This window comes from Scleropages formosus, chromosome 12 (assembly GCF_900964775.1).
Source record: "Scleropages formosus chromosome 12, fSclFor1.1, whole genome shotgun sequence".
Classification (NCBI taxonomy): domain Eukaryota; kingdom Metazoa; phylum Chordata; class Actinopteri; order Osteoglossiformes; family Osteoglossidae; genus Scleropages; species Scleropages formosus.
In genome coordinates, this window is record NC_041817.1 from 5,659,685 (window position 1) to 5,803,863 (window position 144,179).

The following is a 144,179-nucleotide window of genomic DNA, read 5'->3' on the forward strand; positions in this document are numbered from 1 at the left end:
ATGTGTTGGGCCGAGGGGTGATCCTTCCGCAGGTGGGGAAGGTGGAAGCCATAATGTCAGCACAGAGGCCATCCACCAAAAAGCAGCTTTGTTCCTTTCTGGGACTTGTGAGGTGATACAGGCGCTCTATTCCAAACTTCTCAGAGAAAGAACATTGACAGAACTGACATGGAAGTGCTGTCCTAATAAAGTTAAATGGACGCCTGACTGTGAAGCTGTTTTTAAGGAGTTAAAGGACTCACTGTGCCAAGAGCTTGTGCGGATTAGTCCAGACTTTGATCAGCCCTTTACAGTGCAGACAGATGCATCTGAGAGGGGCTTGGGAGCAGTCTTGTTGCAAGGGGAACCTGGAAATTTGGAACCTGTGGCCTACATAAGCCGTAAACTCTTGCCAAGAGAGTGTAAGTATTCTACTGTTGAAAAAGAATGTTTGGTCATAAAGTGGGCATTGGACTCTTTTAAATATTATTTGTTGGGATGTAGGTTTGTGTTAGAGACTGATCACAGAGCATTTTCCTGGTTGGGGTGCATGAAGGACTCAAATGCTAGGATCACAAGGTAGTTCTTAGCCATACAGCCATTTGACTTTGAAGTGCTGTATAGGGCTGGGAAACAGAATTGTACAGCGGACTTCCTGTCACGGATGCCACAGGAGGCTTCTGCAGAAGGGGAGGGAAATGTCACAAACTGAGCTGTGACGGCAAGTTGGTAGCAAGGAATCAGTAAGATGCCGGCAAAATACCATCAATGAAGTGTTGAACCTTGTTGCTGTTGTTGCCTATCACATGCATTTCACTTTGTACTGCTACATTGCTTGTTTTGGTCCAGTATTCCATTTAACACTTTCTGTTTGAACTACATTGGCTGCCGGGAAAGGCCTACCGGTATCTGTCTGTTTGTCATTAACTAATAACATTTCGTTTATCAAAGTATGACAAGTACATGTAATTGGTTGTGAAAAGTAAATGCATTAATTGTTTTTAAAAATCATTTCTGTAAACTTTTTGTCAGCTGTCTGACATTCTGTGGTGTTTGGTACCTTGTGTTGTAAACGAGATGGAGTGGACCATTTGGGGTATTTCTAGGTGAGAGTCCTTGGGCACAACCAACTAGACAGGGGTGTTTTATTGTGTAATGTGATAAATGTTTGTATAAGTTGTAACGTAGGGATATTTATAGTAGAAAATGTTTTGTACCCCTCCGTGAACCGCCACCTTACCGTGGTGGAGGGGTTTGAGTGCCTGAATGAGTCCAGGAGCTGTGTTGCCTGGGGCTATATGCCCTTGGTAGGGTCTCCCATGGCAAACAGGTCCTGGGTGACAGATGAGACAAAGCGCGGTTCAAAATCCCCTTATGAAGAAAAAATCAAGGCTTTTGTTCACCCCGTCCGGTATGGGGTCACCGGGGACGCACCCTGGAGCCAAGCCTTGGGGGGGGGGCTCACATGCGAGCGCCTGGTGGCCAGGTCTATGCCCACGGAGCCTGGCCGGGCCTCAGCCCGAAGCCATGACGTGGAGTCGCTCTTCAGTGGGCTCACCACCTGCCGGAGAGGACGTAAGGGGCCGGTGCGTTGTGATTTGGGTGGTGGTCGGGGTCGAGTGCCCGGCCGACCCAAACCTCGGGCGCCAACTCTGGTTTTTGGGACTTGGAATGTCACCTCACTGGCGGTGAAGGAGCCTGAGCTGGTGCGGCAAGTTGAGAGATACCGTCTAGATATAGTCGGGCTCACTTCCACTCACAGCTTGGGTTCTGGAACCTCTCTTCTCGACCAAGGGTGGACTCTCCACTATTCTGGCGTTGCCCAGGGTGAGAGGCGGCGGGCGGGTGTGGGCTTATTAATAGCCCCCCAGTTCAGCCGCCATGTGTTGGAGTCTACCCCGGTGAATGAGAGGGTCATCTCCCTGCGCCTTCGGGTCAGGGAACGGTCTCTCACTGTCGTTTGTGCTTATGTGCCTAGTGGCAGTGTAGAGTACCCGGCCTTCCTGGAGTCTCTGGAGGGTGTGCTGGAAAGCGCTCCCACTGGGGACTCTGTCATTCTACTGGGGGACTTGAACGCCCACGTGGGCAGTGACAGTGACACCTGGAGGGGCGTGATTGGGAGGAACGTCCTCCCTGATCTGAACCCAAGCGGTGAGTTGTTATTGGATTTCTGTGCTAGTCACAGTTTATCCATAACGAACACCATGTTCATGCATAAGGGTGTCCATCAGTGCACTTGGCACCAGGACACCCTAGGTCGGAGGTCGATGATCGACTTTGTAGTTGTTTCTTCTGATCTTCGGCCATATGTCTTGGACACTCGGGTGAAGAGAGGGGCTGAGCTGTCAACTGATCACCACCTGGTGGTGAGTTGGATTCGATGGCAGGGGAAAAAGCTGGACAGACCTGGCAGGCACAAACGCATAGTGAGGGTCTGTTGGGAACGTTTGACGGAGGCCCCTGTCAGAGGTCTTCAACTCCCACCTCCGAGAGAGCTTCAACCAGGTCCCGAGGGAGGTGGGGGACATTGAGTCCGAATGGACTATGTTCCACACCTCCATTGTCGGGGCGGCGATTCGGAGCTGCGGCCATAAGGTCTCCGGCGCCTGTCGCGGCGGCAATCCCCGAACACGGTGGTGGACACCGGAGGTAAGGGATGCCGTCAAGCTGAAGAAGGAGTTCTATCGGGCCTGGCTGGCTCATGGGACTCCTGAAGCAGCTGACGGGTACCGGCGGGCCAGACGGAGCGCGGCTCTGGCAGTCGCCGGGGCAAAAACTCGGGCTTGGGAGGAGTTCGGTGAGGCCATGGAGGAAGACTTTCGGTCGGCCTCAAAGAGATTCTGGCAAACCGTTCGGCGACTCAGAGGTGGGAAGCGGTGTTCCACAAACACTGTTTACAGTGGAAGTAGTGCGCTGCTGACCTCAGCTGAGGATGTCCTCGGGCGGTGGAAGAAGTACTTTGAGGATCTCCTCAATCCTTCTGACACACCTTCCGTAGAGGAAGCTGAGGCTGGGGACTTTGAGGGGGACTCGTCCATTACCCTGGCTGAAGTTGCTGAGGTAGTCAAAAAACTCCTCGGCGGCAAGGCTCCGGGGGTGGATGAGATCCGCCCTGAGTTTCTCAAGTCTCTGGATGTTGTGGAGCTGTCTTGGCTGACACGCCTCTGCAGCATCGCGTGGAGTTCGGGGACGGTGCCTCTGGACTGGCAGACCGGGGTGGTGGTCCCTCTTTTTAAGAAGGGGGACCGGAGATTGTGTTCCAACTATAGGGGGATCACACTCCTTAGTCTCCCTGGGAAAGTCTATGCCAGGGTACTGGAGAGGAGAATCCGACCGATAGTCGAACCTCGGATCCAGGAGGAGCAATGCGGTTTTCGCCCTGGCCGTGGAACACTGGACCAGCTCTGTACCCTCACTAGGGTGTTGGAGGGTTCGTGGGAGTTTGCCCAACCAGTCCATATGTGTTTTGTGGACCTGGAGAAGGCATTCAACCGTGTCCCTCATGGCATCCTGTGGGAGGTACTTCGGGATTATGGGGTTCGGGGCTCGTTGCTACGGGCTGTTCGTTCCCTGTATGACCGGAGCAGGAGCTTGGTTCACATTGCTGGCAGTAAGTCAGACCTGTTCCCAGTGCATGTTGGACTCCGCCAGGGCTGCCCTTTGTCACCGATTCTGTTCATTATCTTCATGGACAGAATTTCTAGGCACAGCCAGGGAATGGAGGGTGTCTGTTTTGGTGGGCGCAGGATCTCGTCTTTGCTTTTTGCGGACGATGTGGTCCTGTTGGCTTCATCAAGTCAAGACTTGCAGCGTGCACTGGGGAGGTTTGCAGCTGAGTGCAAAGCGGCGGGGATGAGTATCAGCACCTCCAAATCGGAGACCATGGTCCTCAGTCGGAAAAAGGTGGATTGCCCCCTCCGGGTTAGGGGGGAGCTCCTCCCTCAAGTGGAGGAGTTTAAGTATCTCGGGGTCTTGTTCACGAGTGAGGGAAAAATGGAGCGGCAGGTTGTCAGATGGATCGGTGCGGCGTCCGCAGTAATATGGTCATTGTAACGTCTGTTGTGGTGAAGAGGGAACCGAGTCGTAAGGCGAAGCTCTCAATTTCCCGGTCGATCTACGTTCCTACCCTCACCTATGGTCATGAACTCTGGATCATGACCGAAAGAATGAGATCGTGGATACAAGCGGCAGAAATGAGTTTCCTCCGCAGAGTGGCTGGGCGCACCCTTAGGGATAGGGTGAGGAGCTCAGTCACCCGGGAGGAGCTCGGAGTAGAGCCGCTGCTCCTCCGCATCGAGAGGAGCCAGTTGAGGTGGCTCGGGCATCTGTTCCGGATGCCTCCTGGACGCCTCCCTGGGGAGGTGTTCCGGGCTTGTCCCACTGGGAGGAGGCCTCGGGGCAGACCCAGGACACGTTGGAGAGACTTTGTCTCCCGGCTGTCCTGGGAACGCCTTGGGTTTCCCCAGAGGAACTGGAGGAGGTGTGCGGAGAGAGGGAAGTCTGGAGCACTCTGCTCGGACTGCTGCCCCCACGACCCGGCCCCGGATAGCGGAGGAAGATGGATGGAAAATGTTTTGTATTGTTTGTATGCTTTAGTATTTATGTTGGATGTAATTTTTGGGGAAATTTACTTTGGAATAGTTGAGGCTTTTATGGTGTAACCAGAAGGGTGGAGTTACTGCTATATAAGTTTGTATTAGGGCACTAGGGGAGGTTGCCAACTGATGCAAACTTATGCAGACAGACTCTCATGCAGTAAATAGGAGAGCTATGCATTGCTGTCGATGCAAGTGGTTAAGCCCATGGCTCATAGGCCTCACGTTCTTTGAAACTTAATGTTTGTTTTGTATTTGGCTGGGGTTAATGTGTTTTGAAGAACAGCTTTTAGTAAAGAAAAATAAACCTTTGTTGGTCCAAGTACTTCAATTCTCCACTGCTGCCTCCATTCGTCATCCATACCCCCACAAGCAGGACATTCCATATGTAATAAATACAAAAATACTCAAGACCAACCTTTTGACTTAAAGGTTATTTCCAACAGTAATCCTTCGTTGTTATGTGAGAACCTATCCCCAAGATTTCCGTATAAATTCTTTTTTTATTTTTCCTTCTGTCTTTTAGGTGTCGGTGCCGGTTAAACTGGTGATTCACAGCTCCTGAGCTGCTTGGTGGGTCTGGGGTTCAAGTACAACTCAGGATGTGTGTAGTTTGCAAGTTTCTCCATGTGTTTGCATCCCCAGACATGCACAGAAGAATGTGCTGGCAAACCACTTTGTTTGTCCCTTGCCGCGGAAACCACGTGAGTAGATGCTATGAGTTGGCCTTGACTTGGTAACACTTTGATCATCCATCTTTCAGGCAGTGCCGTGTTGAAAAAAAATTATTAGGTTAAAGTGCTTCATAGATAAAGTGTTGCTTACCGGAGCATGGCCACACCTACATTTAGGTTTATTAGGACCACCTGAGAGTTAAATAGACCATCACAGAATGGGAGTCTATTGCACATTGGAACTGTGCCTGGAAGACAATGGATGTTGTTACTGATGAATGCTCCTCTTTCTGTATTTTATTATTATTATTGCACTGTTTTTTTATTACAAGATATGTCTGCCACAAGCTGCTTCATGCTTAGTCAATACCTGAACCCAGCATACCCAGCATGCTGAGTTTTAACATATAGGCATGCTGCAAAATATAAACAAAGCGAATCTTCAAACATAGCAAAAAAATCTAAATACCACAGGCTGAGTCGGGATGGTAAATAAAAGTATTCTTAGTTCTGCATGCTATGAACTTTTGGCTTCACAACAAAATGATCAAGCTGAAAACCCTTCAGTTTTTTCCAAAGACCATTGTCCTGTGAGTGAATTTTAACGATTAGAAGGTTTAAAGTCTGTCAGTCGATCAATTGTGTTTCTTTGGTGCCTTTTACAATCAAGACTTTTGCTTCAGTGACTACATTTTCCATAGGGAATTGGATGAAACTTGAACTCCCAAAGAACTGTAAAGTGTTGTGTGATGTGTACCAGAAAAGCTAGTAGTAACACTTGAAAAACTGTACACCATTATGAACCTGAGCATTAGGTAGCTGTACTTGTCTGCCAAAGAAACAATAAATGCACAAGTATTATGTTGTACTAACTATGCAATATAATGTTTCATGATATTTCATAGTATGATAAGAAGAGGAATATGAATGTGATCTCTTTTGGATGCTGAAATGTTGCAGAATGATTCTTTAAGTGTCAATGGATAATTAAGATTGCATATGCTCACAGAACTTAAAGAATTTACTGTTCATTTTCAGAGTAGATTTATAAATGGCCACACACACACACACACACACACAGACAGGGTTATGTATGTAATGCAGAGGCAGTGGGTGAGCAATGAATCTTTGTAGCAGGGAATGAACAGTGAATTTTTTACTTTAAGGCTTTGAAGGGATTGAAACAATTAATAAAAAAGAAACCTCTGACACAAAGATAAAACGATGCCACTTTCTGCTACGCTGTTTATTATCCATCTTTTCTCTGTGGCTCAATTGCTTTGCTTCTGAAAAAAGTTCTTTCCTACTTTAGTCCTACTCTTATGAATGCATAAAGAATTTATTACAAAGCCTGTCATGTCATCTTTCATAAACTAAGCAAGAAAAGTAATGTTCCATATTATCTGTGGTAAAAAGCCAAATAAAAATTGTGAAAAATGTAAATGTATTTGAAGTGAATGTGTTTCAGTTCTGATGGAAAACATTGATAGCAGTTTGCTTCCTAGTTGAACAGATTTGTTATTGATTTCTCTGTTACACCTCTGCATCAATTTGATCAGTTTCATATGTGCTTGGACTGTTTCTTTCACCAGCTGAACCACTTAGTTATGTAACCAGTTAACCAGTTAGTTATGTATATAAAATCATGGCTGTGCACATCTTGTTTAGAGCCTGCATTATGGCAATTGTTTCTGTCTCTTTGGTGCTCTTGTATCAGCCAGAACAGATTAACACTTGGCTCTTGTTAAAGCACAATTAAGACCGAGGTGCGCAGTTTATTTTCTGTACAGAAATTTTCAATTGTTGTAAGTGCATGTGTGACTGAATAACTGTGCATGATTGCCCCTGTGAATGAATCCCATAGTATCTCCTGTTTCATACCTTATGCTTCCCAGACTCCAGAGCAGCGCAACCTTGCATTGGGCAAGCAGTTGTCAATAATGAAGAAATTAATACATTTACTACAAAAGATACCGTATGCTACTACCAAATATTATCTGTGTTTCAAGCTGTGATGGATAATTTAACTGGAATTGTCACAAAAATATTTTATTATGATTTTTTTATCTGATGACTTTTTGAGGGGGGTGCAGTGGCGCAGTGGGTTGGACTGCAGTCCTGCTCTCCGGTGGGTCTGGGGTTCAAGTCCCGCATGGGGTTCCTTGTGACGGACTGGCGTCCTGTCCTGGGTGTGTCCCCTCCCCCTCCGGCCTTACGCCCTGTGTTGCCGGGTAGGCTCCGGTTCCCCGTGACCCTGTATGGGACAAGCGGTTCTGAAAGTGTGTGTGTGTGTGTGTGTGTGTGTGTGTGTGTGTGTGTGTGTGTGTGTGTGTGTGTGTGTGTGATGACTTTTTGTTAATTAATTCTTATAATATAGTATGTCATGGCTACACATATGTTTATATTTTAATGTATTCCATTTTCCCACTTAAAAGTATTTTTACATGCTTGTGGAGATTAACATTCGCAGGTCAGGCAAAGCATACAGTAATAATGAACAAAGGCACATTGTGGAATCCTAAGCTGTGCATCAGTTATTCAGCTGAAAAAAAACACAAGAATAAAACCTTGCCTTTGTCTTAAATAAATGGTCCAGTTGGCATAAAGTTAATGTCAGAAGTCTCTTTGTAAAAGTACAGTCTGTATTTATAAATTTCCACTGCCTAATACTTTTTTCTTCTTTTTGCAGATCTATTGAATCATACAGTTGCACCACAGCTTTCAGAAGATGTTTCACATAAGACTTGTGAGGAATATTCCAGTTATTGTGGTTTTACTTAGAAATGCACAAGAAATTCAAATAATATAGCATGTTTATTCTGAACACTGAGCCCATGGGAGGTGTATTTATTAATTTGTCTCATGTTATGATTCAGTAGTTCCAAATCTTTTGCCTCTAGGGACAGAAAACACAGTAAATATTGTCTTTATATGGTCCTTTTTTTGTTTGTTTGTTTTCTGGCTTCTTTCCTCTTTAAAAGCCATTTCATGTGTTTCATGAGGGAAAAACTCCCTCCACCTGTCCTAATGTCTCGGGTGTTTAATCCAGTTCCGTATCATCCACTTCTGCCCAGAGCACCGCTGCACCACCAGCCGAAGGCCAAAATTGGCATCTTTTGACATTTCCACTTCTAGGCACCGCCCAGTGTCTCTGCTGATAATTGGCCCATTCTATTCAGACAGAAAAAAAATTCTGTTGAAAATTCAGAAGAGCTGTGATATAATAACTGTTATTTTAACGATGTCCTTTGGTTTTAAAGATGACAGATAAAAATAGGTACAAGCTTTTAAGATATATTAAGTAACACAGGAGACTTCACATATAGAAGAATTTACTGTATATTATATTGATGCATGCAATTTATTGCACTAAAGACCATAAAGTTACTTTATTATTTTTTCCCTTTTAGCTGTTTAGAGATAATGATGTTATTAACTGAAAGAGCCTACGTTTTGACTGATATGTTTTATATATAGTATATATAATATTCACCTGTGTGAAATCCCAGAGCCTTTGAGATATTCGAGAAACAGCATCACACTTCTTCAAGCTTGGAGTACGTCCTCTGCCATCATCTATGAGACATTTTGTGTCAGGCAGAAATGAAGTTGAACCTAGTGGTCCTAATTGCAGGAGACCTTCTGTTGAGTAACGGGCAAGCTGAAACACAACATAAAGATTATCCACCTACAAACAATACCTGCCACAGAAATAAATAAATATATATATATATATATATATACATTTTATAAATTTTTTAACAGTGAACCATAAAATCCTACAATCCAATTGTATTAATAGAAAACCCTAATTCAAAGGGAGGAGGTGATTAAAAAAACTTTGCTTCAGTTTTTCATAAGAAGATGGTGCCCATTGCCAATAGGGGAAATAAAATATAGCCAGCAATGACACACAACAGGCAGCATTGCTGTGTTTTACCAGCCTCTTGCAGTCCTGTTTAAGGGCATCATCAGACATGCTCAGTATGTGAATGCATCTCAGACAAAGGCAGGGGTCATGCTGAAGAGGTTAAACAATGCGATGAATGGCTCATGAGCCAGTGTTGAGCGATTGATGACAGTTCTAGATAGCCTGTCGTGAATCACTAGCGAGTGAAACAAATCCAGTGACTGATCATCCGATAGCAGACTGGGGTGTGGAGGCGGCCTCATATTTCCCAGCAGTGTGGCCAGAATGAATGCCCGGGATGTGACCTCTGCGGTGCTTTTGAAGGCCAAAGAAAATCTGATGATCTAACTGTCATTTAAATTTGGTTTAACATGATTCTTGCATTAATACTGATTTTACTGATACTATTCTTGTTATCATTGCTTTTACCCATGCACAAAATTCCCCTGGAATTTCTCTCTGTCAGATCCTGTAAATCCTTACATGATTTATGAGTGGTGTAAAAACCAAACCACAGAAAAAGAAAGCACTGTGATCCCATTTTAAAAATACAAAAAGCTATATCTTATTTTAATGCTAGTATAGTTTAAACCACCCCTCCGTGAACCGCCACCTTAACGTGGTGGAGGGGTTTGAGTGCCTGAATGACCTCAGGAGCTATGTTGCCTGGGGCTATATGCTCCTGGTAGGGTCTCCAAAAGCAAACAGGTCCTGGGTGACAGATGAGACAAAGCACCGTTCAAAAACCCCTTATGATGATCATTAAATAAAGGTTCTCGTTTACCTCGCCCGGTATGGGGTCACCGAGGCCCCACCCTGGAGCCAAGCCTTGGGGGGGGGCTCACATGCGAGTGCTTGGTGGCCAGGTCTATGCCCACGGGGCCTGGCCGGGCTCAGCCCGAAGCCAAGACGTAGAGCCGCTCTTCGGTGGGCTCACCACCTGCCGGAGAGGACGTAAGGGGCCGGTGCGTTGTGATTTGGGTGGTGGTCGGGGTCGAGTGCCCGGCCGACCCAAACCTCGGGCGCCAACTCTGGTTTTTGGGACTTGGAATGTCACCTCACTGGCGGTGAAGGAGCCTGAGCTGGTGCGGCAAGTTGAGAGATACCGTCTAGATATAGTCGGGCTCACTTCCACTCACAGCTTGGGTTCTGGAACCTCTCTTCTCGACCAAGGGTGGACTCTCCACTATTCTGGCGTTGCCCAGGGTGAGAGGCGGTGGGCGGGTGTGGGCTTATTAATAGCCCCCCAGTTCAGCCGCCATGTGTTGGAGTCTACCCCAGTGACGAGAGGGTCGTCTCCCTGCGCCTTCGGGTCAGGGAACGGTCTCTCACTGTCGTTTGTGCTTATGCGCCTAGTGGCAGTGCAGAGTACCCAGCCTTTTTAGAGTCCCTGGGGGGCGTGCTGGAAAGCGCTCCCACTGGGGACTCTGTCGTTCTACTGGGGGACTTGAACGCCCACGTGGGCAGCGACAGTGACACCTGGAGGGGTGTGACTGGGAGGAACGTCCTCCCTGATCTGAACCCGAGTGGTGAGTTGTTATTGGATTTCTGTGCTAGTCACGGTTTGTCCATAACAAACACCATGTTCATGCATAAGGGTGTCCATCAGTGCACTTGGCACCAGGACACCCTAGGTCGGAGATCGATGATTGACTTTGTAGTCATTTCTTCTGATCTTCGGCCATATGTCTTGGACACTCGGGTGAAGAGAGGGGCTGAGCTGTCAACTGATCACCACCTGGTGGTGAGTTGGATTCGATGGCGGGGGAAAAAGCTGGACAGACCTGGCAGGCACAAACGCATAGTGAGGGTCTGTTAGGAATGTTTGGCGGAGGCCCCTGTCAGAGGTCTTCAACTCCCACCTCCGACAGAGCTTCAACCAGGTCCCAAGGGATACTGAGGACATTGAGTCCGAATGGACTATGTTCCACACCTCCATTGTCGGGGCGGCGGTTCGGAGCTGTGGCCACAAAGTCTCCGGTGCCTGTCGCGGCGGCAATCCCCGAACATGGTGGTGGACACCGGAGGTAAGGGATGCCGTCAAGCTGAAGAAGGAGTTCTATCGGGCCTGGCTGGCTCATGGGACTCCTGAAGCAGCTGACGGGTACCGGCGGGCCAGACGGAGCGCGGCTCTGGCAGTCGCCGGGGCAAAAACTCGGGCTTGGGAGGAGTTCGGTGAGGCCATGGAGGAAGACTTTCGATCGGCCTCAAAGAGATTCTGGCAAACCGTCCGGCGACTCAGGAGGGAGAAGCAGTGTTCCGCCAACACTGTTTACAGTGGAAGTAGTGCGCTGCTGACCTCAGCTGAGGATGTCCTCGGGCGGTGGAAGGAGTACTTTGAGGATCTCCTCAATCCCTCCGACACACCTTCCGTAGAGGAAGCTGAGGCTGGGGACTTTGAGGGGGACTCGTCCATTACCCTGGCTGAAGTTGCTGAGGTTGTCAAAAAACTCCTCGGTGGCAAGGCTCTGGGGGTGGATGAGATCCGCCCTGAGTTTCTCAAGTCTCTGGATGTTGTGGGGCTGTCTTGGCTGACACGCCTCTGCAGCATCGCGTGGAGTTCGGGGACGGTGCCTCTGGACTGGCAGACCGGGGTGGTGGTCCCTCTTTTTAAGAAGGGGGACCGGAGATTGTGTTCCAACTATAGGGGGATCACACTCCTTAGTCTCCCTGGGAAAGTCTATGCCAGGGTACTGGAGAGGAGAATCCGACCGATAGTCGAACCTCGGATCCAGGAGGAGCAATGCGGTTTTCGCCCTGGCCGTGGAACACTGGACCAGCTCTATACCCTCACTAGGGTGTTGGAGGGTTCATGGGAGTTTGCCCAACCAGTCCATATGTGTTTTGTGGACCTGGAGAAGGCATTCGGCTGTGTCCCTCGTGGCATCCTGTCGGGGGGTACTTCGGGATTATGGGGTTCAGGGCTCGTTGCTACGGGCTGTTCGTTCCCTGTATGACCGGAGCAGGAACTTGGTTCGCATTGCTGGCAGTAAGTCAGACCTGTTCCCGGTGCATGTTGGACTCCGCCAGGGCTGCCCTTTGTCACCAATTCTGTTCATTATCTTTATGGACAGAATTTCTAGGCGCAGCCTATAGGGAATGGAGGGTGTCTGTTTTGGTGGGCGCAGGATCTCGTCTTTGCTTTTTGCGGACGATGTGGTCCTGTTGGCTTCATCAAGTCAAGACCTGCAGCGTGCACTGGGGAGGTTTGCAGCTGAGTGCAAAGCGGCGGGGATGAGTATCAGCACCTCCAAATCGGAGACCATGGTCCTCAGTCGGAAAAAGGTGGATTGCCCCCTCCGGGTTAGGGGGGAGTTGCTCCCTCAAGTGGAGAAGTTGAAGTATCTCGGGGTCTTGTTCACGAGTGAGGGAAAAATGGAGCGGCAGGTTGTCAGACGGATCGGTGCGGCGTCCGCAGTAATGCGGTCATTGTACCGGTCTGTTGTGGTGAAGAAGGAACCGAGTCGTAAGGCGAAGCTCTCAATTTACCGGTCGATCTACATTCCTACCCTCACCTATGGTCATGAACTCTGGATCATGACCGAAAGAATGAGATCGCGGATACAAGCGGCAGAAATGAGTTTCCTCCGCAGAGTGGCTGGGCGCACCCTTAGGGATAGGGTGAGGAGCTCAGTCACCTGGGAGGAGCTCGGAGTAGAGCCGCTGCTCCTCCGCATCGAGAGGAGCCAGTTGAGGTGGCTCGGGCATCTGTTCCGGATGCCTCCTGGACGCCTGCCTGGGGAGGTGTTCCGGGCATCTCCCACTGGGAGGAGGCCTCGGGGCAGACCCAGGACACATTGGATAGACTACGTCTCCCAGCTGGCCTGGGAACGCCTTGGGGTTCCCCCAGAGGAGCTGAAGGAGGTTTGCGGGGAGAGGGAAGTCTGGGGTGCTCTGCTTAGACTACTGTCCTCGCGACCCGGTCCCGGATAAGCGGAGGAAGATGGATGGATGGATGGATGGATGGATGGATGGATGGATAGTTTAAACCAAACTTAATAACCAATAAAGATGTCAAAAAAATACTTGTTTGCATAGATGAAGAGGAACACTTCACTGTTCATAGTACTTTAAGTTTCAGGTTGTTTTAAATACACTGGCTGGTCTAACTAATATATATTTTATGAAAATAGGAATTGAAAATGGGAAGCCTACAGTATGACCTTAGAAATGAACATGAATACGAACATGAATGTGTTGTGGCCATAGGTGACACGGACATGATGCAGATTACTATAACCTTTGTACACTGATGTAAGGGGTGGTGATCTCAAATGCAGAGTGATATAACAGTGCAAAGTACGATTTAGGAAATGTCCAGGTGTGATAAGATTAACATGGTGTGACCAGGACAGGGCTGAAACATGGGACATTATTGGTATGGGAACTTGGAAAACAAGTGAGTGAATGAAATAAGCTATTTTAGCACGGGTAAAGCAGTATCAAGTTGATCATGGATCTGCAACTGTGCAAACCTTTTATAATTTATCTTGTGATTAGGAACAGGTATGCTGAATTCTGCCAGGTAGCTCAGAGCAGGACCTCTGATTTTTACTGAAACTGGTGCTCATGACCATATGAACACGAGTTACAGTCGTAAACAGTTCTATTGTTTTTATAAAGTATATGCTTGTGGAAAAGTTCATTGGAAGTCACTTTGGAGAAAAGTGTCTGCTAAATAAATAAATTTAATATACCTATTAAAATGTATTACCCTTTTTTCTCTTGTATTATTTTGTTTATTAAAATTGTGATTACTTTAATGGCTAGAGTCTGGATCTGTTTTTTTCTGCCTCCCTATGGCTCCACCACATCCCCCTAGCCTTGCTGCTCACCAGGCAGGCTGCTTTGCCACTGAGTGACAGTGCAGCAGTGTACAGGTTTCAGATTCTGAGCCTCAGAAGGGGCCAGCATACTGCAGGGACCATCGATTCTATGAGAAATACACAATCTGCCTTCACAGGACGAAGGAGGTTTGCTGTGCAAAGACATGCATTCCTATTCTTTCAACAGGTCTGTCTCAACACAAGCAGCACGCACAGATGGAGGGATAAATTCCTACAGTTCCTGTTTACTCCAAGCATTCCCATAATATCTCACGGGACAAGTTCCTTGTCCCTGGGATTTCTGCTCCACTGAAAATGGTATTTGTGTGAGCACCAAAGGGCTGTCATTGTGGGGTTACATGCATTCTTTATGAGTGGAGGAGAAAACTGATCTACAGTTTGAAACACACACACACACATTTTCAGAACCGCTTGTCCCGTACGGGGTCACGGGGAACCGGAGCCTACCCGGCAACACAGGGCGTAAGGCCGGAGGGGGAGGGGACACACCCAGGACGGGACGCCAGTCCGTCGCAAGGCACCCCAAGCGGGACTCGAACCCCAGACCCACCGGACAGCAGGACCGTGGTCCAACCCACTGCACCACCGCACCCCGCAGTTTGAAACACTACACTAACAATTCTCATGGAAAAAATGGAAAAACATTGCATTCCTGCATCCACACTCTCAGATGAAATAATTTAACTTCTTCTGTAGTGACACCTCTGATTTATTAATCAAAATTATACAAATTCAATTAATTTCCATTTACTTATTTCCCTGAGGAGAATGTGGAAAAGCTCAGTATGACTTCATGACGCAACTTTTTCACAGAATTCTCTGAGCTGTTTGGTTTAGTCTTGTCTATTGATTACTTCATGGACAGTATGCAAAGGACACTGGAATGTTACACTATAATTCAAAAAATAAAACAAAAAAAAGCAATGAATAACTTATTGGTGATGCTGATGATGATTGCAGCCTCAATATTTTAAGTTGCTATATACACCAGGGAACATATGAGTAGCCAGATCATGAAGATAGAGCACTGAGACGGAGGTTCCCACCTGAGAAGACATGCCATGGCAAGGGTACAGGATGGCTTTGTCATCATCTTCTGATCCTTGGTCCAAACAATAGCCACTAGCCTTGCTGTTCCGCACCTAGTGTCAATGTCACACACGCACCCACAGAAAAACAAAGGGCTATGTATAATAAAAGAATAATGGAATCTACACATAAATTACACATCAGCTGAAAAAGAAAGGAAAAAAAAAACTTCTGCTCATAAAAACACACATAAACAGCACATAAAGAATTCTAATGAAATAAAAATACTTAAATTGAGTTTGGTTTTTGTAATTACATATAATTTTATAAATTACAGAACATCTTTTTTTATTAATCAATGATTTGTCTCTAAATGTTGAAAAATTATTTGAATTATATCAAAGTGCTAAATTAGTTTGCATATAACTATATTATACAAGGGGGGCACGGTGGTGCAGTGGGTTGGACCGGGTCCTGCTCTCCAGTGGGTCTGGGGTTTGAGTCCCGCTTGGGGTGCCTTGCAACAGACTGGCGTCCTGTCCTGGGTGTGTCCCCTCCCCCTCTGGCCTTACGCCCTGTGTTGCCAGGTAGGCTCCGGTTCCCCGCGACCCCATATGGGGACAAGCGGTTCAGAAAATGTGTGTGTGTGTGTGTGTGTGTGTATATATTATACAAGCTTTTCTAACTCACGAACATTTCTGTTCAGCACCTTTGACGTAGCAACATAATAGCACTCCCTGTTCTGTGGTATTCCTGCAGTAAAAACAGCTATATATCTAGACTTAAACTGCCCTGAGAGATCCCTACACAGCAGGTCCTTGAAAGAAAAACAACTGTATAGTGCAATCTTAATTAAAAACATTTAGAGTTTTTCAGATGACACATTTTTTATTGACAGGACAATAATAAAACATATTTTATTGTTATTTAAAATGCTGGTTCCAGACAAGCATCAAGGGAAAAAAATTAAAGAAACGTCATATGTTAATAAGTGTCTAATTAAAACTCATCATGGTGAAGTTGGTTCTTTAATTGGCTCAACTATGTTGTTATGGAAACAAGTTACCTTTCTTTGCAAAGGAGAGCGGCTCCTTTATTCATTTAGTTTTTTTGAAAACGTAACCTTTCAAGGAATGAGGTTATTGGAGGTGCCACATTTTGTCTAAAATGTGTACAACCCAAATCTTTGATCCTAGTAAAGCATGGGTATGATTTTTTGCTGTATTTGTAGTATAAGTTGTTCTCAACTTACCACATGGGTGACTCATGATGACCCGTACTTTCAGCCACCCTCCCATCAACCTTATATTATTTGCTTTGCAATGAATGGTCATAACGTGTAACGTTACCACTTCATCTGTTGTACAGTAACATCTGATGGTCGCACTGATAATCATTATTCTTGTATAAAATATTAAAATAAACTTATAAAATCTAAATATTAAACATAAAATGAATAAATGATTATAATTTACACATGATTCTACCTACCTACTTGGTTTAACCACTTTGTGTTCACTACACTGGTTCCATTTTTCTACAAGTGTGAATTCTTCTAAACCAAAATATGGAATTATACACCTATTACACACTTACAGTTACACACCTATAATGTCAGATGAGAGACTTCTAATTAAAGAACACTTTTGTGGCAAAACTGAGCAACACAAGGGGTTCACATACTTTTATGCAAAATTTTATTTCTTATTGACCTAATCACTGTGTTTATAAACTAAATTATATAAAAACTAAATTATATTTGTAAAAAAAATTTTTATTTACAGAACATTTTGTCTGTGATTCCATTCAAGTTATTTTTTAAAATGGCTAGCAAGGAAAAATAGAGTATTCTGGTAGTGCAAAAAAGAAAAAGTAGAAGAAAAATTTAACATGAAAGTGAAAATATTGAAGAATGAAAATATAATTATAATATTACACTGTTATTATTGTACATTAACACCATTTTAACATGGATAATGTGTGAAAAAACATGAAAAGATGTATTATACAACATAGCATTCATTGTGGCATATAATTATACCATAAAATTAGGTTTCTTATTTATGGCAAAGTCGATTTATGACAAGGTCATTGGAACAGAACCCCATTGTAAGTCAATGACTACTTGTATTAGTCATGAAATAAATATACATACTTGTGTTGTGGATATTTCTTTAAATAATACTGCAGAAAATTGTCTATAAATTGTGTTTGTCTATAATGTAATTTACATTGACCAACGTGGCATATTCTCAGCTAACACAAAAGATCTGACAATTCAGCTGGTAATTTCAAATCACATTATCACAGAATTTTCTGATTTCTCAAAAAAGGAGCCACAAAGCAGCTTTTGCAGATAACACGACTGCTGTCCGTACCTCACCATAGGTGATAGTATTGTTGTAAACTCTCATTTCAGGGTACACATGCTCCAGGTACCACTGGAAACTGTGGCAGTTCAGTTTCTTTCTGAGGGCAATCCTTTCGGAAACATCTCCGAAGTCCACTCCTGGATTCTGTTGAGGTGCAAGCTTATTTGTAGGGAGCATTTTGACAATAAAGCAAAAGCTGCAGATAAGCATTGGTGACAAAGACAATGCTGAAGGGAGAAGTGTTGCTGAAGGAGAAAAAATGAAATAGGCAAGGAATCAACCTGAAAACCATCACTGTTTCAGTAACTTCACTTCCATTACTATTCAGTTGCTATTAAGTGGAAGAACTAATCAGTTGCACGTGTCTAGAGTTTATTGTAGGTTCCATTATGTGGAAAGCTTAGAAGATTTAATTGGCCAGTGAACTTGAAACCATAAAAGACCAACTCAGTTTTTTTTTTTCTTGAATTCTTCACTAAAATTTTGTCCTATGTTGTTGAAAAGGAAATTGACAGCTAAAATCCTAGTCAGATGTTACAGCCCAGATAAGCATGCCTATATTATTGTTGTGAAAACAACAATTTACTCTTTGAAAACCATTTATAAGGCATAAATGGAACACATTAATAATTCGCACCACATTTTACCATAACACGCACATTTTTGGTCTTTCTCATGATTACAAAAGAAAACTGGAATACTCTGAGCTGTGCCTAATCTCTGACAGATAGTTATAAAGGTCATGTAATTATAAATATTCCATCAACTATTAGGGTTATTATTCTGTAATACAACAAACATTTAATTGTCCTCTTACTGATTCACTCTGGGTGTTATTAGAGAGATCTAAAAGATAAAGCACTAACCAAAATAGAAAAAGCATTCAGTTTCAGCCAGTCTTCTTAATATTTACTATTATTCACGTTCAAAAGCTATAAAACCTAGGCCACACCCCCAGCTACCGATCGGAAGTCCACATCTGGGCATAGAGCTATTTTGTCATGTAACACCAAACTGAAGAGTGCATAAGAAGCACTCAGAGATGGGTCAAAAGGAGCAAAGAGTGAGAATATAACAGAAAAATATTTGCATTATGCAATGAAGATTGTGATCTAGTGCTGTTTTCATTATTTCCTCATATGAACTGGCTTTTCTGTTCCATAAAAATACACCGTTTATCTTTCTGATAAGATTTAAATGTTAAATTATTGGTAGTTTTGTACCAAAGTTAAAAATAAAAATTCTCAGTCCATCCATCAGTATGTTATAACTGGTCAGTCCCTCTACCACATACACCTCAAACTAGTTTTCAGTACTTACCCTCTACCCCATCCAAACTGGTAATTTGTCAGTGGTAGGGCAGTTTTAAAGATATTTCTTTAGGTGCTTGCTTGGAAATATGCACAATCACTGTTTATTATTTTTCAGACAGCTGTGGTCCACATCAAAGCAATTATACTTAGTTTAAATGTATCTTTGATAGATAGGAAAATCCCATTACTTTTGGGAAACCACATTAAATGAGCACTTACATTAAAATGCTGAGTAAGCGCTGTGTGCTGTCGATCTGAGGGCTACCACAAGTTGTGAATCTGGCTGGGAACTGGCAATAATCAAGTCAACTCACACTCATTGGGATGTTCCACGCCATGTAGACATGAGATTTGTACTCATCCATCCAGACCTCAGCTGCACGCAGGGCATTGCGTTTGGCGTAGTAATCAATGTCGTTGTTGTAGGGCTTCTTGGTGCGCTCAATGTGGGCCACCCGAGCACAAGGCAGCACCTCCATGCTCCCACCACATTGCCATACCTAAAGGAGGAAACCCACACATTGACCCCTCTATGAGCGACAGCAAGCTATTGCTGAGTTTCCAATACATAGTTTTCACACTTTTTTTCAAAGAAGGAGGTGTAAATTAAATTCTAAGTTTCAGAGGAGCATTATCGAGCTAGATGGTATGTTGCTCATTATTGTCTGTGGTCAGAACTACATGATCTTAATTTGCAGGTGGCCCCCAAGTGCATTGTGGGAAGTTATCTATTATACCTCTGTTGTGAACTGTGTTACTAATATTGGCTTCAGATAAGAGTACGGCAGTGAGAAAGTGTATATGTAGAAAAGTGTAAGTAATGAAAAAAATACCTTTAAATTTTTCCTCCCTAAGCATATTTTAGCATGCAGCGTTCTAGGTTCAGATGGGGCCAGGAAGGACACATGGACACCGTTCATTATGAACATTGATTGGAACACCAGTGCACAGTGAGAAGTGTTGGTGCACACCAATGGAAATGACACTCTCAGTCCAAGGACCCCTTTTTCCTCAAGGACCTGCACCTCAAGACAAGCTTTCCCACCCTGTTTGAACCTTCTCACACTGCCCATAAGACCTTATAATCCCTGTCAGCCCCCACAGCGGTTGAACAACTATTTACATCTTTCCCACAATTCACATTAATCCCATTTACAATGAACATCTCTCATTTGAATGTGACGCTCTTCAGTAAAGTGAGTCGTCACAATGTCTTTGTCCTGCATCTTATTAATATAATTATTCACAGCTTATAAATAGTATTTAAAAAAATCCTAGCATATTTCATGCAGTTAATTTTTCTAGTTGATTCTATGACCTCTTCATTTGATGAATCCTGTACCTTATACTATAAGATTGTTGGACAATATTTGTGAAATATGTTACATTTCAAAGTTTAACTTGCAATCCTGATGATGCATCTGAAATTAGCTCCCTTGAAAAGAAACACTGAGCAGAATGTTATTAACACTGAGGATCAAATATTTCACAATACACTTCTGAAAGTCAGAAATAATTGCACTTCAATTTTCAACATGATTTTTTCGGTGATAGATGACATCTTTAGCTCTGCACTTCATTTGAAAATACTGTTAAACATGGTATGACTGCGCTAAAATCTGTAACACAGTACATCTCTTTTTAAACTGTTTTACCAACATTTACTGGGTCATAAAACTATAACATGCACTTTTAGCAGCCTCCCAAGACAAATCGTGAAGATAAATTAGGCTACAAGAGAGTGGCATTTATTCATTTAGCTGACATTTCTTCCCAATGCAACTTGCAATTATTTTCTCATTTATAAAGATGGGTAATTTTACTGGAGCAATTTTTATTTAGAGTAAGTATGTTGCTCAAGGGTACTACAGCTGGAGGTGGGAATGGAACTGGGGGATTTTGGGTCCAAAAGGAACAGCCCTAACCACTACACTACCAGTCACACCATGTTTAATAGACGTATTTTATAGATTGCCGTATCCGCATTATTCCAGTTTGAAACCACATAGTTCTTCCGTACTCGTGATTTTCTCGACATTTAGCAAATCCCCATCTATTTCTTCCAAGACAGTTGCTTTTTAGGTATACTCACTGTATTTACCAAAAAAGATTACCCTTTTTGGAAAATAATGTTCATGGAAAATTTTTGCAGGGGATCGTTCACTTTTTGTTCATCAGTGGTCAAACTGAGGGGAGCGCAGTGCCGCAGCAGGCTTGGCCTCTGCCTGCTCTCTGGTGGATATGGAGTTCAACTCCCCCTTGGTGTGCCTTTCATCGGACTGTGGACTCGTCTTGGGTGTGTTCCCTCCAGCTCTGTGCTCTGTGTTGCTGAGTTAGGCTCTGGCTAGTCGTGACCCCACCTGGGGATAAGTGGTTTTTGTGTGTGTGGTCAAACTGACAGTCAAAGCACAAAAAAACCACAGCAATTTTCTCATGTTGACAGTAGTTTCTTATTACCTGAAGAAACATACAATAATACACAGGGAAAGATGTTCAACCCCTCGTGCCAAAATCAAGGGGGGCTGGACACAAACCAGCCATGCCACAATATTCCATCCCTCCCAAAACCCCACCAAACAATTCCCTTCACAAGAAAAATCAGCCCACATCATGGGCAAACACCATCCTCCTTGCCGGGAGCCACCACGTGCACTTCGTTGGGGTTGTCAAGTGGGCACCTTCCTTTGTTGATGTTTCATTGAATTGAGCCCACGACACCTCCAGAAGGCTCAACGGCGAGATCTGGCATCCCAGACCCACCCCCCTCCATGCCCACAGTTTCATCCCAGCAACTCCACCCCACTAAAAAAAACGCACCCCAACCATACGCCAACCACCAACAACCAACCAACACACCACATCAGCATATGGACAAACCATTGATGTTCACATAGGCGAGTACTCCCCACTCAAGTGTGCTTCCCCCAAACACCCTGATGCCTTCTCATCCACAACCACTGACTGGATCTTTCTGCTACCTCTGACAAGCTTTTAATCGCAGCTCTTAACGACTGACCCCTAAAAACAAACTCCAACAGTAGCGACGTGGTTGATTTTGCAACAAACCCTCTAGTACCGATCTCCACCGGTCTAATAACGCACTGCCAGCCTCGCTCCCTCACCTCACCAGCCAACTCAGTGTACTTCAATTTCTTCCTCTCAAAGGCATCTTCCAATGAGTCTTCGAAGGGTATCGTTAATTCAATGAAGTACACTATCCGTGCACCCTCGGAGTACAGCACAATATCGGGTCTCAACGCTGTGATCGCAATGCACTGTGGCATCTGCAGCTGTTTTCCCACGTCCGCTACCAACTTCCAGTCACGCACCTCCCCCCATTTAAAACTCGTACCACCACGACCACGCGCGTGACTTGCAACACTCTCCCCCTCCTGCACAAAAGAAATTAGCTTATTTCTTCCACACCACGGGAGTGAATTAACTTCAACCCGCTTGTTCTCCAACAAGCATGCCAAGGAATCTTAACACTTATGCCTCCAAGTATAATCTTCGGCTGAGATAAACTAACCTTACATGCAGATAAAATGTGCCTCAAAGAGGCTATACCACCGCACAAGCTGCAAGTCGGCTCTGTACCTACCCAGCGATTAAGATTCTGTGGAGTATTAGGGAGAACATCGTAGGTGGCTCCAATGAGAAACTTAATACGACAGGCATCCATCGCCCACAGATCACGCCAGCTGATCTTCCGTTTCTCCACATGCTCCCAAGCCAAACATCGCCCTTGCACACCATGTGACGTCTCAGTTACCCGCCTTGTCTCCTCTTCCTGTTCGTGGATAAAACCAATCACCATCTTTCTCCTCTCCGGCAACTTATCTTTACTCCACAACTTTATTCGATCGCCGGCACCGAGCCCCGCCCTACTTACCTGCACCTGACCGACCACATCTCTGTGCTCAAGCGCTATCTGCGCTTGCGCAACAGCTTCCCGTGGATCCCACTTACGTCCTTTTTTTAAACTTACAGGAACCGATCTCACCACTGGGTCTCTTGAGCTTGACAGTGTTAATTACAAACCAACCTTGGCACACTTGAATTCTTCCACAAGGCTAGTCAGTGGTAATTCCAAGACCCCCTTTCCATACAAAGCCACACTACTCAAACAATGAGGAACCCCCAACCATCTCCTAATAGCTTTGCTCATAACCCTATCCAGTCTTTCAACCTCTGACATAGAGACCTCGTATATAGTTAGCGGCCATCTAATACGAGGCAATAAACCAAACTGAAGGCACCAAACCTTCAGCTTCCCTGGCAAAAAAGATTTATCAATCCTATTAATTGCCTGTACTACATTCTCCCTTAATCTTTTGACCTGTTCCCTGTCGCTAAATGAAGAATCATACCACCGACCCAAGCTCTTAATTGGCCTTTCAGCCACTGACGGAATCTTTTCCCCATCAATCTGGAAATTCTCCCGTGATAACTTTCCTTTAACTACCGACGAACTCCTACATTTACTAGGTTTAATTTTCAATCCGGCCAGCTTTAGATTTCCATTCAACTTCGTTAATAAGCGACGAGTACATGGGACAGTAGTAGTAAGCAGAGTCATATCATCCATATACGCTCTGATTGGTGGAAGGTGAGAACCATCCTTCAGCCTCATACACCAAACCACCCATCTCGACGCCCTTATTAACACCTCCATAGCCATGGTAAAAGCCAGAGGCGAGATTGTGCATCCGGCCATTATACCAATCCCCAGCCGCTGCCAAGATGTGGTGTATTGCTTGGTACAAAAATAAAACTGAATGTCTTCAAAATACACCTTAACCAGTCTCATAATACACTCTGGGACTTTAAAAAAATCAAATGCCCTCCACAACAAAACATGCGGCACTGAACCAAAGGCATTTGCCAAGTCCAAAAAAATCACATAGAGGTCTCTACCTTCCATTTTGGCCTCCTTCATCTGATGCCAAATCATACTACAATGCTCCAAAAAGCCTGAAAAATCCGCAATTCCTGCCTTCTGCACAGAGGTGTCAGTTAAATTGTTGACCAACAAATATGGAGACAACCTCTGCGCCACAACACTAAAAAATATTTTCCCTTCAACGTTAAGAAGGCATATTGGCCTGAATTGCCCTATATCTACCGCATCTTTCTCTTTGGGTATAAACACTCCTCCTGCTCGCAGCCATTCCTTTGGAATGATACCTTTTTTCCATACGACCACCATCTGCTTCCACAAAAACTTTAAGACGTCTGGGGCACCTTTATACACCCGGTAAGGAACCCCATTGGGTCCTGGAGCAGATGCTGCCCTTGCACGCCGTACCACCTCTTGTACTTCTTTCAACCTTGAAGGACACACGTCCATTTGCGCCACAATCTCCCCTAATGGAGGAATATCTGCAGGTACTTCAAAAACCCTCTCACTTTCACCATCGGTGTGCATTTCCTGCAGATAGCTCTCCAACTCCCTCCTTTGAACATCTAAACAACCAGACTTCTCTTGCTCAAGCAAGGACTTCACAAATTTAAATGGGTCCTTAAAAAATACCACCCTAGCCTGCTCCTTCTTCTTTCTCCTCAATCTAAGTTTTTCCGCTCTCCTCAACACTACCAATCTACATTTCAATTCTTCCTGCAAGATATTAATACCACTTCTACCTTCCTCATCTGCTCGTTTCCAAAGCTTTTTTAGGTGTCTTCTTTCCTGAATCAACCTCTCAATTTCCATCTGCCTTCTTGACTTTAACCTGCTCTGCTCACCCTTACGCTTCTTCTCAAACACCCCAAATTTATTCTCCCCATAATCATATATAATCTCACCCAATTGGTTTATCTTAGACTCAGCCGTACCCTTCAAACCATTTAAAATCCCTCTCAAGTCATCGTTAACAGAGGTCCACTCCTTACAGTCAGTGGCGCCTGGCCATCTCACCTTAAGTTTTTGTTCCCTACACCTTTCCTTCCCTGCCCATCTTGGTATCATCTGCCCTGCATCCTCCCCATGATCGATGCTGCCTTGTGCATCCATGTTTGGTCTTGTCTCCTCTAAGACAGAGGTATTGATGTCCTGTGGTCTTTGGTGTACAACCTGCCCCTGGACTTCACCCGACTTATTTAAACCGCTCCGTAGGTCATAGCGATCAATGCGGGGCCCCTGCCCTCGTCCCCCCAAACACCTCTTCCTGCCTTGATGAATTCTTAGGCCTCTTACTGAAGTCACCTTCCTCCAACCACAAATGCACACCTGCAGCGCCGATCCACCCCTGCTTGGCGTGGTTGTGTTCGTGCTTTCCCCCTACTCATAGTCAAGTTCACGCCATAGTCAAGAACCGTTATATCCACCAATGAGTCATCTTTCACCCCTGCTCTTGCTGACTCTTGGGGTATTGATAACATTTGTGTGTCTATAGCTTGAACAGGGTGCACCTCCCGCTACACAAGAGCATACGATGCTGCTGACACAGGTTGCCAGCCCATGTCAGCCCCTAGTGGGGTCTATTCCCTCCTGCCAGCAGTCTCTCCTTTCCGTCACACGGTCTTTTCCGTGCCGCCAGCTGCCCTGTTCGCAGCAGTCACTAGTCACCTAGAACCAACATACAATAATACACAGGGAAAGATGTTCACATGTTATCAAATTGACAGTCAAAGCACAAAAAAAACCACAGCAATTTTCTCATGTTGACAGTAGTTTCTTATTACCTGAAGAAAAAAAATATATATGTATATGTACCTTAAAGGTGTTTGAATATTGTAAATTTAACCAATAAATACATAAATAAACAAATAAATAAATACAAATTTTGCCTGTCCTCTTTTCCTTAGTATGTTGCTGACAAGTTTTTTTTTTTTAGGTAATTTCTGCATTATTTATCGCCTTGAAAAGAGTTTGTAATTGTGACTTCAAGTCAGCTGAAATGTTTTATTATCAGTAATTATTCAGCAGTGTTTGGCCTTTAGGCAAATGTAATTTTCTGTAAGCATTTCCAGAGTGATAATGTGTTGCCTAACAGAAAGTACATTTCTGTGGACGACTCTTAGTTCAGAAAATCAGTCCTTAAATGGCAACATCAAAGTGTCAGGCCCCGGGAACAAGCAGAGCTTGCAGCTAATTGATGACAACCTGGATAAAAGGATAAACTCCATTTTCTCGTGGAGTAAGGGGGAGCTAGTAGCCTGGGGACCACAGTGTGCTACCAAGTATCTCGCCTTGCCCTACCGAGCCACTTCTGTTGAGAGCCCGGACACGCCCAAACCATTTGTCGTTCTCAAAGAGTATCAAGACCTGGCTGATGTATTCTGTAAGAGTAAGGTGACCGTTCTGCTGCTGCATAGGCCTTGGGATTGCACCATTGACTTACTACCAGGCACATCTCCACCAAGAGGTTGAATATATCCCTTGTCCCTACCCGAGCAGCAAGCACTCCAAGCTATATCAAGGAGACCTTAGTTTCTGGGTTCATTTGGCCGTCCACCTCTCCTGCGTCTGTCAGTTTCTTTTTCATGGCGAAGGAGGATGGAGGCTTACGTCCATGTATTGATTATCGGGGTCTCAATGCGGGGTGTGGTGGTGCAGTGGGTTGGATCGGGTCCTGCTCTCCCGTGGGACCAGGGTTCGAGTCCTTCTTGGGGTGCCCTGCAGCGGACTGGTGTCCTGTCCTGGGTGTGTCCCCTCCCTCTCCAGCTTTTCGCCTTGTGTTGCCGGGTTAGGCTCCGGCTCCCTGTGACCCCATATGGGACAAGCAGTTCAGACAATGTGTGTGTGTGGGTCTCAATGTGGTTACGGTGAAATATCCTCACTCATTACTGCATCATTGGAGCAGGTCCATGAAGCCAGAGTATTTACCAAACTTGACCTGCACAGTGCCTATAATGTTATCTGTATCAGGGAGGGTGATGAATGGAAGACTGCATTCAGCACCTCACTCAGCCATTTTGAGTACCTCTTTGTGCCTTTCGGCCTAGCAAACGCCCCCTTTGTGTTTCAGGCCTATGTGAATCATGCATTGGGAGACCTAATGAACCAGGGGGTACTTGCATATCGCAATGACACACTGATATATTCTTGCATGATGCAACAACATGTCCATCTGGTCAGACAGGTCTTGACCCGACTGCTAGAGAACCAATTATATGTAAAGGGGGAGAAGTGTTTGTTCCATCAAAAGCAAGTCACTTTCCTTGGCTTCATACTGAGTGCGGACGAGATGGCAATGGACCCCAAGAAGGTGCAGGCAGTCCTCGACTGGCCTCAACCGACCTCTATTAAGTCATTGCAACGCTTCCTGGGGTTCGCCAATTTCTACCACTGATTCATTAGAGGATTCAGCTCAGTGGCCGCCCCACTCACAGCCCTCTTATGGGGTGAAAAGAAAAGGCTGGAGCTGTTCTATCCCAGAGGCAGGGCAATCCTGCAAAGCTTCACCCCTGTGCTTACTTCTCAAAGAAGCTGACCCCTGCGGAACAGGACTACTATATCAGTAACTGGGAGCTCTTGGCCGTTAAACTAGCTTTGGAGGAATGGCATCACTGGCATGAAGGGGTGGCACACCCATTCCTCGTATTAACCAATCATAGGAACCTCGAGTATTTGTAGAAAGCGCTGCGCCTGAATCCCCATCAGGCGCACTGGGCCTTGTTTTTTACCCCGTTCCGGTTCACGGTGACCTATCGGCAGGGCTTGAAAAACAGTAAAGTCGACGCCTTGTCAAGGATGCACAACAGAGCCTGCCCCGATGTTGCCGGAACAGTGGGTGTTGGCTCCGGTTCAATAGCATCTCCACCAGGAGCTCCAGGCAGCCTGCAAGGAAGATCCCAGACCACCCAATCAACCGGAGGGTAAGGAATATGTCCCTGTTAAGCTCTGACCTTTCCTGTTGCAATGGGCGCACGACTCCCCAGCTTCAGGACATCCAGGCAACCGACGGACCCTGTCCCTCCTCCAAGGCCGCTACTGGTGGCCATCCATGAAGGAGGATGTTCAAGAGTACATCGAAGCCTGTGAGACGTGTGCCCAAGCCAGGACCCCGAATCAGAAGCCTGCCAGTTTGTTGGAGTCTCTACCTATCCCAGCTCGGCCCTGGTCGCACGTCTTCATTGATTTCCTTGTTGATTTGCCCTCGTCGCAAGGTAACACCGTCATACTCACCGTCCTCGACTGTTTTTCAAAGGCCTGTCGCCTAATACCCTTGCCACAACTACCATCAGCATTAGAAACTGCAGAGGCCTTGTTCCAACATTTGTTTCGTCTGTATGGCCTTCCAGAGGACATTGCCTCCGATCGCGGCCCCCCAGTTCACCTCGCAACTCTGGAAGGCCTTCTGGCAGAAACTGGGGGTGGCGGTAAGCCTCACTTCAGGGTATCATCCCCAGGCGAACAGACAGGTCGAGAGGCTACTTCAAGACCTAGGACGGTACCTCAGGTCATATTGCAGCTGACAGCAGCACCAGTGGGCCCGGTATCTGCCCTGGGCAGAATATGCACATAACTCCCTGCCACACTCCTCTACCACACTCACCCCTTTTCAGTGTGCCCTAGGGTACCAGCCTCCCCTATTCCCCTGGTGTCCAGAGTGTACCGACTTTCCGGCGGTCGACGAATGGTACCGAAACAGTGAGGAAACCTGGAAGATGGTCACAGCCCAGCAACGCAGCAGCACATGCCAGAATAAACACCAGACTGATCGTCACCAACGTCCGGTCTCCTTTTGTCCCGGCCAGTGGGTCTGGCTTTCCACCCGGAACCTGAAAGTACGTCTTCCATCCCGTAAGCTCAGTCCCTACTTCATAGGCCCTTATCAAATTGTCTGCCAAATCAATTCAGTCACTTACCATTTATGTCTACCCCAGTCCCTCTGGGTCCATCCATCATTTCATGTCTCCCTGCTCAAACCATACAAAGTTTCACACCTTCAGGCCCCGAGGACTTCGAAACCACCTCCGCCACTGCAGGTGGAAGGGTCCTCAGCCTACCGAGCCAAGGAGCTCCTCGACTCCTGATGGTGTTGTGGCCACCTACAGTATCTGGTGGATTGGGAGGGGTATGGCCGGGAAGAACACAGTTGGGTGCCAGCGAAGGATATCTTAGATCCCGACCTGATTGCCTCTTTTCACAGAGACCACCCAGACCTCCCAGCGCCTTAGCCTTGGGGGTGCCCATCTCATCCTCGGTGGGTGGCGGGAGCCGCCTGTTGGGGGGTACTGTCACGCCCCCGGGAATGAGCAAAGCGATGACACCTGCAGCCAATTAAGAAGATCTGGGATAAAAGGAGTCCCATGCCCACACGTCAACGCGGATTCTTGCAATCGCCTGGTGCCCTTGCAGTCTCAGCATCTTTGCCCTTTGTGCCTTGCCTGTTCTTGACTCTTGCTTGTTCTTTATGACTAACGACTTGGATTACCCGTATTGTGACGTTCATGCCCAGAAGACCTTCGCCTGTTCCTGACCTTGATCTCGTCTTGTCCCTTGGACCTGGTTGTTTGAATAAAACTCACCTGCCCTTGGGTCCTCTACTTACCTGTCTCCAGTGCCAGTGCCTGACAAAAACAGCATCACTGGAAAAATCTAGAAATCTTCACATCTTTGTTGTGTAATTTTTAAAGAACAAATTTCATTAGCTGCTCATCAAGAAGTCCAAATAATTTTATTAAAGATTATGGCTAGGCCCTATAAGGTAAGGTCACTGACATTTCAATACCTGTTTCTGAAATGTCAGAAAAAGGTTTTTATTTTTTTAGGGCATGGTATTCAAAAATCTAAAGTCAGTAGATACAAATGAGCAATTTTGAATGATTCTAGGTCATCTACTTTAACACTGAAAAAACATGGTTCTTAGTGACTATACAAAAAAATCTACATAGTTTTCATACATATGAGTAAGAAAACAATTTGTGGAACTTTAAGATCAGGTAGTGGTGGTCTTCACAATCTTCTTGTGAAAACAGCACATCAAAATAAATAAAATCACGTCTCTGCTTGAAAAAACTATAGCTAAATTAACAGCAGTGTGCCACTTGTATGCTGAACTGGTGGCTGTCAGGATTTTTTGCTAACAGTAGGTTGAAATTTAGAAATGAAAAAAACCAAGATTAAAAAACAGTTCAAGATGTTGGTAAGAGACTAGGTGACTATACACTATTTGTTTTATGTTCACCATAAAGACAGATAATTATACATTTGCAAATAAATCCAGCACCTTCTGTTCAGAAAATTTAATTTGAAAACAGTGTTGATGAAAAATTAGAATTTAAACTCAGCATCAGCACTTGAATCTCCCCTGTGGGACATTATATTTCTTTGAAACCTCAGAACCTCCTATCTTAATGTCTCTCTCACACACTCACACACTCACACACTCACACCATCTGAAACCGCTTGTCTCATACGGGGTTGAGGGGAGCCGGAGCCTAACCCGGCAACACAGGGCGTAGGGCTGGAGGGGGAGGGGACACACCCAGGACGGGATGCCAGTCCGTCGCAAGGCACCCCAAGTGGAACTCGAACCCCTGATCCACCGGACAACAGGACCCGGTCCAACCCACTGCACCACCGTGTCCCCTCATCTTAATGTATGAAGGATTAATTTAGAATCAAACTCATTATCATTTTTTTGAATTCCATTTCCACACTTAAAAACATGCAACACATGAAATCAGTATGGCATATAAATTCAAATATGGCTGGAAGCTATTTACTCTATTTTGCAATTCATTGCAAATAGCTGTGCCTTCCCCTAAATGCAAATGATCAAGTCCTACTTGTACTGACAACAAAAGAAAAATCCGAGTGCCAGAAAAAAGATATCTGAACATCTTTCAGATATCTGTTTTTGGGCACTCAAATTAGATTTTTGTTGTTGTTGTTGTTTATTTTTATCCCAGTAACCCATGTAAAACTGCAATATCCCATCATGCATGAAGATTTTGCCTCTGTATGTCAGGTTGAGTATAATAAAAATAGATAGCTCTGAATGGGTAGTGAGGTACCCCACAATGGCTCAAAATTCAGTACTAAACTTATGCAGGATTATTTTTCTTTCTTTGCACAACTTCTTTATCTAGGTTTTCATTTCCTCAATGTGTCACAGCAATCAACTATCAGATTATCTGTACATAATGTTGCCACGCCCACACCTTCGAGCCAACATGGAACACCTGGGACGCAGCGCAGACTGGGGCATAAAAGGCTGCTGATGCGGAACCTTGTTCAGCCTTCTTGTTTGCAACCTCCTAGCTAATTCCTGTTCCCTAACGCCTTTCCCGAACCCATCCCTTGTTCCCACGATCCAGTGCCTCTTTATGATCATCGACCTCTTGCCTGTATACCGACGTCGCCTTTTGGATTCTCCCTGTAAACAACGTTCGCACCTCGAAGATCAATCGCCTGTTCCTTGACCTCCTCTCTTGGATTTCCCCGATTACACCACGTATACCGCTCTGCACTTGGGTTTGCCGCTTCCTTCCAGAACCAGTCATGACAGAAAGTTCCGCCACGTATACGGACCCAGCGGAGCTGAACCGTCTACTGGCAGAGTTGGACTCTCGCGAAGCACGCATGGAAGGTATAGAACAGATGCTCTACAACCTCATCACTTCCTACAACGAAGTGGTAAGCGCGCTGAACACGTCGTGGGCGCTCGCGCCGCCCATCGCAAAACGCGCAGCCGGTCCTGCAGCGCCTGACTCGCCGAACACAACACCGCCTCTACCACACATTTTCTACTTGTCTCCCCTGACCCACTTTGATGTGACCCCGATGCAATGTGCAGGTTTCTTGTTTCAATGTGAACTCGTTTTCACCAGTATGCTCCCTGTTTATAGCACCGAACAGAGCCGGATCACCTTCATACTCTCCCTGCTCACAGGCAGAGCGCTTGATTGGGGGACAGCAGTCTGGACAAATGACTCACCCAGCGCATATGCTCAGTTCAAGAGCCGTTTCCTCGCCGTTTTCGGACTGGTTCACCCAGAAGAACACCTGAGTGAAAAACTTATGGATTTACAACAAGGTAACCGACCCGTGGCAGATTATGCAATAGAATTCCGTACCCTCGCGGAGCGCAGCGGTTGGGGAAAGAAAGCTTTGTTGGCTGGTTTTCGCCGTGGTCTAAACCCGCACATCCGCAAAGAAATGGCGTTCCGGGGAGAAAGATGGACCCTAGATCGGTTCATAGAAACCGCTGTTGCCTTAGATCACCAGATAAGAACCCAGGAACCAGTCTGAAAACCTACCCCAGAAAGATACTGTCCCGCTCAGGAGAAAGCAGAGCCAATACGGTTGGGGCTTGGGCACCTGTCCTCCGCAGAACATCAGCAAAGACTACAAAAGCACCTGTGTTTCTACTGCGGTGACCCCGGTCACTTCCGTCTCCAGTGTCCTGTCCGCCCTGAGGCCAAGGTGAGTGGCACTCTTTGTTATAACTGCCTCGCTGTACCCGTTATGTTGTCATGGGGCTCAGGACAGGTAAAGACTCAAGCCATGGTAGATTCGGGAGCAGCAGGGTGCTTCATGGACGTTGGTTTTGCTCTGACTCATAGTATCCCATTCAAACCCATTGAGAGGTGTCTCAAAGTGAAAGCTCTGGATGGCCAGCCCCTAGGAAGAGGTTTTGTGGACCACCATACGGCACCTGTAACTGTGAGTGTGGGGGTATGTCACCAAGAAATGTTGCGTTTTTATTTGATTACTTCTCTGGAGTTTCCCCTGATTCTAGGGTTCCCTTGGCTCTCCCACCATGACTCTGTTTTTCAGTGGAGTACTGGGGAATTGGTGGCTTGGGGACCCCAATGTGAGGGGACATGCTTAAAGCTACCCTGCCGAGCTACATCCATAGAAGGCTCAGAATCTGCCCCACAGGTGCCAGTTCCTCCCGAGTATCAGGATCTGGCTGAGGTTTTCAGCAAAAGACAAGCATCCGAGCTACCACCGCATCGCCTGTGGGACTGTGCAATTGACCTCCTGCTAGGTACCACGCCTCCACATAGTTGCATTTATCCCTTGTCCAGACCCGAGCAATTAGCCTTACAGAAATATATCACCGAAGCCTTAGAAACAGGAATCATACGGCCATCCACATCCCCTGCGTCTGCCGGGTTTTTTTTTTATCGAAAAGAAAGATGGGGGGGCTACGCCCGTGTATTGACTATCTGGGGTTGAATAGCATTAGCGTGAAATACCCACATCCCCTGCCTTTGATCACGGCCACCCTTGAGAACATCCAGCAGGCGCAGTGGTTCACGAAGCTAGACCTGAGAAGTGCATAAAATCTAGTCCGTATCCAGGAGGGTGACGAATGGAAAACTGCCTTCAGTACCACCCTGGGTCATTACGAATACCTGGTTATGCCTTTTGGTCTTGCGAACGCACCCAGCGTCTTCCAGGCATTTGTGAATCACGTGCTCAGGGACATGATCAACAATGCCGTCCTGGTATACCTTGACGATATCCTGATCTATTCTGATACGATGGCCAGGCATGTACTGACTGTCAGACAGGTGCTCCAGAGACTGTTGCAGAACAGATTATATGTGAAGTTGGACAAGTGTGAATTCCACAGGCAGCAAGTCTCCCTCCTTCTTAGGGTTCATACTCACCCGAGACGGCATTGCTATGGATCCCGGAAAGGTCCAGACCATCCAGCAATGGCCTCGCCCGACCACCACTAAGGCTCTCCAGCGGTTTTTGGGGTTCTCCAATTTTTACTGCCAGTTCATCAGGAACTTCAGCACGATCGTCGCCCACTGACAGTACTTACAGCAAGTAAAACCCCTTGTTTCCCATGGAACCAAGAAGCCCAACGAGCCTTTGAGACCCTCAAACACAAGTTTTCTACAGCCCCCATCCTGCATCAACCGGACCCGGAGTTGCCATTCATGGTTGAGGTGGATGCCTCAGAGTCAGGGGTATGCGCTGTTCTTTCACAGAGGCAAGGTAAGCCCGTGAAGTTGTATCCTTGTGCCTTTTTTTCCAGGAAACTGTCTGATGCTGAACAAAACTACGGCATAGGGAATAGAGAACTGCTAGGAATCAAGTTAGCCCTAGAAGAGTGGCGACATTAGCTGGACGGGGCACAACACCCTTTTTTGGTGCTTACAGATCATAAGAATTTACAATATCTGCAGACAGCATGGTGCCTCAACACACGTCAGGCCAGGTGGGTGCTGTTCTTTTCTCGACTCAACTTTACTGTCACTTACCGACCAGGTCCTAAAAACATCAAAGCGGACACCCTTTCCCGGCTTCATGATGAAACACAGGAGGTTCCAAAACCAGACTACCTCCTGCTAAGATCCTGCTTTGTGGCACCAGTTCAGTGGGACTTCACCCAGGACCTCGCCCAAGCACAACAAGCGGACCCCGAACCACCAGGTAAACCTTCCGGCAAACAATACGTTCCCCCAGGTCTGAGAACCACACTCCTACAATGGGCCCATGACCATCCAGCTGCGGGACACCCGGGGTTTGGGAAGACCCAGACAAGAATACAGCAGCTCTACTGTTGGCCGTCCCTCCGGGAGGACGTACAGGACTACATCTGGGCGTGTCCAGTCTGTGCTCAGCCCAAGGCTTCAAATCAGAGTCCGGCAGGGCTCCTGGAACCTCTGCCAGTACCCAGTCGTCCCTGGATGCACATAGCTTTAGATTTCTTGGTGGACCTCCCTCCGTCCAACAGTAAGACCACTATATTAACTGTAATCAATCGGTTTTCCAAAGGCTGTCGCTTGATTCCTCTGCCCAAGCTCCCCTCCGCCTTGGAGACTGCAGAGCTGCTGTTTCATCATGTATTTCAGCTCTATGGTATACCCGAAGACATAGTGTCAGACCAGGGTCCTCAGTTCACATTGCGTGTCTGGAGGGCTTTTTGGAAAAAACTCAGGGTCACGGTGAGTATGACATCGGGATACCACCCTCAAGCCAATGGGCAGGTAGAACGGCTACAGCAAGATATCGGTCTGTACCTCAGAAGCTACTGTCTTGAACACCCAAATCACTGGGTTTGATATCTTCCGTGGGCAGAATATGCCCACAATACGCTGACCCATACCTCTACAGGTGTCTCCCCATTCCAGTGCATCTTAGGGCACCAGCCGCCACTGTTCCCATGGCAACCGGGATTCAGCGATGTGCCTGCTGTGGGCTCCTGGTACCGGACCAGGCTCCGAGTGTGCCACACCCACACCTCCGAGCCGACACGGAACACCTGGGATGCAGCGCAGACTGGGGCATAAAAGGCTGCGTCAGACCAGTAGCTGATGCAGAACCTTGTTCAGCCTTCTTGTTTGCGACCTCCTAGCTAATTCCTGCTCCCTAACGCCTTTCCTGATCCCGTCCCTTGTTCCCACGATCCAGTGCCTCTTTATGATCATCGACCTCTTGCCTGTGTACCGACCTTGCCTTTTGGATTCTCCCTGTAACGACGTTCGCACCTCAAAGACCATTCGCCTGTTCCTCGACCTCCTCTCTTGGATTTCCCCAACTACACCACGTATACCGCTCTGCACTTGGGTTCGCCGCTTCCTTCAAAACCAGTCATGACAAATGTATTACAGTCATGGTTCGATCTAGACTGAAATATGTACAAATGTCATTTCAAATTGAGAAGAAATTACATGACGTCTTTAAAAGTTTGATCTATGGTCATGGTGGTAATGACCACTCGCACCATATTTATGGTAAAGTAGGATACAGAGGTACTTTACAATTGCCTGCTACTGCTCGTGTTTTAGGATTATGAACAGGGGGAGAACATCCAAATTACATACACCCTGAGCTGGATTGAAAGCTATAACCTTAAATACAGCTCAGTCACTGTTAGAGTTCAGGATTATTTGCTGTTCCACCATCTATCTCTGCTTGATGTTTTATCACTGGAAGGTTTAAGGCTCCTCCAATCTGTTCGCTGCAGTATGGTCCCTTCAGTCATTTTCAGCACTTTATCAATTACATTAAAAGTATTACTTTACAATATTAAGTTACACTGATTTACCCATTTACACCATTGGGAAATTTCTTTATTGTATCAGTTCAATAGAAGTACTTTGCTTAAAGGCAATATAGCTGAAGGTGGGATTTACTCCTGGGCATTTTAGTCCAAAGGCAGGACAAGGTGCCACTTCTGATAAACCCGCTTGTTTTTTTCCAAAAGGCACTATCCTGTATGATATTTGCAGTTTGCACTCTCTTGGCCCCTCAAAATACAGTGCCAGTCAAAAGTTTGAGCACACCTGAGCAACTTGGACAATACCTATATGGATGAAACTGAATGGAAAAATAAAGGCAACGCGGCCTCAAATTGTCCTACATCTTTGGAAACTGCTGCAGAAGACCTGAGAAGACACAACGACTCATCACCTGACCAAACATATTTACCACATGCCTCATAAAAGGTAAAGACATCTAATAGTTGCAGTTAAGTGCCTTTCCATAAAATTATTGATACTGTCTCTGAAGAGGTATTTAGTTTTTGATTTAATAACCGTAATTTACCACATTTGCAGTGCATTTCACAGAAACATCAGGTCTTATATCTAAGGCTATTGTGCTCTATATATTTGTATAGTTTCCTAAAGTCTTGTACTGTAATACAACACTTGTATGATAATTTTCCAGTAACCAATGCAATATTTCCAAATGAAACAATGTAATTACTGTAATTTTTCTGTATTTGTTATAAAATTTTAACTTATGCTTTTGTCCAAGGTGACATAATTTTAGGCCTGCATAAGAACAAGTTTGCAAAAATGTATTTATGTGAACTGCTGCCCAGAGTGTTTTTATGTTAATAATGCATATGCTGCCCAGTCGCCATCCTCTTGTCCCAGATGTCATTGTAAATAATTTGGTATAAAATGTCGTCTATTAGGGGGTGCGGTGGTGCAGTGGGTTGGACCACAGTCCTGCTCTCCGGTGGGTCTGGGGTTCGAGTCCCGCTTGGGGTGCCTTGTGGCGGACTGGCGTCCTGTCCTGGGTGTGTCCCCTCCCCCTCTGGCCTTACGCCCTGTGTTGCCGGGTTGGCTCCGGTTCCCCGTGACCCCGTATGGGACAAGCGGTTCTAAAAATGTGTGTGTGTGTGTGTGTGTTGGCAAAAAATAAATACTTTATGTGACTGACCTAAAATGCTTACATGTGAAAATTTTTAATAATGACATACATGATTCCAAACTTGCTGTCTGAACCTTTACTTGGGTTACAAGGTTCAGACAGGATTCAAACTAAAAAGATTACCCCAACTATAGCAGACAATTAGTAATAAATCAGCTCAGCAATCATTCAATCCCAGTAGAACTGCCACTACCTAACATGTATTTATTAATTTAGCACATGTTTTTCTCCAAAGCAGCTTCCAATGAACTCTATGCAGTGTTATCAGCCTACACACCTTATTCACCAAGGGGACTTACTCTGCAAGGTACACTACTTACACTGAGTAACTCATTCATACATTGGTGGAACACACTCTCTCTGTCACTCACACACTATGGATGAACCTGAACAACATGTGTTTGGACTGTGGGAAGAAACCAGAGCACCCGGTCGAAACCCATGCACACACAGGGAGAACATGGAAACTCCACAGAGACTGAGGGGGGATGAAACCCACATCCTCTCGCACCACACAGGTACTGTGAGACAGCAGTGCTACTCACTGTGCCACCCTGTTGTGCCACCCAGCTGCCAACAGGAAGCTATCAGCTGCTGCATTATAAACTCATGTATGTCAGTTTCTAAGACTCACTGACCCAAGTGCTGCCATTTCTACCTTTTGATTTTGAGAATCAGAAGTTTAATAGCTGAGAAAGGGGGTGTGGTGGTGCAGTGGGTTGGACCACAGTCCTCCTCTTCGGTGGGTCTGGGGTTCGAGTCCCACTGGGGGTGCCTTGCGATAGACTGGCGTCCTGTCCTGGGTGTGTCCCCTCCCCCTCTGGCCTTACGCCCTGTGTTACCAGGTAGGCTCCGCGACCCCGTATGGGACAAGCGGTTCTGAAAGTGTGTGTGTGTGTGGGGTCCACAACTATGAGGACGAAAAGATGAGTAAAAAGAATATCATTAAATCTGGGCATTTGTCAAAACTTTCATTCTTACAGCATAGAGGTAGTATTTCATTCTTGCAAAGTTCAAACTTGTAAACAATTTAAGTTGCTTAGAAACACCTACATTCTTATTCATACAATGTACATTAGATAGTCAAAACCATATCTTTTCACAACGTCCTCAGTAGTTTTCATCTTCTAACGTCACCTTCCTGAGATACAGCAGCTTTAACCATGGTCTGAACTTAATGCAATCTTTAATCCTTACTGCCCTGCATCACAATGAAGGTGATCACCTTTCATAGTGAATTTGCTTTCCTAATGGTTTCCATGTCCTTGTAGAATGGTCATCCTTATCTTATCCAATGGATTCATCACAGAATGGCTCCTTGTCATTATTTTATTAACAACAATTTGTGATTGCTGGAGCATACTCAAATAAACCTTAATTACATTTTGTATCTCTGTAAGCCAAAAAAGATGCACACATTGATGGCAGAGCAGAGCTCTCAGGCCGAGCTTAATTAATTTTAGCACTCAGCATAATGGTTTCTGGAAACTAAGAAGTTGAGAAAGGCATTATGGGCCCAAAGGGATGTACAATTACTTTCTAAATAGCTGTTCAAATTTAAAGATGCCTAAAACAAACCGGACAAGGAGTTTACATTGACAAGGCACAAACTGATGATATTGAGCGACATACATCCCCCCAGGTTTGAAAATGCCACCAGAAGCCACAGAATATCTGATGTGCCTCAAAATTTTATCTTTAATTTATTCAGAGTTTTGGTAACATTGGAACAGGCAGCAGGGACTTTTAAACTGAAGGTCCATGTCTCATTTTGGTCCCTTCTGCAGTAATTGTGGCATTGACCTTGACATGCCCTAGAACTGTACTTTTTATTTGCCATAAAAGTTTTGGCTGAGCAGTGAAATAGTAATTACTTACAATTAATTATGCAGAATAAATGTAGTTTAATGACAAACATGGGACTATTAAATCTGAATATAATGATCATCACACCTACATATTTTTAAGCTGCAAGACTTACACCTGGAAATGAATTTGCAACACAGTTTATGTAACATAAACCCACATTTCTCCTGGCTGTTTGCAGTTTGTAGACATCTCATGTTTGTTATTCAAGGGTGATGGCTACAAACCCCTGTACATTTTTTCAGGCATACCCTGTCCACCCACCTCGGAGCCATTAGAGGTGAAAAATAAAGTGGTGAGCTATGTAGTCCGTAACTCTGAGTCCATTAAACAAAGAAATTGATTCAGCCATTCTAAATAATTCACATGTTCCCAAGGATAAATGCTTTATCAATATCAAATTGTTTTCCTTATTGTAACACTTACACTGGATCCACTGATGTAAAGAAAATCAGTTCAAGTGATTTTCAAGTGATGCCTCTAGGTGTAATTGCTTAAAAAACTAAACATATACAATGTATGTAAGATATTTTCTCAGTTGAAACAACCCATAAGCCAAATTTGTCACAATTAGGTAGATTGGGAACTTTCTGCATTTCCAGACCCAGAACACTGAAACCTAAACACAGCACTACGTAGCTGAACTCATGAAAGCAGTCATGTAAGAAACTGCTGGTCTCTCTCGTTCCCTTGCTTCTCACTCTTTCTCATTCACTCACAAGGAAGGTACACCCTGGACATGATGCCAGTCTATTGCAGGGTGGGCATGCAATGGTTTTGAATGAAATCAACTTATACTGACACATGCATTAAACATGCCAAAGCCAATTTAACTGTGCAGTAAGAACCCAAAAGATTATGTCCCATGCTTAACTTGTAACTCCAGAGAAACCCATCCAGTGTGTTTACTGGTTAGTTTTGTCAGAAATAATGGTAAATTACTTCAAATAACTGTATGTTGAGAATTAAAAAAGAAATCTTCTATTTAAATATAAAACCTTTTGCAAGGCTGAAACCTTCTGCCAAGCTGTAAACACTGCAATCTCTCTTTATTCAGGAAGGGTTCAATGGAGGTTAATAGACCCTCATCCCACAATCATTCCTCCAGTTGATGTCTTTGAAATTTTAATTAGGGCAATGATCCCAAAACTGTTAAGCCTTTCAACATTGGCTTTAAAAAAGTCCACCTGTGAACCTGGTAGTTGAAGAAAGCCTTCACTGGCCTACACCATGATTACACAGTATATGTCAAATACCATTAAATGAAATATGATTAAAAATAGGTACATAAAAAGTAATGGGCTGACGGAGAGAACATTCTGGGATGGATGCCATTCAGCTTTCACTGAAAGAAGAAATAAAAGAAGATAATCCACACTTCACTTTATAAGAGCTTGCTGCAGAAACCATCTTCTGCAAAAATCTTAGAAAAATTATTACAGGAAGTATGATCATGTTTAGACTAAGGTAAAACTGCATGATATATCTATATATATTATATATATACATTTATAAATGAGTGGGGTGCGGTGGCGCAGGGGGTTGGCCCGGGTTGGACCGGGTCCTGCTCTCCAGTGGGTCTGGGGTTTGAGTCCCGCTTGGGGTGCCTTGCGACGGACTGGCGTCCCGTCCTGGGTGTGTCCCCTCCCCCTCCGGCCTTACGCCCTGTGTTGCCGGGTAGGCTCCGGTTCCCCGCAACCGTGTATGGGACAAGTGGTTCCGAAAGTGTGTGTGTGTATATTTATAAATGATTAGATCTTTCCTAATGTTTTCCTCTGTGTATAGTTTTGGTTCTGAGCAGTTATATTTAGTCTTATATTTTAGAAAAAACTGCAAAAAAAGTCAGTTTTAGCATATTTATTGCACACTGAATTTTGTAAAAATATTTTTTTATATATGTATATTGCACAAACTCATTCCTTCATTTGAAAACTACTGAAATATAATTTTCCTGAAAATAGGAACTACTAGGATTAAAAGAATTAATATATTCTTAACCTGTCTTAGATGAGCTGTAAATTTTGTCACATTGCCACGCCCACGCCGCCGAGCCAACGTGGAACACTTGGGGCATGCCGCAGACTGATGCATAAAAGGCAGCGTCAGACCAGGAGCTGACGCGAAACCTTGTTCAGCCTTGTAACTTGCGACCTCCTTACCGATACTCTACTCCTCCCAGATCCCTGAGTCCTTTCCCTGTCCCATAACCCTAGTCCTTAGTCCTTTTACCTCCTTATGATCATCGACCTCTTGCTTGTGTACTGACCTTGCCTTTTGGATTGTCCCTGTAATGACATTCGTGCCTCGAAGACCTCTTGCCTGTCCTGTGACAAAGTCTCTTGGATTTCCCTGAATAAAGCATGAATTCCACTCCGCACTTGGGTCCACCACTTCCTTCGGAACCATCCATGGCATGCATAGCAGCTACAGCCAAGACACTAATTTTTTAGAAGATTTTTTAAAAGAATTTCAGTCTTTTGAGTGGAGTAAACATTTTATGAGCCATTAAGGGTTTTCCAGCTGTCTACACGACACACTTCTGACTTGGCAGATTTAAACATCCTTCTGCTGACTCTCTGGGGTGTCTTAAGCTTAACCCTTAGGCTGTAAATATTAAACTTCATGAACTTTTCTGAATATACAGCTTCCTTAAATCATGTCTTGTGAGATTTTTTTAAAATGGGTATTCTAAAATTTTTATTATTTTAACTCAGCAATTACAACCTTTTTTGCTGATAAAAACTCATGTAATAGCATTTCAGAATAATACGTCTCTTTTTAATCCTGTCATCTCTTTAGTAACCCTTCAAACTGTTCAGCTAACCAGACCTAACAGGTTCTAAATACAGAATTATGTGATTTTGCTGTGTCATTATAGAGAGACTAATAATTTAGAGACTACTATTTAGTTTATTCTTTGCTTGTTGAGGTTGTTTATTGAAAAGTGAGGACTGCACACATTTTTTATTTCACTATACTACAGAGCCCAACTCAGGGCTGTGTTATATAACTGTACCTGCACTCCACATTTTTATCCTTGCTCACATAACAGTCTCTGCACATATGAAATATTTTAACAGCCTATCACAGGTGTTATATGTGTTATACTAAACTCTCGGTGGCTACGTTTCACATTCAGGAGTTATGAAGGCAAAAAAGTAGTTCATAGCCAGGCTAAAATAGTATTGTTCCTGGAAATATATTTTTAAAAGTCTTTGTTTTTCCTTAAAATACTTACCCTCATTCCAAGTTCAATGTTTTCCCCTCCATAGACCTCCATGCCAGGATCCAGAAGTCCAATCTCTCCAAAGTATTCTCTGTCCACCACGAAGGAACAGCCAATCATTGCTGGTGTTCTAGATTTTAAAAAAAAAAAAAAAAAAAAAAAAGAAAAAGAAAATTTTGATTAAATTATTAATTAAAAGGGGGTGCAGTGGCACAGTGGGTTGGACCACAGTCCTGCTCTCCGGTGGGTCTGGGGTTCAAGTCCCGCTTGGGGTGCCTTGCGATGGACTGGCGTCCCGTCCTGGGTGTGTCCCCTCCCCCTCCGGCCTTACGCCCTGTGTTACCGGGTTGGCTCCGGTTCCCCGCGACCCCGTATGGGACAAGCGGTTCTGAAGAAAAGATATTAATTAAAAGTAATCAGCAATATTAGTATGTGCTTAGGTTTGACTCAGTGGTCACCCATTCATGGTTGTGACCAATACAGGAGAACTAGAATGTGAATATGTCATGTTGCACAAGGAATTGGTCATCTATTTGACCTTGTGTTATTTCATAACAACAGAATGGATTTCATATAATGAATAAACACTTTAAATAGCAATTACTGCTGAATATTTATATACGATAAATTAGTATACCGTATGTAAACTATGGGTTCAGTAAGGGAAAGCTGGTAGTGTAGTGGTTAGCGCTGTTGCCTTTGAACCCAAAATGCACAGGTTTGCTCTCCACTTCTGGCTGTAGTACCCATAAGCAAGGTACTTACCCTAAAATTGCTCCAGTAACATCAACCAGGTGTATAAACGGGTAAATAATTGTAGGTACACTGACATTGTAAGTTGCTTTGGAGAAAAGTGTCTGCTAAAATAATAAATGTTAGAAGTTTGCCAAAATTTCTGTCAGACAGATCTCCCTGTATAACAAAACCAGTTACATAAATAAGATTATTATCCAATTGTTCAAAAATAATCAAGTCTGTTATTAGTGAAGATTGTAGCTCTGAACGAAGCATACATGCTGAACACTGGGTAATGAGCAACTCAACCCTTTCATTTGCAAAGGGTAGTTATAACTGTTTTTGCATGGATCATATTAAAAAAAATCTGGAGTATGCTTTTCACAGTGATCAAAATTTCAGCAATACATTCAGTATCAGAAAGAAAATAAAACTGCTTAAAAATTGATTAAACAATGTTTTATTGTCACAGCCGTAATTTTACTTTGGCAAGAAATCTGGTGACTTGCTATAACTGTAGCTGAAAAATGGTGAAAGAAGGTTTAGAACATCAGAACAACAAAACCTCTGACCATGCTTAAATAATCCTGTTACACAAAATTATATGAACCATAGCTCTGAAAATTAAGAATTCTCTTCATCTGCAGTAATAAGAATCAGTTCAGGAACAACTCAGCAGTGCAGGAATGCTGAGTTCAGGAATACCAGTACCCTGGCAGTTCAGGAAGAGCATTATTCTAATCTATATGCTGACTATATATTGTGCCAGCATCCTGCTCTGATTACCCTTTAACTCACTCAGTGAGAACAGGTCAAATCAATAATAATGCTGCCCCAGAACAGGTCCAAGTATAATACTTTATCACATTAAATTTTTTCACTAGGACACCACAGGACTCTGCCACATTCGATAAATTTGCTAATTTGTCAGATTTCTTACACCTCTTGTTTCTTAAAATGGAACCACTTTTTGCCTCAGTCAACAGCTACAAGCTACAGCAGAAGAATAGCTTTCAAACGTCTCTCATGAGATATGTAGCTACTTTACAATTGAAGATACTCACTTAAATTAATTATTCATTCTCCATGCTCCCCATATTCCCCAGATCTCACTGGTGTTCAAACCTGGATAATAACTTCTGTGGGAAAAATAAAACTCCTTTCATCAAACTTTCCACTCTTCAGAAATCAAAGCAACAGGGAAGGCTATTTTCATCAAATTTACTTCTGTAGTGTATCTTATTGTATTGTATTGTATTCTTATTAATTTTAATATCTGTTCAATTATACCAATGAGGATTAGTTATTGTACATTCACCATGGATCAAGACTAAAGAAAAAGACTGCAGAGCAGTGAGTAGATGTAAATGTAAGACCCAGCAGAATCATGACACCACAACCATTGTTGATTTGATACAACCCAGGCATTATTGTTGCTAATAAATTTGTGAATTAAATCTGGAAAGTTAAAAGTCATAGCCCACTTTGGAGATCCTTTTGAAATAGCTACAGAGCACTTTCCAAACTGTTCTATAAGGATTCCATTCCATATATTTAAATCGTTTCTTTTCTATCTTTGTTCAGCTGGTTCACACACACACACACACACACACTTTCTGAACCGCTTGTCCCATACGGGGTCGCGGGGAACCGGAGCCTACCCGGCAACACAGGGCGTAAGGCTGGAGGGAGAGGGGACACACCCAGGATGAGACGCCAGTCTGTCGCAAGGCACCCCAAGCGGGACTCGAACCCCAGACCCAATGGAGAGCAGGACCCGGTCCAATCCACTGCGCCACCGCACCCCCCCTTGGTTCACATAATTATATCTAAAATATCTGTCTCTTCAGAAACCACCAACTATTGCTCCTTTGATAGAATAACCTTGGAAGTCAACAGCTGTTATTAAGATCTAGTCTCCCCTGAACAGATATGAGAGCTAATGGGCTTCAGGTTTACCTTTTCACATTATTTTTAATTTTAATTTTCAGCTCTCCAGAACTCTGTTTCGCTGGTCTTGTTGTCTTCATTTATTTTACGGCTCACAGAGTTTGCTTCACAAAAAGGAGACTTTTGTGAGCCACGGAAATATTTTGATAGTGTTTCCAGTATTTATTAGATGGCAGTATGCAAGCCCTTTCACCATAAAATTCATAAAAAATATTTTGGACTAAAAATGTTGAAACAACATCAAAGCATTCTGATTAATGGAGTCTTATTTTTTATGTCTAAATGAAACTCCAAGTGTTTCTCCTATCTTATACAAAAGCAAAGGAAAAAATAAAATATCCTTTTATTTAACTGTGAAAGTAAAAGTAATCTGTCATAGATACAATGGCTTTCATGACATACAATTTCAAGATGGAGAGAGCTATATTCTATCATAAAGATAAAGGAGAAGACTTTGATATAATCTGGAACCAATTCACTTCATATCGCAACCAGAGAAAAATTAATGACTCCTAACTTTTTAAAACTGTCTACTTCCATTTTACCAGGGCATCTTTCTATGAACAGCAGTGTTTTTATCACAGTTGTTTGGCTGTTATTGTGTAATTCTTCAAATTGGAAGTAGTTTTTATGCTGAAAGGCAGATATAACCTGCCACAAGATCATCATTCACTTCTTAAAAGTTGATAAACAGGTTAATATGTTTTTACAGATTTGAGCTTTCAGCTGCCCCCATGATTATTATGCATGAACCTACTTCATGAATTCCTGAAACCACAGAATAGTTACAACAATATTCTCACCTACTACATGTCAGAAAAAGACTGATTCAGCTTACTGTTGATCTTAAAGTCGCGTTGACACTATTTTCATACATTTTGAATATCTGAGTCTCTTATCCTGTAGCTTTAGGCAACAGAAAAATGATCCAATTAGCTTTATCTTGAGACCATGAAAAAAACCACAATGCGGCATTTTCTGTGATTTCAACTCATTGTAATACTCAGAGAAACAGTACAGTTGGTGAATTGGAACACATAATAGCAGATAAAACAATATTTTATATAAATACTATTAATATTTCTGATACAAAAATAAAGTATTGGGTTAAAATTTTGTGCCTTCTCTAAAGGTCCCAAATGATCTAGAGAACTATCACAGCTGGTTATATCTACTATAGAATGATATTTGCCACTATGTGTATGACAAATTAACTGCAGACAGCATGAAAAGGTGGTTTGTGTCACACAATTGACCATTATCACCCACTGATAGTGAGCAGACATTAGAGTGCACTGACTGCCTTAGACACCTCTCTTCCCTCTGTTCTATTCTCCTCCAGTTTGACCTCCAAGTGACTGCTGTGCAACGCTGTTCTGCACTCAAGATGAGCACCTGTGCAAGGTGAGTCAGTTAAGACCATTTCTGGATATGCTTAACTCACCTTTCTAATAATAAATAGATTGAATTTGTGGATAGATTTAAAATAAACCATCCATATTCCTAAATAGACTGTTCAGTTATGAATAGACACTAAAGAGATATAATCTTGAAGTCTGACCTTGCTAATAGAAAGACATAAAACAATCAGTCATGCAGTGCATGATCAAACCATCCAAGCAGTTTTTAATTATGCCTTTGTGTTTATTGGTTCGTTATGAATGACTGATATAACTCATCAAAGCTTTTTTATAAAAACAGATCATTTAAAATTTTCTGTTGAAGCAAGGTTCAAAGTCAATTTCTAATAGTTAAGACAACAGAATCAGTTATTCCAACCCAACTGTTCAAATATAACTGGGTCTTATACAACAAAAAATCAGTACAGTACAACTGGATTTCTGCCACAGTCATATTGTTTCCGCAATCTGTATTCTATTCTGTACAGAGGTAAACTGTCCAATGCTTTTGGGAAATTTCAAACCGAAAACTGAAAAAGTTTTGTATGACTATTTTTGGTTAAATCGAATGTACACTAATAATCTCTACATTACCTGGAAAACAACGATTAGTGTGCAAGTAGGGTTTGTTAATTAGTGGTTCGACTGCTCTCCTTTAATATAGGCAGTGGATAGAGACAGACATTCCTTCAAGAAATTATTTACATGGTCAAACATACTCTCTAATAAACTACTTCATACATCCTCTCCATCACATTGACAATCTCATCCATTCACAATCAATCAATCACAAATCACAACCATTCATTTAAAGTAAATAAATATTACAAGTAAAACGATATATTCAGTACTATTATTAAATGCATTTGGTCAACACTTTTCACCAAAACACCTTATAAACTTCAGTTACTTACAATTATTTACCCATTTATACAGAATTGTAGTTTTTATTAGAGCAATTCAGGGTAATAAACTTGCACAAGAGTATTACAGTGGAAGTTGGATTCATACAAAGGCCCTTTGAGTGCAAGCCAACAGCTCTAACCCTGCCTCTATCTACAAACCATTAATAAATTTAGAAATGAACCATAAACACATAACTGTGAACTCAGTTGTTTAAATCATATAAACACCTTTAATCACATGAAAAACCCTACACTACCATAAATAAAGATAATCTAACAGCAAATATTCATTGTCATAGTGTTATATGGTCTATATGCTTTGCATGTGAAATGCTGATAGTAATCTTGTGAACTTTATTTGTTTTTAACAGGAGAGCCCATGAGCCACATTATACAAATGTTTCCATAAAGGTTGTACCTTGCTTCTGAGATAGGCTTGCAATCAAAATGATCCTGCATTAGGACAAGCAGTTGTCTGTAGTCAGTGAATAAATTAAAATATAGCATTGAAAAGAAGGCTAAAAAAACCATGATTATGAAAAAAACCATGATTATCTTGACGTTTTCATTGCTGTTGATAACAAAAGATTTAATTCTGTAGTTTTTGTGGTTTGTAAGTATTTTAGGATTATTTAAAATTTTCTCCATTGGAACTAAATTCATGGCTTAGCCAGCCATAGTATATAATGGCTCAGTGTCTAGAGGTATTTAGAGTTCTTTACAATAACTAGATGGAAAAAGTACAAGGATCGTACTCTGCTTCTCTTTTGTGGTGCACCGTTATTTATTAATAGGTATGGATCAAAAGACAAAAAAACTCAGCTTTTAGGACATGGGAATGATTGGTTTTTATATCCTTTTCTCTTCTGAAACTAACCAGACCTGCTCCTATCGATAAATTCAAGTCTATCCAGTTTTCTCATAATTGCTCTGGTGGGGGTTACAGTAGTAGCATGTACAGTACTAGAACTGCCTTTCCTCAACAACCATCTCCAGCTCCTTCTGAGGTACCCTCAGGTGTTCCCAGGCAAGCTGAGAGATATCTTCTCTCCAACATGCCCTGGTCCTCCATTGCAGTGGAACATGTCTGGCATAACTAAAGCAACAGTGAATCACTTAATTTTTCTCAGTCACTACTCAAAGCTCATGAACACAGGTGAGAATGGGGACACAGACTGAGTGGAAAACTGAGTGCTTTAGCCAGCACTCAGCTCCACAGTGCCGGCAAAACTGCTGATGCATCACCAATTAGCATTTCAATACCAAATTCCCCTTTTCCATCACTTATGAAGAAGACCCTGAGATACTTGAATTCCTCCACTATGGACAGTTGTCCCCCCTCACACTAAGAGAGCAACTCACTCTTTTCTAAGAGTGGGAGTGTTCCCATCAATTATTGAGTTAAATACACAAGAAAACAATGTTAAATTTTTCACAAATAGTGAATGCTGTTGTGAATGAAAATGTCCATCAAACAGACAGACAATATCAGAATGGCTAAAACAAAAGGCAGTCATTCTAGGATACAGGCATCTGATTTTCTTCTCCTGTCATTCAATAATACAGAGTAAAAGTTACAGTATATACCGCTTTTGACTACCCTTGTCAAAATGATCTACAAATGAGTCTTTGTTCAGCTTTGTATTTAGTCCTCAGTTAACATTTAAATATGGGACACTTTATGTTCTAATAGCACTGAGTGTATGGCATTTAATATCTTAGCATGGCTTCACTGACAAGAGGATTTATACTGCAGTTCTGAATATAGAGAGTACCCTGTTCTTTTTTCTTAAGTTCTCTATTGTGTAATATGATTTTCAGTGAGTTTTTCAGTGAGTCTAACCTCAAGCAAGATGCATAATGTCTATTATTATAAACATGGCAAGAGGGAGATGGGGAGATGCAGCCATAGTCCTCTGACTATTCTCCTGCTTCACCTGCAAAGTACTTCCTTTTCTTAACCATCTACATTCCTTTAAGGTGCTGATGGCACCAAGTACATCAGTCTGCAGGGTGTCAGTCCTCAAGAGTGTTACATATTTGTTCCATATCTCCTTAATGAGCACTTTAGTTGATTTTTCTGACCTCCTGCAGAATGGCAGCCGAAATATAACTGGTTATACACTACTTTGGTAGACTGCCCATCAGCATCAAGAAACACCACCAAGGTATTGCTGTTGGTGATATGTGATAATGGCCTATATGCCCCCAAAATTAACTCTCTGTAGAATGACTGAATGCAATACAGGATCCTGCTAGGTCCATCTCGAGATGTGTTAAAGGCGTATTGCGCAAAAATATTCTAGTAACTTTTGGTTGCAGTTTTGCATCTACACAGACTCATCATTTTTTACACAGTACAGAGATGTCTACTGTAGTGTGAACAGATTGTTTTTAAAGGTCTTTTTTGGATAATTGTATGAATGAAGATGATAAATCCAGTGGTTGTTGATCAGACATCAGAGAAGATGTTCCAAGGTATTAGAAGTGTCGCACTATGAATTGTATGGAATTTAAGATAAAGAAAGCAGGTGATTCTGGTGGAGGAGGAGAAAAGTCCAGGTACAGAATTTATCTTTGGTTTGGTGACATTACTCTGCTCCCCACTTCTGATATAGCTATGAAAGATGATTAGAACTGATGGACACACTTATCATTGCTTTACAATAATAGCATCTCCAGAGGGCTCTGATGGCCATGTCACCTCTGTCATCATTGCCTCATGAAAGTGATTTTGAATGTTCACAAACTTCTCAGGCATCCATACAATAAGGAAGAAATTCTAAAGTCCACTCTAAATAGGCTGTGGAAAAAGTCATGGTAAAGTCCACAAAGATACACAAACAGACCTTGCTTCTGTCCATGACATTTTATCTGAATTTACTGTTGTCAAATGCTAAGCTTTTAACATCTGGGTGACTGTCCCTTTTCCTCTAGTCAACCTGAGACTATAGTAACAGGATTTCAGTAATGTTATCAGTTAGTCAAGCTTGACTAGAATGTACATGAAGGGTTGCACCCCTTAGATGGATTTGTCACCTTGTGCTTACATTTTAAAAATATTCATGTCCCTCTGCTATTGAGGGATGCTGTCTTGTCTCTATGAATAAGACAGCATCTCTGAATAGTGTCTCTAAGAATAGGAGGGTAGTTACAGTGCAGATTTTGCTTCTTTGTTAGATGAATCCATTGTAAATGAAGTCTATTCCAGGCATTTTCATGTTTTTCAGGGACATGAACATTCAGAACCTCCTTTACTGGACCTACCAGTGTTCTACACACTCAGATGTGGCATTGCTGGGGATGGTCAGTTAAGACAGAAATATCAAGCTCTCAATAAACCAAATCTGTTCTTCTTTTCAAATTTGTTATAACTGGCAGACTGAACTGTATCTTAATTAATTTTAGTACAGTACTTTTTGATGTCCATTTGTCATCAGCTGATTCCGCTGCAACCAGGAGAAACTCTTTTTCTTTTTTTTGATCCAGAGAACAGCAGTAGTTTTTTGACCTCCAGTGAAAGTCTGCTGTATTACAACATTTACTTAGTATATTTGTTGAGCTTGTTTGAGCTTGAGTAAGGTCATCCAGCAATCTGTCAACTGCTCCACTGTTAACTGGTGTGTTCAGAACATCCTTGATACATAGAGGACCAAAAAAAGGGTTAATTGTAATAAATACATGCCAGGAACAGACTTGGCAACCCCGGTTTTTTAAACATTGGTGTATTAATTTGGACAAGCGGTTCTGAAAATGTGTGTGTGTGTGTGTGTGTATTAATTTTTTTTTCACATAGTCAAAAAGAAAAAGCAATTTTTCATTTTAGTGAGTCTGTGAAAGGTCTTGATCAAAATTTTACAATCTTTTGTTTTTTTTTTTTTTACTTTTGATAGTGTACACATTTATGCACTAAATAGAATGCAATTCCATATTTCAGGGAGAGAAGGATACAAAGTGGTCTAAGCCCTTCATGTAAACCAGCTGAAGTTTCTGCAAGGTGTTGTAACCCTGAATGACCTTTCTTCAAAGAGCCCAGCGTTGGTTGGATCTGTAATGTCAGTGTTGCATTGCATGTCAGCTCTTCTGCAATGAAAGTAACGAGAGTTTATAGTTTAGACCTACTTCTGCCTTACATGCCATGTTACTACTCTCTTTTCTGTTCAGATATACTGTCCACATTTTCTATGCTGCTCTCCAGCTGTGGTGAGCAATGCAGTTCATTCATTCAGAGGTCTGGTGGAAAACCACTGCTGTGCTATACTGAAGATGGTGCCTCAGAAAGAATCCCAAGATAGAGAGAATCTCCTCAGAACTGCAAGAGACCGCAAGAGCTCCAGTGTGTTAGAAAAACACCCTCAGTATACACATACTCATATATACTTTTCCCTGCTGTAATATGTATTCTCGAAAATTGCAGTCCATAAACATCATCCAATTAACCCAAACAGCCTGGAGAAATCTATGCAGAAGAATGGGTAAAAACTTCCCTGAACAGTGCAAAGCTGATATATGATTTCACATCACATCACACACACACACACGCACACACACGCACACACACGCACACACACGTCATCTGGTCCCATATGGGGTTGTGGGGAGCCGTAGGCTAAGCCGGCAACACAGGGCGCAAGGGGGACACACCCAGGACGGGATGCCAGTCCATTACAAGGCACCCCAAGTGGGACTCGAACCCCAGACCCACCGGAGAGCAGGACTTGGTCAAACCTACTGCACTACCGCAACCCCCCCCATACATGATTTCAGTTTTTTATTTTTCTTAAAAAATGTTTTCTAACATTAAAAACAATATCACCTTAAAATAATTAGTGTTACAGTGTTCTGAAATAAATTGAGAATTCAGTTTCAGTTGAATATTTCTGATTCAGGAATGGTAAACCATTTGAATACTTGTGAGGTGAGAATAGGTGGTCTATCTCCTGTGCCAGGGTGGTACAGTATGTTAAGCTAGTACTTTTTAGATCAGTAAGTGTAGGGTTTGAGCTTGGCTTGGTGTTTTTACCCCCTAGACATGCATAAAACAAGGTACTAGCGAACTTTCCTTTCCTTGGAAATCATGCAAGTGGTTGCTGTGAGTTGCGGCTGATCCAATGGCATGTCAGATATACAGAGAACATATAAATGTAAAGTCTAAAAATTAAGGACCAATCCCTAAATGAATTTCCTGATTTTCTGAAATATGGTCTGAAAATAGTCACCAGCTCATATTTTGTATGATTTCAAAAACGTCACCCTGGCTCATGTACTATATGCTTGTATTAAGAAGAAATAACCCTATTAAAGCAGTAATGCGTAACAACACACAGGTATGATAGCAGACTCTATAGCAGTTCTTATCAAGACCAAATCTCAACTGCAAATGGCTCACCACCATTTCACTCCAGTAGCTGAACAGTATACTCCAAATTTATATGCAGCTGCTTCTTGGTGTATTGTCTGAAAGGTTATATTTGAAGTTGAGCAGTCATCAATTACACGTTCCAATACAAGCAGAACATAAACTGAAAGCACTTCAGCATCTTTTAAACAGGAAGGAAATATCTTTTTTTCTGGAGTAGACCCATGTATTTTTGTGTGAGAAAAGCCATGGCAATTAAACTCCTGGAATCTGCAATCATGCTTGCATTGTCACATTCAATATCAAATTTTTAAATTCAGATGTAAGAAGATGCAGAAAGTTTTATTTTCTGATGTTCTGCATTTTAAATTTTCTGACTTTCACATATTTCTGTGCAGCATGTTGATGCACTGAGTGGTGGTGCACTGGGTAGTGGTGCTGAATCACAGTGTGTGGGCTCTTTGCCCATAAGTTTGATTCCTGCTCAGTCTTTGTGGAGTTTCCATTTTCTCCCTGTTTCTACTGGGTGCTCTGGTTTACTCCCTTAGCCACAGCACATGCAGTTTAGGTGAACTGGATATTGCAAGAAACTGTACAGATATGTTTAAATAAGTGCATTTGTGGCTATCCTGTGATAGAGTGGTGTCCTGTCCAGGGTGTACCACCTCCCCTGCCTTGCGCCCAGTGATTCTTAGATAGGTTCCGGAGAGCCTCGCGACCCTGACCAGGACAAGCGGTTAACAAAAGTGTGAGCAAAAACTTATGGGAGTTTTGAACTTTCCTTCAGTGCTACTAGCCTCTGTACAATATGCTCTAAGGTAATAACAATATGGTTAGATATGATAATTATGAATTACAGTTATGAGACTTTAAAAGACAACTTATCAGGTCTAGGCAAATGAACAGAAAGGTAAGACTAAATCAGTTTCATAATGCTTGTTGAGCATAGTTTTGTACAACTGCAATAGAGAAACTTCAGTTTCTTCTGTGGACTCAGAGTATTTGTTCTCCTCCAGGACTAACAAAGACATTGTGTAATGTTGAAACATATTGTATTGTACTGAATTTTCTGGCTCACGTCTCAGCTGGGATTCCTGGGGTTTACAGTGAAGGAGGTGTTAGAATTTCAGCTCTTCAAACATTGCTCTGTTCAGGATTGTCAGCAGTAATACGAAACATTTAACCAGAGGTTTTCAGGTGCAGATATAGTTTGTTTAGAGAATTATTACAGAACCTACCTACTGTGGCTGACAGTTTAAAACATATAATGCTTTGCATGTAAAAATTTTAAATAATTTTTTTTATCCAAACGTAATTACAAAGGTACGTCATCTAAATGGTTCCTGTTTTGGATAAAACTACAAAATGATAAACTTAAAATGTAATTATTTTGTTTAATATGTTGAACTGGGTCTGAAGTTTCAGCTGTTGTTATTCTTTCCTACCACTGGATGTCATTTTAAAAATATTAATATTTTTACAAGAAGGTTAAGGCTATAGGGGGGTGTGGTGGCGCAGTGGTTTTGGCCTGTGCCTGCTCTCTGGGGTTCAAGTCCCGCTTGGGGTGCCTTGCAGCAGACTGGCATCTCATCCTGGGTGTGTCCCCTCCCCCTCCAGCCTTACACCCTGTGTTGCTGGATTAGGCTCCTGCTTGCCGCAACCCCTGCTTGGGGTAAGCGGTGTGTGTGTGCGTGTCGTGTGTGTGTCTGTTTTAATGTTATAGTATTACAACGCATACCTGATTTCACACTTGAGGCTCAAGAACCTATCACAATGATTATAAATGGTTCTAAACCCCACCAAAGCATTTTTTTCTGTCGGACATTTGTTCTCTAAAGCAACCTATATCTCAGATATTAAGCTACTTACAATTATTTACCCATTTATACAGCAGTGTAATTTTTTTTTACTGGAGCAAGTTTAGGTCAAGTACCTTGCTCAAAGGTACTGCAGTTGGGGAGAAGGTGTGATTCAATCCTACAAACTTTAGGTCCAAAAGCAGCAGGTCTAACCACTACACTACCAGCTGTCCCAGACTGTTTTCTGGACTTTAACAATTTTGCTAAACTTACATTTACATTTATCCATTTAGCAGACCCTTTTCTCCAAAGTGACATACATCTCAGAGAAATACAATTTGTGCATTACATTAGAACTTATATTTCTTAATGACATTTCACATAATGGAACATGTACACACACACACACACACACACACATTTTCGGAACCGCTTGTCCCATACGGGGTCATGGGGAGCCGGAGCCTACCCGGCAACACAGGGCGTAAGGCCAGAGGGGGAGGGGACACACCCAGGATGGGACGCCAGTCCGTCGCAAGGCACCCCAAGCGGGACTCAAACCCCAGACCCACGGAGAGCAGGACCTGGACCAACCCACTGCACCACCAGCCCCCAATATGGAACATGTAAGCAGGAAGAATTTAGATATCTTTTTATAGTCTTGCCCTGCTTTGTAGAAGTCAATCATCATTATTATAGGGGTGTGGTGGCACAGGGGGTTTGGCTGGGTCCTACTTTCTAGTGGGTCTGGGGTTCATGTCCAGCATGGGGTGCCTTGTGATGGACTGGTGCCCTGTCCTGGGTATGACCCCTCCCCCTCCAGCCTTACACCCTGTTCTGTCAGGCTGAGCTCTGGCTTGCCATGAACCCTTCTTGGGACACACAGCTTCAGGCAGTGTGTGTGAGAGAGAATGATCTATTTCCAGATCCTCAGTCAGCAGCTTAGAGAAGCCTATAGCAGTTGAGTATAAACACTACACCCTGAGAGGTTTGAAGGGTCAGAGAATTTATAAAGCTCTAGAATTGTCCTCACCTATCTTGGATTAGGGCCTACAAGTCAAGTGAGTTCTGGGAACTTATGTACAAAAAAACATGACTAGATCATCTGGAAGGGTGCCCAAACTTTTGCACATGCCACATTTTATGTTTTATCCGTGTCCAATCTGTTAAATTCTGCAAACAAATATTAAGTGTGTGCATGACCATACTGGAGGAGAAAGAGAAATTTTGTTGGTGCAAAGAAGGAGTAATTTAATTAAGGTACAGTGGGGGGTAGTGTGAGATCAAAAGTGTCACAGTAGGAGTTGCTGCAGGCCTCACCGAATGGGTGCTGTTTCATCTCCCTTGTCCAGCCACTCCTGCGGTGGGATGATGTACATGCACCAGAGGCCCCAGTTATAGCCGTGGGCTGCATTGGCGTACTGTTGCACCTCAAATGTGTTGTACTTGATGTTATCTATTGCAGGGAGGATGATGCGAGTGTGATCCTCTTTAATTCTGGTCAGTATTGGTTCTGCCCTGTGAATAAAGAAAATAGCAAAACAAGGACTTGTGGTGCTCTGTTATGACATAATACATCACATATCCGAACAAAACACAGTTTTGACCTAAGATATATAGCATCACTTCATTAAAAACATCTTTAAAACATCAATCTATACTCAAAGATCCCTGCAGAATCATTAGGTAGGTACGTGCAACAGTTCAAATCTGTTCTTATCTGTTAAATCTGTAAATTCTTATTTTACAGTCATGTCATTTTATTCATGTTATTTCTTATTCATGTCTCATTCAACATCATATATGTAGTTCCCAATGTATAATAAATACTGTAAGCAATATATTTTCTCAAACTACAAAGGAATCTATAAACATATTTTCCATTAAAAAGGAGACCACACACACACATTTTCTGAACCACTTGTCCCATACAGGGTCACGGGGAACCAGAGCCTACCCGGCAACACAGGGCATAAGGCCAGAGGGGGAGGGGACACACCCAGGACGGGACGCCAGCCCGTCACAAGGCACCCCAAGCAGGACTCGAACCCCAGACCCACCGGAGAGCAGGACCGCGGTCCATCCCACCGCGCCGCCGCACCCTAAAAAGGAGACCAGTTCCTTAGATATACCATTGGATAACTGAAATATGCAGTGAACTAAGAGGATAACTGTTAAATTGGCTGACATCTGCAATTTATAGCAACACAGACAATGGACACTAAGTTACAGCCCCACTTTTATAACCTAGAGAAAAGGCAGGTTTGCCAATTTTAAAAACTCACTGGTAGAGTAATGATACTTGGTAAACATTGAATTGTTCTATAAATCCCTCGTCCAGAAACAGATCACTCATAATGGGTATAAACAAGAAGATGAATCTAGCGCTCTGCACACTAGCATAGTGGAACAGCAAGAACAAGGAGTCCACATTTTTCACAGTGGGCTGAAAAGAACTAGGGACCTCATCTCTCAGCCCAGTTCCTCAGAGACAGATCGCCCAGTGCCTGATCACTGCACTGTACAGCTGGATGCCCATCCTACGCTGCGCAGACATGGCCATTAAAATAAGTAAAACTGATGGATGTGTAAGTAGGGCTGAGGGACATGCAGCATACAGCTCAGCATTACAAAGTAGCTGTTTGGTACTTCAAAAGCAGTATGGTGGGAAGATTTTTTTTTTGTGATTAAGCCTAGATTCAAAACCATTTACCCCCATCTACTGCACCCATAAACTCACTGAAATACTGGAGAGTTGAATCCACAAGTGAAAAACATTGTAGTGGTAGAGGAAGCAGCAGAAAAGACACACACGCAAAAGTATGCCTGGAGATCAGAAGATTTATGTAAAGTTGTCAAGTTTATATCAAAAGCCCATTTACACTTTATTAAAGGTGGAAACATTTTTCTCCCAGCATTGTTGCTTGGAGACTGTATATTCACCAAATAAACAGCTTTACAGATACAAAATGCTGCACATTCAGATTTGCACAGGGCCTTATACCATGCCAGTTTGGTTTGGTTTCAAACAACCTTGTTAAACAGTTATAAAAGAAATTAAGATACTCTGTGTACTAGTTAATTTGCTTTGTCATATAAATGTGTCAGTTTAGATTTTTTACTCTTGTCTTAATTTGGCGATACACACACACACACACACACACATTGTCTGAAACTAATGTCTCAAGCGAGGTCGCAGCACCTCAAGCAGAGATCAAGTCCTGGCCAAACCTGCTGTGCCACTGTGCCCCCTAGTACACAGATAGTAATATCATAATTACAATAATATAGTAATAGCTATATAGTAACATAGCAAAATCATAATTACAATAAAGCTGGCACTACTTGGTCAATGAGCTAATCATCAGGAGATGTTTGTAAACTATGTATGCAATTATGGATATATTAGATCAAGTAATACATACATGACCAAATTAACAAAGTAAAGAAAGAAAAGAAAATGTATTGATTGTGAAAGAAATTGCATGAGGCTGCAGCAGCATACATATAACAATGTAGTGGAAGAGACAAAAAAAAGACAAAACTGCAAACACACTGGAAGTGCATACAAAAGATCTTCTAAAACCACTTATATTTACTTACATTCACAAACTTCAAGCAGTGAAATAAAGTTAGATCAGAATGTGATTTTCCAGATTTTCTTCCACTAACAAGAGTATGGAACTGAAACCAACCGTGAATGACATTAGTAGACTCACATGACAAATGTGCTTGGGACTGGGTGCCCACCTTGTAGAAAACTGGAGGAAATTGACTTGCAAAGCCAACCATGGGAAGTCATGCAAAGCGTACACTATAAATCTACAGAGCCACCGGGAATGGATCTCATGGTAGAACTTCAACTGCTCTTTCTTCAGGCGGCCTCTCAGCCTTCTGGAATTTATTACATTTATTCATTTAGCTGACACTTTACTCTGAAGCAATTGTTAAGTGATCCAGAAGTATTTAGTGATTTACACAGCTGGGTAATTTTACTGGAGCAATTTTAGGTTAGGCGCCTTCTTCAAGTGTACTACAGGTCAGATTTGAAGATGCAACCTTTGGGTTCAAAGGCAGTACCACTAACCACTACAGTACTAGCTGCCCATTTGTTAGATAGCGCTATATGATCATGCCTGTAAAATATTGCAACCTTATGGCATTCTACCCTTGTTCTATATATGTGGACATATTTGCAGTTTCTTGGTGTTTTGTTTTTGCCATTTTGTTACTGTTATCCAGTGCTGTTCAAAAAACTATTAAAGCAGCAAAAAGAAAATGCAAAATAGCTGATGACAAACTATGTCAATCACAAGTCTTGTTGCAGCAATATAACTAATGTAAACTACAGGCAAAACATGAGTGTTCATAATCAGAGCATTTGTTAAGTGTCAGGCACAGTGAAGCACAATAATGTATCTCCAGCGTTTTAGAAATGCTAAATAAAGTAAATATTAATAACTCCAGCACAGCAAGAAATCAGTAGACAGTAAATGCAAGCACATTCTTTGTTTTTGCCTATATCTTTCCCAGAAGGAGAACAAAAGAACTCAATATAGTGTACCATACTCTATGCAGAGCACTTCCTGGAAAATTTAATAAGAAACTACATGCTCTGTTAAAATGATGAAATCACATTTCATGTTTTCTTACTACTACTTAATAAAGACTTTTAAAAAATTAAGAAACCAAAGAGAGTAACAATTGAAATGATAGCATCAATAAATTATATTTTATCTTCTGTTATTGGGCAGAGGGATTAAGTGACTAAGATACTGTTGTAAGATAAAAAAATTGAGAAATGTTAATTCTTTTCTTGGGGGGATAATTATTTGTATTTGTTAGTGTTTTAATTTTCCCCATGTGCAAAGCCAGGTTTGCAAAGGATTCCTCCATCAATGGGACACAATGATACTGATGTTTTATCTTCTAACAGACTATCTGCTGCACTCCTTAGCAGTAGGTAATCCTCATGCTACTCATGGGTTAAACATGTGGCCATCAGAGGTCAGCTCATCAAACTGCTATTGTCATAAACTGCATGGCTTTCAAAGATAGAGATGAGAACAGGAAAACCGTAATACCTTTGTGCCTTTTTCACACATTAAAATCTTGCTGGGAGCAATTTTTGAAGTATTTTATATGCAGTCAAGGAAGCATTCAGCAGCTGTAAGTATGACCCTGGAGAACATGGTAAAATGAAGATTCTATTTGCAACTCCTGCATTGACAACTCCCTTGACATGGAGCGGCAAACAAGAATAATAACTACTCTAGCACACTGTCAAATGTGTTATCACTTTGGCTCATGGGGCCTAGAGTGGTTGCTGCCATTAAGTATATCTGAATGCTGTATTTCAGATCTAAACAGGGCAAGTGCAGTGGGAGAACAGTCAATATCCTAATGGGGGAATTTAGGGAAAATAATAATTCATGCAAAGCTTGTATGCCCTGAGATCCCAGGAATCTGTAATCATTGGTTTGACTGTGACTGTCCAACAATACTGTGACATGATCATTTGTTATCTACATATTTTCAGAGCCTGTTTCAAAGCAACATTCACAATGGCATCAACCCAAATGACAAATTCCACTGACTATGCTATTCTCTGAATTTATTTTTTATGTAATCTTTCCCCTTTGAAATATCCTTTTAAATCACAGTAGGACTACTTTAGTCCTTAATTAGCAGCAGTGATGTCACAAAGATTAATACAGTCTCCTTTGCTGTCTTCCTTTGTCCTCCCTTTTCCAGCAGAATTCAGCCTTATCAAATTAAGCGGCTCAAAATCGTACAAGTCATAAATAGTCACAAGGAAGAAATGTCAGAATGACTGACAATCTTTTCAGTGACAGTCAAATTGAATAATGATGATGGGGAAAATTATAGCTAAAAACAAAAAAAGTACCTTTCTTTTCACTCTGCAAGACAGGCAGACAGAATCTCTGCATGTCTCTGGGAGCATACTGGTGATAATATAATGGAAACTTGATGAGAAAATGTATCCAGATAAAGGATTCATATAAAAGTTGTCACAGTCCTCTTCTCTCAAAAGATGAATGGATGAGAGAATATATCAGCCTTATTTATTGTCTGCGTTTCTAAAAAAAAAAAAAAAAAAATTGATTCAGATTGATTTATTTCTAAACTACAGTATCAAATGTGGTGTAGAGACACATAACTGAATGAAAAGGAGAAAGTTAACAACATAACGTCGATTGCAGTACACTGGGAGCTTGATTTTCATGTTACAATTATTAATTTAGCTGATGTTTTTCCTCAAAGTGACTCACATGCTGAAGTTAGAGTTATTTACCCATTTATTCAGCTGGGTAATTTTACTAAAGCAATGTAGGGTTAACATAATGCTCAAGGGTACTACAGCCAGAGGTAGGGATCAAACCCACAACCTTCTGATCCAAAGGCAGCTGTTTCCACATTAAAAAAATTTAATTAGTAAAAATATGTATCAACCATACCTTAGGAGGCAATGTGTTGAATTTGAAAGAATGAAATCAAAAAAGTTATAAACTGCTCCTAATTTGCATACTTACTATTCTGTGACAACAGAGGGCGCGGTGGCGCAGTGGGTTGGACCACGGTCCTGCTCTCTGGTGGGTCTGGGGTTCGAGTTCTGCTTGGGGTGCCTTGCGACGGACTGGCATCCCGTCCTGGGTGTGTCCCCTCCCCCTCCGGCCTTACGCCCTGTGTTACCGGGTAGGCTCCGGTTCCCCGCGACCCCGTATGGGACAAGCGGTTCTGAAAATGTGTGTGTGTGTGTGTGTGTGTGTGTGTGTATTCTGTGACACCAAGGTTTAGAGCCAAATAATCATAACAATTAAAAAATAATGATTGCTAGTTAAGTAAAAGTCACAGGTCCATGGTTCTTTCTGTATATTCTGGAATTCATAGGGTATAGAATGTATTCTTGTCTTTTTCAAACCTTTTACTACTGTTGCATTAAGGAAGATTGTATGGTTAATTCCAAGTGATGCTGTACCTTTTGGTCCAGCACAGTAAAATATATACAATAATACACAGGAAAAGATGTTGAAATGATGTTTAGTCCCTATACCACGACCTTGGATCCTTGCTCCAGCCCTGTTTGATAATTGACCGAACATTTGCTCATCCCCAACCAGAAGAACCAGCCTAGGCCTTTGGTCTTCAATAAACGATCCTGCACTTGAGTCCAGCCTCCTCCACGTCCTCTCTTTGCCTTGACAGAAGATTCTGCCTCTATTATGGACCCAGCAGAGATCAAACGTCCCCTGAGAAGCAATGGCGGCTCCATGAAGGGCTTTCCCTATATTGCAGAAGCTCAGAACACATCTAAGCAGCCTGCCTGACAAGGCCACCAGACAGAAGTCCACGACTGCAGCAACGGGTGAGTGACCTCCGCCGACCAGACTCTCAACTCTTGGTGCCGATTGTTTTAGCATGGGGAGAGAACCAGGTTGTTGCACACGCAGTGAGCAGCTTCATGAGTTCTGAGTTCACCAATGCACATGGAATTCCCACCTGCGCGTGTGACGTTACGTTATGAATTAGTGCTCTAGATGGGCAACCGCTAGGCACAGGAGTCGTAGAGTCCGGCACAGAGTTCATTACCTTCCAGGTAGGGGGCTTGTCGAACGGAATAGGTCTCCTTTTTCCTGGTAAAGTCCACTGACAGCCCCATTATTCTGGGTTAAACCTGGCTCGGCACGATCCTGTGTTTTTCTGGGGTACCTGGGAACTTGTGTGGTGGGGACCGGCTTGTGTCTTTTCCCGTCTGTCTCTCCAGTGTAGGGCCGCTTCCATTAAGAGCCTCAAAGCAGCACATCCCCTCAAGGTGCGTGAGGCATATCAGGACCTCATGGAGGTCTTTAGTAGAAGCAGGGCTTCCGACTTGCCCCTGCAACAGCCCTGGAATTGCGTTATCAATCTGTTACCAAGAACCTCTCCCACTAGAAGTAGAGTTTACCCCTTATCCCTTCCTGAGCAAATGGCTACGGAGGACTATATAACCAAGGCACTGGGCTCAGGTATCATCAAGCTATCAACCTCGCCTGCTTCCGCAGGGTTTTTTTTTTTTTTTTGTGGGGAAAAAGGATGGGGGGTTGTGGCCATGTATAGATTATCGTGGCCTAAATGAGATCACAGTCAAATACCCCATCCCTTGCCTCTCATTTCACCGACTCTGGAGCAGGTCTATGGAGCCCGTGTGTTTACCAGATTAGATCTCCACAGTGCCTACAACTGATTCACATTCAGGAGAGTGATGAGTGGAACACCGCTTTCAGTACTGCCCTTGGGCACTATGAATACCTGATAATGCCTTTTGGGCTTGCGAAGATTGGGGTCTCTGTCAGCCTTACCCCGGGGCACCACCTGGTCAAGTAGAGTGTCTGAACCAAGATCTCGGACACTCGGGACATCCACCTGAAATTGCCATCCCGAAAACTCAGCCCTCGCTTCATCGGACTCTACAAGATCCTCTCATGCATCTCCCCTGTAATCTACCAGTTACAACTTCCCCCTCATCTGCTTATCTGCCCAATCTTCCACGTCTCCTTGTTAAAGCTCTACAACGCCTCTCTGCTCCAGCCAGCACAGGGGACACTGGCACCACCACCACTGGAGGTAGACAAAGCACCAGCTTACGCTATCTTCACCCTCCTGGATTCCAAGCTTCAACGCAAGGGCATGTACTACCTGGTGGACTGGGAGGGGTACGGGCCGAAGGAATGCAGCTGGGTTCCGGCCCATGACATCCTCAACTCTTCTTTTATCTCTGACTTCCACAGGGACCATCCAGACCACCTCAGAGGTGCCTCTCCCCCTTCCAGGGGTCATAGGGTAGCAAGAGCAACCAGTGAGGGAGGGAGTACTGTCACAACCACACCTGCACCTCAACGAGAAGCACATGACTCTACACACACACACACACACACACTTTCAGAACCGCTTGTCCCATACGGGGTCACGGGGAACCGGAGCCTACCCGGCAACACAGGGCGTAAGGCTAGAGAGAGGGAGGGGACACACCCAGGACGGGACGCCAGTCCGTCGCAAGGCACCCCAAGCGGGACTTGAACCCCAGACCCACCGGAGAGCAGGACTGCGGTCCAACCCACTGCGCCACCGCGCCCCTCTGCCCACATGACTCTAATTAGAGCAATTGGAGCTATAAAGAGCACCACCCCATCACTGTCCAGTTGCAGAATCTCCCTTGAGAGAACTGTTCTCACTGTGCTCTTGAACCTACCTTGTCCCATGTCCTGCTCCTCTTTGCTCCCTAGCCCAGCTTCAAGTCTCCCTGGTCACGACTACTTGCTTCATCCCTCGACCCCAACCTTGGATCCTCACTCTACCCCTGTCTGCTAATCGACCGAACATTTGTCAATCCCCAACCACAAGAACCAGCCAAGTCCTTTGGTTTTGAATGAACAATCCTGCACTTGGGTCCAGCCTCCTCCATGTCCTCTGTTTGTCTTAAAAGTCAGCTAATGTTTAAACCCTCTACTATGTGTTATTATTTTGAGCGTAATGGTCGAAAGGTATGAAGTAACATCTCACTCATGTGAGCCACAGTGTATGTAGGGTTTCATTTAAACGACTGTTTTCGTTAAGCAGTATTCAGCCAATAACAGAAGAAATAAGAGCAAGCTTTCCAGATCTAACCGAACATGCAATTTACATAGTTATATTTCATAATGGCAAATTATCTGAAGTGGGTGCAATGTTATTTTTGATATGCAAAGCAGTTATCTCAAATACACACACGCTGGCCAAAGCTGCTTGTCCCAAGCAGGTTTGTGGCAAGCTGGAGCCTAAACCGGCAACATAGAGCATAAGGCTAAAGGGGGAGGGGACGCCAGTTCGTCACAAGGAACCCCAAGCTGGACTCAGACCCCAGACCTGCCAGAGAGCGGGACCCGGCCAAGCCCGCTGCACCACTGCATCCCCCAAAGCAGTTATGTACATTTTTGAGCACAACAGATCCCACTACAAGAGTAGAGTAAAATCTTGCATGCATTCTTGTTAATATGATCAAATACAGGCAGTCCCTGGATTACGAACGAGTTCTGTGTCCTCAGTCTGTCTTTGTCAGATTTTGATGTAAATTGGAACAGTTAGGTATGGTAGGTATCTAACGTCAGTTTGTCAAATGTTTGTCTTAGTATGTCGTATATCGTGTACCTTTCTATGCATAAAAAACATTAAAGAAACACTTTCGGATACACTAAAATATTTTTCATATAACACACACACACACACACACACACACTGAAGCCGCTTGTCCCAAGCAGGGTTGCGGTGAACCGGAGCCTAACCCAGGAACACAGGGCGCAGGGCTGGAGGGGGAAGGGACACACCCAGGACCGGACGCCAGTCTGTTGCAAGGTACCCCAAGCAGGACTCAAACCCCAGACCTGCCAGACAGCAGGACCCAGCCAAACCCGCTGTGCCACCGCACACCCTGTAATAATAATAATAATACAATGTAATTACATAATGATAACAACTAATAAAATGTATTTATCATAGAGAGATATAGAAAGAGATAATAAATGTTCCTACTGTCATGATGAACAGAGGACACGGAGAAGGATGGACCGAAGGATTGTTCATTCAGAATCAAAGGACAAGCCGTGTTCCTGTGGTTGGGGACGGGCGAATGGATGGTTGATCGGCAAACTGAACAGAGATGAGGATCAAAAATTGTGGTCGAGGGACAAGGCGGGCGGTCATTATCAAAGAGACGTGGAACAGGACTGGGGAACAATGAGGGACAGAACTTGGAAGAGCAAAGCGAGGTAGGTTTGAGAATGCAGAGGGGAAGGTTGTGTCGAGTAAGATTCTGCAACTGGGAAAAGGTTGAGAAATGTCTTTTATAGGCAACTGCTCCAACTGAAGCTGCTGGTTGAGGTGGGGGCGTGGTTGTGACAACTACAGTATTTATAATATATTATTATTTATTATTATTTCCACTTCAGTTTCAATTGCAATCGTTTCCCTTTTCTTTGATGCATCACCATCACTTGCATCAGATTTACGCTTTGGTGCCATGGTTAGGAGGGTAAAAACAAAAAAATTAAAGCCAAATACAGTAACACATGAGACACTTAACAGCAACGTGGTCTGACTGAAAAGAAGGAAGTCTTTGTCTTACCTCAGGCTTACGCACCCTGCCCATGAGCTGATGAACTGCTGTAGATGCGCAATGTTTTGATGTGCGTTGCCTAGTAGTGCCCGTTTGTTATTACGAACCATTGTAAGTACAGTAACTTGAATTTTTAAAATAATAGGCTTAATTATGAAGTTTTCATTTGGTTATTTAAGGGCAACAAAAAATTAACTTCCGGTCAGTAAAGGCATGGTTCATAACACGGGGACTGCCTGTATGTTTGAGTCCGCTCACTGTATAGTCATTTATGATGTATAACATTCTTAGCTTCCTCAAAACAGTATTGCCTTGATACCGATGGCTATTTAAATGATGAGAGGATAAAAAATTAAATGATTTGTGAACCGAATAGGCTTGAAAGATATTTAAATTATGGCTGCACAGCACACAAAACATGTGACAGAAATATTTAATTAACTTTGATTATTATACATAAGGGGGGGGTGCGGTGGCGCAGTGGGTTGGACCACAGTCCTGCTCTCTAGTGGGTCTGGGGTTCGAGTCCCGCTTGGGGTGCCTTGCGACGGACTGGCGTCCCGTCCTGGGTGTGTCCCCTCCCACTCCAGCCTTACGCCCTGTGTTGCCGGGTTGGGCTCCGGTTCCCCGTGACCCCATATGGGATAAGCGGGTCAGAAAGTGTGTGTGTGTGTGTATTATACATAAAACTCCTGAAGGCAACCAGTGGTGATTTTAAAAAATATTACTAGGCAAATGACACTTGCATACTATCTACAGTAATTACTCCAGCATAATATCTCATCAAGAAGTGCCTCAATGAGCTTACAAGGCTTGCTCATTAAGAGCTGGAAACATGTAAGTTGGTTTCAGTGTTCCAGAGCTCTCCTTCATGCAACTGTCTTGGAGGAGATGAGAACATGTCACATGGGAAGCTGCAGCAGCAGCTGGCAGATGCTGTGCATGCTGACCTTCAAACAGCCTCCTCACCAGCAATTCACCACTTGTCTTCCCATGTCCTTGAGAGAAATGCTCTGTGAAGCCCGCTGACAGCAAGAGGTGGAAATGGCACTTTGAGAACAGAACGCTTCTCCTGGGAATCAGGTGAAAGATTTACTATGAATAAATCGAGGAACAATCCAGCATCCCATTTGACAGAAATGAACTCTCAACATTGCTCCTACTTGCATGGTTTCAAGCCTCTCAGCGCATTCCCTGCATATATCTATGCTATTCATCATTTTATATTATTACTTTATTAATTAACAGCTGACTGATTTAAGTTGCAGTGAGTTTTAGCAAATTTGTAGGGAATACAGTTATGCTGTTGTAGTAACTATTTCGCCCCTTTTTGTTTCACTGTGAATACAACTTTCTGGTCTCATGGGCTTCAATGAATTATATTTACTTGCCTAGAGGTTCTGCTTTATTCTGGCCCACTTGAGATTAATACAGCAAGGTCTAAAATTGTGAGGATATAATGAAAATGTCTTGCGTATTCTTTGTACCCATAATGCATATAGTGGCCTGAAGTCTTAATGCCTTATATGAAATGAAAGCACACATGATTGCAAGCTTTTTATTGAGGACTCATTTCCATGTTCTAAAGCTGCTTCTGTACATGACTAAACTTTGTCCTTCACAAGCTTGAACATAAATGAATTATCAGATAATAGCATCTAACTTATTTCACAAGTACACTGTCAAATAAATGTCTGACTTCACTTACCAAAATGGGATCATAATACAGTTTGTACTTAGGCTAAATAAACCAGCATGGTGACTCTTTTACAGGGAAAACAGATTATGCACTCAGTATGAGGATATTGAATGTTTATATGTAGCATATTCAAATCTGCAGATTTGCCTATATACTTAGCAAAATGTCACTTTCAGAAAGTCAGAAGCTTTTCATTGTACTGTTAATAGATACAAATACCAGAAGTATGGTACAAGATTGAACAACTTTGTGTGGGAATTTTGATACTGTCCGGATATAGGATTTTATTTGATATTTATGTGGAATATATATGTGTGTGTCCACAGAACAGAATCTGAGGATATTGTCAGTGTCGATCACGTGAGGATAACGAATCTGTGCGGACCTGGTTGCAGGTTCTTTTACTGAGATCACAAACAAGGAGCAAACAAAAGTCATTATCGAGGACAGGCATGGTCAATTGATGAGCAGACATTGTTCTTGGGATGAGACTGGAGATGAGGTCAAAGGAGCAAAGCAGGGGATCTCGAAGGCCGAGGCCATAGGTGCTGATTCTTGCTGACAACCAATAGATGCCATTTCACTTGAAGAGGTTTCAACAACCAAGTATGCCGGACTGGCCTCTTTATACCCTGCTGTTCTCATTAGGAACAGTGGCGGGCATTTGGCGTGGGGTTGTGGGCGTGACGGATATCTCAGGATACCTGTCTGTCTCTTTCGCTCTAAGAAGTGGTTTAAACAACACCATAAGAAATTACAGAGTTTGATGATTTTTTTTTTTTTTTTTAATCTTTTTTTTTTTTCAAATAACTAAATCCCTGTCTAAAATGTATAAGTGGTAGGACCACAGTTTGTAGTCTGTAGGCTCCCAAAATGTGCAAAAATAGGTGTAAATGCCAATTGACAATATACAAATTAAACGATTGCTAATGCTGAACCAAAGAAAAAACATTCTTAGAAAATGCCTTGAAATTCTGAAATGTACTTTTGAAGTTTTAACTGGGGACAGCTGGTAGCATAGTGATTATTGCTGACAGAAACAAATCACACCTCTTGCTGTAGTATGCTTGAACAAGGTATTTACCATAAATTGTTCCAATGAAATTACCTAGCTGGAAGAAAGGGTAAATAATTTTAGGTAGTTGAACATTATAAGCTGCTTTGGGGGGAAAAGCATCAGCTAAATGAATAAATGTAATTGCCTTAAATTTCTGTTGCACCATCTTTCACTCTTGTTTTTTTTTTTCTTTCTATTTTTTTCCTTATTTTTTCAGATGTTTCTCTTATATCTGTTTGTTTGTTTAGCTGGGGAGCTGCACTCATCTTCCATTTCATAAAGTTTATTATATCTGTCATAACACTGTCTTTCTTCTAAGTTAATAACTTTGAAAAAATCAGCAAAAGAATGCAGTAGTTCCTTAAAGGTAAATTTGATGCTTTCTGGACAATGTGGATACCATGAGAAAGACAACACTGTTCTCTGGGCTGGAGAAACAGAGGAATGAGGTGGAGAAAGTGATTCAGCTGCACTTCTACATGCAGTTGAATCCCTTTTTTCATCTCATTCCTCTGTTTCTCCTTCTCAGGGAACACTGTTGAGCAGGTCAAGATGCAGTCCTTTTTCATTTTATTATTCACTGTAGGTTTTTTGTGAAATACACTGCAAATCTGTAGCTTCTATTTTTAGCTGTTTTTTTCATTTAATGGACTAATAATGTTTGAACCCAACATAGAAATAGCAGTGGTGTAAAATGTCTTAGCATTTTTGGAAGTAGGTAACAGAACTGTGGCATAATAAAGTTGTACATTCAGTTTCACCACTTTTCACTATTAATTTGTTACAAATCTTAATGGGTTATGAATTGCTTTCACAGTATTTTACATTATATTTAGCATAAGAGATATCCATGTCCACATCACTAAATTGATTTGGGTATTGATAACATATGCTAATACCCCAGACAGTCATAATTGTTCCCTTAAATTGCAGCTCAGAGTGTGTAAACTGGAATTTTAAAAAAAAAAAAAAAAAACCAAGAAAAAACAAATATTGCTGAAAATCACTTTAATGAGTGCAGAGGAAATTCAGGAAAGGCACATTCAGCCTGAAGACTCAGTCTATAGCTGGTTAAATGAAAGTTTAATGCTGCTTCTGCCTATCCAGATAGTATCACAAATTCTGCCCAGAACTTCTGATTGACATCTTACTTTGTCACAGCAGGAGGTTAATTTTATCTTTCTGCATTTGAAACCAACCAGTGACAACATATGACCCATTGACTTCAGTTTTATCACATGGAATAATGCTGCTCCTTGCAAGTAAAAATTATCACATAATGGTACTGAGATGATCACTGTGCTCCTTGCACTGCAGGATGTGAAATCTGTTGTTTCCAGAACATACCAAAAACATTGCTGTAAAACTACCTAGACAATATTAGATTATCTCCAAAACAAAAAAAGATCACAATCCAAGTTGAAATATATGACTGATCTATCCTACTTGGACAAATACCAGTGAATGCAATTTCTTGGGGTAAGACCTCTGAAACATTTCTTTCAGATGAATGTGACAGCCTTTCCACTGCAGTATGGAAAAGTAACTATTGCCCCAAGAAAAAAGTAAGAGGAGTCTCATCTTCCTCACAGTCTAACATATTTAATTCTGAAGTCACTGCACCATTTATTCTACAAGGCTAGGTACCCAGTTACCCTTGACATTTTTTACAGAATATTACACAACTCACATTAGCAATTGCTGCTCTGATTATGGGCTGAGCAGTGTAAAGCTGTTAAAGTAAGAAGAATATTGAAGCAACTCTTTCAGAAGTTACTGTCATTCCACATTCTAATTTTAGCTTATATTACATTTATTTAGTAGACACTTTTCTCCAAAGCAACTTCCAATGAACACTATGTAGTGTTATCAACCCACACACACCTTATTCATCAAGGTGACTTATACTGCTAAATACAATACGTACAATGGGTCACTCATCCATACATCAGTGAAACTGACTATCTCTGTGTCACTCACACACTATGGGGGGAACCTGAACAGCATGTCTTTGGGAGGAAATCAACACAGACACAGGGAGGACATACAAACTCCACACAGACTGAGCAGCAACAGCAGTGCTACTCACTGTGCTACAATGTCACAACTGTGTTGGTAATGCCAAATAGATCAACTACACATTTCCAGGCAAACGTTTTTGTACACATAGGCAACCTGGGCAATACATGTATAGAAGTAACTGACCAGAGTGAAACCAAAGCAACACACAAGTGTACTATGTCTGGGAACTGCTGCACAAGAGCTCTGAAGATGCTTTGGCTAGTTTCCTACTCAAGCTTATTGCTGAATTCAAAATGCAAATGCAAAACATTTGATCTTCCTCAACAATGCATACTGTTATTTGAGCTGAAAGGCAGGAGAAATGCATACATTAGTATGCCTTTTTTAAACTCACCTATTGCAAATTTCTTCCTAATTACACATGCATGCTAACTTGTGCAGAATTACTCTGCATACCCTTTCAGTTAAAAATACTCATAAAGGAAGCACACGAATATGGTATAAATTTATTCAACTGATGTGATTTAAATTAAGGATTTGCTGAAGGGGTAAACTCCAAGAGAGATATTGGGATTTTGAAGGGGGGCTGGGGGGGCGGGCAGTATAGGGAACCAATAAAGCTAAAGTCTAGGGCCCCCACAAGTTTGTGAAGCTTCAACCAGAAACATTCAGGTTATATGTCAATGTCCATGCACACTACTTACTCTGTGACACACCTACTTTTGAACACAGAAGTAGGACTTTGTCTCTTCATAAATTAATTCCTTATTTAAAAAAATGTCCTTATTCAGTATGAACAAAATGTAAAAAAAATCACTTTTAATATGTTATTATGTGATTACATGTAGGGGGGCACGGTGGTGCAGTGAGTTGGACCACAGTCCTGCTCTCCGGTGGGCCTGGGTTCGAGTCCCGCTTGGGGTGCCTTGCGACGGACTGGCGTCCCGTCCTGGGTGTGTCCCCTCCCCCTCCGGCCTTACGCTCTGTGTTGCCGGGTAGGCTCCGGTTCCCCCGCGACCCCGTATGGGACAAGCGAGTGCATGTGGAGGGTGCGGTGGCGCAGTGGGTTGGACCGGGTCCTCCTCTCTGTTAGGTCTGGGGTTCGAGTCCCGCTGGGGGTGCCTTGCAGCGGGCTGGCGTCCTGTCCTGGGTGTATGCCCTCTGCCCTGAGTTGCCGGGTAGGCTCCCGCACCCCCGTATGGGACAGGCAGTTCAAAAAATGTGTATGTATGATTCCATGTCAACATTGTTACATATTAATATATTTTCTCATATCAGATGTGCAATATAGTTTGCAATATGAGATGAACAACTGATGCAAAAGATTAACTTTTGCAAAATTTGAATGCAGAGTCCCCATTTCCCCAGAAAACTATAATGGAAAATAGTTGTCCATAAAGCCCTTTAGGATTCTATCATCATCACTGATCTAGGCTCTGATCTATGTATTTTATCACATGGAGTAGCAGAAATAGCCTCTTGTCGCTCCCGGCACCTCACTTTCATTAATCATTATTCACTAATAGCTTGAGATTGCAACACTGAAAAACAAAATAAATATAAATTTATCTGCAGCTCAAGTGCTAGCCAAGGGTTAGAACTTGTACTTTCCGAAGAAGTGTAATTATTTTGAGAGAGAATTAAATGAACAGAGTGTCAAAGGCCATAATAAAGTGGAGGAGTAGACTGTATGCTGGTAATGTGGATTTATTGCAGTATAATGCTGTTTATCAAAACATGTGAGCAGAACTTATGTAGTTTGTTTAATTGTTTTATAGAATGTAGTGATCATGAATAAAATTAGACATTTTAAAAATAAAATACAATATTAGGGCCAAATGATTCAATTATTTAAGGAACTAGAGCTTAAGGAATATAGCCAGGTAACTACACGCAAGTGTTGGTTGTATATATTGGTCATACTGCGTTTTAGTCAATTACTCATTAATTAAGGAGACTGATGAATTGGGAAAAGCATGGAATAGCAGCTTGAACAGGCTGTTTTTTTTTTTTTTTTTTAATAGAAAGGGGATCCCATCCATCCATCTCATCTAGCCTAGTACCTTGTGTTTCTGGGAGAGGCTTCAGACCATTGCAGCCCTGCAGCACAGCAACAGTTATTGATAGTGAGTAACAGAATGAGTATCTGAGGCTCACCGCCCTATGCTTTAACACTGTACTTTATAGCACTGTACACCCTAGAGTGTCATGATAAGGATCAGAGCGAAAGAGCAGTGGGTATGATTCAGTGAGTTATTTATCTTTTATCTGATATTTTATAAGGATATCACTCCAACATTGGTCAGCTATTCAAAAGGTGTGGCCTGAGCACAAAGTATCATGCAACAGCCATATTTCCGATGTCTCACACAGGAAATTTCACACATTAAAAAAAAAATTTGTGTAAAATCTTAATTTTTCAGAGGTAGAGTTAAGAACTCAACAAATACATGTATAAATAAGTGAAAGTAAATATGAAAAATAAATGTAAATATTATATTTAGGAGTCATATATAAGTTCCAAAGTTTAAATATGTTAAGTTTTAATGTGAATTAAAATGTTAAATATAAACATGAAAAGACATTTAAATTTTGTTCGTTGTACTTGCCATATAAGTAATTGTGGTAGACAGCAGGTTAACGCTGACCTCCAACCCACCCCCCCCCAGGATTCTAAATTATCAGTCCCACTTCGGAGAATATGAGTGCCAGGTCTGGCTTATGAAGCCCCTCTGTATATAGATGAACTTTGGGACAAACCCAATGAATTGGACTGTGAGACCAAGATGACCTGTTTGTTGGCTTATTGTTTATTTTGTTGTTAGAATTAATATACTAATGCTAGTATTATCTCAAACTTTAAGTTAAAGTAATAGAATTACTGAAACACTCCTCAACAAAAAGAAAGGCATTAAAGGGTATACTGCTCCCTTTTATTTCAAGACAGCCTCAGGACTCCTTCTTTCAAAACTCACTCAATCTCCAAAACTGCCCACTTTGACAGAGGCCAAATTAGGTGCCAATTACAACCAGTTGTGTTGCTTGTTTTCTGATAAGCAGAGATGTCAACTAGAAATTGGGTTGAGACCCTCTGAAGTTATTTCATTAAGCCTCTTAGCCAGGGCCCCAGGGGAGAAAGCACAAGGAGAAGATGTGTGCTTCGAGGAGAATGGGGGATGTTATTTGACTTACTTTACTTTTCTTGAACACCACTCCCTTTTACTGTGCCCTACTTAAATGATATATGGATACTGTGATTTTATCATGCGGGGCTGCTGTGCAAAGCCTATAAATCACAACGAAATTCCTATTATGGAGAGGAAAACTCATTAATTGCTAATCCATTTTTAAATCAGAGGTCATTCCATAGACGTACTGATTTAATTACAAATAGGTGTAGATGGGGCCAGGGTTGACATTACATCAAATGGACCTACAGGCCAATCAGAAGACATCATGCTGATACTTAAAAAAACTGCTGTCCAACACAATAAAATGGTTTTTGCTTCCTGGTGTCCAAATGTTAGAACATTTGTCAGTGTTGACATTTGTAAAAATCTGAAAAAGTTCAGGTCTTTTTCTTTCTTCCCCTAGTGTACATGTTGAGATAGCATGCGCCCTAAAATCTCAACTCACAATCTGTTTGAAAGTAAATTATGGAGCAATCTATACCTCAGAACTCTAATATGAAAATTGTTTCTTACCAGTCAGTGTTGAACTCCACATGGGCATCAAAGAAGCCAACAACAGGGGATGTTGCTGCTCTCCACCCCTGTATCCTAGCACGGATGAGGCCTTCCCTCTTGCTGTTGCGCACTATCTTCACTAAGCCAGGGTACCGCTTGTTGACATACTGGTCCAGGTTGAACTTCAGCTCCACTGAAAGGTAAGGAGATGGCCAGTCCTGAACTACACACACATTTTAGGAACCGCTTGTCCCATACGGGGTTGCGGGGAACCGGAGCCTACCCGGCAACACAGGGCGCAAGGCCGGAGGGGGAGGGGACACACCCAGGACGGGACGCCAGTCCGTCGCAAGGCACCCCAAGCGGGACTCGAACCCCAGACCCACTTAAGAGGAGGACCTGGTCCAACCCACTGCACCACCGCACCCCCTTAGTCCTGAACTAAAAGTTTTCTTTTAATTATAACCAAATATCATACTGCCATTTCTGTATTTTCTATAATTGTCCTCACAACACAACCACCTGTCACTCATTTACATTTATTCATTTAGGAGATGTTTTACTCCAAAGCGATGTACATCTCAACGGGCAGTCTCAGTGGAGATTGTCTGATGCCTTTTCTAGTGTTGATACTTTCAGAAGTGTTTTTCCATGTACATAAATGTTTGATATGTCATTTCCATGTACATAAACGTTTAATCTATTGTTATTATTTTGATGACATTTAACTTAAAAGACCCTATGTCTTCACATTCATCTTATGATGATGGGTCTGAGCATTTTTCATCAAGTGCATACAGAAAAAGATACCTAGACATTCCAGTTAAACTGTAGTTTAATGGGCCACCCAGGCAGTGAATCGCCCAATTCACCTTACTATGCTAATGAGTGGCGGTTCTACCTTGTATGGTGCCCTGGGCAAACCCCCCGCTCTCCCCTGCAGATGTTACCTCAGGTGTCGCCATTGGATGCCCTGAGGTGATGTCAACTAACCCGGCCCCTCCTTCTACTATTTCTTAGTAAGAGTACAGGTGTGTGTGTTCGACTTCATAGAGTGCCTGTGCTGCGCAGTCAGAGCCGCGTACAACATCAAAGTACCACAAGTGATTCGAAACATTATGGAGGGTACTTTGATATCATACGCCGAACGGTCTGTGCAGATGTGATGTGCAAATAAGTGGTAAAAACCTGATCACACATTTTTTTTTTTTTTTTTTTTTTTTGCGCAGGCACCCCGTGCCGCCCCGGTAAGATGCCGCCCTGGGCAGCTGACCATTTCGCCCATGCCTAAATCCGCCACTGATGCTAATTGATCCCATTTTAATTACCTTTACATTTTTCCCTTTTAGAATGGGTTTAGGTAGAAAACCTGTTGGATTTGGACCTCTGGAACCCTAGTTGTAAAACCATGCTTCTATCATACGTGCTGAGATGTAGAGAAATTAGGATGCAAAAAGATAGGACCCATAAATCAAACACCCATCTGCAAAAAATATTAAATACAATCATGAATTTAGAGAACTGACGATCAAAATAAATTAGGTCTGTTAAAATCCCCCTAAGAAATTATATAACATGGTGGTGGTTTTTCATAATCAAATGTTATTTATTAAAAATGAGATCTGCTTACATCCAATAAATATCTATTAATTACAACTTTCTTGAATTTCATTTCAAAATTTTAATCTCATTTTCAGTGTTATGTTAAATATGTAATTAAACTATTTTAATTGAACTGTCTGGCAAAATGCTGACCATCGTGTTACATTATGAGGACAGTATTAGTTGAAATGGAAAAACATTAGTGCTACATTGTGCTCATAGGCATAGGTTTCATTGCTACCTTGAAATAAATTACAAAATGTGATTTGCACAAGGATAAGAGCTGGTGCACAGAAAAACATCCAGGCAAGGCCAACAAAAGAAACATAAGCATGCTCAATGAATCACAGAGACTAGCAGGGAAAGGACCATATCAGTGTGATTCATTATTCCCAAATAAGCCCTATTGTACCTCCAGTCATTTCACTAAGCGAACATTCAATGAGAAGGGACAAGGAGGCCAGAGAGAAAAGGTCAAGCAGCCAACCCTGCATGTTAATGGTTTGGTGTCAGAAGAGCAGCTTCTGGATCAGCACAAATTACCATCACCAATCATTTACAGCACACAAGAGGGGTGGGCCCTGCCGCTTCTGGCATTTGGGCCTCACCATTTGGCGGCATAACTGGCTGTCTATTTATACATCTCTACGGGAATCTGGACTTTGCTGGTGTTGACTCTCGCTTGGTCCTCTTTCAAGATGCTATTCATGTAGCACCTCTCCTCCCGGCCAGCATGGGGAGACTGGGCTGTGGGCTGTGCCAAGTGGTTGAGGGCCAACTGTCGGTTAGAATTTAGCTCATTGTATCTCTTCAGAAGCAAGTAGGTGTCTGGAACCATGCTGGCTACCATGCAGGTTTGTAAGAGGTATAAATAAATAAATCTTGCAGGACCCCCTGTGGATAATGTATACAACAGGGGTCAGAGTTAATATATTTTTCTTCCCCCCCCCCCCCCCCCCCAAACCTTAAAAATGGCCATAAAGTACTTCCACAGGGGCAGCCTCTTTCAACATGTATGCACATAAAACATTTACTCATCAGAATTACAGAATTCATACAAAAATGTGTTCTGGTTCTCCTCCAAGAGAAATTAGTATTAATATCTCCCAAATAGAAATGAAAATTCAATTAAATTTCAGCTAATGTGGTGAATATTGTCCATCCTAAACAGAATTTCTACATTAGTTACAGTAACAGCAGTTTTCTAGGACTATACAGCATAAACATAAATGACCCTTTCTTTAAAACACTTAGGAGGAGGTAAATAGCTAAGGGACTTAATAATGGATTTTTTTTTTTTAAATATATTTTGTGGTTTCTCAGGTTACAACTGAAAATAGTTAACCTTATTTAACTAAATCCTACTTTTGCAGAACAGTGTAATGATGGGGGCATCTATGTAGAGTTGCTTTCAGACTGTTAAACTTTACTAGGTGTGAGCAGAGGTGGAAGGTAAATGATTTATGCTGAAAAGTCATTTTCCTTTGGATTGCTCCTATCTTAATTGTCCTGTGACCAGTGTTTTGAATTTCAGGATTCTGGTGCAATATTTTTTTTTTTTTTTTTTTAAATGTTGCTAACCCTACAAGACAGATTATTTTAGTTAGATTTCTTAAAACATAAGAAGTAGTTCTGAACACTGGATCTATGGAACATCATGAAATACATTTGATAGGTAATATAAAGAAAGATGGAAAATGCATTTTAATATGTAGAACCGTTGACGGAGATGCATAACGCTTTCATAAGTACTGTATGAATAATTAAAACAATGATATAAGCCTGCCACTTACCACTATCACTGTTGTCATCCACCAGAATGATCTCCTTGAGAATATGTGCTGGAGTGTGGTTAACCACACTATGAACAGACCGCAAGATAACAGACAAGGCCTCATTCACAAAGATGAAGACTACGGAAATCTGAGGGAGGTCATCTGGATATGTTATTTGCTTGCACCTGTAAGACAAAAAAGAAAAATATGTACTTTTACACTTCCATCTTGTTCATAGGCAGGAGAAAACAGGAAGAACCCATCTTTACTGGAGAGCCCTATGTGTCCTTAACTATTGTTTACTCTTTGATTCTGCATAATGCAGTAAATGTGGAGGTAAGCATGTGCAGAATTGTGATAGGTGTGTAATGTTTGTGTCTGTATTTATCTATTGTAGAAGTAGCAGGGGATTTTGGACTATCATGTTATTCCCTTTTGCACCAGGGAAGAAAATGAGATTATCTATTCTTCATACGACTCTATGCTTTGATTTCGGATTGCAAGCAAAATGAATGTCTCACTGTGAGTCTGTTAAGCAATAGCGTTTCAGCACACTCTGTCGGCTAGGGTTGGGCTTAGGGGGACAGGTTGGGGGGCACCAAAACAAACTGCAAAGCACAACACCAGATCATGGAACAAGTGGACTGGGTTATTCTGTTCAAACCTGGAAACACATCACTGCCCTCATTAGGTCCCTTCCAAGGGTGCTGTGGAAACCAGGGCCAATGGGATGTGATAGAATCCCATTTTTCTGTTCTGGTTTAAAAGGAGCCATTTAATACAATCAGTCCCATAGCACTACACCACTAATCGTGACACACACACAAGAGAGATATCACTTAAGGCCTGCAGTTCATCATAGCTCTTGGTAACTTCATGTACACACCGTATTCATAACTACATAGCTTTGTAGGCTGGTCTCTGTTTGCGCATCTATCTCCTGTTGCCAAGCAAGCATTCTTCGTACTGTGCAAGGTGCCAGATTTCTATGGTAACCACATCTACTCAATCAGCATCTACTTCTTCAGAAGGTTAATGGAGACCACCCTCAGAAATTTGGGTGCTGCCATAATAATCACATGCCTTCATGCTTTTCTGTCCAAAGTCAGATATTCAATAGATTAATGATACAAAAAATCAAATTATATTTTCTAGCAGTAAATGTATATTCCACATTTCACAGGGGACATTTTGTAAAATAACTTAATATGAAATTGAAATGCACTTCTAAATTTGCTTTAAATTGTCCTTTCAGATGACATATTCTGTGACACAGGCAGTACATTTGCTGTACTATATATTTGCTTGATTTCAATTCATTTTAGGCAATCAGCCCTAAATGATGGCAGATGAAGATCCGTTTTGCTTTCGCCATGGGACTAGGGTAGCAGGTGCTCCAGTGATAAGATGGACTAATTCATCATCATGTATGCAAGTCAGACTTCTTGCCCTAATCTTTGAATATCTCCAGTCAGTCATAAGACCTATAGTAATGACACCACATTTTACAGATTTTGGTTACTCACAAATGTTGACAGACATGAGAATAACTACTGATCTGGTAGAATTTCATACCAATGGTCAAAAGTTCAAGGTATTTTTCTCCCATAGAACATATGAATGTGTTTTATATGCATTACTATTTGATTATATGATCTAATTATATTTGCAGAATCGCTGAGAATCGGTATCCTTCAGTTACAAAGCCCAAGTTATATCTATCTATCTATCTATCTATTCATTTACTTATTAACTAACTAAAAGAACTGTGTCATAACAACATAAACAGAAACAATTTCTCATATTTAGTAGGACTGGTCATATAACACTGTCCAAGAAGCTCCAAGACACTGCCAGAGCCTTCCAGAACTCATTTCAATTGCCATGGAGCTTTAGTAATACATTTTCTAGCTGAAGAAAGACACATCAGTCAACCACATATTTTTGGGCTTCTGGTATTGGCTATATAAAATATAGCTCTTCGTGACTTTAACATAGTTTATGAAAACATAGTTTGCTGCTGGATTTGACCTGCCTCATTTCCGTGAAACCAGGCTTACTAGTAGTCTCACGTCTCCCTGCATGTTTCTGACAGAAGCTTGGCTCATTTCAACAGCGAGCGACATGTGTGGTGTGCCACAGGCATCTGACTCGCACAGACACACGTCTGAGTGCAGCTGAGGCCATATGCTCTAAGGTGGGGTGACACAAGGGGGGTTAGTGGGAATATCCGCTCGCCTGCTGCAATGTGTCTTAGTGGCACAGTAAGTCATCCCAGAGAAATATTAGGGCCCCAGATGGAGCTCAGCATGTCATTGCCTCCTTCGCACTCAGCAAATCTCCCAGATATGCTGTAATCACTGTGCCATTGTCTTCACATTGACCAATGCATACAGAAGAAGATGGTATGTGGCTTCTTACCCGAAATTTGCTAAATCTTTCTGACCTGCACAGTTTCTCCCAATATTGATAACTAGGAAGGAAGAGCCAGAGCAAAATCTAGCCTTTTTTTCAAAATGAAAATCACTTTCATTGTCACTGGGACACTTCAAAGTTATTAAATCACCTAAACAACCTGGAAGCTGTGATTCAGCCAGGGGTCTAACAGCTTTAAAGATAGGGCTAGGGTTAATCAAGTTTTGAACAAAAATATTAGCACTCAGTACTCAGCCTTGTTTGAACATTGGGATCCCCACCTTGTTGCACCTTGGATTTGGGATTGATTTTTTAGATAAGCAGTTTGCTTTTCAGTGATGGTTTACACATAAAACCTTTGTTGTAGTGCGGAAAAGATTATATTTAAAGTCACAATGTTTGCAACATAAGGAGCTGTCACCTTGTTTTGAATGTCTGAATGTCCAGAATTACTTGATTTTTGATTGTGAGATAAAAGAAAATGCATCTCCAGACTTATCCATAAGAAGTGTAATTATTTGTGTGATCCTTTGTAACGCTTTTGATACTCTTCTTATTTTGCAGCCTGTGGTGGATGGAAGTTTATTTTCTAGTGGCTTGATTAACTTGGTTTTGTCCTGGAGCTTTTCGTTTATTGGACCATTTGTGTATCTCTTAGTGTTCTTTATAGTTGTCATGCATACTGTGTGGACATTAGAATACTGTAGACCTGTCCACCAGCTCCTTGAATGTATGAAAATCCCATAGCAGGCACTTTTCTAATGCATCCTGTCAAGTCAGCCGCTATTCTTATCTTCATACAGGGTCACTCTGGGACAACGAATTTCAATTGTCTTCCTTTCAGCTTTCAGGCAGTGATTTGCCTTTCACATAGACTGAGCTATCTGACAGTCAGACACTTTTATTCTTCCTCTTATGTGACAGCTCGTTTCCTTCGGGTATTACTGTTCCTAGTCAGAATCTCTTCTTGTTTAGGGCTTGTGTTTTAGCTAGCTAACAGGCGATGCTATTATGCCTTCAAGGAATTGTTTTTAAGTTAGCTGAAGGGCAATGTTTTTATTCAATCAAGGAAACAAACAAGAAGCAGTAGAAATACCAGATTGTTTGCTGGGAGCGCGACTGAAAAACTGACCCTTTGAACCAGTATTCATGTCTTTCTAATTTCAATAGCTTCACAAGAAAAAAAAAAAAAAAGCAAAGAGTTTTTGTTTTAAATGGAAATTTCCTTTTTTTTTTTCTATTTCAAGATTTTTGCAGAATACTCTAACCATTCCTCCACCTGTTGCCCCCTATTTCCTATACAGAGACAGTGTAGCCAAGACTACTACTCAGAGACTGAACCAGTTATAGGTCCTTGTGCACTTCTGTCATAATTTTGTTAGCACATGACCACAACCACTTTAATTATTTTTTCCTGTCATATTTGTAAACAGTGCACTCTCCTGTAAAGAATCTCCTGGCTGAATCATCCTAAGAGCAGTTCTGAGACAGACAGACAAATAGTCACTTAAATGCCAGCAAAAGATATTTAAGAAATTGTATAAATGTAAAGACAACAAAACGTCAGCTAAAAACAAGTAGCAAAAGAATTTGAATTTAATGGAAACACTTTAAATACAATGTAATGCCCATCACTTCATTGGACCTTGATTAAAACTAAATGTTTTGAGACAGCTCAAGCTTGAATGGTATTCTTGATTACTGTACTGAAAATTTAAACAAAGACCTTCAATAAAAAGTCAAGCAAATGTCATTGTATGAAGTTTTTACAGCATTATCCTTTCCGTTACATTTACATTTTAGCCACTTAGCTTATGCTCAGCAAGAGTTGCAAAACTTGGAAAACATTCAGTGTACTGACAATAGTCATTGGGAAACATCCATCCATGAAGCACTTGTCCTCTCAGGCATGCAGGGGTTTAGAGTTTCCTGGAATCACTGGGTGCAAGGCTGAGGAGTGATAAACCCTGGACAGGACACCGGTCCATTGCAGGGTAACCATACACTCACTCACACATTCATGAACTACAGGCAATTTAGCATCACCGATGCATCTGCAGCACATGCTTTTGCACTGTGGGAGGAAAACAGAGCACCTGGAGGAAACCCATGCAACCATAAGGAGAACATGCAAACTGAGCGAAGATCAAATCCAAGTTCTCTCACACCACCCTGGTGCTGTGAGACTGCAACGCAACTTGCTGCACCACTGTGACTGGAAAACAAAATTTCTAAAAATTTTCTTCGCTATAAAAGCAAACTGGCTGTAAGTTGTAGAAATAATAATTTTAAAATTATAATTATTATATATCACACAGAGGAAAAGGACCTAGGAGCACACACACAAAATGTCTACAACCACTCGTCCAGAGTAAAGTGGCAGGGAATCGGAGTCTAACCATGGCAACAAGAGCACAGATTGGAGGGGGAGGGGGCACACCCAGGATGGGATACCAGTCCACCACAAGGCACCCAAGCAGGACTTGAACCCAAAACCCACCACACAGAGCTGGCCCTGGCCAAACCCACTGCACCAATGTGCCCCCCGGACCTAGGAGCATTTCCAACAATTACTTTAATGGCATCATTCCATTAAAAAGGCATAGTGCTCTTTGGTTTGAGGTCACATATCTTCACTTCATTTTAATCAAAACTCGGCTTGGCTCTCGTAGAAGAAAGACTGATAAATTGTATGTGTCAGCAGATTAATTTAACTAGAGCTTGGATCAAAATACTATAAATTTGCTCACCCTTCAGTCAAAAAATAAGGTAAAAATAAGGCAGAATTTCTTGAATTATTAAATCCCAGTCACAATAATGACCCAATCTTTTTATGAAATTTTGAGTAACAAGCCAAAAATGTGTGCCTTTGGTATGTTATGATATCTAAATGGCTCTAAGTACATAACCAATTACAGAGCCAGTCTAAGTACAGAGCCAGTGGAGTGACATAACACTGCAGAGCCAACAAAATCATTTCAGGACAATCTGAAGACTATAAATGTTTGACCATTAAAGTCAGTGTCACTGCCTTAGATGTCTACTTGTGGAAAGCTGATATTTACCTTTTGCCAGAAAACATGTGCCTGTCAAGAGACTGTGAAATGATAACTAAAGTAAACTGCAGTGTCTTAACGGAAAATTCTAGAAAAATGGGAAACCTAAACAGTGGAGTTGTGAATACTGCCGCAGGAACCATTAATATGTATAGTGTGAGAGCAATGTGACCCCCACCAGCTCAGGAACCCACACAACAAAATATAAGTTTACAGCAAAGTAAAGAGCCCAACAAGAGGCATTTTAGATATCGCTATTTGCTCTCCACACCAGTTAAATAGGTCAGATTGTTAGACATAAGTTATTTTAACCTGGAATTTCACACAGACATTATAGAGAACTGCAGCAAAGTTGCGAGTCTATCTAACTCTCTATAAATCTATTCTGTCTGTCTCTCTTTGTTAAGAACAATCAATAACCTGAATCATAGTCAACTGTACAGTACTATTTTGACTGTACTATTATGGCTTTCAAGCCATAACATCATGAATGATTGACTCATCTGGGTTTAATAGAACTAAACCCTCCTCTAGTTATAATATTACCTGCAACCAGTTCTGACAGAAACAGATTGCCAGATTAAGATTCATTCCACCCTACAGCGCAACCTGTGCAGTTTTGTGGGCATGATGGGAGTTCATCTCCTTCTCCAGCTATTTCAATCACTTTGAAATTTTGTATTAACCTAACATAACCCGTGGGATGCCAGGAAAATCACCTTCCTGCAGCTCTCCCATTTCAACTTCTGAAAACAATTGGGTCCCTTGTCATTACAGTTGTGCTTGAAGACATAATCTCTTGGAAAAACAACAGAGGAGCAGAGCCATGGTAACATGGCTTACAATCCCATCTCTTGCTAAAGGAGCTGTAAGAAGCAAAATGGATGGATGACCTCTTTTTTTCCACTGACATTTGCTGACTATCACAATGTGACAGGTGTGGAAGAACATTCTCAATTCAAATTGAAGTTTAAAAGGAAACAAGACACACACACACACACACACACACACACACACACACACACACACACACACACACTTTCTGAACCGCTTGTCCCATATGGGGTTGCGGGGAACCGGAACCTACCCGGTAACACAGGGCGTAAGGCTGGAGGGGGAGGGGACAGACCCAGGACGGGATGCCAGTCCGCCGCAAGGCACCCCAAGTGGGACTCGAACCCCAGACCCACCGGAGAGCAGGACCCGGTCCAACCCACTGCGCCACCTGCGCCCCCGCAGGAAACAAGATAATGGAAACCCAATTGTTGTTTTCAGGACCACCCAAACACACACACACACACACACACACACACTCACACTCACACTCACACTCACACTCACACTCACACTCACACTCTGTCTGAAATCACTTTTCTCAAGCAGAGGTTGCAGCGAGCCGGAGCCTAGCCTGGCAACGCAGGGCTGGAGGGGGAGGGGACACCCCCAGGATGGGATGTCAGTCCAACCTGCTGCGCCACCACACCCCCTGACCCACCTACTCTACTGCAATTATTCTCAACACTGTCCATGCTAAGAAAAGCACCAAACATATCTCACATATTGTTTGAAACCACTTGTCCAATGTGGGGGGCACAGGGAGCCGGAGCCTAACCCAGCAACACAGGGCATAATGTTGGAGGGGGAGGGGACACACCCAGAATGGGATGCCAGTCCGCCACAAAGCACCCCAAGCAGGACTCGATCCCCAGACCCACCGGAGAGCAGGACCCCGTCAAACCTACAGCGCCAACGCGCCCCCCGAACATATCTGTTCATGAAAAACAATGAAGTTGCCTATTGGTGTTGTGCCACAAAGGAAAAGATGATTCAGAAGGACCTTCACTCAACAAGGAGAAATTGATAAAGGTGATTATATAATCTAGTACGTAACAGTAATACTCCTGTAGATATCAAAACATATTGACTTTGATGCCAAGATAAAATTGTCTTTCTAGGATTTAAAGATTTCAACAACTTTTGAAACTTGTAATTGTTGTTAGTTAATAGTTAGTATTTAACTTCCTATAACTGATTGTTGTTCTTGGGATATAATTTCCAATGAACCATAAATTACAGGAAGACCTGGACCTGTAGCTGGGATACTAATATCGCTGGTTCAACTAGTTATTTTGCTTCCCTAAGGACATTAAAATACTAGCATTTCAAGGTTTAGGTAAAAAAATAGTGTATATGGTAAACTGGTTAACAGTAAAAAATTGTGTAGCTGAGAGAAACTGAATAAGAAAAGCAACATCCAAATGCTACAAGAATAAAAACATAGTCAATTTAATATCTAAGCAGTAGTTATGAAATTAGAAATAACTCCACAGTAATGTAGTCTGCATCCTCAATTTTTAGTGCTTCAGGATGAGTGGCTGAATATGTCTGCAAATAAAAAAATATACCCAACTTCTATTGTGAAAGTTTTAGAACTTAGTTATACCACCTGTGGGTGTATAAGATTTTTTACTCATCAGTTATTCGTTATAAAAACAAGTTAAACAAAAACTTGTCATCTTTTGGACTGACCTTCTCAAAATAATCCTTGCACTGTCTCCCGGTCTCTTATAGAGTTGATTATAAAATCCTACTTTTGACCTATAAGGCAATACATGGCATTGCTCTGGCTTACCTTTGTGAGATCATTAATTTTTATATCCCAGAACGATATTTCCATTCATTAGATGCAGGTTACCTTAAAGTACCCGTGATCAATAAGACCTCAGTAGGAGGTTGCGCTTTTAGTTATAGAGCACCTAAACTGTGGAATAGTCTACCAGTTACTGTCAGAAATGCCCTGTCTGTTTCTGTTTTCAAATCCCGACTTAAGTCTTATATGTTCACTCACGCATTCCACCTCATAATGTAATTCGACCTGCCTTGGTTGTTTATTTTATCACCTTTACAAAAATGCATTTTAAATTTACTTGAGTAACAAATTACTAACTCTGTCCTATCTTCTCGTTGAGCACTACCTCGCTACATAAGACCTGAGGAGGCTGTCCAGTGGTGACAGACGAATCCCTTGCTGACAAAGGATGATGTTCATCTGCCATGACGATCGAGATGTTCCATCCGAGTTGGGGATCCAAGATGCCATTTACCAACATTATAATTACTTGTTAAACACTGGCTTACAAATTGTTACTTTCTAGAATGCCCAGGAGGGGCGGGCAACCACAGGCCCGTGGACCCCCAGAGGTTTTTTTCCCTCCCTCAACCTTCAGTTGGGAGTTTTTGTTCCTTTCTCCGGTGGCCAGTAGGTAAACTTGCAGCTCTATAAGAAGTTCTTCATTATGGTAGCCATTAGTTGACTGTCTTCTTTGTTTGTATCAATTTTTCTTGCTGTATACCTGTGTTCAAGTGCTCTGTGTCACTACGTGAGAAGAGTGCTCTATAAAAAATAAAAAAAATAATAATAAAATAAACTGTGCAGAATTCTATATATCATTGGTGAAGTAACAATGGCCATTAAAATATAGCTAACATATTTTCACCCTAAGAGCAAACGATAGAAGGCACAACTGTGCTAAGGTAAGGTGGGATGCTTTTCCTTTCTGCTCTAAGCCTGCTTAACACTCACATTAGTATTGCTGTCAACAACAGCAAGGGTTTTCAAGCAGAAGGTAAAAAACAAAGACAGCTGACAGGGATAAGCTTGTTGAAAAATGAATGTAAGCTTTTCATTCCAAGGTACGTACTGTATTATATCAATTATGACACTGATAAATTGCATTTTTCTTTCACACACAATTCCTGAAGATATAAGCTATGACTTTCATCACGTGGCTAGAAAACTACTATAACTGAAAGGTCTGGTAAAACAATATATTCTAAAATTCAGATGAGTAAAAGTTATTATTTATGCTCTATAAATGATCCGAACGGCTGTCATACACTGAACTGCAGTAGCAATTAAATTAATTAATCAGCTGAAAAAATGATATCACTGAGATGGTCCGTTAAACTGGACTTTTGGCCATATAGTAATGTTCTTGGGAATTACTGAGATTTAGTCATATAGACAATAAGTCTTTCAAATCCCGTTTCTGTGATCCCTTTCGTTCTGCTTTATTATTAATTAGTCTTTCTCATTTAACTTTCTTTTTTCCAGTACATCTGCAGACAAGTACAGATCTGGATGGAGAACAAAGTCTTGTGGATGAAGCAAATCTATTGTGTTCCCACAAAGCCAAAACCTCCCTTGTCTCTTGCTGTCAGATTTTCCCTTTTTTGTCTGTTTCTTTCCACTCCAAGCAGATATGAATACAACTGTAACAGCATCTTCATTAATTTTTAATACCATTGAACAACTTTCCAAATACAAAATTTGACCATCACTACACACACACACACACACACACACACACACACACACACACACACACACACACACTTTCAGAACCGCTTGTCCCATACGGGGTCGCAGGGAACCGGAGCCTACCCGGTAACACAGGGCGTAAGGCCAGAGGGGGAGGGGACACACCCACGACGGGACGCCAGTCCGCCACAAGGCACCCCAAGCGGGACTCGAACCCCAGACCCACCAGAGAGCAGGACCCGGTCCAACCCACTGCGCCACCGCACCCCCACACCCCCATACGTGTATAGTATCTCCAAAATCACTACTCACGAAAAAGTTCTGCTAGTCCTGCTTACTTTGGGAAACAGATTCTCTCTCATATTTTCTATTGCTTCCCAAAAAATGCTTTCTGATCTATTCATTTGAAGCTCTGAATGGCACATGGATAATAGATTAATAGGAGGCAGGATACAATGTTCTATTCAGCATGCATTTCAAATGTCATCTGAAGGGAACTCTGTGGTTCAGAACCAATCCTTGAAGAAGTCACAGTCACTGGCATTACAGAGTTCAGCCACCATTTCTTTCCAATGTTTCAACTCAGCAGATGGACGCTGAGCGCTTGTTTTCAAGGCTTTATATGACTTCTTACGCTTCCACAGTGATTCTATGAGCAAGCTGCAGCAAGCTTACTTTTTTGGCCTGTAGTCAGGGATGGTTCTGTCCAATGAGATGCGATCACTCAGCTGTCCATTGTAGCCATATTGCTCGTACTTCCCTTCCGTCTCATGGCTGTCGTCTCTCAGGGTGGCAGCGGCACCACCCTGACCCAGCCCTCCTGGACCTTCCACAAGGCCCATGGGCTTAGCAAGACCTGCCGGAAGAAATGCAGAAAACCATGGGCTTAGCAAGACCTGCCGGAAGAAATGCAGAAAAGCATGAGCCCAACACCATCACACAGGGACCCCTGGCACCTATCAACTGGCAAGTGCTTTGTGAAGTCAAGAGAGCAGCTACTGCTGTTGAATATATGAGAAACCACTGCTGCCCTGTGGCTTCTAGGCAAAGTCAAACCTTGGCAAAAAGACATCTCACCTACACTAAGTCACTTGCCTTGTATGAGCATAGAAAGACATAAAGGTCACCGACATGCAAGTAAATGGAACAAGTGTAAATCCTGACAAGACAGTTGAGAATTATTCTTAGGCCAACTAATCAATCTGCAGTAGTGAATTCACACTGGTGTTTCCTCCCATGTAAAATCCTGGCAGCTTTTTCTCTTTCCCTCTCTTGTGCAAATTAGGATTTGATTAAAGCAAATTGAGGGCCCACTCAGAAATGAGCAGGTTCTTCCTGCCAAAACAAACAACTTTCAGACTATTATTATTTGCTGCTGCATCTTGAACTAATCTAAACTTATACATACATATATAAGTATATATAGTTTTTTCCTCCTCAGAAAAACACAATGGTTTACTTGAGATGTGAGCAGAAAATGACACTATAGTATAATGAAGCAAATTTTAACAAGTCATATCAACAAAAGCTGTTCTTGTGTGTCTCTGCATATACAGTATTTTGCATTTTAAATACTCGAATTATTGTAGACATCCTCATCATCTCAGCTGAGGCAGAGTTTTTTTAAGATGCAGGTCATAAATCTATATATATTGACCAATAGGACTGCTGTAAAGGATTGTAGTTTAAGATGCATACTGCATAATTGTTTACTGCAACCATTCAGGTGACATCACCGTCTTATACCTGAAAGTAGGGGTGGTTCAATTATTCTTTCTAACAGTTTTATTGTTTCTCTGTGGCTATGACTCCACTGCTGTGTTACGCAGCACAACAGATGGACAAAGACTGAGGGCAAACAATGAATACTAAACAACTGCTAAGCAGCCATGCAGAAAAGACACCATTTGGAAGAGCTTAAAATCATGAGCTCCTTTATTGAATTTGACATATGAGTTCTACCGGCACAATCTTCCACCTCGCAAAGAGGGATGGCAACCAGAATCAGTGAAGCACATTTGTAATGCATCCTTGAAATAAAAACAGTTAAGGTTTGTGTTCTGCATTTTTAAAATATATTGTGCAGGAAAACCCTCTTCACCATCTTTGTCACTGAACTCAAATTTTATCAGCCCAACGTCTCACTGTTTGCCTCTCAGCGTCCCCCTGTTTGTTGCTCCCACTTTTGCATCTTTGGCCTTGTCAAGAAAATTCCATTACAGTGTGCAAGGAGGACTCGTATTCAGGCCCGCGACTCTGCTGTCAGCACAAGACTGGAGCAGAATATTAATCCTCGCCCTGCCCATTGGACTGTGGCTTATGATCAGGCATGACCTCTCGCTTTTTACCTTTGTTTGTGGCCACTGAAATTAAACTAGCTCTGGGATTCAGAACTGTGGCTTAGAAGTACGATTACAGAAATGCTCTAGGGGTGCATGCATGCTTGTGATTTGTGTACTAAAGAAGAATTTACACAAGTCACAATGTTTTTTATAGTGCTCATGTCACTGTATCGCTTTGCTCTGTTGCTTTAATTCTTTTATGGGGTGAGGTAGTGATGTAGCACAGTTAAAAAAAGTTTTATTTTTGTTAAGACAAATTTATGTAGCAAAGAGTAATGATGGGTAATCAAATACTGCCTTTTTTCTTGCTATTGTATGACACTTCTGCGCCAGGTAGTAAATGAGTCATAGCTTTAATGTACATAATTGAAATCCTAACCCCCATCTACATAACAAATAATCATTTTGGAATAAAGCTCTTTGTAATCATAAGGAACCAGAAAGCATGGGCAGTGAAAAAATATCCATACTTATTCCATTAAAATTTATGACACTGAAAACAATCTTCTAAATGTGCACCGTGGAAAAAGATCAGGGGAGATCAGGTTAAGAGGACCAGTGTTATTGCGTTGTGCACTGTCAGGCCCTCGGCAAACAGCATAATACTTATCCCTCAGTGTACTTCCCTCCCACTTTATCTTCCTGTTCATAAAAAGAGTACAGACTCATGGTGTGAGTCTGGACAAAAGTAAAAATTGTAAATTTTTATGAAACAGTCCCTTAAATACATTTCCTTTAGGTGTTTATCTCTTAGAGAATATCAAGTTATTGCCTAAAGACCTCTAAAATGAAGTTGGTAGGTTGATTATTTTTTGTTGATTGTTTTACCTCTCTAAATTTGAGATCTGCATGCAGATTTTTCCACTTCAGCATAACCTCAGGGCACCACAGAAGTGCAGAGCAGGTACTTTGCATATTTTTAATTGCAAATAAAATCCCAGAAGGGAAACTTGTGCTATACGCTTGAGAAAAGCACCATAATTGCTTCAGGTAATATTTAGTACTATAATCAAATAAAAAATTGTGAGATATGTGGTTTGCTTTGGATTAAACCATGAATACGGAAAATGATAATTAGTACTTCAATTTATGATTTTTTTTACCTGGCAGCACCTTATTCAGTTTCTATTTCACATGTTGTGTTTATCTAGTTTAGTTAATTATTTGTTCAATTTTTTGTGCAATTCCGGTTTGAAAAATCAAAAATTAACTTCCAAGCATTTATTTATTGCAGGAATCTATAATCTTTGCAGTCCGTGAAAAAAAATCTATAAACATACTAAATACAAAAAGATGTGTTAATTTTTCAGATTTCAGAAAACCAATTTAATTACATTTGTGTCTCAGACTTGTTTACCACAACTCAAGCAGAAATAAATGTCTTCTGTAAATACAAAGCTGTCAGGCCACTTATCCCTGAAGACAAAAAAGAATAAATGTGTCTACATGCATTTACTGCAGATAAATTGGCTAATGCACTGATCTTGTCCCGTGTCTCTCTTTCCGTGATAAACATGAATCATATTTTAACATTTAAATTTCCACATAATTAAGCAGTGCAGCATTATATTATTAATGCATTGCTAATCATGCTTCATTTCAAAAGAATATTGAATATTCAATCAAGTTCTGTTGTATTAACAAGAGACATTGTCAACATCATTGGCACAAAATATAAAAAGCCTTTATATTTCCCCATGATAGTTAAGCCTGGCATCTCAGATTTTGCACAATTAAAGCTATAGAAACCTTCGCATTGTGTGTGAATAACTGTCTTTGATTGCTGATTTCCTTTACAGAACAAACTTGGATTTCAGCTTTCAGTCTTAAGCATTTCAGTGTTTTCTCTTTCTAAAGATATGCACTTTGAATGTTGAAAACTGTATTCTGACATATAACGTAGACTAAAAGAACAAAAAGGAAAAAAAAAATATTTAAACTGATATCACACATTCACACAATTTCTAGTTTTTGTTGATTTTAACTCCATCAAAGATGCTATTATTTTCTGTCCATGAAATGCAGCAAAGACATATTAATAAATGTCCGAGCTATTAATACATGTTGTCTTTTTTTAAAGGTTTTCTTTACAAAAGTGGATATGTACCTTTGTACCTTTTGAATACTGTAATGTAAAGTGGTAACATATATATACTGTTATGGAATACATTGTTTATTACAACTTGACCTCAATACTCAAAAGATAAACTGCATATCTCACCTAGCCAACAGCTCCTCAATAGAAAAGCACAGCTGTAACCTCACAAAGAAACTTCATGCTCCAAGAACAGAACTAGCAGTCTGTCTGCATCCAAGCACCAAACAACACACTCTCATCAACAGCCCCACTCCTCAACGACTGCATAATGATTTTAGTTCAATTTGAAAAAGGAAATGTCGGATTAAGTTGAGTACATACTCATAAACTGTTTCACTGAGACTGAAAAGAAACCAGTGCTTTCAAATTCCAGTACAGGGAATCGCAGGCTGAGTAGGATGACAAAAGAATGAGAAATATGGACCTCAGTACAACATCTATACAACAGGGAAAAAACGCGGTGAAGACTGAATTTAATTTGTCTGCTTTTCCTCTACTAGCCTGTTATTGTAGACACCTGAATTTAGGATAAGTAGTAATGATCTTTATCGATTTCCTACACAATGTGTGTTCTCATAAGTAATGTAAGTGAATCTGAACTTAAAATGTAGCATGGATGTTTCATATGTTGCACTTTTGACTCTGGAAATTGATATTATTTATAGCCTCCTCTCTTACGCACAGGTAATGAGACCAGGTTAGTGTTTCAGGCAGGTATTTGTACCTCTGGACTAATACATAATAGATAAATGTTCCCAAACACAGCTCAAAATTCTCTGATCAGGCATACAGGAATCACACAACAAGACAGGAAATATGTGTTCCAGCTCAGATATAAACCGCTGAGCACAGTTAAACTGTAGAAAGTAAACCAGAGTAAGCAGTTTTTAGTATAATGTGAGCAGATGTTTACTGCAGCGTTCTTCCTTTCTCACTTCGGTGAACACAAACTCATCTCTCTCTACATTTCAGTCTCAATCTGGTTAGGCCATGGAACATCTGCAGCAAAACCTTCTCCTCAATGTTGCATTAATAGGCTTGAATGTTCGGCGTATCCCTGTGGTAAAGCCAGTTTGACATCTTGAAACCAGGCTACAGCAGTTGCTTAATTTGTGAATATTTGAATTATGGATTTTAATGTAGCCCACCCACTCGATTCTGATTTTTTTTTTTTTTTCTTTTTTTATTACTAGCATGGGAGGTGAATCGGGGGTGTCTACAACACAACTTTGGGATGCGTGTACTGTTGCTCCCCCAATTGCGGGGTATGGCTCTCGCTAGGGTGAGGAGAGGCCCAGTTAGTGTCGTGCAGCTATACTGTTATACTACAGTCGTACAAACCTCCCATGCTTCACACACAGAAACCTCAGCTCCGCCTTCCTTTCCCCAAAAAAAACATTCACACCTATACAACACAGGGACTGTCACAACATTCAGGTGAAATAAACCCAACAAACATTTAATATAAAACGTCCACACAAATAAACATTATAATAATTCACACCACCAAAGAAAACGAACGCGTTTTTTTTCCTTTTATATGACTCAGTCTTTGGTACCGGCGTCGTCTCGTTGGCGCGCTTTAGTCTGGAGCTCCTTGTCCACCACCGAGGGAAATTCCCGCCGTTACTCACGGTTTTCGTGCAGTGCAGGAAACCGACAGCGACCTGTCCTCACATCCCACCCTCTCTCCATCGAGGGTGGAGCGATGATGGCGAGTCCTGGTGACACTCTCTCCGGGTCCAGTTGCGCTGGCCAAACCCTAATCTTCCACTCCCCAACTCCAAAAAAAAAACTCGGTCAACGCGGTGTCTCCCACACGTACTCCGTTCCCCCTCTATCCCTTAAACTCCTCCAAAAAGAAACCTAACTGACTCCTCGCGGGCTGGTTGTCGCTCGCGCCAGTTTTTTTTCCACAACCCCCCCCCGAGTGAGAACGAACCCAAAACTGCTCGTTCTCCTCGCCCGGTCTCAAAAAAAAAACAACTCCCCTTTCTCCCCACGTGGTGTTCCAACCCTCTTCCTCCTCCGTCTTCTCCCCCGGAACATCCCGCCCCAAATATCCAACTATGCGAGAACAAGTTGCGTAGGGGCTACACTCTTCCCCCACCAAAATTTGTCATGTCCTCATGACAAGCAACCCACATCACGTACCATCCTTTCAACATCATATTAGAACAGAATATACACATTCCCTTCAACCTATCCACTTGTACAAAGTGCTGGTGTATCTCCGGATAGGAGGTGAAGAGAAACTAGTGAAACCTTCCCCAACCTTAACTGAAATAACTCTGTGTGCGCTAACAGCTACTGTAGTGGGGATCCCCAGCTTATCATAGGTGAGTCGGGTAGAGGCCCTTCTCAGTCGCTGAGGCCGCGCAGACCTCGCCGAGTTCTCTGCGATATTATCCTGTCCCTCACTCGCTTCTTCTGCTGTCCGTACCCCAGCACCACACTCGACTTCATCTCCCGGAACATCCGTCCTACAAGTTGCAGTGGGTCCATCCACGTCCATCGCTGCCGGCCCCTCAACCGCAGTCATTTCCAGGCCTGAGCCATTCGTGAGAACATCCAGACCCAAATCCAGGTCAAAGAGTTCAACAGATCCACTGCTTAAAGGCTCTGGCTCCGGTGACCTCCTCTGAGAATAACAGTCATACCAGACCCCCGTCTCTTCTTCTTCTGAATCAGACTCAGGCTCCCTTGCACATTCCAGTTCAACCGCTGGCAAGCATAAGCGACCACAACTCTCATCTCTCGTTGTTTGGAGCCGCTTACTAGCCCTCCTTTTAAATTTGGATGCCTCTGTAGTCTTTTCAGACCGCCACCATACCTCCTGCCCAATAGGCAGAATGTGATTGCGGTGCAGTACTTTCCCAGGGCCCGATTCACCCTCTGGCTTCAATCTGAACACAGGCAACCCAGGAAGTTGATCCTCCACAACATAACGGGTGTCCTTCCAGCGGTCAGCAAGCTTGGCCTTCCCTTGCAATCCAAGATTTTCGAATCAAGACACAGTCACCAGGGGCTAAAGGGCAGTAACGGACCCTCTGATCGTACTGTCGCTTGTTCCCTTCATTCCTCTTCTTCAACACACTCTCAGCCAACTGATATGCAGCTTGAAGCTCACGCTTCATGTTTTTGACGTATCTTGTATAGGATTTGTTGGAGGCACTGTCACCCGATGCTCCAAATGCCACATCTACTGGCAACCTAGCGGCGAGTAGCCGGTTGACTCATTCAGCATGCAGTTGTACGCATGTACGAGATAGCCAATGTGTTTACCAAATTTCCTTTTGTCTGGCACGTCAAGGGTCCCGAGCATATCAAGCAGAGTTCGGTTAAACCGGTCCGGCTGGGGATCGCCCTGAGGATGGTAAGGTGTAGTTCTTGATTTCTTTATGCCGAGCATGCCCAACAACTCATGGATGAGCCGACTCTCAAAATCCCTGCCTTGATCAGAGTGCACCCTCTTGAGTAGCCCATAGTGGATGAAGTATTTCTCCCACAGAACCTTAGCGACAGTTTCCGCCTTCTGATCCCTAGTTGCAAAAGCTTGAGCATAGCGGGTGTAGTGATCCGTAATCACAAGCACGTTGCAGAGGTTGCTGGAATCAGGCTCAATCGTCAAGAAATCCATGCAAACGAGATCTATCGGTCCATCACTGTGAAGATGCGACAACTCAGCAGCTCTCTTGGGCAGTGTTTTCTTCTGAATACACCTGAGACAGCTTTTACTGTACCTTTCAACCTGCGTCTTCATGAGAGGCCAATAAAACCTCTCTCGTAGCAGCCCATAGGTCTTCTCAAACCCAAGATGGCCCGACTGGTCATGTAGAGACTGGAGTACTGTCTCTCTGAACTCTTGGGGAAGCAACAGCTGCTGGCGAGGCGGCTTGTTGGGTGGCTTACTCATCCTGTACAATACAGAATTCACAACCTGTAACTTATCCCACTCTTTCAGCAGCAAAGACACATCAGGATGTCTCCCTTTGTTGGCACGTTCGGCATTCTTCTGATTAACCGCATGCCACACTTCGCCAATGCAGGGGTCTTTCTGCTGTGAATATGAGAGGTCTGTTGGAGTCAGTTGGGGCAGCTGCTGAATATTCAGGAAAGACAAGTTGCAATAGGCTTTGGGTACCGCCCCTTTTGATGAGCCCATGAGATCAACAGCTCTGTAGTGACGATAGCGAGGTGGTCTGACTGAAGACATCTGGCAGATAGCTTGGACTGAGTCAGCTGACATGGCCCCCCCTCCCCTGAGATGCCTCAGGATGGACATGTGAGCGCCGTGACAAGGCGTCTGCCTCAACATTCTGCTTCCCGGGGCGGTACTTCAGGCTGAAATCATATGTGGCCAGTTCCGCCAGCCATCGATGCCCTGCTGCATCCAACTTGGCTGTGGATAGGACATAAGTCAATGGGTTATTGTCTGTGTGCACCTCAAACTTAGCTCCATAGAGGTAATCATGCAGCTTGTCAGTAATCGCCCACTTTAATGTCAAAAACTCTAGCTTATGGGTGGGGTAATTTTTCTCTGCTGGGGTAAGGCTTCTGCTGACAAAAGCCACAGGGCGCAGGCCCGCTCCCTGATCCTGATAGAGGACACCCCCCAAACCTTCTCTACTAGCATCAACATGTAGCACATAAGGCAGTCCTGGATTGGCGATGGCCAAAACTGGGGCCTCTGAGAGACTCCGTTTTAGCGTTTCAAAAGCTTTCTCGCAGTCCTCATCCCACCTAGGACCAAACGGCTCTGAAGGGTGGTGCCACTCCTTTGGACACAGACCTGATGTTGGTTTCCTTCCATCTTGAGAGGCAGTCTTAGCCCCTGCCACTCTTCTTGGTCCTCTAGCTACGATGCAGCCCTGCAGCAGCTGATTTAAGGGATAACAGACCTTGGAGAAATCTTTCACAAACCGTCTGTAGTACCCACAAAACCCGAGAAAAGAGGGAAGAGCAGTAATGCTCTCTGGGCGTGGCCACGACTTCACTGCGTCAACCTTCGAGGGATCTGTAGCAATGCCATCTCTGGACACAACATGCCCAAGGTAAGTCACCGAAGGGCAGCAGAACTGGCACTTGTCCAAAGACAACTTCAGTCCCTCCTCCTTTAGTCTGTCCAGCACCTTTAGAAGGCGCTGCTCATGCTCTTCCAATGTTCGCCCAAATACAATGATGTCATCAAGATACACTAAGCATTCCAGAAGATTCGTATCTCCTACAGTCCGCTCCATGACCCATTGGAAGGTTGCTGGGGCCCCACATATCCCTTGTGGCATCCGCTCAAACTGGTAAAATCCTGCGGGACAGATGAATGGGGTCTTTTCCTTGTCTGCTGCGCTCAGAGGGATCTGATAATAACCACTTCTGAGGTCCAGCACACTGAACCACTGGCTACCACTCAGGCAAGCCAAAGCATCCTCCACCCGAGGGACTGTGTACTGATCAGGAATTGTTCTCCTGTTCAGGATTCTGTAGTCCACACACATACGTATGGTTCCGTTTTTCTTCTGAACCACCACTATCGGAGAAGCGTAAGGGCTCCGAGATTCTGAGATGATTCCAGCCTCCTTCAGATCATGGAGATGTTTCCTCACATCCTCTAGATCCCCTGGCGGTAAACGTCTAGAACGCTCTCTGAAAGGCATTTCATTCGTCACTCGAATGTGGTGCTGCGTACTCTTAGCACACCCTACATCAAACTCACTGCAAGAAAAGACCTCTTTCCTCTCCATCATTTTCCAACACAGTCTATCCTTCCACTCAATAGGCACAGGAGAGTCCCCAAAGTTGAAAGAGGAGGGGGATAGTTAAGACATATGTGGCATCATCTCCTCCCTACCTAGCCCCTTATTCATCACATCCACTGGGAATAGGTGCGCAATAGGCATTCCATGTTTTAATGTCACCGGCTGCTGAGACACATTCCTCAAAGTGACTGCGAGGTGACGGCACTGGACAGTTCCTGGCTCCTCTACAACAGGCATTACCAGCAGCCCTTCCGGGAAAGGGCCCTCCTCTGGGTGATCTACAACCACAGCCTGACTATTCAGGTGCCCAGGAAACTTTGGAGTGCCAATCAGTGTAGCAATACCCCCTGGGGCCAGAGTGAAAGGCTTGCTCCTCGTGAACCAGACGGTCCCTCGCCTTTCCTCAGCCAGGCCGTCAGAAGCTTCCTGGAACTTCTCATACGCTTCTTTTATTACTGGGTGGACAGCAAGGGTAGCTAAGAAATTTCCCCCCTTTTGATTTATGCACGACTGGAAGAGCCTCCTAACTATGGAGGTGTTTGTACCAATCACCACAGAAACCTCCCCTTTCACAACCGGGTCTGGACACACAAGCACAAGCGTTTCTATGGTCTCCACTACTCCAACTACGTCTCCAGTGAACTCCAGTTTCACGCACAGATAGCCATCATATGGATATTGCTCCACACTAAGGCCCCAAATCTCTAGGCACTCGATAGGGGTCAAAGGCAAGTGCTTCAAATACTGGTCATAGAAGGAGCGATACAGTAGAGTAACCTGGGAACCGCTATCGAGCAAAGCTTTAGCGTAAATGCCCTCAATTTGTACCGAGACAATAGCACTGGGTCCAACTAAACCCTCTGGCAATATAGCCTCCCTTTGCCGTAGCATATCACACCTGGTGGAACGTGTCTTCTCCGGGGCAGCAGGCCGTTCCTTCACTGGGCCCCTGGGAAGTTTCCCGGCGGCTGTCTTAATTTCAATAGTCGGTTCGTCACCTTTCGAAGGTTCTCTGGATTAGGACACTCTCATTGGAAATGCCCATCTTCACCACATTGATAGCAAAAAAACACAAGCACGATACTGGGGTCTGGGAGCACCCTCCCTTCCGCAGGCATACAAGGTCCCTGTACTCTTCGGATTGAGATTCTGCATTGTCTGTTGTGGTATGCCATCGGAGGCAGCTATCGAGGCAGAAAACAGCCAGGCAACCTTCGTCTTTAGCCCTCTGAACTCTTCCCTGAGCCGTTCTATTTCCTGACCATTCCCCACTACCACAGGTACTGCAACATTTTCAGGCTGCACTGGTACGGGGGAGGGTGTAGCGTACCCCACACACCTAACCATTGCTGGAAAAGCAGCGTTCCCCACACTTTGCCTTGCCAGGATCATTTCCTCTTCTTCTCGGACATCACGGAGCAACTCTGTGAAACTTGGAGGAGGTTTAAGCTTATACATCGTTCGGATGCGCATGGCAACAAGATCATGGGACAGAGCTCCTCGTGCAACCTGCTCAATGCGAATTCGGTCCAGGTCGGCCACCTCAGCCCCACCTTTACGATGAACTGCATGCAACAGTTTGTCTAGACGGAACAAGTATGCTGATAGTTTCTCACCTTCCTGCTGGAATGTACCACGGAACCTTACCATGAGATCAGCCGCACTGTCTGTGGTCCCAAAAGCTGCCTCCAGGGCTTTGAGGTAATCATCGGCAGTGACAGAGGGGTTACTAACTCTTAAGCACCGGACAATGTCTGCTGCTGGCCCTTTGAGACTCTCGGCTATCCTCTGCTTCTTGACAATATCTAAACACTGCCATTCATCCAACATGTGAGTGGTCTGCTCAGTCCAGGCATCATACTCTTCCTCTCCCTGGTGGAGTTGGTTTCACACCGGAGAACAAGCGAAGTTTACGATAGCCGAGTTCGTCCATAGGCGTGGCTTGGCATTTCTCCACAAGTGAAGAGATGGCATCCACGAGTTTGGTGTTCAAGTCTGGAGCGATAGGTGGCGCTGGAGTAGGCCCAAACCAGCCTGAGACATCAGCTTGAGTCTTCCCTTCACTTGCTAGGAATGACAGGAATTTTGCCTGGAAACTGCCTCTTTCACCAAGTATTGGACATTCTCGGGTCTCGCTGACATTAACCACCCAGGGCCCCGACTCACCTCCAACGGCTAACTGTTCAGGTATGGTAGCCTTAGTCATATCATTTGTAGTTTCAACTAACACGAGTTGGTTTTCTCCAGCCTGTTCTAAACACCGTCCCCTTACCTTACAATGACCAAATACTCCCACCCCATCTAGCACCTTGTACACAGTCTTATCAGTAATGCCAACAGAAACCCCACTAAGCACGACAGCTTTTCTTACATCAATACCCTTGTCGTTACACCATTGGACTATCTGCTTTGACTCCATGTTACAACAACTTTCCAGACATCAAACCACAAAATCATATCAAACAGACATCAAATCATACAAAAATATACTCACAATTACAGAAAACAGTAAACGGATCCCGGACGAGCCCCCAAGTGTAGCCCACCCACTCGATTCTGATTTTTTTTTTTTTTCTTTTTTTATTACTAGCATGGGAGGTGAATCGGGGGTGTCTACAACACAACTTTGGGATGCGTGTACTGTTGCTCCCCCAATTGCGGGGTATGGCTCTCGCTAGGGTGAGGAGAGGCCCAGTTAGCGTCGTGAAGCTATACTGTTATACTACAGTCGTACAAACCTCCCATGCTTCACACACAGCAACCTCAGCTCCGCCTTCCTTTCCCCAAAAAAAACATTCACACCTATACAACACAGGGACTGTCACAACATTCAGGTGAAATAAACCCAACAAACATTTAATATAAAACGTCCACACAAATAAACATTATAATAATTCACACCACCAAAGAAAACAAACACGTTTTTTTTCCTTTTATATGACTCAGTCTCTGGTACCGGCGTCGTCTCGTTGGCGCGCTTTAGTCTGGAGCTCCTTGTCCACCACCGAGGGAAATTCCCGCCGTTACTCACGGTTTTCGTGCAGTGCAGGAAACCGACAGTGACCTGTCCTCACATCCCACCCTCTCTCCATCGAGGGTGGAGCGATGATGGCGAGTCCTGGCGACACTCTCTCCGGGTCCAGTCGCGCTGGCCAAACCCTAATCTTCCACTCCCCAACTCCGAAAAAAAACTCGGTCAACGCGGTGTCTCCCACACGTACTCCGTTCCCCCTCTATCCCTTAAACTCCTCCAAAAAGAAACCTAACTGACTCCTCGCGGGCTGGTTGTCGCTCGCGCCAGTTTTTTTCACAACCCCCCCCCCCGAGCGAGAACGAACCCAAAACTGCTCGTTCTCCTCGCCCGGTCTCAAAAAAAAACAACTCCCCTTTCTCCCCACGTGGTGTTCCAACCCTCTTCCTCCTCCGTCTTCTCCCCCGGAACATCCCGCCCCAAACATCCAACTACGCGAGAACAAGTTGCGTAGGGGCTACATTTATCTTTACAAACCCATTGAATTAATATCTTTAAACTTGATTTATGGTCAGTATTTCCAGAGATCCCCACATATATGTATAGACAGTACTGATTTTTTTTTTTTTACAGTATTTGTAATAGTTTAATAAGAGATGGTGGGAATTTTGACAACTACATTTTCTGGTGAGACTGGAAAAATACTTCTGATTGTCTGGATTTGTGTGTGTGTGTTTTTTGTTTTTTTTTTTTTTTTGGTGTATGTGGGTCCTGCTTCAAATCCTCCTAACAAATGGGTTTCCAAGAACAGATTAGATTTCTAAATTAAGGAAGGGGTGTGCACACTCATCATACAGCCAAGGACTTGCAGTGCCTAGAAAGTGTCGGGCTGCTTCAGGCTGCTGTCGGGCAGTACATCGCACTACTCTCCGTGCTGCTTTACCTCTTGGACTGAAAAGCAACTTCACTTGTTCATCTCACAGAAACAAAGTCACTGGGAAAGATATATATATTAAAAAAGAAAAAAAAAAAAAACAGCACAAAGATGTGATGGATTTCGTTACACTGTTCCTGAAAAAACCTTTCTTGTTTCAAACATCATCAATTTAGGTGGCTGTCCCACCAGCCCTCCCCCAGCACTCCTCTTGTCTGAAGAGGTATCTTGAATTCCACAAGCAAGTCTTGCACCCTGCTGAAATCAATTACCTGGAGCAGCAGGATTTGTTCAAATCATAACTAGAATAAATTATAAAATTTCCCTCCACACTCACCACCATCACCCCTTTCCTCAAAAAAAAAATGCTTTGACATTTATTACAGTAAGTTTGGGTAGACAGATATACCACTTTGTGAATGATTTATAGGCAAAATACAAGCATGCATGTTAAAAGCAATACTAGCAACTGATAAATATTTATGAAATGGATGCGTCGACTGATCTATTGTTTGGGGGAATACAATAATTCCCCCTAGATATTTTTATATGTCTAGATGTTAACAACCCATAAAGCACTGGATGCTGCAAAATTGCCTCGTAAAGCATTGGGAAAATGGACCACACAGGATCAGCAAGTTGGAAATTCAGGTTTGGACATTAAATAACATGACTCCTTGTTATTGGTCTTTTTTTTTTTTTTTTAACCGTTCTGTCTAAGATTTGAATATAAATTGTGTGAAAGCTATAAACCACGCACTTCACATTTCAAAAAAGTAGATAGTTGGAAAGAAAACGTATTTCAGTTGTTGAAATAAAAAGCTTTTTCCCTTTTTAGAAACAACTACACAGTTAGATTCATGGAAAATGACTATGAGCATTATAACATAAATGTATTGATTTTGACATTCACAAAGACAGTAATACAGCCAAGGAGTGTACGGAGCGTTCAGGGAGGGGTAGTACCTCTGCTGGGAGACATGTCGTGCTCTGGAGGAGCAGTTCTCTCACTTTTGTCCTCACCTGTCACTCAGCTCTCATCTGTGGCTCCTAGTAGCTGTCTGCATGCAACAGCGGCCACACTCCGGGCAGCGGCTTCGACTGGCTGGCTAAACCAGATGAGGGTAACTGACGAGTCTTAGACTCTCAGTGATTCCAGGCTTGCCTACATATGCATGCGAAGACTGATCTCAGCGGACTGCGTGGAGGAAACCTCATGGTTCGAAGGGCAGGAAGGCGAACTCAGCAATGCACTGTGGAGCGTACTGAGCATGATGAGGCACAGAACATCATGGTCATCCACTGCATATGATTTCATCTCTAGCTGTCTTGACCTTGTCTTGCTGCTAGACTTAGATGATTTCAGATGAGAGAGTGAGGTTGACGTTGCACAACTCTTCTTCACTTTCGTCAAAATCATCACGCAAGTCATCTGGTCATCTGACAAATAAGCCAAACCATCAAAGCCCTGTGGCGACAGAGGAGCGACGGAGCGACGGGTGTGGGTACAATGGGAGTTGTGGCCGCAAATCTCCACACAGGCGGTTCAGTCTATAGGGTCGTTTGTCGTCGTAGAGCAGCAACGGCATCCGGCAGCCACCTGAACGACTGAGCAGCCCTCTTCAGGACAGCACTGCTTACCTCCGTAGAATGAGGAAGGGGCTAGAAAAGGTGCCCTAAACATTGCCTGCTCCAAAAATTCCTGGCTAGCATACCACGGCTGGCAGAACCCCTCTCATGTGGTTGAAAACAAACAGTAAAGAAAAAGTTGAAAACAATCCCTCTAACACTTGGAACATGGAATGTGCGCACACTGTTGGACAAAGAAGATGTTGACAGACCCTCAAGAAGAACTGCATTGATTGCATGCGAGCTTGCTAGATACAAAATCAACATAGCAGCTCTAAGTGAAACTTGGCTTGCTGGACAAGGGGCACTGTTTGAAAGAGGTACAGGATACACTTTCTTTTGGAATGGACAAAGCAGTGAAAAAAAGCGTGAGGCTGGCGTCAGCTTTGCAATAAAAACTTCACTTGTGGAAAAATTGACAGAACTTCCGAAAGGTGTAAGTGACAGGCTTATGACCATGAAACTAACTCTCTGCAACAAGAAAAGACATCTTAACATTATCAGTGTTTATGCACCCACCATGACCAACCCTGATGAAACCAAAAATAAATTTTATGATGAACTAAACACAGTCATTAGTAGTCTTACTAAGGCAGACAAGCTCATTATCCTAGGTGACTTCAATGCTAGAGTCGGCACTGATAGAACCTCGTGGGAAGGAGTCATCGGTAATTGTGGAGTTGGCAGCTGCAACAGCAATGGTCTCCTTCTACTGCAAACATGCTCGCAACATCAGCTTCTGATTACTAATACTGTATTCCGCCTCCCGACCCGTAACAGGACATCAAGGATGCATCCACGCTCCAAACATTGGCATTTGATAGATTATATGATAATCAGACAAAAGGACAGGCAGGATGTCAGAGTGACTAAAGCTATGTGTGGTGCTGACTGCTGGACAGACCACCGTCTCATCATTTCAAAAATGAATATTTATATTCATCCTAAGAGACGTCCACAATGTAAAGGAGCAGCAAAACATCTAAATTTTGGCAAGATGACGAACAACACCGTTCAGATGTCACTTGCTAACATACTGGATGCACGTCTTAAACTAATAACATCACTTAATCAGAATGTAGAGACAGTCTGGGAGGCAATGCGAGAAATGGTTTATAAAACTGCTGTCGATGTCCTGGGGTTTTCAACAAAACGTCACAAGGACTGGTTTGATGAAAACGATATTGAGATCCAAAAACTACTAAACGAAAAATACTGTACTCATCAAGCATATCTTAGCAAACCAGATTCACCTACTAAGAAAACTGCATTAAACAACATACGTAGGTCATTACAGCAGAAACTGCGTCATATGCAAGACTCCTGGTTGAAAAATAAGGCCGATGAGATTCAAGGCTATGCGGATAGGTACAACTTGAAGAACTTCTATGCAAGCCTGAAAGAAATTTGTGGTCCAACTATTTTCAGTGTATCTCCTCTCCTCAGTGAAGATGGGAAGACTCTTATCAAAATCAGAATCAGAATCAGAACGAGCTTTATTGCCAAGTATGTTCACACATGCAAGGAATTTGTCTTGGTGACAGGAACTTCCACAGCACAGACAGAATGACAGTGGCAAGATAGATGAGAAGATAGAGTATGTGAATAAGGGATGAAAAATATATAAAAATATACAGTACCCAATATTATATACAAAAATAGTCACTAGTTACAAATGCAAGGGAGTGTGAAAAGAGATATGATGTGATAAAAAGTTTTAAATATAAATATAAATAGCATTATGTATTGCACTGGTTTACTCTCTAGGGGAGAGATTTAGGTGTTCATGAGGTAGATGGCCTGAGGTAAGAAACTTTTCTTATGCCTGGCTGTCCTGGTGCTCAGTGCTCTGTAGCGCCGGCCAGATGGCAAGGGTTCGAAGAGGAAGTGGCCTGGATGTGCAGGGTCTAGAATGATTTTGCTAGCCCTTTTACTGACTCTGGATGAGTGCAGTTCCTGGAGAGCTGGCGGGGATGTGCCGATGATTCTTCCAGCAGTCCGAACTACCTGCTGTAGTCTTCTGATGTCTGATTTCGTAGCTGAGCCGAACCAGACAGTTATAGAGGTGCAGAGGACAGACTCGATGACTGCGGAGTAGAATTGCATCAGTAGCTCCTGTGGCAGGTTGAACTTCCTCAGCTGGCGAAGGAAGTACAATCTCTGCTGGGCCTTCTTCACAATGGAGTCTATGTGGGGCTCCCACTTCAGGTCCTGTGAGATGATGGTGCCCAGGAACCTGAATGACTCCACTGTTGCCACAGTGCTGTTCATGATGGTGAGTGGGGATAATGCTGAGGTGTTTCTCCTAAAGTCTACGATCATCTCCACTGTTTTGAGCGTGTTTAGCTCCAGGTTGTTATGACTGCACCAGACAGCCAGCTCTTGGACCTCCTGTCTGTAAGCAGACTCGTCACCATCCCGGATGAGGCCAATGAGTGTGGTGTCGTCTGCAAACTTCAGGAGTTTGACAGAGGGGTCTTTAGCGGTGCAGTCGTTGGTGTACAGGGAGAAGAGCAGTGGGGAGAGCACACATCCCTGGGGGGCGCCAGTACTGATCGTGCGAGTATTGGATGAGAATTTTCCCAGCCTCACTATCTGCTGCCTGTCTGTCAGAAAGTTGGTGATCCACCGACAGATGGAGGTGGGCACAGAGAGTTGGGTTAATTTGGACAGGAGGAGGTGTGGGATGATGATGTTGAAGGCTGAGCTGAAGTCCACGAACAGGATTCTCGCATAAGTCCCTGGTTTGTCCAGATGTTGCAGGATGTAGTGCAGTCCCATGTTGACTGCATCATCCACAGACCTGTTTGCTTGGTAAGCAAACTGGAGGGGGTCCAGCAAGGGTCCAGTAATGTCTTTCAGGTAGTCCAACACCAGTTTTTCAAGTGACTTCATGACCACAGACGTTAAGGCGACAGGTCTGTAGTCATTAAGTCTTGTGATTTTGGGTTTCTTTGGGATGGGGATGATGGTGGAGCATTTGAAGCAGGAAGGAACTTCACACATCTCCAGTGATCTGTTGAAGATCTTTGTGAAGATAGGGGCCAGCTGGTCAGCACAGGTTTTTAGGCAGGCCGGTGAGACACCGTCTGGGCCTGGTGCTTTCCTTGTCTTCTGTTTGACGAAGACCCGACGCACCTCCTCTTCACAGATCAAAGGTGCAGGAGGGGGGAAGGTGGGGGTTACTGGAGGTGTTAATTGATGCATGGAGAGAGGGTCTGAATGGGTGTGGGGTGTGAGACAGGGTTTATCAAACCTGCAATAAAACTCATTCAAATTGTCGGCCAGTTGTTGAGTTGACACGGTGCTGGGGGATGGTGTCTTGTAATCTGTGATGTCTTTCAGGCCTTTCCACACTGATGCAGGATCGTTGGCTGAAAACTGTTTATTCAACTTTTCAGAGTAGTTTCTGTTAGCCACTCTGATCTCCTTTGCCAGTGTGTTTTTGGCTTGTTTATACAAGACTCTGTCCCCGTTCTTGTAGACGTCTTCTTTGGCCTGACGAAGCTGTCTGAGTTTTGCAGTGAACCACGGTTTGTCATTGTTTTATGTTAAACGAGTCCTGGTAGGGATGCACATATCCTCACAGAAACTGACATATGATGTTACAGAGCCTGTGAGCTCATCTAGATCGCTAGCAGCAGCCTCAAAAACACTCCAATCAGTGCACTCGAAGCAGGCTTGTAAGTCCTGCTCTGCTTCCCCAGTCCATCTTTTAACAGTCCTTATTACAGGTTTAGCTGATTTCAGTTTCTGCCTGTAGGTCGGTATAAGATGAACCAGGCAGTGATCAGAGAGCCCCAAAGCTGCCCGTGGAACAGAGTGATATGCATCCTTTACTGTGGTGTAGCAGTGGTCCAGTATATTACTGTCTCTGGTGGGACATGTAATATGCTGTCTGTATTTTGGCAGTTCATGGGAGAGATTTGCTTTATTAAAGTCCCCGAGAATGATTATAACAGAGTCCGGGTGTTGTTGCTCTGTGTCTGTGATCTGGTCGCCCAGCTGTTGCAGCGCTGCGTTCACGCACGCTTGTGGTGGAATGTAAACACTTACGAGGATGAACGAGGAGAACTCCCGCGGCGAGTAGAAAGGCTTGCAGTTGATGAAGACAGCTTCTAGGTCGGGACAGCACATCTTCTTCAACGCTGTTACATCTGTACACCACCTTTCGTTGATGTAGAAGCATGTCCCATCGCCATGTGAATTCCCCGCTGATTCCGTGTCGCGATCCGCTCTGAACAGCTGGAATCCCGGCAGATGTAGTGCGCTGTCCGGGATGGCTTCATTCAGCCAGGTTTCCGTGAAACACAGAGCAGCAGAGTTTAAAAAGTCCTTGTTTCTTTGGGACAGGAGGAAAAGTTCGTCCATTTTGTTGGGTAAGGAGCGAAGGTTCGCCAGATGGATACTAGGCAGAGCTGTTCTAAAGCGGCGCTTTCGGAGCTTGACTAGCGCGCCGGGTCGCTTCTCACGCTTGCTCGTCTTGGAGCGCTTGAGCAGTGCCGCTGCACCTCCGACTACAATGTCCAGCAAAACGTCAGAATAGTCGAAAACCGGTAAAATGTTGGGTGGTGTGTATTGCCGAATGCTTAGCAGTTCTTCCCTGGTAAAACTGATTGTCGGAGTGTAACTAAAGACAGGACAAACTAACAAAAACAGTAAAACAACTGTGGAGCTCCACACCGAGGCGGCCATTCGCGGCGCCATCATGAGGACCAATGGTTATCGTTGGCAAATCAAAAATTCTTGATAGATGGGTCAAACATTTTTACAAGATACTGAATCAGTCATCATCCGTAAATGTGGAAGCGATCGAACGCTTACCATAAGTAGATGTCAGCGAATCCCTGGATGAATTACCCAGCCTTGAAGAAGTACAGAAAGCGATTTATCAGATGTCCAATGGAAAAACACCTGGCACAGACTTCATTCCAGCCGAGATCTACAAGCAAGGTGGACAGGGACTGACCATGAAACTGCTGCAACTTTTTCAACTAATCTGGGAGGAGGAGGCAATACCTCAAGACTTCAAGGATGCCTCAATTATCCACTTGTACAAGCATAAAGGGAACCGCCAAATATGCGACAATTATCACGGCATCTCTATACTATCCAGTGTCGGCAAAATTCTTGCTAGGCTGCTGCTTAATTGTCTTGTTGCACACCTTGATCAAGGATTCCTACCTGAAACTCAATGTGGATTTCGTAAAGAACGCAGTACTATCGACATGATGTTTTGTGTGAGGCAACTTCAAGAGAAATGTCAAGAGCAGAACATTGACCTATATTCCACCTACGTTGACTTAATGAAAGCATTTGATATGGTTAGTAGAGAAGGATTGTGGAAAATCATGGCAAAGTATGGTCGTCCAAAAAAATTCATCTCATTAGTGAGAGAGTTTCATGATGACATGCGGGCCAGAGTCCAAAGCAACGGTGTAATATCTGAGCCCTTTCCTGTCACAAATGGAGTCAAACAAGGATGTGTTCTTGCACCAACATTGTTCAGTATTATGTTCTCGGCAATGTCGACTGATGCCTTTAGCAAGGAAGATGTTGGAATCCATATTAACTATCGTACTGACAGTAAACTTTTAAACCTTAAAAGATTGAAATCCAAAACCAAAGTTGCAACAGATGCCATCAGGGATTTTCTGTTTGCTGGTGACTGTGCTCTCAATGCTACTACAGCAGCCGACATGCAAGTTCACTATGGCCTGTAATGATTTCGGCCTGACCATAAATACGAAGGAGACTGTAGTTCTACACCAGCCTGCTCTAGGAAAACCTTATGACGAGCCTAACATCACAATAAATGGAAAAAGGCTCAGTACAGTTAATAAGGTCACGTACCTTGAAAGCACACTGTCCCGAAATGTTCTAATCGATGACAAGGTGAATGCAAGAATCACCAAAGCCAGTGCAACCTTCGGCAGACTACATTCAAACGTGTGGAAAAGAAGAGGCATACGTCTGCAGACGAAACTCGCTGTTTATCACACAGTCGTACTATCTAAACTGCTCTATGCGAGCGAAACATGGACAGTTTATAGTTGTCATTCCCAAAAACTGAAACACTTTCACACAATATGCCTACATAGAATTCTTGCTATTAAATGGCAAGAAAAGACTCCCGATACGGAGGTTCTCGCCCGTGCTGGCCTACCAGGTGTTCACACTATTCTAATGCACTCCCAGCTTAGATGGGCAGGTCACTTGGTACCCATGTCAGACCTACGGCTTCCCAAACAACTCTTCTATGGCGAGCTATCCCAAGGTAACCAATCTAGAGGTGGTCAGAAGAAGCGATTCAAGGACATGCTCAAATCGTCCATAAAGGCATTTGGCATTAACACGGATAGCTGGGAAGAATCTGCAAAGAACAGAACGAGATGGCCCACCTCCATAAATAAAGGCGCTGTGTTGTATGAAGCTAATAAAACAACTTTAGCCATGCAAAAATGACAGGAATGGAAATCTCGAGGCACTTGTTCCCAGCAAAATGGCACAATCACATGTCTGCAGTGTCAGAGAACATTTCATGCGCAAATCGGTCTAATCAGCTATCTGCGCACGTACAATGCACTCCCGCCCCTCTCCCAGTCTGACTAGATGGTCCTCGTCGACAACAACACACAATACAGCCAAGCAAATTTTATTTTTACTCCAAAATACTTTGCCTGTAAAAAGATCATTTTAAGAATGGTCTTTAATGCAAGAATTTTAAATGTCCTTGAGCATTATCAACAACTCTTTGTGGGTGTTGTTTACAGTTGTTAGCATTACAAATGTTTTGTCATTGTTATTTCTCTGAAATTACCCAGTGTTACTGTGGAATGTGTTTTGCTCTTTGTTTTTTGTGATGCTGCTTCATCACCGGTGTTATAGAAGTAATGTGGAAATAATATGAGTAAGCCATGAATTCTGCCACACTTTTTTTCTGTTCCTCTCATCATTGTCAATTGAAGAAATGTGAATGCTGAACACTTTCTCAACTATTCATATGAGAGCTGCTCTATCCCAGTTCAGTTAAATGGTCAAGATACTTTCAGAGGCTTCCTCTTATTACAGTATCAATTCTTACTGTTTAGATGACACATTTTTGTATTGCAGCTTAATTTTCAGCAGCGTGTAATGCCATTGATATAGATAAATTTATGCAGTTGTAATTCTAGGTAAGGACCTCAAAGAAGGGGCCTATAACAATGTCTGTATATGAATAAGTTTCAGATTAAAACTCTATATACTGAGTACTAAATTACCTTCTGTACCAGAATCTATAACATCAGTATGTGACCTTTTTCCAAAACTGTTTTGATGCTGACCTGTTCAAGAAGTGAAGGATTAAATTATCAGTCCAAAGTCTCCTATGAGCTACAGCACTACAGCATTCAGCTCTTAGTCACATAGGTACTGTCATTATAAAATATCCTTAGTAGCTAATAATAGCTGCAAATCAAAAGGTTTTAAATGAGGGAGGGTACACTAATCCTGAGTCACAAGCTACCGGAAGTGAAAGAAGTCCCGACGAAACAACAGCGACATTCACATCATCACTACCTTTCAATGGCATGTATGTGTGTCATTACACCATTGTAAAGTGTTCCTAGTTTACATTGCTTGATTTTGCTCCTGTTGTGGTGCACTCTTGCAGTCTTCTTCTTCCTCATTCTTAGTTATGCCACAACAGATAAGTACAACAGACAGCATTTTGCACAAGCTTGCACACATTCACCTGCTTTTTTCACATTCAGAAGAAGTCAGGGGACCTGACAGGATGAGTCTGTTCTTTCTCTACCTCCTGGCTCACAGTGTGTCTCTGAAGTCTGCACTTCCATGTCCAAACTAAAGGCTGTTAGTCCTTTGCACAAGTGGCAGAGATGGAGCACTTCCTGGCAGGGCACCACCTTGCGAACATCCCTCGATGAAAAGGTTATACTTTGCAGAACATAAATCATAGAAGCTTTTAAATAGGTTGTCATCCTTTGACCCAGATTCACTGGAAGTATCCTAGCAGTTCCAGTGGCGTGCAATGCAATTTGGACGCTTACTATCTGGAGTCCTCTTTGTAGTCCTTTCAGAGCATACTGATATGAGACGCACAATCCCTTGGACTGAAGGCTTGAAAAAAGTTTCCTTTTCAGTAGCAATCAATTTTTAGCTACAGAATAGATCCTGCGATAATGTTCTAATCCTTATTTATGCATTAACCAGGAAGTCTACTGCAAAGAATTTTTAATGCCGCAGAGGTCAGAAATACACACACATTTTCAGAACCGCTCGTCCCTTACGGGGTCACGGGGAACCGGAGCCTACCCGGCAACACAGGGCGTAAGGCCGGAGGGGGAAGGGGACGCACCCAGGACGGGACGCCAGTCCGTCACAAGGCACCCCAAGCGGGACTCGAACCCCAGACCCACCGGAGAGTAGGACTGCGGTCCAACCCACTGCGCCACCGCACCCCCCGTCAGAAATACATTAGGTACAAAAACATTTGTAAACAACAATGCTATATCGAAACACAGAGAAAGAATACAGTTGCAGTACAAAAAATGTTAAACTGTACAACATTCTGGGAGTTGCTGTCCATAAAGAAAAAAAAAAATAATTACAAAACGCAACAAGCTCCCACACATGTATAATTGAGCACTGAGAAATCTTTGTGAATTGATAGAATGGGTTGGCTTGGTTGGTTGATTTTCTCCAGTGTATTTCCATGTAATATTCCTGCAATATCCTGACCTCAGTTTTTCTTGACTTTCCTTGACCCAAAATATTTTGTTGAACAAGACTGAAGATCTTTTCTTGCCTAATTGGCTAGCCAGACACAATAGCCAACACCAGTTCTACATCTTAAAAAGCTGCTCACAGTAACGTTAAGAAGGGAATTGTCCCTTTTAACTGTTGCTGTTTTTTCTGGATGCAGACAGCACAGTGCCAAAGTGATCATACCCTCAAGATCACTAGTATAGTAAAACATGATGAGCAAATAAAGATATTGAACATTTCTCACTTCTGAACTCAAATACACACACACACATTCTCAGAACCGCTTGTCCCATACAGGGTCACGGGGAACCGGAGCCTACCCAGCAACACAGGGCGTAAGGCCGGAGGGGGAGGGGACACACCCAGGACAGGACACCAATCTGTCACAAGGCACCCCAAGCAGGACTTGAACCCCAGACCCACCAAAGAGCAGGACTGTGGGCCAACCCACTGCGCCACCGCATCCCCTGAACTCAAATATACACACACACACACATTTTCAGAGCCGCTTGTCCCATACGGGGTCACGGGGAAACCAGAGCCTACCCGGCAACACAGGGCGTAAGGCCGGAGGGGGAGGGGACACACCCAGGACGGGACGCCAGTCCGTCGCAAGGTACCCCAAGCGGGACTCGAACCCCAGACCCACCGGACAGCAGGACTGTGGTCCAACCCACTGCGCCACCGCACCCCCTCATCAACTCAAATATATTTTAACTAAAGTAATATATCTGCTTTAACATCAGTTTTTCAACACAAAAAACTTTGACTACTATTTCTGCTTAAACACCAAAAATTAAGTTACAGCAAACACTAAATTTATGTACAGGCAGTCCCTGAATTATGAAAGCGTTCTATGTCTTCACTCTGTCTTTAAGTCAGATTTGTACATAAGTTGGAACAGTTAGGCACATTGTATAATACATTGTATACCTTTCTATGCATAAAAACATTAAAGAAACACTTCCAGATACAATAAAACATTTCATATAACAAAACAGTAATAATAATAATAATAATAATAATAATAATTGTAACTACAGTATTTATAAAAAAGACATGGAAAGAGATAATAAATGTCACTACTGTCATTATGAACAGAGGACACAGAGAAGGCTGGACCCAAGCGGATGGGGATGGGCAAATGGTTGGTTGATTTGCAAACTAACAGAGACGAGAATCCAAAGTTATGGTCGAGGGACAAGGCAGGTGGTCATTACCAAAGAGATGTGGAACAGGACTGGGGAACAATGAGGGACAGGACTTGGAAGAGCAAAGCGAGGTAGGTTTGAGAATGACCACGAGAACATGTATAGTTTTTTGATTCTGAATAAACAATCCTGCACTTGGGTCCAGCCTCCCCTGTGTCCTCTTTTCATCATGACAGTAGTAACATTTATTATCTCTTTCTATGTCTCTCTGAATTATAAATGCTGTAGTTACACTGTATTATTATTATTATTATTATTATTATTATTATTATTATTATTATTATTGCTGTTATTATCATTACATTGTATTATTATTCTTACCATTATATGAAAGATGTTTTAGTGTATCCAAAAGCATTAGTTTATTGTTTTTTGATGCATGGAAAAGTACACAATATACGATATCCTAAGACAAACATTTTACAAACTGAAGTTAGATACCCACCATTCCTAACTGTTCCAACTTATGTACAAATCCGAATTAAAGACAGACTGGGGACATGCAACTCATTTGTAATCCGGGGACTGCCTGTATTTATAATAGAGAGAGAGAGACAGAGACAGAGAAAGAGGCTGCGCGTGCATGTACGCACACACGTGAAACACATTAATATGCTAGGCTTAATTATGAAGTTTTCATTTGATTGTTATTTAAGGGTGAAAAAAGAACTAACTTCCGGTCAGTAAGGGAGTGGTTCATAACTACGGGGTATACGCAAGTCGGACGTTAATAACCCAGAGACTGCCTGTACTTAAATTAACTTTGCACCAGTTTCATTGCCTGCATAGTCATAAAGCAGAAAAACAACCCACAGCATAACACATGTCAAATGACTCTGCCCAACTACTTGTCCAGGCCATGGTGACATCCCATTTGGACTACTGTAACTCTCTCTTGTGTGACCCTCCCGCTACTGCCATCAAACCTCTGCAGCTGATACAAATGCTGCTGCACAAGTTGTGTTTGACTCGCCGAAGCATTTCCATGTATCTCCTCTACTCGTTTCTCTGCACTGGCTTCCCACAGCTGTCAGTCAGATCAAATTTAAGACCCTGGTTATTGCCTACAAATGCATCAGTAGAACTGCTCCTACAGTAGCTATTTACAAGACTTGATCAGTCGCTACACCCCAACCAGATTGCTTTGCTCATCTACTTCTGCCCGCTTGGTGGTCCCGCACACGAAAGGTAAAGCACGGAGTTTCTCAGTTCTGGCTCCGTTGTGGTGGAATTACCTCCCCCTTTCACTCAGGACTGCTGAAACTCTGTCCACATTTAAGAAGGGTTTGAAAACTCACGTTTTCCAGACTGACTTCGCCCACGATCTCTAAAGTTCATGTAAGGTGTAAATGTTCATGCATGCATAAATTTAAATCATGCCCGGATAAACCTTTATACAGCTGCTACTCCTGCACTGTACGCAAATGTCTGTGTACCTTTATAAAAAAAAAAAAATGTAGGAAGGTGATCAGGAATCGTCTAGTCTGCGTTTTATGCACTTACTTGTGCATAAAGGGGAAAGAAACAAACTAGCTTTACTTAAGAATCACACATCTGCAACTATGTCTCTCTTTCTCCTAATGTAATGCACAGATTGTATTTCTCTGAGATGTACGTCACTTTGGAGAAGAGCATCTGCTAAATGAAAAAAATGTAAAATTTAAATTTAATCTATAACAGGTAACTGCAACCTTCTGCAGTAAAGTAGAAACTAAGTGGCTAGCTCATGCCTTTGTAATCTCCAAGATAAGGGAAATATTTTTGAAATAAAGGTGATACAGTGCTTTGTAACACTGCTCATCAGAAGGAATGATTAACAGGAGTCTCACTGTGAAATCTCACAGCTGGTGGAATGCTTGCTGACCGCTTGCTTTGCAGTAATTTTGCATATGCTGCCTTGTGAACTTCTGGCTTTTTTGACATGGTTTTCATGTTTTTCTTTCCATATTCCAGGCCTGAGAAACTGTGCATTGTGCCAACTCTTTCCATAAATAATTCATAGGACTAGTAGGACCTCCTTAGAAAGACAGTTTACTTTCAGAAAGCCAACTTTCATAATCTTTCATGAGAATATCTGCCAGGTTTGTATATAAATTATTTCTTATATCAGCAAACATACTGTAAGGGATTTCCATTTCTCATTAATTTCAGTACTAGATATTGTCCCCCTGTTTTTACTCAAGTAAGTCAAACATCTTCTTCAGGGATACAACAGACCAGTCCCAGCTAGGGGCTCAAACCAGCAACTCTTGAGTTATAACTCCCCTAACTAGTCTCCTGCTTTCATCACCATCCCCTACTCTCTGGATATTAGCATATTAAGAATCACAGAGAGGAGCACAGAAAGTTCCACCTTCACTTCTCACTTTATAGAATAAATTGCCAATGTTCTCTCAGACAGGGGGAACATTAGAAAGTGGCACAATGACCCATAGTGGGAAGCAAGTATCACACAGTGTTTAATTCCATTCAATTAAAACTGAAACAAAGGATCAACCTTTATCAAACAGCAGACTGTCAGGAAACGCAATGCATTCATTACATGGATTTTCCTGAGGGTGAACTGAATTAATTCACAACTGTTATAGGAACATCCTGCATGTGAATATCTGCTTGCATTTACATATCATTATTTAAGATACATTCTTCATACGTGAGCTTTGTCACTTCTCATTCTATGCTGCATGCATTTCAGCACCATGAACTTGGCTCAGTGGACCAAACTAAAGACTTAGACTTCATCCTTTCTACACACCCCATATCATTTATATTTTATGTTTTCATTCTGAATAATTATTACTATCATTTGGGTAAGTATTTTTATTTGTTTTTGCCTACCTTTTTAAAAAAAAGACCATAATGTTTTTTTTTTTTCCTTACTGAAAAGGAAATAAGAAATTTGAAGGCTGTATGATTACACATAGCACTTTTTCCTTTTATCAGTTTGCCAGAATAGGGGACACTACTGTTCCTAGTATAAAAATATTTAGCATGAAAATCCATGTTGTTCTTCTGATATGATAAATGATCAAGTCCTGTGTACTGTTTTACTTACTTATTTATTTGCTTGCTTGCTTGGCTGTTTGCGTCTTGATGAAATGGCAATTCTTTAAATTGTAACTTTCACCATTTGTCAAGTACAGCAACAGAAAATGTTTAGCATTATAGCAGTGTCAGATTGATTTAAAAACACACCCAAAAATGTATTCTTTAAACACAGATTTTGCTACAGCTAAGATACTTTGATGATGTCCTTTAAATCTAATTGCACAGTTCTTTAATCCCTTGGCATGTCATTGTTGGGAAAATTAACAATTGAAAAACAGGCAATTACTTTAAAATGCTGTGTGACATAGTAATAGCTATTGGTGCACAAGGATTTCAGATCCATCTCCCTAGCAACATGATCCAATTAGTAGGATGTGCACCATTTGTAAACGGGGCATAAATAAGTAGGTGTGTCAATTAAAATGAAAACAAGCAAAATAAATATGGTGACAGCAAGTGCATTCACCCAAAAAAGGATCCTTCAGGATAAACGTCAGGAGACTGCTCCTGCCCAAGGAAGCCCTTGCTGTGAGTAGACATACGGTACTTTTTGTTAAGCAGAGGAGAAGCTGGATCTTGTCCAAAGACAGAGATAATTAAAAGTGACAGAGTGACCTCCTTCATATACAAATGACACTGGTCCCACAGAATGATAATAAGATCAAATAAAAACACTCAAGGCTGGAGCATTTGAGTGGCTGCTAGTGGATGGCCTTGTCCACTTTAAGAAGGACTGGGGGAGGCAAGTGAACGTTAACCTTTTGTGCTCTTTGAACTGATGTACTGAGATGTACATTGTGTAGAACAGAATATATCTATTTATATCTGTTCTGAAGAATAATGTTCTGAAGATTCATGTCATGTCATGCACTTGGATGGCTTTGATTTGCAATTAACATTACAAAAAACTCTGTTCTGTTTCCTTTTGTTATTTTTTCAGTGATATGCAAACGTAATTATGTACAGTATAAGTGCACAGTATGATTCCCATTTCCCATTACTTCTTAAATGGTATTATTATGTAAGTAAAACAAATACTAATTTATATGGTTACATTAAGAGAGTGTAGAGGTATTTACTTAATTGAACTTTCAGCAGTACATGGATATGAGAACATCAACAGAGCATAACTTGCACTTCTAGGGTGCATTTTAGGTATAGAAAAACAAGAGAAATCAGGAATAATTTAGAGTTCCTCAAAAGTATGTGAACACTACAGTAATGGTCATTATTCTTCTATAACATGTTAAAATAAACTTTTTATCTTCAGTCTTAAATGTATAAAATTAATAAATGATGATGATTTGCACACCTTATTCTACTTACCTATGTGGTCTAACCAATGCACCTTAGGGTTGACTAATTTTGGTACCTGCACCATTTTTGTAGTACATACAGATTTCCTTTGAAGCAAAATGTGGAATTGGTCATTACACACCTATTATGTCAGCTGAGAAAGACTGGTTCTCATTAAATAGAGATTTTATGGGAAAACCAAGGAATACAAAAAGGGGTTCACATACTTTCAAGCAGCACTGTATATCTCAGAAATTAACACATTTCTCATGTGCATATCTAAAGACTTTCCAACTTATGGTTTGCTTAAAGTCAGATTTTTAAGCTTTGTGGAGTTTCCCATTTTCAGCAAGATGTGTAACTATCAGCCGTGTTCCAGAATGAAGTATGATATGCACTACTTAAAGTTTAAGGCCTTTTAAACTTTACTGTGGAAAGCTATATTTTTGCTAATTTACTCATCTCAGAGAGCACAGCCAAGGAAACTGTTCAAACCGAAGGCTGATATTAAACATTTACATTGCCCTCCGCAAGTACAAGTCTTAGTTGTGGTGTGTATTGCCTTGGGGAAGCAAGCTGACATTGAAGAAAATGTGCAGAACCACTTCAGTAGAGGGCAATAGGGGACTTGGCATTCAAGCACACAGACTCTTTAAATAACACAATGAGTTGCTCAGAGTCATGATGTGCATATCTGCAATTATCAAATATTGTTTCACTTGTTTGTAGGTGACAGACAGTAAAACCTCATAAATAAATGTGCTAAAGTTTAATTTTAAGTTTACGTTTAGTCTAAAAATACAGCACACTAGAATCAGATTCATTTTTAGAACAACAAGTCATTAAAAATTACCTTACTGTTTAAAGTTTTTGTTCCAGTAATGTACTGAAATCTATTTCTCTAAAATTTTCAGCATTAACTCACTTTAGCAAAGAATAACTTTGTGCAAATATAAGTAACAGCAGAATGACTACAAATTATGTATACTACAATACACCCATATGTTGCAGGTAAAAAAAAAAAAGAAAAAAAAACAAACAGTTTTATATGAATTTGAATTAGTGACCTGAGTCAAACAAACTTTCTGAATTATAGTCACATCTTATGTGGATAGATTACTGAGCTTTGAAGGATGTGTAAGGAGCAAATGCATCACTATTTATCAACATACAAGAAAATAGAAAATATTATATTATTACAGTAGTTAATTTTAAAAGCCACGGCCAATGTGATGATGTTAAATACCGTTTAACTGATTGTAGACCACATCCTCCAGATGCTCCAGCCTCTGAAGTATGGACTGTCTATCCGCCAAGGTGCCAACTTTACCATTCCGGCCGCGGATCCTCGACTCTGAGCCCCTGCCCACCTGCACCAGTTCTTCGGAGCGATCCTGAATTCTGCAGTACACCGAGAACAGTATAATCCCCACGAACACCAAGATGTTGACAGTCAGCAAAGTTTTGATTTTGCGTGCCACGGCCATGAGAGCATGGGGGTGATATGACACTCACTATGGAGCCATAGAGTGTGTGGTGCGGGAGAGAGCGTCGCGCGGTCAGCACATTACTGTACGGCAACGTGCGCTCTCCCTTCAGCACCACGGAGATCCGGATGGGTACAGTGCTGTGTGTCCGTATGTGAGTGTACGAGAGTGTGAGAGCGTGTGTTTCTGACGGCACACAGCGCAGCTGATTTCTCCCGCAGAAGGGAAGCTCGATGAGCGGAGATGACAGTAAGGATCCGTCCTCAAACCGCGAGGAGCGGTGCGGGATCTCTGCGCGATGAAAGGACTGCGTCCTCCTCAGGAACACGTCTCCCAGCTTCCTCCCGGAGTCCTGGACGAAGGAATGACGGACCGTGGGGCATCGGAGCGGAAACTGTCCCTCCTGTCCTCGTAGGGTCACACGAAACGGGACTCATGTCGGCGGTGCGGCATCGCTCCTGAAAACGGTTGTTAATTTCCAGATACGGGCAAAAATAAATCGCATCCACTGCACTTTTGACAGTCCCTCCTCAGGGCAACGTGCAGGACATGAGCATCCTCTCCCCGGCTACATGCTGCCGAAGGGTTGCGGGCGGTGATGCTGGACCGTGCGGCGCGCTGGAGGTGGGGAGGCTTTTGTGTACAGAAAGCCGGTAGAGCCTCCTCTTTATCAGCCTCTCTCCGCGAGCTCTCTGTGGGCCCACCCTCCTTCCTCCCTCCCTCCTTCTTCCCTCCCTTTCCTCTCTCTGTGTCTGTCTCTCTCTCACCCCCCAGCCTGTCTCCTTTTCTCCCTCAATTTTCAATTCCACTGTAAAGTATAACCATGTAAGCATTTTGTTTAACAATCCAATAGCCTATATAACATTGTTTAAATGCCCGTTACTTATTTGAATTATTAAACAATTTATCAAAAATTGTTAAACATAAACACCTACACATTTATTGAGCATTTACGAGATCGAGGAGAAGTGAGAAAGAGGTCTGTTTTCAGATCCCTCTTAAAAGTAGAGGTGTATGAACGAAAAACAAGCATTTTAAAAAAGCTAATTATTCCTTCAGACTATAATAAAATTACTTGAAAAACTGTGCCAACCAGAAAGAAAAAGATACCTAATACCGGGAGTAGTTGGACCATAGGGGTACAATGTTTTTTTTTGTGCTGTTATACCAAAAATCTGTAAACTGGGAGTCCTTATACCGGGGTGTACCTGTACATGTACACGGTCATTTGAAAAATAAAATCTACCCTCTTTCAATTCAACTGTTTGCCATTTCAGGGTATCAGTAATAATCGTCTGGTCCTCACCGACTTCTGTAATTACATAAATCTAGCCTAAGATAACAGACAGCACAATAGTTTTCACCATGTAATAATTTATTCAGCAAAAAATAAAACAAAATGCAGAAACCATGTAAGAACAATTAAGCACACAGTTTCCATAGGAATTAATAAGGTAATTAGCAGCCAGGTGCTCTTGATTAGTTAATTATCAGGAAGCATGACCACCTGTGTAAAAGCAGAACTTTTAGATATTTGGTGATCTGGAGCATTCAGGTGTATGTTAACACTATGTCAAGAATAAAATGCATCAGCAATGAAGTTAGAGAAGTAATTGCTGCTGCTGCTTAATTTGGGGAGGGTAATAAGTCAATTTCCAAACAATCTGAAATCCATCATTGGACTAAAGTGATAAGGATTATTAAAAATTTACATTCAAGTCACCAATCTTTCCAGGAGTTGGCATCCCAGTAAGTCCATTTCAAGGTCACACCATTTAATGCTCAGAGAAACTGCAGAGACCCCAAGAGCAACATCTAAGTATCTGCAGGTCTTGGTGAACTTTGTAAATAAAGTTCATGATAGCAGTATCAGTAAAAGACTGAATAAGTATGCTTTGATGGAATGGTAGCCAGGAGAAAGAATCTTCTGCGATGATAAGATTGTGACGCGGAACACAGGGAGCCGGGATGGCTGAACCCAAGTGCAGCGCTGTTTATCAGTAGATGAGGCAAGTTTTCAGTGTCGGGGACAGGAGAAGGGTCGGTCGATCGGCGGTCAGGGTCAGAGCGAAGATCCATGGACGAGGTCGAGAGACTTAGCGAAGGGTTGGTTGAACGGCAAACAGGACAGAAACGAGGATCTGTGGACGTGGTCGGGAAACGAAAACCAGAGGACATGAAAGAAGTGTCACAGGAAAGGGCAGTTGTCCCTGACGAGATTCCAGAGGGGTACGGGAGCTGAAGAGGGTCTTTATAAGGTGAGTGATTACTCATGAGTTAGTGCGGAGTCAGGTGTTGTTGCTTGTGTTGTGGGCGTGGATGTGACAGAGATGAGATACTTTATTGGCATTGTATGAAATACAACAAAATTTGTGTGGCAGTCCACAGAACAACAGAAGCAGAAAGAAAGAGCACTTAAGATAAATAAAGTAATAAATAAGGAAATAAGTAAATAAATTAACAAAGAAGTCAAATAAATAAGTAAATTAAATAAATAAGAATTATATTGAAAGCCCTTTCATGTAGCTATTTTCTAATACTAATGTAGCCTTGGTTTGTGAGGAATGTATAGCCTACTGCACCAGCTGTTGTTCACACAGATGCACAGTCCTCCTCCTCCACTCCTTCTGGAGTCCCTCGTCCGATGCACTTCTGATCTCGTCCATTTTGTTGCTAATAAACTTGGAGGTGGCAATGAACAGGCTCGGAAGTGCTGGTCTGTACAGGTTAGCCTGTAGCCAAGCACATGGCCTGGGCTCATGTCCCCCGCTTCTGTTTCCTCTCCCTCCACCGCCTGGGCTGCCTCGCTGGTAAGATGCCAATTCTGATGGGCTTTGGGGAGTATAGGATCTCCAAGGGGATGAAAATTGTGTCAAACCTGAAAGCAGTGTGGTGGTCTCTGGTGAAAAGTAACTGTAAAGTAACTGAGAATGGTAATATGCGCTGAAAGCTACTGCTCTATTGAGGTAGAGCCGAGCCGCTGCATCTATACGTGCCACTATCTCGTCCTCTTGCCCAAAAAGAACACGGCTTACATTTGTAAAATTGCATCTGAACAAACCACAATATCCATACAGACAAGACCAAAGTGGAGATGTTTGGTCATTATGCACAATGGCATATTTTTCGAAAACCAAAAAATGTATGTTACCACAAACATCTTATATCAAGCATGATGGTGATGGTGTGATGATCTGGGCTTGTTTTGGAGAGACAGGACATAGTAATCTTGAAGTCACCAAGTCATCCATGCGCTCCTCTTTATACCAAAGTATTCTAGAGAAAAAATTGACGCCATTATTCTGACAACTGAAGTTTGGCTGAAAATGAATTATGCAACAAGGTAATGACCCCAAGAATTCCATGTTCAACTGAATAGCTGAAAAAGAAAAGAATGAATGCTACATCAAAGTCAAGACCTGAACCCCACTGACTTGCTGTGGTGGGACCTTAAGAGTGCTGTGCAGAAGCAAATGCCCTTTAACCTCAATGAACTGAAACAATATTGTAATGAAGAATGAGACAAAATTCCTACAAAAATGTCATAGAGTGATAAACTCATAAAGAAAACAATTGCTTCAAGTGTTTGCTGACAACTTCAATCAAAACTTTTTGTTCCAGTAACATATGAATGAAGGCTGAGAGTCAGAAAGAGAGACCAATGTTGTTCTATGTCATTTCCTTTGTTTCAAAAATAATGAACTGCGTAATCAAAGGTAGGTTAAAGTAATTGCTCCATAGTTAATGTAAGTAAGGGGATAATTAGCCATCTTTTTGAATACAGTCCTGTGTCAATGGGACATACTGCATCAGCTTTTTCCAATGTAATTTTTAACTACTTAATTCCTTAATATCCAAAGTTAGGTTGGTAAAAAGAGATTTATAAAAGCACATTATGACATGCTCAGGGGAAATTTCTGAAGACCTTTGGAGAAAAGTTGTTAAGGCCTATCAGTTTGGACAGAGTTACAAATGGTCAGAGTCATACTCGTGAAATGAGCATTTAGAATGGTGGAAAATCTGCATGAGTGGCTGTTTTGCTAAAATCATTTCACAAGTAAAAATCATTAAAAGAAAAAATTTGTTCTAAAAAAACCCAATAATAACATCCAGGGAACTGTAGGCCTCTCTTGCCTCACCTCAAGTTTGTTTTCATGAGTCCACAAAAACAAACTCATGGTAAAGATAAAGAATACATGAGAGCATGTAAGACAAATCACTGCTCACAAAAAAAAAAAAAACATGAAAGCTTATCTGCAGTTCATCAAAAAGCTTCAGGATGTCTTTAGAGATCTGGACAGATGAATCAAAAGTAGAAATTTTGCACAGCATGGGGCCTGTTACATGTGGTGAAAAACACACACACACAGAGTCTGAAACCGCTTGCCCCAAGTGGGGTCACGGCAAACTGGAGCCTAACCCAGCAACACAGGGCACAGGGCTGGAGGGGGAGGGGACACATCCAGGACGGGACGCTAGTCCGTCGCAAGACACCCCAAGCGGGACTCAAACCCCAGACCCACCAGAGAGCAGGACCCAGTCAGACCCGCTGCGCCATCCATCTTCTGTCCCGCTTGTCCTAAAAGGGTCGCTGTGGCAGCAGGAAGAGCAGAGAGGCCCAGCTGCCTCTGTCCCCCGCAACTTCCTTCAGCTCAACCTGGGGGATCCCCATCCGTTCCCAGGCCAACTGTGAGATATAATCCCTCCAGCCGGTCCTGGGCCGACCTCGGGGCCTCGTCCCAGTTGGCTGTGCCTGGTATACCTCCAAAGGGAGGCGCCCAGGGGGCATCCTTATCAGACGCCCGAACCACCTCAGCTGGTTCTTCTCAATGTGAAGGAGTAGTGGCTCTACTCTGAGTTCCTCCAGGATGTTCAAACTCCTCACCCTGTCACGGAGAGTGAGTCCCAGCAACCTGTGGAGAAAACTCATTTCAGCCGCTTGTATCCGCGATCTTATTCTTTCAGTCATCACCCAGAGTTGATGACCATAGGTGAGGGTAGGGATGTAGATCGACCGGTAAATGGAGAGCTTCGCCTTATGGCTCAGCTCCCCCTTCACAGCTACAGTCCGGTACAGCGAACGCATTACTGCTGCCGCTGCTCCCAGTCTGTGGCCGATCTCACGCTCCCTTCTTCCCTCACTCGTGAACAGGAGCCCAAGATACTTGAACTCCTCCACCTTGGGCAAAAACTCTCCCCTTACCTGGAGGGGGCATACCATCCTTTTCCGTGAGAGAACCATGGACTCAGACTTTGAGGTGCTGATCCTCATCCCCACCGCTTCACACTTGGCTGCAAACCGTTCCAGTGCGTGCTGGAGGCAACCATGTGACGGTGCCAAAAGGACAACATCATCCGCAAAAAGCAGAGACGTCACCTTCCGACTCCCACACAGAATGCCCTCCTGACCTCGACTGCGCCTTGATATCCTGTCCATGAAAACCACAAACAGGAATGGAGACAAGGCACAACCTTGGCGGAGTCCAACACCCACACTAAACAGGCTTGACTTAATGCCGAGTATGCGGACACAACTTTCACTCCGTATGTACAAGGACTGATTGGCCCGCAGTAGTGGCCCCGGTACCCCATACTCCTGAAGCACCTCCCACAGAATTTCCCGAGGAACACAGTCATAGGCCTTCTCCAAGTCCACAAAACACATGTAGACTGGATTAATAAATTCCCATTCCCCTTCAGTGATCTGTAAGAGGGTAAAAAGCTGGTCCACTGTTCCACAGCCAGGGCGGAATCCGCATTGTTCCTCTTCAATCTGAGGTTCAACTATCAGCTGGAGCCTCCTCTCCAGCACCCTGGCATAGACTTTCCCAGGGAAGCTGAAAAGTGTGATGCCCCGATAGTTAGCACACACTCTCTAGTCCTCTTTCTTAAAGATAGGGGCCACCACCCTAGTTTGCCAATCCAAGGGCACTGTCCCCAAGGTCCATGCAACATTGCAGAGGCGTCAACCATGACAGCCCTGCAACATCCAGGGCCTTAAACATTTCCGAGCGGATCTCATCCACCCCTGGTGCTTTGCAACTGTGGAGCTTACCAACTACCTCAGTGACTTCCACCAGGGAAATGGACTCTGATAGCTCGGAAGCCTCTGGCCTTGACTCCTGTAAGGGAGGCATATCACTCGTGTTTAAGAGTTCTTCAAAGTGCTCCTTCCACCTCCCGACAATGTCCCCATGAGAGGTCAGAGTTTGTCCACTCCTGCTAAACACAGCCTGAGCGAAACTCCTCCGACCCCTTCTGAGCTGCCGGATGGTTCTCCAGAACCTCTTTGAAGCCAACTGATAGTCGTTTTCCATGGCTTCTCCAAACTCCTCCCATGCCCGGGATTTTGCTTCTGTAACCGCAGCTGCTGCTGCCTTTCTCGCCTGCTGGTACCTGTCTGTTGAGTCAGGAGTCCCCAGAGCCAAGCAGGCCCTAAAAGCCTCCTCCTTCAGCTTGACGGCTTCCCTCACCACCCATGTCTACCAGCGGGTTCTCGGGTTGCTGCCCTGGCTGGCACCAACAAGCTTTTAGCCACAGCACCCCCCCCCCCCCCCCAGTGAAAAACAAAACAGGCTATTTCAGGGTAAAACCGTCTACTAACAGTCAAACAGGGTGGTTGAAGTGTAATGGTCTGGGGATGTTTTTCTGACACAGGATCTGAGCCCTTTGGTATCACTGAAGACAATATGAACTTTTCTTTGTGTGAGAAAATTTTAATGGAGGATGTCACACACACACACACATTTTCAGAACCGCTTGTCCCATACGGGGTGGCGGGGAACTGGAGCCTACGCGGTGACACAGGGCGTAAGGCCGGAGGGGGAGGGGACATACCCAGGACGGGACGCCAGTCCATCGCAAGGCACCCCAAGCGGGACTCGAACCCCAGACCCACCGGAAAGCAGGACTGTGGTCCAACCCACTGCGCCACTGCACCCCCTGGAGGATGTCAGGTCATAATCTTTCAGATTTGGCTTAAGTGTTAGGTCATGTAGCAAGTCAATGATGCCAAACATATAAGCCTGGTGTAAATAGCAGCTTGTGACCCGTTGAGGCAGCCTTTTGGTGCAAAGACTCGGGTTGCAAAGACAAGGGAGTCTACCTGTGGGAGTCCACCAAGGAAGGCTACCAGCAGCACGTTCCGCGAGGGGTGTTGCGTCAAACACGTCAGTTTTCAAAGTTATCTACGGCATCTGAGCTGGAAGCTCCCACCGCTACAGTAACTTGGTTTATCCTCGTCTGTCAAACCCTCCGTCCTGCATTAATTTCTCCATGGGGCTCTGGAACTGCCAGTCTGCAGTGAGAAAGGCTGACTTCATATCAGCCTAAGCCTCCCATCTCTCACTGGACCTCTTGGCCCTAACTGAAATCTGGATCACCCCAGACAACTCGGCCACATCTGCAGCTATCACCACTAACTACGCCTTCTCTCACACCCCTCGTCCCTCCAGCAGAGATGGAGGCACAGGCCTGCTCATCTTTCTCTGGTGGGAATATTCTCTTCTCCCTGTCCACCTGCATGATCTGTCCTGCTTTAAATGGTATGCTGTCTCTATCACTGCCCCAATTACTCTTGTTGTAGTTGTTCTTTATCGCTCTCCTGGCCCTCTCGGATGCTTATTGGATGACCTTGACATCTTGTTGAGCTCTCTCCCATGGGAAAATGCTCTGTTGATTCTCATGGGTGACTTCAACCTTTTTGTCAACGACATTCATGCAAGCAGCCTTCTGTTGTTCCTACAGTCCTTTGATCTCTCCCTGTCCCAATCCCTTGTTACCCATAAAGCTGGCAATTGCCTTGACCTTGTATTTTCCTGTAACTGTGGCTGTCCTGTCCGCTCTGTTACTCCGCTGCATGTTTCTGATCACTTCTTCATTTCCTTTCAACCCTGCCTCACCACTAATTCCTTGAATTTTTCTGCACCCATTGTCAATGTCTGCTGCAACTTAAAATCTTTGTCACCTTAATGCTTTGCCTTTGCCACACTGTCTGCTCTCCCTTCTGCTGCACAATTCTCAGATCTATCAAGAGATGATGCCATTAACATTTTTCTGTCTGCCCTATCTTCCACCCTTGACTCTCTCTGTCCACTATCTTCCAGACTAGCATGCCTCAGTGCCACCCCATGGCTGACTGATATGTTACGTGCTAACAGGACCAAACTTCGGGCTGCAGAGTGAAGGTGGCAAAAATCCAAGACTTGCTCGGACCTGGATGCCCACAAACAACTCTTAGCTACTTTTCACTCTGCTGTCTTATCTGTAAAACTACCTTCTACCACAACAAAATAGTCTGCAACTAAAAAAAATACAAAGACTCTTTGCCACCTTCTCATCCCTTCTGTGTCCTCAGCCATCTCCTCCCCCTTCTTCTCTCACTGCTGATGACTTTGCTTTGTTTTTCAGTGATAAAGTCAATGCAATCACAGACAAGTTTTCAGCATCACCATTCCCTGCTTGTGCTGGACCTCCCTGGGAAGTTATGCTCTCCAAATTCAAGCTGCTCTCCAAATCTGAAATCTCCTACCTCCTGATATCACACAGAGCCACCACCTGCTCGCTTCATCCAATCCCATTGTCACTCCTACACAACATTTCCCCACAACTCCCCACCTTCATCTCTAAGAACATAAACTCCTCACTCTCCTCTGGCTGTTTCCCAGCTGCCTTCAAAATTGCTCTCATTTCACTTCTGTTAAAGAAACCCACCCTGGATCCAAACTCGGTTCAAATCTACAGACCAGTCTCCCTCCTCTCTTTCCTGTTTAAAACTCTAGATTGGGCAGCTTATGATCAACTATCTGATTTCCTCACCCAGAGCCATCTCCTCGATGGATATCAGTCTGGTTTCAAATTTGGTCACTCCATGGAGATGGTGCTTCTGGTGGTGTCTGATGCTCTCCAGTCGGCTAGCGCCGCCTCCCTCTCCTCAGTTCTCATCCTCCTCGATCTGTCTTCAGCATTCGACAGTATCAACCACCAGATTGTACTCTCCTCTCTGTTAGCTTGGGATCATAGGAGCAGCACTAAGATGGTTTGAGTCCTACCTATCTGACAGATCCTATCAAGTGGTCTGGTGGAGCTTCCGTTCTTCTCCTCTGCCTCTTTCAATTGGTGTCCTGCAGGGCTCGGTACTGGGTCTTCTTCTCTTCTTGATCTACACTTCCTCCCTTGGCCCAGTCATAACCTCCCATGGATTCAAATACCACTGCTATGCTGATGATACCCAGCTCTTCCTCTTCTTTCCACCTGGAGCATCAGACATTTCTGCATGCATTGCTGCCTGCCTATCAGACATCTCTGCATGGATGTCTGCTCACCACCTCCAGTTCAACCTCTCCAGCACAGAGATTCTTCACCTCCTAGCTGGCTTCTCCTCCTGTCACGATCTATCAAACTGGACAACTCACTCACTTTGCCTATCTCCTTGGCTAAGAGTCTGGGAGTGACGATTGATTCAAGTCTCTCTTTCTCTCAACACATCAAAGCCACAACCCAGACCTGCAGATACATCCTGCATAATATCCGCAGGATCCGTCCTTACCTCACAACAGGCTCTGCCCAACTACTTGTCCAGGCCATGGTGACATCCCATCTGGATTACTGCAACGCTTTCTTGTGTGACCCTCCTGCTACTGCCATCAAACCTCTGCAGCTGATATAGAATGCTGCTGCATGAGTTGTGTTTAACTTGTCAAAGCATTCCCAAGTATCTCCTCTCATTTCTCTGCACTGGCTTCCCATAGCTACTCAGATCAAATTCAAAACCCTGGTTATTGCCTACAAATGCATCAATAGAACTGCTTCCAGCTATTTACAAGACTTGATTATCTGCTACACCCCAACCAGAACACTTCATTCATCTACTTCTGCCCACTTGGTGATCCAGCGCACAAAAGGTAAAACACAGAGTTTCTCAGTTCTGGCTCCGTTGTGGTGGAATGACCTCCTCCTCTCACTCAGGACTGCTGAAACTCTGTCCACATTTAAGAAGGGTCTGAAAACTCATGTCTTCCAGACTGACTTCGCCCATGATCTCTAAAGTTCATGTAAGGTGTAAATGTTCATGCACCTTAACTTTATGATCATGCCCAGATAAACCTTTACACAGCTCCTACTCCTGCATTGTACGTAAATGTTTGTGTACCTTTTTATAAAAAAACAAAAAAAATTGTAGGAAGGTGATCAGGATTCATCTATTGTGTATTTTATGCACCTACTCATGTGATGAACATCGGTGCATAAAGTGGAAAGAAACAAACTAAGTTTACTTAAGAATCACATGTTTGCAACTATGTCTCTCGCTTGTAATGTAATGCGCAAATTGTTTTTTCATTGAGATGTATGTTGCTAACGGGGGGTGCGGTGGCACAGTGGGTTGAACCAGGTCCTCGGGTGGGTCTGGGGTTCGAGTCCCGCTTGGGGTGCCTTGCGACGGACTGGTGTCCCATCCTGGGTGTGTCCCCTCTGGCCTTATGCCCTGAGTTGCCGGGTAGGCTCCGGTTCTCCGTGACCCCGTATGGGACAAGCGGTTCTGAAAGTGTGTGTGTGTGTGTGTGTGTGTGTATGTCGCCTTGGAGAAAAGCATCTGTTAAATGAGTAATGTAAATGTATTTAGTTGCAGTTAAAGGTAGTGAAACCAGTTACTGGCTCTGAAGGGGCAATTTGTTTTTCTGTACCTATCAGCACATTTCATTATATTCCACACCAAGAGAATTACTTAAAACAGTATTGTTGTCACTTTTCTCTCTCTCTCTTTTACAGTGTTTCCTTGGCAAATGGCAGATCAAAGATTTTCAATGCTCTGACGTTGTAAAGCAAATTCATAAATATTAAGTACTGTGACAGGAAAATATATAAACGTAGCTAACGATATGTAAGCCATGCTCTTGCTTACATTTCAGCTGCAGTGCCCTGCATGGCATTTACAAAAACAAACTGATTTTTTCACACATTGTTTAACTGTGTTTGCTGGGAATTAATATGGGATCTGCATGAGTTTTTATCATTTGATTACACTGTTGTGTTAATCTGCTCTTGGTGGTTAGAAATCCCACTTTTTCTTAGCCAGGAAAGATGCTGTCTGTTGAAATCCACGAAAAGACTGGAATCTGGTATTTAATTTTCATATCTATAATTTTTCCTTGGTAGGTGTGTGTGTGTGTGTGTGTGTTAAATTAAAAAAAGCTTAAGTACACATTTATGTTATTATAGCTAAACATTTTCTTTACATAATGAGTTGGAGGTTTTGTATCTGTACTAGAGCCAAAGCCTAAAGACTCCACACTGAGAATGTGAAGTCCCATTGTTTCACACAATGCTCAAGAATGAGTGTGTCATGACTCCGTCCAGGACGTAAGCCATCAGCTACAAGGGCACAGCAGAGAGCGTTTATTAAGGGGCATCCAAAAGATGTGGTCACAAGACCACTGAAGGGTCACCGATGAACAGACGTTGTTGAAGGGACAATCCGAAAGCCGTAATCCGAAGAGACAAGCATGAGGTCGAGGAAAACCAAGGATTCGTAGGGATTCAGGAGAAGGGGCTGGGGAACAAGGACTAGGATGGGCAGGACAGGAAAGGTAAGAAGGCAGATGCAGGAGAGACAAGCGAGTAACAAACCTGAACGAGGTTCAGTGTCGGACCCTGCTCTATGCATGCCTTTTATGCATCTGTCCCATGAGCCGCCGCAGGTGTTCCTTGTTGTGCCGAGGTTGAGGACGTGACAGAGTGACATTTAAAGGCCTTGCAAACCTTGTCATGAGCTGACAGTGTCAGTCATTGAATCTGGTGAAAAGGTTTTATTTGCTCTGTGCATTTCCATAGCATTTGTGCCAGTCTGAACATTGTCAATTTAATGAAGTTTTCTCAAGAAATTTAAATTCATTAAAATACAGTATGATACTACTGAGTGCAAACCTCCAAAAGTGGTAATTTACTTATCAATGGCTTCTATTTCTCCATTCCTGTGGTTTCTTTTTATTATTTTAGTTCATTTCCTGTAAACTGTAGACTGTGAATAATTCATTTCACTATTTTAAGACTCTTTTGTGGTCTTGTGTATATGTATAGTCATTCATTCAGTTTAATAATAAAATTAACCTGTTTGTAAAATTACGTCATACTATTTATTTACTTCTGAGTTGTGTAACCATTTATTAGTATTCAGTGTAGATGTATTTCTTAATTGTATTCAGGTGATTGCCAAAATTATTTCAACCATACTCAAGTGCATTAAAATCCTAAAAGACTGCCTTCTACTTTAAAATGCTGCACCAGCATTTTCCTTTAATATCATGCTCCTTTATTTTAAAAGCTGAAATGCTGACAGATTCAGGAGGGAACACATTTTAAGTACACAGGCTCTGTGGTCTTCTCAAATATAGATCCAGCTTGTTTCCTGGATTTTTGCTTGAATATTTCTTTTATTCCTAATAGTATGGTTTATTTATATCTGGAAATTTGTTACTGATATACAAGATTTCTTTCCCAGATTTTACCATGTGGCTGTGTGCATAATCTGCCAGGAAGTGTTGTCCCATTCAGAGTGTACCTCTCATGTCTCATGCTAAGTGTTTCCAGGATGGTCTCCAGAAGGCTGCAGTCCAGATCAGAACAAGAGGTTACTGAAAGTGAGTGAGTGAGCGAAAGAAATTCAAAAATATATACTGCAAATTTTCGTAGGAACTGCTAACTGGACATATGAAGGAAAATAACCTTAGCAAAAAATAAGCACTGGCCTCAAAGTGAAGGAATAGTAAAACAAACTGATTAGAAAGAGCTTCTGCAGATGTTTTTATTGATTTTTCAGTATCTAACTCTGTTGAATGCTGGATAAGGAAATCAATCCAGCTGTTAGGGTGTTGCATTAGGATGACACTGTTTTTTTAAGGACATGAAAAGGACAGGGTAACAACGGGAGGTAGAGACAGTACACCAAAGGATTGCAAGTATGTCCACTTCCATAAAGCAGTTAAAGTTGTTATTGAACAAGAAAACAAACACAAATTATACTTTTCTCAATGGTTTCATGTGCCTCACTCCAGTAGACTTGTGTCTTATGTAATTCCCAGAATAAATTTATCAAAATGCCCAGAGAGGTTTTGCATTTCAAAACAGCTGAGGAGTCCATGGAATCATCCAATGAAGGCACAATGGAATGAAATACATTTTGTGAATGAGCCTCAGGTTTTCTTCATGCTGAGGGAGGTGCAGGCTGGGGAAACTTTAGAACATATATGAATTTACATTTATCATCACTAAAGCACAAGTCAATGTCCTGTTCCCAAGGCTCCCTCAATGTATTGTAAGAGCCAGTACACACACACACACATTTACAGAACCGCTCATCCCATACAGGGTCACGGGGAACCGGAGCCTACCCGGCAACACAGGGCATAAGGCCGGAGGGGGAGGGGACACACCCAGGACGGGATGCCAGTCCGTCGCAAGGCACCCCAAGCGGGACTCGAACCCCAGACCCACCGGAAAGCAGGACCGTGGTCCAACCCACTGCGCCACCGCACCCCCAGAGCCAGTACAACACTTGATAAAACGTTATATAATGCAGATCGCGATCCTACAGTTGTTTGGTGTAATGAGCTCCTTTTCAGTTTTAGGGAATTCTGTGTATAGCCTATTATGCGTTTCTAGGGCTGCAATAAAGTGTCGTATTGTCACGCCCCGTGCACCCACCTCATCGGCGACACCTGCAGTTGCCTGATGGAAGCTGCATAAAGGGAGACGACGTGCAGACCGGGGTGCGGAACCTAGCGTTTGCCTCCTTGTATCCCGAACGAAGTGTTACAGTGAACTCTGCCTGTGTTTGACCGTTGCCTGAATCTTTCGACCCTGATCTTTGTCTTCGCCCTTTGGATCCTGTTCGCTGATCGCCTGACCCTCGCTTGTCCCACGACTCTGCCTTTGGATACCGATTCATCACGAATAAACCTCTCTCCCACCGCACTCTGCGCTTGAGTCCGTCCTGCCTCCGCGCCGCCATGACACGTATTGACCATTTTTCTAGAAGTCTGTATTTGGGAGGTCAAAGTAATAAGGTTATAAGTTGTAAGGTTATAATTTCACATAATTTTTTGATCCACAAATGAAAACGGCATATGGTGTATATTAGTGTATTGTACAGTACAATACAATTATCCTGAAGCAAGAGCTGTGTATATTCAGCATGGAATTATAAACAACAATGTACATTTGCACTTGGGCATCTACTAAAGCCAGTCAGTATAGATACATCATGAGTGTAGTTTCTGTGCAAGTCTCTGTGCGAATATACAACTCATTTTTATATTTCCATGTTGAATGTACAGAGCATTTTGCATAGAGCTTGTAAAAAATATAAATGGTATGTCATAGTAGCATATTTGGTAAATAAACTCAAAGAAAACCAGAGGATGCAGAGTATTATAAAACAAGCACTCTCATCAGAAGATTGCCAAAAAAAAAAAAACAGAGAACCCCAGGGGGGCGCAGGCTGTGTGCCTTCCCTCGAGGCACGCTAACTACAGCATGAAGAGGAACACACGAAAGAGCCGACGGCACTCAAGTCCCAGAGTTGCAGTGGCATCTGGTGCTGTGGCTGTCAAGACCATGCTGTACCTTTTGTCTTTTATACACTCCTTCTGTTGACTTGGAATTCCCCTCAGCTTGGCAGCCTGAATTCCTAGCAGGAAACCTGAAGCAGAGACGTCAAAATACCATTCAACATCTGGGTAATAAAATTTCCCAACTTGTGATTTTTTTTCTATTTAATCTTACAAATAAATGTTTCAGTGATTTTTCTCTATATTAATTTTAATAATACACACACACTTTCTGAACCGCTTGTCCCATACGGGGCCACGGGGAACTGGAGCCTACCCGGCAACACAGGGCGTAAGGCCGGAGAGGGAGGGGACACACCCAGGACGGGACGCCATTCCGTCGCAAGGCACCCCAAGCGGGACTCGAACCCCAGACCCACTGGAGAGCAGGACCCAGTCCAACCCACTGCACCACCGCACCCCCACTATTTTAATAATAATAATAAAATAATAATAATATACTGTATACAGGTGATCCCCAACCTACAATGGGGTTTCATTCTGCGAAACCCATTGTTAGACGAAAATGCATTTAATACACCTAAAACACACACTGTGACAGTAAGTTGAGAAGCATCTCTAATAATAATAATACTGAAATCATTACACTGGCTCCCAGTTACACTTAGAGTTGATTTTAAAATCCTGTTTCTGACCTATAAGTGTCAGAAATGACCTGTTTGTCTGAATCTTTAAATTTAGAGTAAAGACTTACATGTTTACTTCGGCATATTACTAACAAATGTCATTCTACTTGGCTGTGTTTTTGTTTTTTTCTTCCTCTCTATTAAAATTTATTAAAATGTTTGTTATAAATTGCTAACAATTTGTTCTTGTTGAGCATTGTTTCCTACAATAAGACCTGAGGGGACTTGCTAGCCGTTACATAAGCACCCCATGCTGACTGAAGTTGATGACCAAACGCCGTCACCTTGGTGAACTGGGAAATCAAGTTATCATAGGGCAAAAATGCTATTATTAGGTGTAAACTGACTTAGAAGTATTATTAAATATAGAATGCCCAGGTGAGGTAGGCAGCCACTGGTTCTTGGACCCCCAGAGGTTTTTTTTTGTCCCTTGACTTTAAGTTTAGAGTTTATTGTTCCCTTCCTCCATGGCCAGTAGACATACTTACAACTTTGATGAATGCATTGATAATGTATTACACTAGTCTGTAGTCAGCTCTCTTTGTTTTTGTCATGGCTCCAGCCGCGTGCCGAACGACCGTACCTGTGATCAGGAGGCAGAGTATAAAGAGGCTGCTCGGAAGCACCTGATCGTGGACCCTCACTAAGAGAAGTCACAGCTCCCAACAACTGCTCCGAGACCTCTTCCCTGTGTGTACTCCTGATAGCTGTCCCCCTTTCCCTACAGTCCTGTGTTATGATTGTTTGGCTCTTTGACCACGGCTGTTGTGTTCTCCCCTGTATGGTATTTGTTGATTGACCCGCCTTTGCCTGTCCCTGACAACACTCCTGCCTGCTCCTTATCACATTAAAGCACCTGCAACTGAGTCCATCGTGTTGTTCCCATGTGTTCCGTCATGACAGAACGTTCTGCCTCCTCCTCGCATTCAGTGGTGCTTAACCGGCTGGAATACGCTGTCTCCGCACAAGGCGCGTTGTTGGCCTCTGCACCGGATTGAGGAGACCCTCCAGGGGTTTGTATTGATGCTCCAGGAGAGGGGGCTGGTGGAGATGACCGAAGCCACCATCACACCGGAACCAAAATCAGCGCCCACCACCGCCGCTTCACGCAACCCTCTGGAGGATCCCTGTTTGGCCATGCCCAAGAGGTACGACGGTTTGCTAGAAAACTGCCAAGGTTTTCTTATGCAATCTGAGCTTGTGTTCTCCAGCTACCGCATGCTTACCAAGCAGATGAAAATAAGATCACATACCTGATCTCCTTCCTGATGGGTCCAGCACACCGATGGGCTACCATGGTCTGGAAGATCCGCACTTCCACCTCCTACAATGTATTCAAACAGCAGTTTGAGGCAGTTTTCCACCACCCTCTCTCGGCTCACGCCGTCAGCAACAGCCTGATGAGGATCCAGCAAGGTAACCGCTCAGTGGTGGAATATTGTGGACTTGGGACTCTGGTCAAGCAGAGCTCCTGGAACCCCACGTCCCTCATGGTCAGTTTCCAGAAAAGGCTCCAACCCTGAATTCAGACTGAGCTTGCCTACCAAGGCAAGAATTGGACCCTTCACCGATTTGTGGAAACAGCCATCACCATCGACAACCTGGCCCGAGAGCAGACTCCCCAGCCATAGCTGGCCCCACCAGTTTCCTGTCCTGCAGGAGAATTCCCGGAGCCCATGCAGATCAGTCACAGCTGGCTGACCCCAGAAGATAGACGGCACCAATTCCAGGACTGGCTGTGTCTCTACTGCGGCTCGCCCGACCACTTTCGCGCAGCCTGCCTAGCTTGTCCACCACTGAAGGAAACCTCCCGGCACCTCAAGGTCAGTAAACCCCACCCTTCTGTGTTTCAGCTAACCGCGCTGGTAGTCTTAGCCTGGGAGGGGAACCAACTAAGTACACTCGTGTTGGTGGATTCCAGGGCAGCAGGCTGTTTTAAGGATTCTGAATTTGCCAGTACTCACTACATTCCGAGGTATGGCTGTGACCTAACAGGTCAGAGCCCTGAACGGGCGGTCTCTGGAGACAGGGGTAGTAGAGTCACACACCGAAGCGCTGCACGTGACAGTCGGGGCTTGTCAGCAGGAGGACATGGCGTTCTTCTTGATCTAGTCCCCAGACACTTCCATCATGGTTCCACTCCACGTTGTTAGTCCAACACGACCCGGCATTCCAATGGAGGCTCCTGTCATGGGAGTCGCAATGTGCAACATTTTGTCTGTTCCTTCCCTGTTGGGCCACCTCTGTTGAGAGCCCATAAGCAGCCCAACTGGTGGTAGTCTCATCTGACTACCAAGACCTTCATTAAGTCTTCGGCAAGAGCCAGGCAGCGGCCCTTCCACCTCACCATCTCTGTAACTGCGCCATCAATCTCCTGTCCGGTTCCTCACCACCGCATGACAGAGTGTATCTCCTGTCCCTTCCGGAACAAAGGACATGCAAGACTACATCACAGAGGCACTGGAAGCAGGCCTTACCAGACCCTCCACATCTCCTGCGGCTGCAGGGTATTTTTTTTCATAGGGAAAAAAGGACATGGGCCTGCGTCCCTGCACTGACTACTAAGGGTTAAACACCATAACCATTAAGTACACCCATCCCTTGACCCTAATCACTACCATGTTGGAGCACATGCACAAGGCCAGGGTTTTCACCAAACTCAACCTCAGGAGTGCATACAACCTTATCTGGATCAGAGAGGGGGACGAGTGGAAGATCAACTTTAGCACTACTCTTGGTCATTATGAATACATGGCGATGCCTTTCGGGTTATCTAATGCACCCTCAGTCTCCCAGGCTTTCATAAACCACGTTTTAGGGGACCTGGTCAACAACTGTGTGTTGGTTTATCTGGACAACATCTTGATCCAGGACCATGGAGCAGCACTGTGGCAGGTAAGGGCAGTGTTGATACGGTTACTGCAAAATCGCTTCTATGTGAAGGGGTTTATTTCACCAGCCACGAGTGTGATTTCTCAGGTACATCCTAAGTGAGGAGGAAGTGGCCATGGACCCCAAGAAGGTCCAAGTGGTCTCATATTGGCCTCGGTCGAGAAATGTGAATGCACTGCAATGGTTCCTGAGCTTCACCAACTTCTATAGGAGGTTCATCAGGGGATTCAGCTCTATCCCCACCCCCCTCGCAGCCCTCGCCTCAGGAAAGGGAACCTGCCTGGCCTTGAACGACAATGCTCAACATGCCTTCCAGGAGCTGAAATAGTGATTCTTGGCAGCGCCCATGATCAAGCACTAGGGCCCTACATTGCCTTTCGTGGTGGAGGTGGACACGTCCATGGTGGGGGTAGGGGCTGTGTTGTTCCAGCGGCAGGATGATTACCCCATAACTCTATCCTTATGCCAATTTTTTTGCGACAGCTGACCCCAACAGAACGAAACTACGACATCGGGAACCGGGAGCTGTTGGCAATAAAACTGGCGTTGGAGGAGTGGCGGCATTGGTGACAGGGGGCCGCACACCCCTTCCTGGTGTTAACAGACCACTGCAACCTAGAGTATCTCCAGATGGCCCGCTGGCTAAATCCTCGCCAAGCCTGATGGGCTTCATTCAGTTTTAGATCACGATGTCATTATGGCCAGGCACCAAGCACAGTAAGGCCGACACCCTTTCACAAATTTATTATACTGACCTCTGAACCGATACTCTAGAGCCTATCCTGCAAAAGATCTACATTGTTAGCCTCACATTCGGATACCACACCCAGGCAAAAGGACAGGTGAAACGGCTGAAATAGGACATTGGCAGCTTCCTCTGCAGCTATTGCACCCACTGACAGCATCAAAGGCCCTCTTTTGGCTGTAACCCCACAGGTATTGTGGCAGATCCTCCATCCTTGGGTAAGTTACACACTTCCATTGGCACTTGCAAAACACCGCAACACCGTAAGTGTTGTGTTCTGTGCTGTAATGTGTCTTGTGTTAGGTGGAGGTTTTTTTAATATCTTTTTTAAACATGTTTTATTTAGTTGTACTTTTTTTTGTAATTTATTGCAGTTTTAAGGAATCATTTAAATGACTACCTGTGTGGTGTATTTGTGTTTATTGTCATTCTTATTTTTTATTTACTTTATTTATTTTTATTTTACAGTTTAGTTTAGTGTAGCATTGGTTAGTTTACTGTGTGTGGCTGTTAATTAATCTTTTAATTGTGTTTGTATATTTGATCAAATGAATATGTATTTGTATCATTCACCCATTTTACTAAATGTCAATACGGGAGACGTTGTGAAGTTGAAAACACCCAAGAATGGTAAGTAAGGTGTATGGTAACACCCTGGGAATAGGCCATGGGACTGCCCCTCCTCAGTGGTGGAGTTGCCTGGTAAGTTCCTTTTAATTATTTATGGTTTTATGCCCTGAGGTATGTCTTTTAGTGTCTTAAAGGTCCTGTCATGCTGTCCTTATATTTGCTAGTTTTACTGATTTTATTGTTTTATTTTTGAATTTATAATTGCCATGACTGTTTTTATATACACCTCTTGGTTAAGTATGAGAGTGCCTACAGGGCTTCAAAGCAAAAAATACGAGAAGTACATACATACATACATTTTCAGAACCGCTTGTCCCATACAGGGAACCGGAGCCTACCCGGCAACACAGGGCGTAAGGCCGGAGGGGGAGGGGACACACCCAGGACGGGACGCCAGTCCGTTGCAAGGCACCCCAAGCGGGACTCGAACCCCAGACCCACTGGAGAGCAGGACTGTGGTCCAACCCACTGCACCACTGCACCCCCTCTACACAAAAAAAAAAAAAAATAACAAATAGTAAATAATTTCTCCACTGTCATTTATCCTGCTTTCTGTTTGCCACTTCAGCATGTTTCATTAATTATACACAAAACTAGTTTTGAAGTTTGAAGAAGCATTATAATTCAATGAAAAAGATATTATTTTAGATTTGAGAAATAACATGAAAAAAGTCAAGAGTCATCATTGCAATTTGTTTCCATTCATATTTTCTGTGTCTGAAATTGTAAATTGAAATTCCAGAAATCCACAGATTATTGAGTAAGGGGGCAGTGGGGTAAAGTTCAAAAGGGTTTGGGAGTCTGACGTGAGATGTCTGTAGTCATTATGTCTGGTTTTTGCTATACCATACCAAGCCAGGCAAGTGATACAACTCTTATACTCTAAATCCACAGTTCTGAGAAGGTCATACATTTCATGAATAATGTTAATTCAGCTGATTGACAGAAAATGTTAGGCTTCATGATGACTGGCTGTTTGTAATCATATAGCTCTGCAACAAATGCTCCCTCTAGACATTGTACAACTCTGAACTCTTCATAAGGATAACTGTGTGACCTTTTCATGGCATTTTGTGTTTTACACAGCCTGCACTAAAGCCTGCACTTCATCAGGGTAAATGAGGGACAGTTCCAGTTTTGCCAAGCTCAGTGCCTGAGAGGTCAGAGGGAAAACTGATCCCAAATGAGCATCCACCTCCACACTTTCCCTGGCTCCCCTTCTGAATATTTATACAACCCTGAGAGTGTGTTTTTCAGTTCTCACTGTACCTGATTTCATAAAGAATGAGTAATATTACTTATAAATTGTCTTTGAAGTCAAGTTGCAGCTAGATGGCCTTGTGTTAAAGCAAGGTCATCCATAAGTTAGTGTGGTTTTAGTGGAAAACTATTATACAGGTAGAGCAAAATCATTCTGGCTCCACATATATTTGCAGCAATGAAAATTAAAACTAAAGGCATTTTTGCACAGAATTTTACACACACACACACACACACACACACACACAGTCACTTTATTAGGTACACCTTGCTAGTACCGGGTTGGACCCCCTTTTGCCTTCAGAACTGCCTTAATTCTTCGTGGCATAGATTCAGCAAGGTGCTGGAAACATTCCTCAGAGATTTTGGTCCATATTGACATGATAGCATCACGCAGTTGCTGCAGATTTGTCGGCTGCACATCCATGATGCAAATCTCCTGTTCCACCACATCCCAGAGGTGCTTTATTGGATTGAGATCTGGTGACTGTGGAGGCCATTTGAGTATAGTGAACACATTGTCATAGTCAAGAAACCAGTTTGAGATGATTTGAGCTTTGTGACATGGCACGTTATCCTGCTGGAAGTAGCCATCTGAAGATGGGTACACTGTGGTCATAAAGGGATGGACATGGTCAGCAAGAATACTCAGGTAGGCTGTGGCATTTAAACGATGCTCAGTTGGTACTAAGGGGCCCAAAGTGTGCCAAGAAAATCTCCCCCCACACCATTACACCACCACCAGCCTGAACCGTTGATACAAGGCAGGATGGATCCATGCCTTCATGTTGTTTACGCCAAATTCTTACCCTACCATCTGAATGTCGCAGCAGAAATCGAGACTCATCAGACCAGGCAACATTTTTCTAATCTTCTATTGTCCAATTTTGGTGAGCCCGTGCGAATTGTAGCCTCAGTTTCCTGTTCTTAGCTGACAGGAGTGGCACCCGGTGTGGTCTTTTGCTGCTGTAACCCCTCTGCTTCAAGGTTCGATGTGTTATGCATTCAGAGATGCTCTTCTGCATACCTTGGTTGTAGCGAGTGGTTATCTGAGTTACCGTTGCCTTTCTATCAGCTCAAACCAGTCTGGCCATTCTCCTCTGACCTCTGGTATCAACAAGGCATTTTCACTCACAGAACAGCTGCTCACTGGATATTTTCTCTTTTTCTCACCATTCTCTGTAAACCCTAGAGATGGTTGTGCGAGAAAATCGCAGTAGATCAGCAGTTTTGGAAATACTCAGACCAGCCCGTCTTGCACCAACAACCATGCCACGTTCAAGGTCACTTAAATTGCCTTTCTTTCCCATTCTGATGCTCAGTTTGAACTTTAGCAGATTCTCTTGACCATGTCTACATGCCTAAATGCATTGAGATGCTGCCATGTGATTGGCTGATTAGATATTTCCGAGCAGTTGAATAGGTATACCTAATAAAGTGGCCGGTGAGTGTATAAAAGCTAAAATCTACACAAGTGACAGTGGAAGAAAGACATGCCTTGCTGAAATCTTTGACCTTGTCAGCATTTCTGAAATTTCTGTCATAATATTCCTTTGAAATTTGGTTTCTGCTGAGTCCTTCCTTCATGAGTATTAAGTCCATTTACATTGTAAAAATAATTCCAAGTACATTGAAAAGTTTCTCGTCTACAGAAGACTGGAATGATTACAGGGATGCAGTATCACAAAACCATGAGCAGCAGGTATATATTAACATTACATTTTTTAAAGACTTACTGAATGCCTCTTTGACTTTGTGTACTCTACTTTTCCAGCCTTCTTGCTTTGGTTAACTGGGCATAGAGTTCCAAATATTAAAATTGCTCCTTTGCCAAGATATTATAATGGCATTGCTTCAGTTTCATCTGAAAGCCTGCCAGAATCAAGTTCTTATTTTACCATCTAGGCCTTGGGTCTGCAGCTGAAGTATAGTTTAACTATACTCCTTTGATACATTCAAGCACTTTTTCTAGTTACATTAACAAATGGAGAAAACATTTATTGAATACAATATCCATGAACCTATTTTCAATAACTGCTCATCTATCTGACATTTTATAGGACAGTTCAAAGCAACTTACAGTGTTAAGCTACTTACAATTTTTTATATATTTGGGTGATTTCTAAAAGAGACATTTCAGAGCAAGTACCTTATTTAAGGGTACTACAATAGTAGGATAGATTTAAACCAGTAGCCTTCATATCCATAGGCTGCTAACCATTACACTGTTGCCCCCACTTCTGCCTGGAAAAAAGACAACATACTCCTCAAATGGAACAGCTGACCATTACAGGACATTCACACAAAGACAGACACACATTTATGAAACACACGTGTTTGGAGTGCCAAATGGCACTTGAATAACCTTAGGAAATATTCATACTTTAAAAATACACAAACTTTGCTGAAACGTAAAAAAGCAATAAACAGTGTTCATGAAACTAACCAATTAATTAATGTTTATGTTTTTGTAATTGACAGCAATGTCTTCTACTGAACACAAATATACGATGGCTTGTACCAAAGCCATGGCCAAGTCTAATTTATGGGCAGCTTTTCATATTTGCCCAACCTCATTAAAAGCCTTGTTCACAATGCCACTTCAGATACAAATCTGTGCATGCCCACAGCAAATAGCCCAGCTTGCTGCTTCCATGAAGGTCGCATAGCCATTACTCTAAGCAATACAACACATACAGTACATGCTCCTGTCACCTCCCAAGGCTTGGGTCAGGTCACATCTGTCATTTAAGAGTTGCCACAAGAGTCACAACCAGCACTCACTATTCTGTAGAAGCTTTTGTTACATTATGGGTTACAAGCAGCCAATGACAGACTGGGCAAAGCATGGAACTCCTTTGTCTGCAATCAAAAGCATAATACATTGTAAAAATACTGAACATTTTTGACATGACTGACAGTTTTTTTAAACCAAAGAAATTTTTTCAGTCTACGTGTGCACTACATTTGGGATAAACTTTTCCAATCTTCAAGCTGTGAACAAGCAGTTGGCTTTTTGCAGTGTGACACTAATATTAAATGCACTATGCTACCCGTTGCCAACTGCACTTTGTAAAAACATTTTCCAAATCAAAAATGGTAAAAAAAACTCAAAACGTGAAAAGTTTTTTGCTATTGTAATCAATCATTTTGAATTTTATGCAAATGAACAGCTTTATAAACTTTTTACAGTGCTACTTTTTTGTCTTCAGTAACATTTATCTTGTAAACATCCATTTAACCCTGCTTATTAAACAACTTTTATTTGTTTCCAAAATATAAATTAGTCATTGATCTAATTAAAAAAACTGACATACACTAGATACGTATAACCATTAACTTTGTGACCACTGGTCTCTTATTATTTACAGGTATTTTCATTTTGTAACAGGGCACATAACCAGATTCCAAATAATCCGAGCACAACAGCAACTCAGATATGTTGACAATATGAAAACATTTTGGCCCATTCTTACCTGTAAGAGAACAAGGTTATTCAAAATTCTGTGGATGTTTGGAATTTAGCCACATGCAGCTCAAGTCTGAAACTCAAGAAACTATAGGATGATTTATACAAGTTACAGAACCTACTAAGGGCGTGCATGGTAACACAGCAACATACACTTTAAAACAATTTAAAAATTGTAGTTAAACAGTTATAATATTAATGAATATTATAAGTTGTTCTTTGGGAGACAAAGATATATCTAATACAACTGTCTATTCTGATGACTAATTTTATTGTAACGTCTTTTTGACATACCATGTGGGGGCAAAATATGACAACCTAAAAACAAGGGTATAATAAAAGTACCATAATTACAGACCAATTGTTAGGGCTAAATTAATACACTAGAAAATGCAATATGTATGGTATGCATTGTGAGTCAGTGATTAGTGCAGCACACATGACCTTTGTTTGGTAGGCCCTGAGAAGTGATGTCAGCTGCTATAAAATCAGAATTAACAAGCAATTTTATCAATCCTAGCATAAACCTGACTGCACAAGGTGTTTATACTGATGGTCTAGAAAGTCTTCTGAGAGTCAAAGTGTCCTTTGATTTATTCCAAAAGCATCCATTTTTCCACAGCACAGGAAAATTTTGCAGAACTGGTACAGCTAATTAGAATTGTACAAAAGCAAGTTTAAAAAATTATTAATTACATCACAGTGCAATCAAACTCTTTTACAATTCAAAGTTCCCCATCATCATGAAAAATTGTTTTTTTGTTTTAAATATAAAAAAAAGTAATATGGGGTCTTCATCACATAGTCCTCAATAAGCCATGCTTATTTTTCCCAAAAAAAAAAATCTACCATGGAAGGCCAGGTTTGTTAAGTAATCTGTCAGAATGCACTTTAAGAAGTGTATAACTATCAGTCATTATAGCCAATCCTTAAATACAGTATTGTCAACTTTAATCTAATAATTTGCATATCATAAACTATGCCAACTTAAAAAATTGTTATGCCACAATTGAATCAAAGAGGCATTTCTAAAATATTCCCTAAGGACTTAAGATGAACTCTAAACAGCATATAAACAATTCACATGGGGCGAATCTAGACGTCAGTGAAACGTGGAATTTGAATAGCGTTCGTTAGCACTAAGTGGTGTACTGAATAGCCTTGACTAACAAATAATAGGAAAACTCTCTTTGAAATACAATATAAGCCCTCATAATAACTGCTGGAGGTAAGCGACGCTTTCGATGGACTACCCCAGGTCATGCCAGTGTAATGGCTACAATGTGCCAACTGCAAGATCACAGAGAGCTGCCATCCATACGCATTGTCTCCAGTGGGCAAATGACCTGCAAGCTGCCGGTATGATGCAGTGGGACTGAGAATGGAGGACAGTACGTGTCCATGCACACACCTCAGCTAACTCGCCCCCAGCACTAGAGGAACAAAATCTCCCCCATGGTGTCAGCACAAAGGATCAAAGCACACAGATGGGCAAGCTGAAATCCTCTCTTCAGAATATTAAAACGGGCAGCTTCTGTAAAGCCAAGTCATATTCCATTTGATCCTATC

At 42.9% G+C, this 144,179-nt stretch overlaps 1 protein-coding gene across 5 annotated transcripts; it reads right to left on the reverse strand.

Annotated features, from left to right (window-relative positions):
- Positions 1–7,584: 7,584 nt before the first annotated feature.
- Positions 7,585–119,030, reverse strand: galnt9 (polypeptide N-acetylgalactosaminyltransferase 9). 5 transcript variants are annotated; one of them, XM_029257037.1, is made up of 11 exons: positions 118,124–119,030; positions 87,499–87,679; positions 77,050–77,216; positions 73,673–73,847; positions 55,362–55,559; positions 41,906–42,023; positions 19,034–19,219; positions 17,413–17,550; positions 15,052–15,147; positions 8,742–8,909; positions 7,585–8,419 (listed from the first exon to the last, which is right to left on the reverse strand). In XM_029257037.1, the coding sequence occupies exons 1-11, from the start codon at positions 118,362–118,364 to the stop codon at positions 8,273–8,275; spliced, it is 1,815 nt and encodes a 604-aa protein (XP_029112870.1). In that variant the 5' UTR covers positions 118,365–119,030; the 3' UTR covers positions 7,585–8,272. The 5 variants fall into 5 exon arrangements, 3 of the variants coding, with proteins under 3 accessions (XP_029112870.1, XP_018617860.1, XP_029112871.1); XR_003798045.1 differs by having other exon boundaries at positions 8,339–8,419; positions 8,742–8,824; XR_003798046.1 differs by having other exon boundaries at positions 8,394–8,441; positions 8,742–8,824.
- Positions 119,031–144,179: the final 25,149 nt, after the last annotated feature.

Coding starts and splice junctions, on each gene's coding strand:
- galnt9 (XM_029257037.1), bottom strand. CDS start 118,364: ATGGCCGTGGCACGCAAAATCAAAACTTTGCTGACTGTCAACATCTTG. Junction 87,680..118,123: donor GGTCTACAATCAGTTAAACG/GTATTTAACATC, acceptor TTCTTCCGGCAG/GTCTTGCTAAGCCCATGGGC. Junction 73,848..77,049: donor GGATGACAACAGTGATAGTG/GTAAGTGGCAGG, acceptor CTTACCTTTCAG/TGGAGCTGAAGTTCAACCTG.